At 45.1% G+C, this 120,217-nt stretch overlaps 1 protein-coding gene across 3 annotated transcripts; it reads left to right on the plus strand.

Annotated features, from left to right (window-relative positions):
- The first annotated feature begins 31,938 nt into the window (after positions 1–31,938).
- Positions 31,939–93,354, plus strand: ABCG1 (ATP binding cassette subfamily G member 1). Of its 3 annotated transcripts, none has more exons than XM_077171173.1 (15): positions 31,939–32,074; positions 34,986–35,229; positions 70,683–70,800; positions 71,542–71,674; positions 73,061–73,111; positions 75,121–75,266; positions 76,013–76,136; positions 77,778–77,892; positions 78,710–78,865; positions 78,978–79,123; positions 80,217–80,385; positions 81,159–81,259; positions 82,734–82,892; positions 84,887–85,005; positions 86,348–93,354. In XM_077171173.1, exons 1-15 carry the CDS (start codon positions 32,033–32,035, stop codon positions 86,574–86,576), a joined length of 2,052 nt encoding a protein of 683 aa, XP_077027288.1. In that variant the 5' UTR covers positions 31,939–32,032; the 3' UTR covers positions 86,577–93,354. The 3 variants fall into 3 exon arrangements, with proteins under 3 accessions (XP_077027288.1, XP_054510919.2, XP_077027281.1); XM_054654944.2 differs by having other exon boundaries at positions 78,710–78,858; positions 79,022–79,123; XM_077171166.1 differs by lacking the exon at positions 31,939–32,074 and adding an exon at positions 32,501–32,633 and having other exon boundaries at positions 78,710–78,858; positions 79,022–79,123.
- The last annotated feature ends 26,863 nt before the right edge of the window (positions 93,355–120,217 follow it).

The following is a 120,217-nucleotide window of genomic DNA, read 5'->3' on the forward strand; positions in this document are numbered from 1 at the left end:
AAATACATCTGAAATACATCTTTATTTGTTTTCTCTTCTCATAATCAGAAAACTTAAGCAGCCTATGGGCTCTTTATTTTTTCAGTTGTTCCTTGTGGAGATTTCCACATTGGATTCAGGGAACCAGCAATTTCAGTAAATTAATATAAAAAACAGATATGATTTCATGACCATGGCCAAATTATCTGTGAAGAAAACACCCCATGAATCCAAAACACAATTAAATATTAGCTTTTGGTAATTAAAAAATTAGATATTCCAACCGTTACTTTTCTTCACTGTCAGTAATGTCATTCCCCATGTCTCAGCATTCCCCTTGTCTAAGAACAGGGATAGTTGCAGAGAGCAGCTATCAGTGAGCTTCCTCTTGAGTATCACATACAAGAGCCTGAATATTGTGCCATTAGTTATTAAACCCTAATTAGTGTTTAAGGAAAATATAATTTTTCCTTCCCTTCTGCTGGACAGTACCTAAATCTGTGCCCGGTACTTGCTGAATTCACACCTGGAACATGGAAATAGGAGCATGGATGGGCAATAAATGCCAACAGGAGGCCACCAGGAGGGTCACTGCTGTGGTGCTCAGCTCATAGGACACATCTTAGGTTGTAAGGTGTGGCTGGGGCTGTGTGTTCTGTTCCCATCTGTCAGAGCTGGGGCAGTTCTCTGCTGTTCATGGGCAGTTTTTTCTTTCTCTCTCCCACAGCCAATCCTCCCTGCAGGAGATCTCTGCTGTCCATGGCCACTGAGTGTCCCTGCAGGGCTGATCCAATCCCATCATCCCATGGGGAGATGCTGCATTGCCCAGGGGAGGAGCCAAGCATTCCTACCTGGATCCAATCTGAGGTGCTGGGACAGCCCAGCAGCCTTTGCCCAGTGCATTGCCAGAGGAGCAGCTTCTGCTGCCCTGCATTGCCAGAGGGAGCCCAGGCCCATCTCCAGCAGCCCTGGAGCTGCAGAGGAAAACTCCCCCCTTGTGCAGGATCCCTGCTCCAGCAGAGCCACAGCTGGCACTGCAGGAGGGCTGAGCCCCCATGGGATGGGGCTGTGCCACCCCCTGACACACAGGGGAACAGGGCATGGTCTGACTCTGGCAGTGTTGGCTTGTATCAGTGCATTTTTATTTTATTTTTATTTTTTCTCTAATAAAGAACTGTTATTCTTATTTCCATATCTTTGCCTGAGAGCCCCTTAATTTCAAAATCTTAATCATTTGGAAGGAGTTTACATTTTCCATGTCAAGGGAGGCTCCTGCCTTCCTTCCTTAGCAGACACCTGTCTGTTCAACCAAGACACATGAGATGTGCCATAACCCTACAGCCACAGGCTACTGAACAGCCCTAAAGCACCAAAGGGATGAGCAGAACAATCTCTCATCTCTCCTTTCTGTCTTTCCTGAAGAAATAGACTTGGGAAGAGCAGCTCATCCTTGGGCTGCCCAGGAGGAAGGAGGCCTTGCAGGAATCACAGCTTTGGGTCCTCCCAGGGATGCAGGGATGTGTTTGCTGTGGGTGTGATGCTGTGGCAGGGATGAGGTTTCTGTCTCGCCTCGGGCTGGCCTCTGCTGTCAACAGAGAAAAATGAGCGCCTCCAGGACATGGTTCATGTGCCCTGTGTTGTGTGTCTGCTTCAGAGGAGATGCAATCTCCCAGAAATGGCTTTTTCTCTCCCCTGTATCTGAAGGGAGCATACAGCAAATTCCATTACAACACAGCTACAGAGACTCAGAAGAAGATTCCATTCCCAACTTCCAGGACTTGGAAGAAGGTACCAGCTTTGTCTGTGGCATTATAGGCATAGGCAGGACGTTATTTTGGATCATGAAGAAAGAGCAGGAGTTTTTGCAAGCATGGGGAGTTCAGCAGCAGCAGCAGCAATCAGGGAGGCTGTGGCTCTGCAGGCACACAGCTGGCACTAGAATTTTTCTGTTTTCCAGGATTTTGCCAAAAGGGTCTATTTACCCCATCTCTTTTCATGACTGGTGTTTTCCCCCCTCTCTTTGTTTTGAGTATCACAGAATAACAGAATAATTTAGATTGAAAAAGACCTCTAAGGTCAGTGGGTCCAACCTGTGCCCAATCCCACCTTGTCAACAAGCCCAGAGCACTGAGTGCCACACCCAGTTACACCTCCAGGGATAGTGACTCCATCACCTCCCTGGTGAGGAGCCCTTTCAAATGCTGAACAACCCTTTCCATGAAGAAATTCCTCCTGGTGAGCAGTCTGAGGTGCAGCTGGTCCCCTGGTGCAGCTTGAGGCCCCTTCCTCTAGTTCTAAATAACTGCATAAATGGGATGGCTCTCACTAACAAGATTTTGGTCCTCTGTGGGATAGGATATAGATCCTTTCCATCCCATATCCCTCTCACCGTGCCTGCTGAATGTATCTTGACCTCAACACACACACACAAACATTACAGAAAATGCACTATTGCACGTGCCCTTGTCCTCCCTGCATGCAGAGCTGCTGCCTGATCTTGTGTTTTGGCAAACACTGGGCAACCCAGGAGGAGAGGGGAAGACAGAAAAAAAAAGGATTAAAGCAAGAATAAGCTGAAAATTTCTTTAATGCCAAATTAGTGCATGCTGGTTGAACTAAGAAAATTTAGGAGGGCTGTGACTGCTTCCCTCTTCATGGCAGGTCAGTGCCCAGGCTGCTGCACAGAGCCCTGGGAGCAGCAGGGAAACAGGGATGTGCTGTGAGAGCCTGACAGGAGACACCTGCCCTGATTCTCACTGCCAGCAGCCTGTCTGCCTCAGACAAGCAGCTGGCAGCAGGGTGCCTCAGCTGATACTGAGATGGAAACCAGATAAACCCCTCCTCCTCCTCCCTTTTTTTAAAATATATTTTTTCTAGGCACAAAGGTTTGTGGTTGGGCTGTTGCTAACAATGAGTGTCCTTACGCTGCTCTGAGAAAAGTGTCCTCGTTTCTAGCAAAAAGTGCTGAAAAACCTAGTTAGAAAAGAGAATAGATCTGCAGTTTTATGCCATGCTTGAAAATGCCCTTTTCTTTGAGTTGTTCAGTCTCATGCCAGGAACTGGTTCCTGCTTTGCTGTAACAATTCTGTACTAAGGTTGTCCTTAGTGCCTTTTGCAGCACGAGGGTGCAAAGGCATGTGAGGTATTTACAGTCCTCTCACAGGAAAATATGCTCCAGGCTGTCACTGCCAAAAAAAAAAAAAAAAAAAGAAAAAAAACCAAAAAACCAAAACCTAAAAAAACAACAAAAAACCCTAGCAAAGGAAGCTCTTGGGTCACTGTAAAGAGGAATCTGATTTTATTCAGCTTGTGCAATGGTAGAAGTGACTGATATCCTAAATATGAGGAAACGGAGTTTTCTGCTGTGTCCTGCAGCTTGTGTTGCAATTGTGTCTGTCTTGTTCTCTTTTATTAAATGATCTCTCCAAGAGTAGCCAGGAACAGTTGCCCTTTTCATTCTCTACGTTGCACAATGCAGTCTGTAATTATTTCATTATGACTTTAATTAGTTTTTTTCACGTTAAGGTTACAATCATCACATATCATTTATTTATTTATTTATTTATTTATTTATTTATTTATTTATTTAATTGGCTACTCAGTTCTTACAAGAGCTGAAGGAGTTGAGGGGCTTAAAAGGGAGTGAAATGGCTATTCAGTTTTGGAATTACCTCTCACACAGACTCAAGAGAACAAAACTAGCTGTCATTTTTTTCCAGGCCAAAAACATGGCATTGGAAAACTGCCAAATTCAAATGGCTCTGTAGGGTCCTGCTTGATTTCCTGTCAGCTCAGACTGGCCAGGGAGGCTGCAGGTGCCAGCCTTCAATCTGCTTCAAACAGGATGGTGGGGAGCTCAACAGTGAAAAATTCCCTGAGGGTCCTTCCTTCCCTAACCACCTTCTCCCCTGACTTTCCAAATAAAGGCTCCACAAAACTGGAAGAATATCTTGAATAAAGTTATCCTGGAGATGTTTCCATCAGTCTGGGGAGCTGTCATAGTAATCTGGCCTGTCTTTTTCTACTTAAAAAAGTTATCTGAGCAAAGTCTGAGGAACTGCTGTGAAAATTTGGGATGCCCAGTGTGTGCTCCTGCCCTTAGCAACACACCCTGCTGCCGTGGAGCATTTGTTACACCATGAGCATGGTCATGACTGGCTGCAAGGAGCTCCTCACCACGGGTGCTACATCTGGAAACTCCAGATGTCCACAGAGCGTGCACAGGTGAGGTGGAAAGTCGATCTAAATGGTTCAAAACAGAAAAAAGGAAACAGAGAGATGCTTGCTGTTCACACACTGTGCAGAGTGCACCTTGGTGGAAATAAAAGGAGAAAGATATTAGCTGTTCTCTGCAGCTGTCAGTGCTGAACCAGCACTGGAATCTTTAAAAAAGTATTGATTTGGTAACTATTAAAAGCGTTGTGCTCAACAGAGGGTAGCTGTGTATTTTCTGTGTCACTGGATCAGAAGCCAGTGGCTGCAGAGGCACCACTGATGCCAGATCTGTTCAGAGAATAGAACAGAATTCTATTTCTATTTCTACTTCTACTTCTATTAATTTTTATTTTTATTTCTCTTCAGAATAGAATAGAATAGAATAGAATAGAATAGAATAGAATAGAATAGAATAGAATAGAATAGAATAGTTTGGGTGGAAAGGGACCTTAAAGATCATCCAGTTCCAACCCCCTGCTGTGGCCAGGGCCACCTTCCTCTAGACCAGCTTGCTCAGATCCCCATCCAACCCAGCCTTGAACACTTTGAGGGATGGGGCATGCACACCATGACATGTGACTCAGCTACATTCTTGTGAGGTTTGAATTAGTATCCTGTCCTAATCTGTCCCACACTGTACAGTATCATAAAATAACATAAATAGTTTAGAATCAGGTAAAATAACATCCCTCAAGGCATTTATCACCAGGAAAGCTTCTAATGGGCATGTTTTAATTAAGATTGCACTGGAGGCACTGTTAGTCCTGAAGAGATTAAATATTTGAATCAGTGATTTGGAAGTAAATATAACTCCTCTGCTGATTAAGGTGTGTGACTTATGCAGAATGGTAAACAAAGAGGCAAGAACGGCTGCAATGCAACGATCTTGACTTCTTGATAAGCTTGACTCACTTAAGTGAAAAGTATTTAAGCAGCTGAGTGCCCAAATGCTCTTTTAGGAATCAGGGATGACGGCCCTGTCTCCAGAACAGGAGGCTGTATCTCCCAGCAGGAATGGATTCAGCAAAGGATTTGGCAGTGGGAGGATAAGCAGGTCAGCCTGAGCTCCCCCACAGGTACATCGTGGCCAAAAAAGGTTGATGGGATGCTTGGAGTAACAGTGCACGAGCAGGGTGATGTTAACTCTGAACATGGCATTAGTGGGATCAGCACTGGAAATTATGCATTGGGCTTTGGCATCGACTGCTTGAAAGAAAGGCTGGGAAGGTACTAAAAAGGAGCCTCAAATGATTGGATGGCAGGAGAAACTGCCACAAAGGGAACTCTAAAGGGTTCAGTGCATTTTGTTTATTAAAAAAAAAAAAAAAAAAGTATATATATTGGACACAACTTTATTATGTCTTTGCTGTTATTATGAGGTATTTACATAATACCTCATAATAACAGCAAAGACATAATAAAGGGACAAGGAGAGGGGAAAGTACCAACCTGCAAAGGGTTTTTAAATCTGGTTAAACACACAAGTAAACAAATAGCGGAAAATTGGGGTAGGCATGTAAATACAAACTATTTTACAGAAAATGACAAACTGGTGGAAAAAAAAGTTAAAGATAACCTTGCCCTCCTTGGATTTGATACATTCACATAAAGCCAGGAGAGAGAAGAGAGCTGAACACTGCTGACTCCCACAGGGAATAACTGCATGGCAGAAGGGCTGCCGGGATCCCAGGGAGCAGAGTGGCAGCTGTGAGCAGGTGTGACAGGCCAGGGAGCGGGGCCGTGGTGAGCGGGTGAGGCGCAGTGGGTGCCGCGCTGAGGGAGGGCAGTGTGTGTGTGTTGGTGGAGCGGGGCCGTGTTGGGGGCTGTGGGCGTGGGTTGTGTTGCGTGTGTTGCTTGTGTGTGTGTGTGTGTGGGGCGAGGTGTTGGGGCGTGGGTGTTTGTTGAGTGGACGGGAGTGTTGTGAGTTGTTGTTTGTTGTGGTGAGCGTGTGTGTGTGGTGTGGGTGTGTGTTGGGGTTTTGTTGGGTGTGTGTTGTGCGGGTGTGGGGTATGTGTGTTTTGGGGGCTGGGTGTTTTGGTGTTGGGGGGCTGTGGTTCCAGGGTGTCGGTGTGGGTGTTGGGGCAGAGAGTGGATGGGTGCGTTGTTTGTCGTGTGGGTGTGTGTTGGGGTTTTGTTGGGTGTGTGTTGTGCGGGTGTGGGGTGTGTGTGTGTTGCGGGGGTGGGTGTTTTGGTGTTGGGGGGCTGTGGTTCCAGGGTGTTGGTGTGGGTGTTGATGTGGGTGTTGTGGCAGGCGTTGTTTGTTGCGTGTGGTGGTGTTTTTGGGAGGGAGTTGTGGGTGTGTTTGTGTGGGAGAGGTGAGAAGGGCGGGTGTGAGAGGACAGCGAGGAGGATGGCAGCGGGGCCAGGTGTCGGGGCTCGGCCTCAGGCCAGCAATGAGCAGCCCGGCGCTGGGAGGCGGAGCGTACTGAGCCTTTAGCTCAGCGCCTTCGGGCACGGTCGGATACATTTCTGAGCTGCGTGTTCGAGTGTGATCTGGCGACCCCAACCTGACAGCGCGCCCGCCTCAGCGACGGAGCGGCTCCGCATCTTCTGCTGCGGATACGGCGGAAAGCGGGCAGCGTATGCGACCCCGCCGTACACGGATCCCCGAATCCGAGAGACGTCAGAATGTTCGCCGAGAGGTGACATCCAGGACGACGGCAGACTTGAGACGTCTCCAAATCACCACCGTGCCGACAAATCTCACCAACGCAACACTGCAAACCATCTCTGTGCTCTGCCCTGCGCACAAACAAATCCCACACGGCTCCTGCGCAGGACGGGCACTTCCAATAGACCATGGGAGGGAAAACAAACCTCCCTTTTCCTTCAATTCATTCTTCTCTTACACTCATCTACTTGGTTCTTACCCCCTCCCCCCCCCCATTCCTTTCCTTTCCTTTCCTTTCCTTTCCTTTCCTTTCCTTTCCTCTCCTCTCCTCTCCTCTCCTCTCCTCTCCTCTCCTCTCCTCTCCTCTCCTCTCCTCTCCTCTCCTCTCCTCTCCTCTCCTCTCCTCTCCTCTCCTCTCCTCTCCTCTCCTCTCCTCTCCTCTCCCTTATTCTCCACTGCCCACTCAAACCTAACACCTCACACTAACTCACTGCCACCTCACAAGCAAAACAGCACTTTTGTCCTTTCTCCTCTTCAAACCTCTTCTTCTTCCACTTCCATTCCCCTACAATAAGAATTCACAAGAGCTACAAGACTTTTTGCTGGTTTGTTCCCTCCCCCCCACCCCCCCCCAATTTAATTTTCCGAGATGATAAATAAATCTACAGAAATAAAGGTCACAGGGCATCAGAAGACAGAAGACCTAAAATATTTTGCCTTTTGCAGTTCTTTCTCTTTCCCATCTCCGGGGTGAGCTTATTCCACCTTGCCTGGCAAATGGAGGCTGCAGCCTTTTCATCAGCCTGCCTGAATATTTCCTTCCCCTGATCTGCTCCCAACAGCTTTGCTGAAGGTTTCCCTTGCCTCTCACGCCATCAGTGCTCTCACTTGCTGCCCTGTGCCCAGAGCCTGAGGCTCCACTCTGGCCAGCTGCAGCCCAGCGACATGGGATGCCTGAAAGGCAGCTGGGATTTCCAGGGCTCAGCGGCAGCCAGGGGTGCACATTTCTGCTTCTAAGCAGGGCAGCATGATTGGAGGGCCACTGCACTGCAGGCATGCAGAAAGGTGTCCAACAGAGCCTCTGTGCTGGGGGCCTTTTCCCTAGAGCCCTTGTCTGCTTCCAGCATCAAGCAAAATCTGCTGCTTCTTCCTTCATGCTAGCTGAGGGAAAGGCTGTGAGCATGCTCTGGTTACATCAACTGCAAGCAGTGAGTTCATAGAAATTCTGACCAATCTCTGACCAAATAACTCTGTGTGTCCAAGCAGGAAGGCTGGCACTGTGTTTTCTTGCTCTCTCCTAGCCCACCTTGGGATCAGCTGGCAACTGAGGGCTACTTAGGCACAGAGTAATGAAGCACCAGCTCTTGCAGAGCTCAGCGAAGCCCCTGTGGTTTCTTCTTCCCACTGCTACACCCATTCAGTTTGCTTGATCCAAAAAAACCAAAAATCAACAAATCCAGAAAAAGCAAACCCTTGCATGACAGGCAAGGCTGTCCCCCTGCTGATTGCCAGCAGTGCCACAGGCAGCAGGCACAGCAATGAACTGCAGCTGAAGTGCTCACACACAGCTCGCTCTTCTGCCCTTCCGGTTTTTGCCTGGGCATCTCTGGAGGGGGATGCTCCAGTAGCCAGATGTAAAAATGCTGATAAAATCCGCTGTGAAATGAGCATGGGAAACCTCTTGTGTTATTGCTGGAAGTGTCAGCTGAAGACAAATGTGTGCAAGACACAGCTCAGGGGGCATCCATGTCTGTAGCACTGGCCATGGCTGTTCCACGTCAGGTGTCTGGAGCCCTCCCCTGGGGACAGGGAAGCCAAGCTGGATCCAGAATCCACCCCAGAGCAAGGTCAGTGTTTAAGAAGGAAAGCCTGAATGTTCTTTTGGGGATTTCTTTCCAATCTCTCCAAGATCCTCCCTCTTTTGAAAGAGAATCCACATGATTAGCTCAGATAGCAATTTTGCAGGCAGCTAAAATGAGAGATGGATCCCACCCATGACACAGAGTATACCTAACCTGAAAGGAATGACTGATGATGTTCTTCAGGATGAAATAGATCTGAAGGCAGATGTGTTTCAACTGACTGATGCCATTCTTCTCAAAGAGCATGATGGGAGTATTTCCAGTATGGCTAGGGAAGCATTAATGTCATGGACAGAAAGACATGACAAAATTCAGAGGGGAATTTTTATTGGACTGTTGTTCCAATAAGCAGGGAAGGGGAACAACAGGGAGGACCAGAGCTGTGAAATCAAACCTTCAGGAGAGGGTAACTTTGAAGCCAGAACCAAAGCATCCTCAGGGTGTTTGTATCTTTTAACTGTTACAAGATTTTATTAACAATATGCGCAATTATACTTTCCACTCCTTTTTTTTAATTCCTATAAAACTGTAATTTGGCCAAACTGCCCTAGGTTTAGCAAGAGCCACAAGAGCCATGTCCCAAGTTAAATTATGAAAAACGCCAATCACTTCTTTTTAAATTTTTGAAAAGTTTAATAGTATGAAAATTGTTATAAGAATAGCAATACAATTAGAGTAAAAATAATTTGGACAATTTGAATTAGGACAGGATTTGACAATAGAAACAAAGGGTTTTAGACATCCGGGTATATTTTTTGGGCAGCATAAGCCCAAAGGATTAACCCTTAAAAACAATAGCCTGTTGCATATTCATACATCTCATCCATGATGCATAAATTCCATTCAAATACAGGATTCTGTCTGGTCATCATCAATTTCTTCCTTATAATCCTGACAGCATCATCCTGGATGTGCGAGGTGGGAAGAAGTTCATTTCTCCTGATAATGGTGCAAGAAATTCTCTTTCTCTGAAAGATTTAAGTGTGCTGTGACTGTTATCTCAGTACGAGTCCTTTCTTTAGGAAAAAAGTATCCTACATAGCATAGTGTCTATTTTAACATTCCATTATAACCTAAAACTATATTTACCACACTACTTAAGAGAATTAATACAGCATTACTTTGTAACATAAGACATATAATATTCATTTTAATATTTGTGAAAAGCAAATAATAAAATACACATTTTTCACAACACCATAGACAGTTACGCAAATGATGGGTTTGAAATATGGGGGGAAAAAACTATTCCTCTCCTAATATTTTGGTCTCCAATATGATTTTGCCCTGTGTGCAGATTCGTTCCCCACTAAACCCAAGATCATTTCAGGTCTAGTGGCTGAAGTCAAAGAGGATCCAGGGGGTTCTGATCAGATCCAGCACAGGCCCTGCTCTTCCTGGCGTCAGCGGCTGAGATGGCCGTGTCTGGATGCCAGGCAGCCACCCAAGGCACTGTGTCAGTGTCCCCTGACAGGGGAGAGAAAATACAGTGCCCATGAGTTAAGGGCAGAGAGAGAGCACTCAGTAAACACAATCATGGGCAAAAGAGACTCACCTGGGGATATTAATTGAATGGAATGATTGAATTCTTTACCAAGAAAGTCATGGCAGGAGAAGGAGGAGTAAAAGCAGAGTTGGCAGGGCCTCGGTGTCGGTGAGCGGTGGCTCGTCCGTTGGTGGGGCGGGAGGCGGGAGCGGGGCCGTGGTGAGCGGGTGAGGCGCAGTGGGTGTGGCGCTGAGGGAGGGCAGTGTGTGTGTGTGTTGGTGGAGCGGGGCGGTGTTGGGGGCTGTGGGCGTGGGTTGTGTGTGCGTGTGTTGGTTGTGTGTGTGTGGGGCGAGGTGTTGGGGCGTGGGTGTTGGTTGAGTGGACGGGAGTGTTGTTTGTTGTGGTGAGCGTGTGTGCGTTGTTTGGGTATGTGTTGTGCGGGTGTGGGGTGTGTGTGTGTTGGGGGTTGTGTGTGTTGGGGGGTGTGGGTAGAGGATGTTAATGTGGGTGTTGTGTTGTGTGTGGGGGGGAGGGGTGTGTGTATTTGTGGGTTGTTAGTTGTTGTTGTTGTTGTTGTCTTTGGGAGTTGTGTGCGTGTTGGGCGTGGTGTTGTTGTGTGAGTGGGGAGCACGGGAGCGGTGTGGGACTGGCGGGGGAGATGGAGAGAAGGGCGGCTGGCAGTGGGGTGGGAAGGGCAGGAGGGAGAGGCCAATGGGGAAGAGGCTGTCAAAGGCGGGCCTTGAGGGCTCGGCGTTCGGGCAGGCATGAGCAGCCCGGCTGCGAGAGGCGGGACGGTGTCAATGCTCGGCTCAGAGCCTTGCGACGCTGGCCCGGCGGCTCGGAGGGCGCAAGTTCGAAGCTCAGCCTCTCGCAGTCTCAAAGCTCCTCCGGCCAATGGTACCTTGTCGTGGCCCAGCTTGCACGGCAGAGCCTCTCCGGAGCCTTCTGCAGCGTCCGATGGCAGCAGAGAAAGCTCGGCTTCAAAAGCCTCCAGCTGCCATCGCTCATCCATGCTCTCAGCAACGCTACACTGCAAACCACGGCGCTGCTCTGCACAAGCCCAGCAAAACTGATGCCACTCGCCTCCTGCGAAGACAAACCACTTCCAACCTACTACTACGGGAGATGCAAATCTCCCTTTTCCTTACCTACCATTCTTCTCTAACCTACCAACTTCTTACCCCCTCCCCAGCCTGCCCTTTCCTCTTCTCCCTTTTCCTCCACGGCATACTCACACCTACCCCATCCCACAAATATTCAGCCTCACTATCAACACAAGCAAAACACCATTGCTTTGCTATCAACACCCTCTCACCCTCTTCAAACCTCTCTCCTGTCCACTTTCATTTCCCTACTACAAGATTCACAACACAAACAAGACTTTTTGCTCCTCATTCCCCCCCCCGCCCCCACTTTTATTTCCCTACATGATAAATAAAACTACCAAAAAAAAAAAAAAAAAAAAGCAGCTGGACATTAAAGAACAGCAAACATACTCCACAAGCCATCCAAACCACCTTTTATTTTCAAATGCCAAAATCATCCTCTGTCCTCCACAAACTGCATTCCTTGGCGTTTTCTTCCAGCAAATCATTGCATCAGCATTTCACAGTGGCCAATTTTTCCTCTTACCTTGACTCTTTAGGAAGATTTCTCCTGAAATATTCTCCAGAAAACTCCTTCAACCCTGCCCACAGCAACTTCAAATAACAGCAAGTGGCAGATTGGTCAAGCTGGGCTACAGTTGCAGTGAAAATTCCATCTCAAATGTTTGGCCTTTGGCCTCAGTTCTAACTTTCTTTTTCCCATCTGCCTCCTCCACACTCTGGCTGCACTTTTCCCATGTGTTTTATCCCAGCACCCAAGTCCACAGTGGCCTTTGCATTTCCCGAGGCTGCAGCACTGCCACACATGAACCAGTTCTTGCAGAGACACCCCAGCCAGCAGTGCTGCACTAAAATGCACTTCAAATAAAGCCACCACAGGGAAGAGAGCTGAGCATTGCTGACTCCCACAGGGAGTGACTGCATGGCTGAAGGACTGCTGGGATTCCAGGGAGCAGAGTAGCAGCTGTGACCACCTATGACAGGTTAGTGACATGTGCCAGTCCATCGGTGGCCAAATGTGCAGGAATTAGGAGCAGCTCCTTGTGAAAGGCTTTCATGTCATTCCTGTGCACTGACCAAGGGAGTCCGGCACTGACTGAATTCCGGCTGAGACCTTTGTGACGGTGCCAAAGAATTTGCAGGGTTCCAAGCTCAGTGATCTCCAGCCTTTCTTAGCTGTGCCAGGGACTCCGAGGAGCTCCTCTCTCCAGACTGACAGACTCTCACTGCAAGAACCAGGACAAATCTCACTGTGCTCCAGGGCCTGCACTTTGCCTCCCTCCTGGGCAATGACAGCTCTGCCTCCTTGGGAACCTCCCTGCTGAGCAGGCACCTTGTGCAGAGGCCACCCCACTGGAAAATCCCAAATCTTCTGTGTTTCTACTGCCGCAGAACTCTCCCGGCCAGGCACTCCCCACACACAACACAACCCAGAGCCATGGCCCGGCACAGGGCCCCGCTGCAGCGCCACAGCCGCTGCCCTCCCTCAGCACGGCACCCACAGCGCCTCAGGCGCTCAGCACAGCCCCGCTCCCGCCTCCCGGCCACATTGGGGGAGGCTCTGATCAGAACTCCCTGGAGCCTGTTTGACTTCAGCCACAAGACCTGAAATTATCTTGGGTTTAGTGGGGAACGAATCTGCACACAGGGTGAATTCATATTGGAGACCAAAATATAAGGAGAGGCCTAATTCTGCCCCTGCCTTATTTCATTCTCAGCATTTGAGTAACTGTCTGTGGTGTAATTTGGGATATGGCTCTTCCGAAACCTAAGGCACATTGGTCAAATTACAATTTTATAGGCTTTTAAAAAAAAGGAGGGGAAGGTATAATTTCACATATTTTTAATAAAGTCTTGTAACAGTTAAAAGATACAAACACCCTGAGGATGCTTTGGTTCTGGCTTCAAAGTTACCCTCTCCTGAAGGTTTGATTTCACAGCTCTGGTCCTCCCTGTTGTTCCCCTTCCCTGCTTATTGGAACAACAGTCCAATAAAAATTCCCCTCTGAATTTTGCCATGTCTTTCTGTCCATGACATTAATGCTTCCCTAGCCATACTGGAAATACTCCCATCATGCTCTTTGAGAAGAATGGCATCACTCAGTTGAAACACATCTGCCTTCAGATCTATTTCATCCTGAAGAACATCATCAGTCATTCCTTTCAGGTTAGGTATACTCTGTGTCATGGGTGGGATCCATCTCTCATTTTAGCTGCCTGCAAAATTGCTATCTGAGCTAATCATGTGGATTCTCTTTCAAAAGAGGGAGGATCTTGGAGAGATTGGAAAGAAATCCCCAAAAGAACATTCAGGCTTTCCTTCTTAAACACTGACCTTGCTCTGGGGTGGATTCTGGATCCAGCTTGGCTTCCCTGTCCCCAGGGGAGGGCCCCAGACACCTGACGTGGAACAGCCATGGCCAGTGCTACAGACATGGATGCCCCCTAAGCTGTGTCTTGCACTCATTTGTCTTCAGCTGACACTTCCAGCAATAACACAAGAGGTTTCCCATGCTCATTTCACAGAGGATTTTATCAGCATTTTTACATCTGGCTACTGGAGCATCCCCCTCCAGAGATGCCCAGGCAAAAACCGGAAGGGCAGAAGAGCGAGCTGTGTGTGAGCACTTCAGCTGCAGTTCATTGCTGTGCCTGCTGCCTGTGGCACTGCTGGCAATCAGCAGGGGGACAGCCTTGCCTGTCATGCAAGGGTTTGCTTTTTCTGGATTTGTTGGGGTTTTTTGCATCAAGCAAACTGAATGGGAGTAGCAGTGGGAAGAAGAAACCACAAGGGCTTTGCTGAGCTCTGCAAGAGCTGGTGCTTCATTACTCTGTGCCTAAGCAGCCCTCAGTTGCCAGCTGATCCCAAGGTGGGCTAGGAGAGAGCAAGAAAACACAGTGCCAGCCTTCCTGCTTGGACACATCGAGTTATTTGGTCAGAGATTGGTCAGAATTTCTATGAACTCACTGCTTGCAGTTGATGTAACCAGAGCATGCTCACAGCCTTTCCCTCAGCTAGCATGAAGGAAGAAGCAGCAGATTTTGCTTGATGCTGGAAGCAGACAAGGGCTCTAGGGAAAAGGCCCCCAGCACAGAGGCTGTGTTGGACACCTTTCTGCATGCCTGCAGTGCAGTGGCCCTCCAATCATGCTGCCCTGCTTAGAAGCAGAAATGTGCACCCCTGGCTGCCGCTGAGCCCTGGAAATCCCAGCTGCCTTTCAGGCATCCCATGTCGCTGGGCTGCAGCTGGCCAGAGTGGAGCCTCAGGCTCTGGGCACAGGGCAGCAAGTGAGAGTACTGATGGCGTGAGAGGCAAGGGAAACCTTCAGCAAAGCTGTTGGGAGCAGATCAGGGGAAGGAAATATTCTGGCAGGCTGATGAAAAGGCTGCAGCCTCCATTTGCCAGGCAAGGTGGAATAAGCTCACCCCGGAGATGGGAAAGAGAAAGAACTGCAAAAGGCAAAATATTTTAGGTCTTCTGTCTTCTGATACCCTGTGACCTTTACTTGTGTAGATTTATTTTCATGTAGGAAAGTAAATAGTGGGGGGGCAGGAAGCAGCAAAAAGTGTTGTTTGTGTTGTGAATTCTTGTAGTAGGGAAATGGAAGTGGAAAAAGCAGAGATTTGAAGAGGAGCAAGATGAGGTGAAGGAGAGGAGTGTTGTTTTGCTTGTGAGGTGGCAGTGAGTTAGTGTGAGGTGTTAGGTGTGAGTGTGCAGTGGAGAAGAAAAGAGAAGAGGAGGAGGCAGGGGAGCGGCGGGGGGAGTAAGAAGTAGGTGAGTGTAAGAGCAGAATGACTTAAAGGAAAAGAAAAGGGAGACTTTTGTCTCCCATGGTGTTGGATTGGAAGTGCGTGTGTTATATGCAGGAGCCGCGTGGTGTTTGGTTTGTGTGTCGGGCTCCCGCTGGGATGGAGCACCCTGATCCTTTGCAGTGTTGCGTTGCTGGGAGGCGTGGAGCCTTTGAAGTGCGACGATCTGCTGAGTGAAGCGGCCAACGATTGGGAAGCCTTGTGGCAGGCGGGGACATTGCATGGAATGCTCGAAACTCGCCGTGTCCGCGGCAGAAGATGCGGAGCCGCTGGAGGCCGTGTCGGGCTGGGCTCGGCGCTGCGACTCGAACGCGCGGCTGAGGAATGGAGGGGGCAGGCCCCAAAGGCGCTGAGCTAAAGGCGGCAGCTGCTCCACCTCCCACAAGTGCCGGCCAACTCGCACAAGTGCCTCCCAAAAGCACCAGCACACGCAACAAACAACGCACCCATCCACTCCCTGCCCCAACACCCACACCGACACCCTGGAACCACAGCCCCCCAACACCAAAACACCCACCCCCCCGACACACACCAAAACACCCCACACCCGCACAACACACACCCAACAAAACCCCAACACACACCCACACAACACACACACACGCTCACCACAACAAACAACAACTCACAACACTCCCGTCCACTCAACAAACACCCACGCCCCAACACCTCGCCCCACACACACACAAGCAACACACGCAACACAACCCACGCCCACAGCCCCCAACACCGCCCCGCTCCACCAACACACACACACTGCCCTCCCTCAGCGCGGCACCCACTGCGCCTCACCCGCTCACCACGGCCCCGCTCCCGCCTCCCGCCCCACCAAGGGAGGAGCCACCGCTCACCGACACCGAGGCCCTGCCAACTCTGCTTTTACTCCTCCTTCTCCTGCAATGACTTTCTTGGCAATTAATTCAATTCATTCCATTCAATTAATATCCTCAAGTGAGTCTGTTTTACCCATGATTGTGTTTACTGAGTGCTCTCTCTCTGCCCTTAACTCATGGGCACTGTATTTTCTCTCCCCCGTCAGGGGACACTGACACAGTGCCTTGGGTGGCTGCCTGGCATCCAGACAGGGCCATCTCAGCCGCTGACGCCAGGAAGAGCAGGGCCTGTGAGGGATCTGATCAGAACCCCCTGGATCCTCTTTGACTTCAGCCACTAGAGCTGAAATGATCTCGGGTTTAGTGGGGAATGAATCTGCACACAGGGTGAATTCATATTGGAGACCAAAATATAAGGAGAGGCCTAGTTTCCACCCCCCCCCCCCCCCTACTTCATACCAATCATTTGAATAACTGACTCTGGTGTAATTTGGGATATGGCTCTTCCGAAACCTAAGGCACGTTGGTCAAATTACAATTTTTTAGGGTGTAAAAAAAACGGGAGGGGAAGTTGTAATTTCACATATTTTTAATAAAGCCTTATAACAGTTAAAAGATACTGAATACCCTGAGGATGCTTTGGTTCTGGCTTCAAAGTTACCCTCCCCTGAAGGTTTGATTTCACAGCTCTGGTCTCCCTGTTGTTCCCCTTCCCTGCTTATTGGAACAACAGTCCAATAAAAATTCCCCTCTGAATTTTGCCATGTCTTTCTGTCCATGACATTAATGCTTCCCTAGCCATACTGGAAATACTCCCATCATGCTCTTTGAGAAGAATGGCATCACTCAGTTGAAACACATCTGCCTTCAGATCTATTTCATCCTGAAGAACATCATCAGTCATTCCTTTCAGGTTAGGTATACTCTGTGTCATGGGTGGGATCCATCTCTCATTTTAGCTGCCTGCAAAATTGCTATCTGAGCTAATCATGTGGATTCTCTTTCAAAAGAGGGAGGATCTTGGAGAGATTGGAAAGAAATGGGCATCCCCAAAAGAACATTCAGGCTTTCCTTCTTAAACATTGACCTTGCTTTGGGGTGGATTCTGGATCCAGCTTGGCTTCCCTGTCCCCAGGGGAGGGCTCCAGACACCTGACATGGAACAGCCATGGCCAGTGCTACAGACATGGATGCCCCCTGAGCTGTGTCTTGCACACATTTGTCTTCAGCTGACACTTCCAGCAATAACACAAGAGGTTTCCCATGCTCATTTCACAGAGGATTTTATCAGCATTTTTACATCTGGCTACTGGAGCATCCCCCTCCAGAGATGCCCAGGCAAAAACCGGAAGGGCAGAAGAGCAAGCTGTGTGTGAGCACTTCAGCTGCAGTTCATTGCTGTGCCTGCTGCCTGTGGCACTGCTGGCAATCAGCAGGGGGACAGCCTTGCCTGTCATGCAAGGGTTTGCTTTTTCTGGATTTGTTGATTTTTGGTTTTTTTGGATCAAGCAAACTGAATGGGTGTAGCAGTGGGAAGAAGAAACCACAGGGGCTTCGCTGAGCTCTGCAAGAGCTGGTGCTTCATTACTCTGTGCCTAAGCAGCCCTCAGTTGCCAGCTGATCCCAAGGTGGGCTAGGAGAGAGCAAGAAAACACAGTGCCAGCCTTCCTGCTTGGACACACAGAGTTATTTGGTCAGAGATTGGTCAGAATTTCTATGAACTCACTGCTTGCAGTTGATGTAACCAGAGCATGCTCACAGCCTTTCCCTCAGCTAGCATGAAGGAAGAAGCAGCAGATTTTGCTTGATGCTGGAAGCAGACAAGGGCTCTAGGGAAAAGGCCCCAGCACAGAGGCTCTGTTGGACACCTTTCTGCATGCCTGCAGTGCAGTGGCCCTCCAATCATGCTGCCCTGCTTAGAAGCAGAAATGTGCACCCCTGGCTGCCGCTGAGCCCTGGAAATCCCAGCTGCCTTTCAGGCATCCCATGTCGCTGGGCTGCAGCTGGCCAGAGTGGAGCCTCAGGCTCTGGGCACAGGGCAGCAAGTGAGAGCACTGATGGCGTGAGAGGCAAGGGAAACCTTCAGCAAAGCTGTTGGGAGCAGATCAGGGGAAGGAAATATTCTGGCAGGCTGATGAAAAGGCTGCAGCCTCCATTTGCAGGCCAACATGGAAATCAGCCATGGCACCAATCTCCTCAAATCCTTTAGCTCAGCCTCCCTGTGCTCTGCCAAGGGATGGACTCAAGCACCTGCCAAAGGAGGACACACACACACATCACCAGGGAAGGTTAGGCAGAAGGAAATGCCTGAAAGGGAAAGACTGATGCCTGGAGGATTTGACTTGCACTCAGTACCTGAAAGCTCTTTTGAAAGGCAATTAATTCTCAGCCATTTACCAAACTCACCTTTTTCTCACCAAAAGCTACAAGCAGCACCTCTCCCACAGCAGCCTGCCCCTGGGCACTCCGGCTGGAGATGGGAAAAAGAAAGAAGAGTAAAAGGCAAAATATTTTAGATGGAATTTTCACTCCAACTGCATCTCAGCTTGACCAATTTGCAACTTGCTGTTAATTGAAGCTGCTTTACCAGAGTTGAAGGAGTTTTCTGGAAAAGATTCCAGGAGCAATCTTCCTAAAGAGTCAAGCTGAGAGCAACAAGGAAATGCCCACTGTGAAACGTCATGCTACTAATTGCCAGAGCAATACTGCAACAACAAGAGTTCGTCGTGGACAGAGGATGATTTTGGCATTTGAAACCACCAAGTGGTTTGGATGGCTTGTGGAGTATGTTTGCTATCTTCTGATGCCCTGGCCCAGTTATTTCTTGAGGTTTATTTATCAGCTTGGGAAATAAAATGGGGGGTAAAAAATAGGCAAGAGGTCTCGCTGCTCTTGTCAATTAAATATTATTCTAGGGAAATGAAAGTGGAAAGAACACAGGTTTGAAGAGCAGAAAGATGAGGTTGAAAAAAAAAAGATGTTTTGTTTGTCAGCTGCTGAGTTTGTGTACGGTGGTAGGTGTGAGTGCAGAGTGGAGAAAAAGAGGAGAGGGAGAGGGAGAGAGGGAGGAGAAGGAAGGGGAGGAGAGGAGAGGAGAGGAGAAGAGAGGAGAGGAGAGAATAAGAAGTAAATGTATGAGTGTAAGAGAAGAATGAATTGAAGGAAAAGGGAGGTTTTCCCTCCCCTGATGCCAGATTGGAAGTGCACGCCCTCGGCAGGAGCCGTGTGAGTGTCGTTGTGTGCAGGGCTCCCGCTTGGGCAGAGCACAGGGATGGTTTGCAGTGTTGCGTTGGTGAGATTGGCAGGAGCTGGGTGATTTGAAGTGGAGCCCTTGGAAGGGCGGCTTCCTCGCCCTGCTGGATCTCAATGGCGCCGCCTGCAGCTGTGGTCCTGGCACGGGGGCAGATGCAGGAAGAGCCCGGGGTCGCTCGGGGCGTTGCGCGGCTGCTCCAAGTTGGCCGCGGCCGCAGGCGCGGAGCCGCTGGAAGCGCGAGGTGCAGCCGATGTTGGGCTGCGGTGGCTGGGCCCAGTGGAAGCGGTGGCGGCGGAACGTGACGGGCAGCGGCCCAAGGCCCGGAGCCACTGCTGGAGCGCGCTCCGCCTCCCTCAGCCGGGCCGCTCATTGCCGCCGTAAGGCCTCAGCCCGGCCCCGCTGCCATCCTCCCCACTCTGCCGTCTCCCCCGCCCTTCCCAGCCCGCTCCCATGCTCCCCACGCACACAGCCACACGACGCCCAACGCAGCCTCGCTCCCTGCCTCCAAGCCACAGCCACAGTCACACACTCTCACTGCAAGAACCAGGACAAATATCACTGTGCTCCAGGGCCTGCACTTGGCCTCCCTCCCGGGCAATGACAGCTCTGCCTCCTTGGCAACCTCCCTCCTCAGCAGGCACCTTGTGCAGAGGCCATCCCACTGGAAAATCCCAAATCCTCTGGGCTTCTGCTGCCAGTCATCTCCAAAAACACCTGAGGCAGAGAGGCTGGGAAAAGGACTCCTTTCTCTCCTGCTCTGGAGGGTCAGAGTGTCCATGAGCCAGGCACAGCCACTCTTGTTCCAGCCAACCTGCAGCAGGTGGGCTCATTCAGAGTCGCCTGCCCTTTGCAGATGAGCTGCACAGCCTGTGGTGAAACTGTGGATTTCATGAAGCTGTTCCACTTCACACAGGAGAAAAGAGGAAGGTGATACTCACATCCTTTCCCCAGCAGGCATTTAGTTTGGTTTTCAAACAAACAAACAAACAAAAAAAAACCTGTGGGTGCCGCGCTGAGGGAGGGCAGTGTGTGTGTGTTGGTGGAGCGAGGCCGTGTTGGGGGCTGTGGGCGTGGGTTGTGTTGCGTGTGTTGTTTGTGTGTGTGTGGGGCGAGGTGTTGGGGCGTGGGTGTTTGTTGAGTGGACGGGTGTGTTGTGTGTAGTTGTTTGTTGTGGTGAGCGTGTGTGTGTTGTTGTGGGTGTGTGTTGGGGTTTTGTTGGGTGTGTGTTGTGCGGGTGTGGGGTGTGTGTGTGTGTCGGGGGGGTGGGTGTTTTGGTGTTGGGGGGCTGTGGGTCCAGGGTGTTGGGGCAGGGAGTGGATGGGTGCGTTGTTTGTTGCATGTGCTGGTGCTTTTGGGAGGCACTTGTGCGAGTTGGCCGGCACTTGTGGGAGGTGGAGCAGCTGCCGCCTTTAGCTCAGCGCCTTTGGGGCCTGCCCCCTCCATTCCTCAGCCGCGCGTTCGAGCCGCAGTGGCAGCGCCGAGCCCAGCCCGACACGGCCTTCAGCGGCTCCGCATCTTCTGCCGCGGAGACAGCGAGTTTCGAGCACTCCATGCAATGTCCCCGCCCGCCACAAGGCTTCCCAATCGTGGTGACATCAGAATGGCCGCCGAGAGCTGACAACTCAGCAGGCCGTCGCACTTCCAAGGCTCCATGCCACTCATCAGCCCAGCAACGCAACACTGCAAACGATCAGGGTGCTCCATCCCAGCGGGAGCCCGACACACAAACCAAACACCACGCGGCTCCTGCACACAACACACGCACTTCCAATCCAACACCATGGGAGACAAAAGTCTCCCTTTTCTTTTCCTTTAAGTCATTCTGCTCTTACACTCACCTACTTCTTACTCCCCCCGCCGCTCCCCTGCCTCCTCCTTTCCTCTTCTCTTTTCTTCTCCACTGCACACTCACACCTAACACCTCACACTAACTCACTGCCTCCTCACAAGCAAAACAACACTCCTCTCCTTCACCTCATCTTGCTCCTCTTCAAACCTCTGCTTCTTCCACTTCCAGTTCCCTACTACAAGAATTCACAACACAAACAACACTTTTTGCTGCTTCCTGCCCCCCCACTATTTACTTTCCTACATGAAAATAAATCTACACAAGTAAAGGTCACAGGGTATCAGAAGACAGAAGACCTGAAATATTATGCCTTTTGCAGTTCTTTCCCATTTCGGGGTGAGCTTATTCCACCTTGCCTGGCAAATGGAGGCTGCAGCCTTTTCATCAGCCTGCCTGAATATTTCCTTCCCCTGATCTGCTCCCAACCGCTTTGCTGAAGGTTTCCCTTGCCTCTCACGCCATCCGTGCTCTCACTTGCTGCCCTGTGCCCAGAGCCTGAGGCTCCACTCTGGCCAGCTGCAGCCCAGCGACATGGGATGCCTGAAAGGCAGCTGGGATTTCCAGGGCTCAGCGGCAGCCAGGGGTGCACATTTCTGCTTCTAACAGGGCAGCTAAAATTGGAGGGCCACTGCACTGCAGGCATGCAGAAAGATGTGTTTCAACTGACTGATGCCATTCTTCTCAAATAGCATGATGGGAGTATTTCCAGAATGGCTAGGGAAGCATTAATGTCATGGACAGAAAGACATGACAAAATTCAGAGGGGAATTTTTATTGGACTGTTGTTCCAATAAGCAGGGAAGGGGAACAACAGGGAGACCAGAGCTGTGAAGTCAAACCTTTTGGGGAGGGTAACTTTGAAGCCAAAACCAAAGCATCCTCAGGGTATTCAGTATCTTTTAACTGTTATAAGGCTTTATTAAAAATATGTGAAATTACAACTTCCCCTCCCGTTTTTTTTACACCCTAAAAAATTGTAATTTGACCAATGTGCCCTAGGTTTCGGAAGAGCCATATCCCAAATTACACCAGAGTCAGTTATTCAAATGATTGGTATGAAGTAGGGGGGGGGGGGCAGGGTGGAAATTAGGCCTCTCCTAATATTTTGGTCTCCAATATGAATTCACCCTGTGTGCAGATTCGTTCCCCACTAAACCCGAGATCATTTCAGCTCTAGTGGCTGAAGTCAAGCAGGATCCAGGGGGTTCTGATCAGATCCCTCACAGGCCCTGCTCTTCCTGGCGTCAGCGGCTGAGATGGCCGTGTCTGGATGCCAGGCAGCCACCCAAGGCACTGTGTCAGTGTCCCCTGACGGGGAGAGAAAATACAGTGCCCATGAGTTAAGGGCAGAGAGAGAGCACTCAGTAAACACAATCATGGGTAAAAGAGACTCACTTGAGGATATTAATTGAATGGAATTATTGAATTCTTTGCCAAGAAAGTTAGAGCAGAATGAGCAGTAAAAGCAGAGTTGGCAGGGCCTCGGTGTCGGTGAGCGGTGTCTCGTCCGTTGGTGGGGCGGGAGGCGGGAGCGGGGCCGTGGTGAGCGGGCGAGGCGCAGTGGGTGTGGCGCTGAGGGAGGGCAGTGTGTGTGTGTTGGTGGAGCGGGGCCGTGTTGGGGGCTGTGGGCGTGGGTTGTGTTGCGTGTGTTGCTCGTGTGTGTGTGGGGCGAGGTGTTGGGGCCTGGGTGTTTGTTGAGTGGACGGGAGTGTTGTGAGTTGTTGGTTGTTGTGGTGAGCGTGTGTGTGTTGTTGTGGGTGTGCAGTGGGGTTTTGTTGGGTGTGTGTTGTGCGGGTGTGGGGTGTGTGTGTGTCGGGGGGGGTGGGTGTTTTGGTGTTGGGGGGCTGTGGTTCCAGGGTGTCGGTGTGGGTGTTGGGGCAGGGAGTGGATGGGTGCGTTGTTTGTTGCATGTGCTGGTGCTTTTGGGAGGCACTTGTGCGAGTTGGCCGGCACTTGTGGGAGGTGGAGCAGCTGCCGCCTTTGGCTCAGCGCCTTCGGGGCCTGCCCCCTCCATTCCTCAGCCGCGCGTTCGAGTCGCAGCGCTGAACCCAGCCCGACACGGCCTCCAGCGGCTCCGCATCTTCTGCCGCGGACACGGCGAGTTTCGAGCATTCCATGCAATGTCCCCGCCTGCCACAAGGCTCCGAATCGTTGGCCGCTTCACTCAGCAGATCGTCGCACTTCAAAGGCTCCACGCCACCCAGCAACGCAACACTGCAAAGGATCAGGGTGCTCCATCTCAGCGGGAGCCCGACACACAAACCAAACACCACGCGGCTCCTGCACACAACACACGCACTTCCAATCCAACACCATGGGAGACAAAAGTCTCCCTTTTCTTTTCCTTTAAGTCATTCTGCTCTTACACTCACCTACTTCTTACTCCCCCCGCCGCTCCCCTGCCTCCTCCTTTCCTCTTCTCTTTTCTTCTCCACTGCACACTCACACCTAACACCTCACACTAACTCACTGCCTCCTCACAAGCAAAACAACACTCCTCTCCTTCACCTCATCTTGCTCCTCTTCAAACCTCTGCTTTTTCCACTTCCATTTCCCTACTACAAGAATTCACAACACAAACAACACTTTTTGCTGCTTCCTGCCCCCCCAATATTTACTTTCCTACATGAAAAGTAAATCTACACAAGTAAAGGTCACAGGGCATCAGAAGACAGAAGACCTAAAATATTTTGCCTTTTGCAGTTCTTTCTCTTTCTCATCTCCAGGGTGAGCTTATTCCACCTTGCCTGGCAAATGGAGGCTGCAGCCTTTTCATCAGCCTGCAAGAATATTTCCTTCCCCTGATCTGCTCCCAACAGCTTTGCTGAAGGTTTCCCTTGCCTCTCACGCCATCAGTGCTCTCACTTGCTGCCCTGTGCCCAGAGCCTGAGGCTCCACTCTGGCCAGCTGCAGCCCAGCAACATGGGATGCCTGAAAGGCAGCTGGGATTTCCAGGGCTCAGCGGCAGCCAGGGGTGCACATTTCTGCTTCTAAGCAGGGCAGCATGATTGGAGGGCCACTGCACTGCAGGCATGCAGAAAGGTGTCCAACAGAGCCTCTGTGCTGGGGGCCTTTTCCCTAGAGCCCTTGTCTGCTTCCAGCATCAAGCAAAATCTGCTGCTTCTTCCTTCATGCTAGCTGAGGGAAAGGCTGTGAGCATGCTCTGGTTACATCAACTGCAAGCAGTGAGTTCATAGAAATTCTGACCAATCTCTGACCAAATAACTCGATGTGTCCAAGCAGGAAGGCTGGCACTGTGTTTTCTTGCTCTCTCCTAGCCCACCTTGGGATCAGCTGGCAACTGAGGGCTGCTTAGGCACAGAGTAATGAAGCACCAGCTCTTGCAGAGCTCAGCGAAGCCCCTGTGGTTTCTTCTTCCCACTGCTACTCCCATTCAGTAAGCTTGATCCCCCAAAAAAAAACGACTTCAAAAAATCCAGAAGAACAAAATTCTTCCATCATAGGAGAGAGGAATCATGTACTTGTTTTTACAAACAACCTGTGGGTCTGCTGGTAGACAAAACTAGCACTGGAAGATAAACAACGGGACGGATTCAACTGATTGATGAATGGAAAAAGATCTTTGCTTTTACAAATAAACTTTAGATTTGCTGATAAATGAAATAAAACATTGAAAGATGATAGAAACAGTGGGGAAGAAAAACGCCTAAATTCCATAAGAATTAAAAATTAAAATGGAGGGTTATACATTAGAGGGAAATCTCTGGTATCAGGCATTCTGGGCACTGTGTCCCTCTCAAGTACCTCAGCCAATGGGGAAAGAGAGAAGGGAAATGCAGCCGGGAAATTGGGATAAAAAGGAGTCTGTGTCCTCCAAAATTTTGAGAGATCCCAGGTGAATGCGCCATGGCCATCTCCCTTTTTTCAAATAAAGCCAGAAAGGACTCCTCTGTCTCATTTTTGGACATAAACCTCTGGTGTTTGTGGACTAATTTCCCTAACATAGCCAAGGCTGTCCCCCTGCTGATTGCCAGCAGTGCCACAGGCAGCAGGCACAGCAATGAACTGCAGCTGAAGTGCTCACACACAGCTCGCTCTTCTGCCCTTCCGGTTTTTGCCTGGGCATCTCTGGAGGGGGATGCTCCAGTAGCCAGATGTAAAAATGCTGATAAAATCCGCTGTGAAATGAGCATGGGAAACCTCTTGTGTTATTGCTGGAAGTGTCAGCTGAAGACAAATGTGTGCAAGACACAGCTCAGGGGGCATCCGTGTCTGTAGCACTGGCCATGGCTGTTCCACGTCAGGTGTCTGGAGCCCTCCCCTGGGGACAGGGAAGCCAAGCTGGATCCAGAATCCACCCCAAAGCAAGGTCAGTGTTTAAGAAGGAAAGCCTGAATGTTCTTTTGGGGATTTCTTTCCAATCTCTCCAAGATCCTCCCTCTTTTGAAAGAGAATCCACATGTCCAGCTCAGATAGCAATTTTGCAGGCAGCTAAAATTGGAGATGGATCCCACCCATGACACAGAGTATACCTAACCTGAAAGGAATGACTGATGATGTTCTTCAGGATGAAATAGATCTGAAGGCAGATGTGTTTCAACTGAGTGATGCCATTCTTCTCAAAGAGCATGATGGGGGTATTTCCAGTATGGCTAGGGAAGCATTAATGTCATGGACAGAAAGACATGGCAAAATTCAGAGGGGAATTTTTATTGGACTGTTGTTCCAATAAGCAGGGAAGGGGAACAACAGGGAGACCAGAGCTGTGAAATCAAACCTTCTGGGGAGGGTAACTTTGAAGCCAGAACCAAAGCATCCTCAGGGTATTCAGTATCTTTTAACTGTTACAAGACTTTATTAAAAATATGTGAAATTTTACCTTCCAATTCCTCTTTTTACACCCTATAAAATTGTAATTTGGCCAAAGTGCCTTACGTTTAGGAAGTGCCATGAGAACCATATCCCAACTTACACCAGAGACAGTTACTGAAATGATACATGAAATATGTATGAAATATGGGGCGGAATGGCGGGCGAACTCTGCCTCTCCTTATGTTTTGGTCTCCAATATGAATTTACCCTGTGTGCAGATTCGTTCCCCACTAAACCCGAGATTATTTCAGCTCTAGTGACTGAAGTCAAAGAGGATCCAGGGGGTTCTGATCAGATCCAGCACAGGCCCTGCTCTTCCTGGCGTCAGCGGCTGAGATGGCCCTGTCTGGATGCCAGGCAGCCACCCAAGGCACTGTGTCAGTGTCCCCTGACGGGGGAGAGAAAATACAGTGCCCATGAGTTAAGGGCAGAGAGAGAGCACTCAGTAAACACAATCATGGGTAAAAGAGACTCACTTGAGGATATTAATTGAATGGAATTAATTGAATCCTGTGAATAATGCATGTATTTTATGATTGGCTTTTCGCAAATATTCAAATGAATATTATATGTGTTGTGTTAGAAACTAATGCTGTATTAATTCCCTTAAGTACTGTGTTAAATATAGTTTTAGGTTATAAAAATTGTTAAATTAGAAACTATGCTATGTAGGATACTTTTTTTAAAAAGAAAGGACTTGCAGCGAAATAGCAACCACAGGACACCTAAATCTTTCAGAGAAGAATTTATTGCCCTCTTAACAGAAGAAACGAACTTCTTCCTGCCTCGAAGGCGCTGTTAGGATTCAGAGGAAGAAGCTGACACTGACCAGACAGAATCCTGTGTTTGAATGGAATTTATGCATCATGTACGAAGTGTATGAATATGCAACAGGCTATTGTTTTTAAGGGTTAATCCTTTGTTAACGGGTGTCCTTTTTCGGGCTCATGCTGCCCAGAAAAAGGTACCCGGACATCTGTAACTCTTTGTCTTTATTGTCTCATCTGGTCCTAATTCAATTTGTCCAAATTATTCTTACTCTAATTGTATTACTATTTTTATAACCATTTTATTACTATTAAACGTTTCAAATTTTTAAAACCAAGTGACTGGCCTTTTTAACAAATTCTTTGCCAAGAAAGTCATGGCAGGAGAAGGAGGAGTAAAAGCAGAGTTGGCAGGGCGTCGGTGTCGGTGAGCGGTGTCTCGTCCGTTGGTGGGGCGGGAGGCGGGAGCGGGGCCGTGGTGAGCGGGTGAGGCGCAGTGGGTGTGGCGCTGAGGGAGGGCAGTGTGTGTGTGTTGGTGGAGCGGGGCGGTGTTGGGGGCTGTGGGCGTGGGTTGTGTTGCGTGTGTTGGTTGTGTGTGTGTGGGGCGAGGTGTTGGGGCGTGGGTGTTTGTTGAGTGGACGGGAGTGTTGTTTGTTGTGGTGAGCGTGTGTGTGTTGGGGGGTGTGTGTTGGGGTTTTGTTGGGTGTGTGTTGTGTGTGTGTGTGTTGGGGGCTGTGGTTCCAGGGTGTTGGTGTGGGTGTAGATGTGTGTGTTGGGTGAGGGGGTTGTTTGTTGCGTGTGGTGGTGTTTTTGGGAGAGAGTTGTGGGTGTGTGGGGCGTGGTGTGTTTGCGTGGGAGAGGTGAGCATGGCGGGTGTGAGAGCGGAGCGCGGCCGGGTGTTGGGGCTCGGCCTCAGGGCAGGAATGCGCAGCCCGGCTGCGTGAGGTGGAGCGGCCTGAACGACTGGCTCAGTGCCTTCGGGCACTGTCGGGAAGCCTTGCGGATGCAGGTTCGACTCGGCCCAAGGTACCTTGCCCGGCACCGAGCAAGAGCGCGCCGCTTGTAGTTCTGCGCTTTCCACTGCTGTCCGGGAGCACTCCATGCAACACACGCGGCACCGCCATGCGCTGCTTGCTTTCTTTCATGTTAAGAGGAAATGGAAAAGTAGGCTTATATAGTATAGGATCTGTTGGGTGTCGACGCGAGGAAGAGCTGATGCTCCGCCGTCGGAGGCAGGGTGGGACAATGCAGCAGCAAGGAGAAGGAAGAGCGGCGCTAACGTGCGCGACTACTGTCAATGTCAGCAACGCAACACTGCAAAGGATCAGGGTGCTCCATCCCAGCGGGAGCCCAACACACAACTGCACAGGACGGGCACCTCCAATCTCGCATCGCGGGAGACAAAACCTCCCTTTTTCTTCAATTCATTCTTCTCTTGCACTCACCTATTTACTTCTTACACACACCCACCCCCCCCCCCCCCCCCGCCCCGTCCTCTCCTCTCCTCTCCTCTCCTCTCCTCTCCTCTCCTCTCCTCTCCTCTCCTCTCCTCTCCTCTCCTCTCCTCTCCTCTCCTCTCCTCTCCTCTCCTCTCCTCTCCTCTCCTCTCCTCTCCTCTCCTCTCCTCTCCTCTCCTCTCCTCTCCTCTCCTCTCCTCTCCATTCCCTTCCCAAACCTTTCCTTCCCTTGAAATTTCCTTTCCTTGAAATTTCCTTTCTTTTCCTCTTCTCTCTTATTCTCTACTGTGCACTCACACCTACCCCATGACACAAATTCAGGGGCTGTTGTTTAAAAACAATCAATTTTTCCTTAACCTCATCTTACTCCTCTTCAAGCCTGTCTTCCTTCCACTTTTATTTCCCTAGAATAAGAATTGACAAGAGCCACAAGACTTTTTGCTGGTGATTCATAACCCCCCCCCCCTCATTTTATTCTCCTAGATTATAAATAAATCTACAGAAATAAAGGTCACAGAGCATCAGAAGACAGCTAACATAGCCCACAAGCCATCCAAACCACCTTGTGGTTTCAAATGCCAAAATCATCCTCTGTCCACCACAAACTCTTGTTGCAGTTTTGTTCCAGCAAATCATTGCATGAGCATTTCACAGTGGGCAATTCATTTTTGCTCTCAGCCTGACTCTTTAGGAAGATTTCTCCTGAAATATTCTCCAGAAAACTCCTTCAACCCTGCCCACAGCAACTTCAAATAACAGCAAGTGGCAGATTGGTCAAGCTGGGCTACAGTTGCAGTGAAAATTCCATCTCAAATGTTTGGCCTTTGGCCTCAGTTCTAACTTTCTTTTTCCCATCTGCCTCCTCCACACTCTGGCTGCACTTTTCCCATGTGTTTTATCCCAGCACCCAAGTCCACAGTGGCCTTTGCATTTCCCGAGGCTGCAGCACTGCCACACATGAACCAGTTCTTGCAGAGACACCCCAGCCAGCAGTGCTGCACTAAAACACCTCCCCTGGCTCTGCTGCTGAACATCTGCCCTCTCTTGCCATCGGTGCATTTCCACTTTTCCCTGACCTTCCCAGTGCATTTCTGCTTGCAAGGTTCTTTTTCTTTCCTGAAAGCTGTACCAGTCTAGTGTCTGTGATGCTTATCCTGCTGTAAAGCCTGGAAGCTACTACTATTTCCTCATCTATTTTAGGAGTCAGGGTTTTGTCCCTGTCTGCCTGTCCTCACCTTCATTTTTAACTTCCTTTTTTTTTTTTTTTGGCCTGGATTTTTTTTAACACAGTTTTAACTCTCTACTTTTTTTTTTTTTTTTCCCACTTCCTTTTTTTTTCCCTTTACACAGAATTGTATTCTTGATATTTTTTGTCCACAGGGATCAGGGGATCACCTGTAAAGTTAATGGAAGAGTTAATGAGGGAATGTAGGAATGCAGGAGACTGCTATTTTTAGCATGCTTCTTCTTACATAATGATTTTTTTTTTTTCCCTGTGTGGTATCAAAATAGATACCAAAATACCAAATAGAACTTGGTTTCTGATAAACCTGTTTTATGTCTCAGTGTTTTACAAGAAACCCCTGTAGATACTGATACTGCAGCCACCATGATAAAAATAAATCCCGGGGATCTGATCATTTACACTTGCCTAGGAAAAACTCTGGTGGAAGGCAGCACCTTGGTACCACAAACTTCTCATGGACGGAGCTGAAACTTGGTTTGTGCAGAAGATTTCAGGACTGGACATTTCAGTTCTGCTACAGCTTTTATGCTGCTTTCCTTGCTTCTCTCTCAGCCTTTAGGAATTAAAACAGGATAGCAAACATCTGCATCACACATTCACTAGGATCAGGGTATGGTTTCCTCTGTCTCTAGTTCCACCTCAAAGTTAAAATAATGATATCTTTAAGTATTTTTTTTTACCCTGTAAATGCCTTAAACACACACATCAGTGTTTCATAGCCCTTTTCAGCTCCTGTATGGAGATAATGCAGCTTTTGCAATGTTCTAAGGGAAACTACAAGAGACAAGCTTGAATAAACTGTGGGTGCTACAAACATGTGCTCCAAATCAAGTTAGCTAAATCCCTGGGATCCTCACTGGAAGAATGCATCATAAATTCTCTTTATTCCTAATATTAGGTGATAATTGTCTTTAAAATGTCCATTCAAGCACAGTTTAAGCCTTCAGTGAGGACTTCTGGAGGGGGTCCATCCATGTTTGAGTGGTATTCCACAGCAGGTAGATTTTTCTTCCCCAATAAATGAATTATAAGTAAATAGCTTTCTGCAACACCAAAGGACAGAATTCAAGGCTGAGCTTAAGAGTCTCCTTGCCAAGGGTTGCAGTGGATGGTGAATTTTGCATGTTTCCAAGGGGGAGTCTTCCCTCATGGAAGAGATTCCCACTGAGGGTTATTAGCCCATTCTGGAGAGACAATCACATCAGGAAATCCCTGAGCCAAGAAAAGCTGAGGGCTGGGAGGGCACCAGGGAGACATTTGACAGAAGCCAACCCTGTGCTGAAGCACTTTTTTGTGCAGCCACTGTCAGGAGGGAGGACACTGCAGGGCAGGGACAACATCTGATCTGGCACAGATGTTCTGGGCAGCAGTTGCCTCCCTGCAGCGCCGTGCTGCCTGTGGTAAACACAGGAATAAAATACTTACCTGCCTCCCAGGGCTTTGTGAGGCTTATCCCATGTCTGTACAATGCTACACGAGTTCCAACCACTCTGGGAAGCTCCCTGATTAGAAGATTCCTCTCAGATTACGAACTCCTGTGTGTCATGTTTGGTGGTTGCTCTGAAACCAGTTCTCAGACCGCTGCTGTATTTTATCCCCACTTTCTGCTGCTTCCAGAGGAATCGAGAGGGAGCCTCAGCACACATCTAAAACAGTCCCAGCAGGAGTGGGAACACTCAGATGGCTTGTGGATTTTTCAGCATCTGGCTTCTTGGGGCAGAGCTTTTTGTCCCCAATGGATTCACCTCCAAGCCTAGTCATGGATCCAGATCCAAGCCAGCAGACCCAGCAGAGCCCTAGTGCCATGTGAGCACCAGACACTGCCCTTCCTGTGCAGGACCTCAGTGTCCAAAGGGAGGTGTCAGAGGATGAACCAGGCTCTGCTCTGTGGTGCCCAGCAGTGCGACAAGAGGAATGGGCAGAAACTGATGCCCAGGAAGCTCCACCTGAACATGAGGAAAATCTTTCCTCAGCAGTGACTGAGCACTGGGCAGATTGTCCAGAGAGGGTGTGGAGTGTCCTTCATTGGAGATATTCCAGAACCATCTGGACACAATCCTGTGCTGTGTGCTCTGGGATGGCCCTGCTGGAGCAGGGGGGTTGGACCTGGTCCCTTCCAGCCTGACCATTCTGTGATTTAGTGACTGTGTGACCTCGCTGAAATGCAGGTCTTTGGTGTGAGGAGTAAATGAATGGAGAATGTAACTCAGTGACAACTTCCCTTCCTCTCCATTCCTGAACTACAATGGCTCACTCACAGGTCAGTGGGCAGGAGTCCCAGGGCCAGAAGAGCTGCCTCGTCCTCATGAAGATGGGACGCACAAGGCGATATTGGATGGTGCTTCTACTCCTCATTTCCTCAGGGAAAGCCCCGGGGAGCTCTTTAGGAAGCTGTCGCTGCCTGGAGCGTGGGGACAATGCTGGCTGCCCTCCTCACTTTATCCCGGCGAGCGACCTTCGGTGCCCCAGTCCAGGGGACAAGCGTCTGCCGCGTGTTTGGGCAGAGCGACAGCCACGGCCACCAGCGGCTTGGGGACACGCTGCCCACCTTCCCCAGTGCCGAGGGGTGCCCCGAGCCCCCCGCTCTCCCCATCCCCGGGGGGGGCGGGCCGGGCCGGGGGCGGCCCCAGCTCCATCTCGGCCCGCCCGCCTCCCGCAGCCAGTCGGGGCGGAGAGGCGGCACTGGAGGGCTCCTCTGCCGGCAGCCGGGCGGGCAGCGGTGCACATGGCATGTCTGATGGCGGCTTTCTCCCTGGGCAGCGCTTTGGTAAGGCGAGCCCTGCCTTCCCTCTGCCAGCGCCGGGCGGGGGGCGAGGTGCGGCGCTGGGGGACGGAGATGGAGCCGGGGCTCCGCGGGCAGCTCCCGAGACGATTCCCGAGAGAAAGGCAGGGTCGGAGGGTACACCCGGGGCTGCGGGGTGCAGGATGGGGACTGAGGGATGCGCAGGGTGAGGGATGCGGGGTGAAGGATGCGGGGTGAAGGATGCGGGGTGAAGGATGCGAGTGTGCGAGCGGCTGGCGGCGCACGGCGGGACTTGACCGCTGGTTACCTCTGTCTGTAGCTAAGGCGGGGGGATTATCGCCGAGCATGCTCCCTGCGCCGCTGCGCCCCGCCGGCTTCCCGGAGGATTTGCGGAGGGACCGTAACCTTTGCATAACACCCGGGGCCGGCGGGGGACGGAGCGGGCAGAGCCCGCGGGACCGTCCTGCCGCTGCCACCGGCCGGGCGCTGCCGTCCCCGCCGGGCTCCGGGAGCGGCCCGGCTCCTCACCGGCTCCACCAAACTACATGGGAAATAGCCCAAAGTGTCCAAAAGCAGCTGAGAGGTGAGCGCGGTGCTGCGGAGCCGCCGGTCCTGCGAGCGCAGGGCTCGGCATGCGGGGCTGGGGCATCGCTGCGGGGTGGCAGCGGAGAGGAGAGAGCGCTGCAGGTGTTGGGGCGTACAGAGGGGGCTCAGGTGTGTCTGTGCCTTGGCTGAGTCTGTGCCTGTCGTAGCCTCGGCATTGCCCAGCTTTTTCCAAGCGAAGGTGAACCCGGGAGGCGTTTGGACCATCCCGGTTGCTCGGGGGATCCTCACCCGTAGCGGGTGGTCCCTGGAGGAGGAAGGTGTGTGAACAGGCAGTTCGGTCCACACAGTGACTGAAATTGTTTAATGTCCCAGTAACAAAAATCTTTGGCTTCACACTCTCGGGTGATTGAGTAGTCAGAGGCTAGGGTCTTGTCCAAAGGATGTTTTATTTGGAATCGATCTAAACTGGAGAAGCTCTGACTGTCACCTAGATAATCAAGGTGACCTACTCATTCAGAGTTCATTTTTGGATATTCCCTCTGATTGTGTGGAAGTGCCCAGTGGTTCCTCAGAACAAAAGAGATTATGAGTGCCAGAGTCAGCCTTGAAAACATTCAGGGAAGAATATTGTAAACTTGCCTTCCCAACGTTTCTAGGGAAGTTCCCCTGCTTTGATTGTTGAGCTCTAAGATGTTTCACATTACTCTTGTTATGTTCAAATTACATACCATGGCAATGAACTATTTAAGAATTTGACAGTAAGTGTTAGTGGATACCTGACCTCTAAGTAAGTTGAGAGCATGATTAAAATCTCTTTCTTGAGAAAATGTGGTGAGCAGAGCTGATTATTTTCATCCAGAACTTGGGGCTTGTGCGTGAAGAATGTGAAGATGCCAGCTATGGAGTGGTTAAGCAGAAGTATTTTTTTTTCATCAGTGATTATGTAGGACTTGAGGTTTTTTAAATGTTTTTGTCAGCATTCATGACAAGTGACTGATCTGAGCTGGGCTGGTGTTACAGCAAAGATGGGAAGACCAGGAACCATGAGAGGGAAATGGAAGTGGCACAGGCAAGAGGAGGCAGTGTCACTTCTTAGCTGAATTAGACAGATAGAGGGAAACAATGGCAAGATCTTCAGCTCTGTTTGTGTTCATGCATTGAAAAGTAGTGCAGCACATCTGCTTTCCAGGAGATAACTTTGTATTATGTGTCAGCATGGAAAGCTTGGCACATCAGCCACATACAGGAGTCCTTTCCAATACAAACCTACATTAAAAACACTAAATTTCCTAATAGACAACTGTGCAGATGTTTGGCTCTGCTTAAGCCATCCACCAAACAACAGATGACAGTGAACAGCCTTTCAACAGAACCATTCAAAATTCTGTTTAGCTGAAGAAAATTCATGACTGTTTTTCTCTTGAGCTTACACACATCCTGCTCATATTGGTGCAAGGCACCTGTGGCGGTAAAAGGAATCCAAAAAGATCCAAATTTTGTAGGCATAATTTAAAAAAAATAAAAAGAAGAGAAAGATGGGTGGAAGGCCATTGTCATGGCCAGGAGGGGGGGGGGGGGGGAAGGAGGTTTAGTCCAAAAAGTGCCAAGTGGAATTGCACAGAGTGCTGTGATAGGCAAAGTGTAGCAAGAGGGATGGCTGTGAGCACAGGACATTGACCTTACAGTGTCAGTGGTGCAAGAACTGGAGCAGGGTTTGTGTGCTCATGTGGCTGATAAGATTTCCATTAGTTATCACTATCAAGCATGGAAAGCACTCAAGGATTTTGGGTGCAAAGCATTGTGCTTTCCTAAAAGACCTCCAGAAAAGAACTTATACTGTCGTCCCAGGTTGCAAAGTCTCCAGAACTATCAGTGCAGGAGAAAATAAAGCATGAAATAGTACATTTGAAAATTCTCAGAAATATAATTTCACCTTGACAAAAGCATAGGCTGATCTAGAGGAGCGAGAGCTCTTAGATATTTTGAGTGGCTGTCTGTTGAAATGTCGGCACAAATAATTGTTCAGCCAGCTCCCTTCCCCCTTCAGCTCTGTACCAAGCCCTGGAATCAGAGTAACTAGAACCAAATTCCTTGAGTGCATGAGAAACCAAATACAATGGGGACTGAACTTATAAATGTATTAATCTGGTGCAAGATCTGAAAGACAAACTAGTGCTAAAGGAGCTGTATGTGCTGCAAGAGCTCTTTCACCTCTTCTGTCAAGGCTCAGGCAAAAGAACCAACAAAAGATTGCTTTATTTTACTCCTCTTTCACCTTTCAGCACATTACAGCTGGATTTTTGTGCTATTTAAAGAACAATTCTGGTGCAGAAGGTTTTGAAACGTGTTCCTAACAAAAGTCTGTGAACTTTCTCCACTTTCCCTGCAGGGTGGCAGCAGTTCTGGTTGCACCATGGCCGAGCCCAAGTCTGTGTGTGTTTCAGTGGACGAGGTGGTCTCCAATGGCACAGACACTCAGGACATCCACCTCATCAATGGACACTTAAAAAAAGTGGACAATGCTCTGACAGAAGCTCACAGGTTCTCCTACCTGCCCCGCAGGCCAGCTGTGAACATTGAGTTTAAAGAACTGTCCTACTCCATCCAGGAAGGGCCATGGTGGAGAAAGAAAGGTGAGGAAAACAAGGTTTCATCCACAGGAGGCTGTAGAGGCAGCAGTTCATACAACTGCTCATTTCTGCCTCCCAGTTCTTGAGGATCTGAAGTAAATATAGTATTGCTGTGCTGCCAAATATCTGTCCTGTGATCTTGCCTGTCTACAATTTATTGTTGAGGGTGGGTAGAGCATGCAGGAGTTTAAAGATGGGGGTGGGGGAAGTGAGGAGGCTTTGTTTTTTTACTCCTGCAATTGGCTGTTTTGTGAGGTGGTTGTTTTTTCAGTACTCTTTCAGAACAGTGAGTATCTCAGAATTTCACAAGGCATTAGACACCAGGATAAAAACTGTTTTCTTTAAGGGCTGTGTTTGGAAAGAAATGCTGTGAGCTCTAGGTTTCTCTGCAGCTTAGATGGGTCTCTCAAAGCTTATAATTTCTGTGATGAAATCACTGGTGCCTGCTGGGACTGAATCCTGGGGTTCAGTCAAGGGCCAGGATGCTCTTTGTTTTGCTGATACACACTGCAGAGAGTTCACACCAAAATTATAGATATTGGGCACTTCTCAAAGAAGAGAAGCGTTGGGAGTAAGAAGGGATTATTCAGCTCTCTTCTCTAGAGGTTCTTGGTTGATTCCAGTTCTTAAAGGTGATTCTGTCCTTTCTCCTCTGCTTGCCATCAATTCCTTTCATGCCTTCATTGGCTTTGTGTAACCATGTGTTTCCTAGAGAGTTTTCTGTTTTTTAGGATTTTTTTTTTCATGTGTGTGGCTGGTCCTCTCTGAAAGGAAAACTAGGTCATGCAGTAAATTCCTGCCAGCGAAAAGAAGTATGGCCCAAGAGAAAAATATTGGAATCTTCAGGACAATTTTGTGTACTAAATGCCATAGTTGCCCTTCCTTGAGGAACTCTCTCCCAGCAATGTAAATTGGCATGGTTGTGTGCTTTAGTTCTTTATAGAGATAAGGCCCTGCCAGTTCAGCCCTCACCTGAGCCATACTTGATACCTGCACTGGCCCTGAAACTACAAATCCACTGGCTTAAAGGTTCCACTTGAAATTGTTTCACCAAGTACTTGGCTGCTGTCTGTAAATTGTATCATTATCACAACACCAAGGCTCCAATAGTCTAAACATGTATGGTATGAAAAGCTCTGGAGCTGTTGCCATGAAAGTGCTACTGTATGCGGGCAGGCTGTGCATACAATTATTCATTTTTATTCATTTGTTGAAAGATCTGCAGATTTCATGCTTTAATGGGTTTTTCAACATCAAAACTGTATGTAGACCCACTGGCCTTCTTTTAATTGCTTGCTAAAATTGCATGGAGCTACATTGTCCATAGGAGAATAGCTTGGTTTGGCAGCAACTTTGGTACATTCAAAATTATTCTTTATCTTATCAGAATGAGCACAAAACACTGAAGGTTTCCAAGAAATGGAGCAATGCCAAAATGTCTCATTTAAGATTTAAAAGCTTGAGATTTCTAACTGAATCTATTTCTCACTGGCCAGAATTGATTGAGGGATTCTATACCCAAAACCTCTGTTAAGATTTTCTGACATGCCTGGGTGACTTGGCTTGAACAAAACAATGTCCTGGCAAAACACCCTGCTGCTGAAAATGACCTGTGGAGGTATTTAGCTCTGGGCTATGGTTATATGGCTGTGTCACCACATTTGGGTTTGAAAGAGGAGATTGAACTCTCCTGGCTGGCTGTGTGGAGGGGTTCAGGTGTTCCTCAGCTGCTCTCACACCCCGTGTCACCCCTGGGACCACCAAGGACAGGCTCAGAGTGGCTGAGCTGCTGTCTGCCAGCAGGGCTTGGCTCTCCTCTGCTTGCCAAGGAGCTGACACAGACTTGGGAGGTCTGCACCCAGTGCCAAGTGAGCCAAAGAGTGCTCTCACAGCCAGGGAGCTGAACCACATCGTGTGGCTGAGGCCATTCCCAGCTGGAGACGAGCCCTGACCCTTCTCCTTCCTCACCAGGGAGAGCACAGCTGGAATATTCTATCAGTTTGGGTGCTTTGTATCAGCAGAGATATGAAGCTGGAAAGGGTCTGTCAAAGGGGTAAAAAAATGGTTGAGGGGACCTACAAAGAGCAGCTGAGGAGTCTGGGCTGCTCCTGCCAATAGTGCCAGATGATAAATTACAAGAGCCCATGGGTGGTTCGGGGTGGACACCAGGAAATAAATTCCTGTTGCCAGCTGCAGCACTGGGATGTGTCACCCAGGGACAGTGGGGACACGTGGCTGAGCTGCTGATCTGATCTGGAGCTGGTGGTTGTCTTGCTTTGATGGAAAGCTGGGCCAGGTGACCTCCAAAGGTCTCTTCCTCCAGTGTTTCAGTGAGTTGCTGGTCAGATTATAGAAACCTTCCAGAACCAAACTTTCCTCCCAGCCGTGTTCCCTCCTCCAGGGACTGGCTCAATATATTGGTTTTAAGAGAAAATATTTTCCATTAGAGAAATAGAAAAGTAAGTTGCTTAAATAGTCCCCAATGAAGGTAGGAACCAAACAGTTCAGATTCTCTCATTTATTTTAGTGGTTCTGCAAGTAGAAGATTTTTTTGTGTGTAATTTGGGATATCTCTGTTCAAACCTGGTGGATTTGTAGCTGAGTGCATTACATATAAAACTATTCTGAATACCTTATGCAGATATAAGGTATTCAGAATAGTTCCAGTGGGAAACTGGGACTTTGCAGTGCCCAGGAGAAGGGCAATATTGTACCTCCAAACATTGTGCTGGATTCAGCACTCCTTGTGGATTCCCTGTGCTAAATGTCTCTCTCATTGCTGTAATGTGAAATATTTGAATTCACTTTTTATGAGAAGAGTAGCAGAAAACATGCTGGGGAAAAAAAAAGAAAGGAGATGTCTCTCAGTTCACATTGTTCTTGGGTGTTGGTTGTGGTAAGAAGAGATAAGGAATGCTGTTTCAAAAATGTCTTTTAATTAATGGTGTTTCTATTCTTAAATGGAGCTTGAAAAAGAAAATCTACTATTTCTACATCATTCTCTATGACTGTATATGAATTAGTTAAAACCTTTCAAGAGTGTTGGATCACAAAGGCAGAAGTGCAGTTCCCTTGCAAAGACAATTTGTGCCGGCATGTTGGACAGGAATCAGCTGAAGAGCAATTCCCTTCAGTAAAAATGGCATTGCAAAGTAATGTTAAGGTTAGGCTCTAAATGAGCAGGAGGAGGAATAATTAGTAGTGCTGCCATTGTGTTCTGTACTTAGCTTGATTGTTCAGGCAATGCAACTCATGGTATGTCATGTCTTTTACTTTGCATTAAAAGCCCGAAGAAAGGTGAATTTGCATTGCTTGTCAACAACAAAGAAGCTAAATAAGCCATAGTAGGCTTCAGATTGGAATTTTTCATTTATTTTTGTCTAAGCCTTAAACTGCTTAATTAAACTATTAAATATCATTTTCTCTTTAAATACAGGGAGGGGCATTTTGATTCTAATGTTTATATGATAATGCTGCTCTCCTTCTGAGGTTTTATCAGACTCATGGCAGAGATTGGTGTGACTCTGGAGCTGATTAATTCCTGCTGTAATTTCCCCTGAGGTCAGTGGGATTAACAGGGAAGGAATATGGCAGGTCAGTCCTTGATCAAAGCTGCTCTATCTGACCCATTCCATTCAGTAGGATCTGTTGCCAATATGGGAATTTGGGAGAGGTCAAAGAGGTAAAAGTTTCAGAAGGTCTCAGCTGACTTTGGCATTTTCCCCATAAAGCTTTTAGGGAGTTGGCCAACAAGTAGAAACAGCCATTCCTTCAGGTTTGAAGGAAAGGGATTTTTGAGTGACTTGTGAGGTTAAGGATCTTCCAGAACTGAAAATGTGTCCCAGTCTTTGAATCCAGGCTGTGTTCAAGCACGTCCTGGTGGTTTCCTGTGGGTCAGTGAGGTTCATGATTTCAGAAAGCCCCAGGGCTCCCGGAGGAACTGCTGTGAGGTTAAGATGGACTGGCAAAGACAGAAAAAGGGAACTTCAGCATATTTGGTAGAAATAATAGGGCTGCTTAGTCCTAGGATACTTCTGCTTTCTTTTAGGATGAGGGACCCAGCTGCCTTGGAGGGGAAAAGAAAGAGTCCTGTGTTACATCCAGCGTGGATCCTTAAATGTGAAAAGCAAGATCTGCAGAGCTTTGGAACAAAACACGGCCAAAGTTTCACTGTCTTGTCACAAAGCCATTTATCTAAGGGCTGAGGAAGAGATGGAAGTGGGTCTTGGCTCCTGAGCTGTATGTTTAAGCTGCAGTTTGAAATGTAAATCACAGAAACACAGAGATTGGTTTTACAGGTTCACAGAAAAATTACAGACGTGTAGGTTTTCATACTAGGACTCCTGAAAACTGTTTGCAAGAGGATTTGGTAGAAAAGTCAGTGCCTTGGGTTTCTGTCATTTTTCTTAAAAGCACCATGAAATAATCTGAATTGGGGTTTGGGGATGAATTAAGTACAGTCCCCTCTACAAAGGGGGCATGAAAAGTACTTTGGAGCTTTCTGTCTGGGTCAAAGTCATTCAGCTTTACTTGAGAAAGATACATACATTCTGTGTATGCCATGAAAGGACATTTGTTCTATTGTTTCTAGGTGGGTCTAGGTGGGTTTGCTATAATGCAGGATGGAGATGGAAATGTTCTGCCTATATAATTGAGTGCATCCAGCAAGAAAATAGTAATAAATTTGCTTGCAAAACACCACAACAACTCAGGGATTGCTTTTCTTCTTTTTTTTTTTTTTTCCCCTCCCCTCTCACACTTCTCAGTATTCATGGTTAATTAGGCAACGTTTTCGTTGGAAATTTCTCCGTTGTTATTTTTAGGGCTGTAATGAGTCACTTGCGCTGCGTTCGAGCTCTGCTAGGATTTGGTCTGGAGTAACCTCTGAGAGAGCTGGCTCCGGCCGGGCACAGTGCACCCGGGGATTTTCACTGCAGAAATTCGTGCTCAGCAGAAAACGCCCCATTTCTTGTTATTTTGGGTTTGCTCTGACGGCTCCAACCCCGTGCAAGCAAAGCGGAGCGGTGCTGGTGCTGCCCAGGTTGCTGTTCCGCAGCTTTGAGCGGTAGGAGGGGAATGAAGCGCTCGGACGGCTCCGAGGTGTCCGAGGGGGAGCACGGAGCCCTTGGCAGCTTGGTTGGTATTCATGGAAGGCCAGGAGTGGCCGTCACAGCCCGAGACAGTGCCATCAGAACAGCGCGATCCCTGCCTGCCGGCCCCGAGCGATGTTAATGCCGTTCTCTGCATAAGATGGAAACTTCACCGCTGTCAAACCATCAGCAGAGATTTAAACAGCCTGGGCTTTGCCGATTTGCTTCGGTGCCGTCTTAGGAATTAGCTCTAGTACACACACTCGGACAGACCCCTTTCTTTTTATTTAGCTGGGCTCTTTATTTATTTAATTTTTTTTGCAGCGTCCTCTCTATGACTTCACCGCAAAGATCTCCCGCACCCCCCTCTCTCTCCCATCCCCTCCGGAGATACCCAAACGAACGGCAGGAGAGGAGGGGGGGCCGGAGGGGAGGATTTGGCCTGGATGATGTGCTAATCCGTGCCGGGGGAGTCGGAAAAAGCCGGCCGGCGCTGCTGGGGCAGGTGCAGTGCGGTGGAGGTGCCGCATGCCCGCCCGGCGCGGTTACTGCCGGGCAATGCACTGCAGTAACCCGGGATGCGCTGCCGGCTGCTCCGCCGCTGTTGCTAAGACGGGAAGGAGGGAGGGAGAGATGCAGAACGGGAGCGAGCAAAAACCCACTTTCCGAGAGAGATTTTTGTTTTTCTTTCTTTCTTTTTTTCCCCTTTTTTCTTTTTCTTTCTTTTTTTTCTTTTTTTCTCTTTTTTCTTTCTTTCTTTCTTTCTTTCTTTCTTTCTTTCTTTCTTTCTTTCTTTCTTTCTTTCTTTCTTTCTTTCTTTCTTTCTTTCTTTCTTTCTTTCTTTCTTTCTTTCTTTCTTTCTCTCTTTCTCTCTTTCTCTCTTTCTCTCTTTCTCTCTTTCTCTCTCTCTTTCTCTTTCTTTCTTTCTCTCTCTCTTTCTCTCTTTCTCTATCTCTTTCTCTATTTCTCTCTCTCTTTCTCTCTTTCTCTCTCTCTTTCTTTCTCTAATTCTCCCTTTCTTTCTCCCTTTCTTCCTCCCTTCCTCCCTTTCCTCCCTGTCTTTCTCTTTCCTTCTTTCCTTCTTTCCTTCTCTCCTTCTCTCCTTCTCTCCTTCTTTCCTTCTTTCCTTCTTTCCTTCTTTCCTTCTTTCCTTCCTTCCTTCCTTCCTTCCTTCCTTCCTTCCTTCCTTCCTTCCTTCCTTCCTTCCTTCCTTCCTTCCTTCCTTCCTTCCTTCCTTCCTTCCTTCCTTCCTTCCGCCACTTCCTTCCGCCACTTCCTTCCGCCACTTCCTTCCGCCACTTCCTTCCGCCACTTCCTTCCGCCACTTCCTTCCGCCACTTCCTTCCTTCCTTCCGCCACTTCCTTCCTTCCTTCCGCCACTTCCTTCCTTCCTTCCTTCCTTCCTTCCTTCCTTCCTTCCTTCCTTCCTTCCTTCCTTCCTTCCTTCCTTCCTTCCTTCCTTCCTTCCTTCCTTCCTTCCTTCCTTCCTTCCTTCCTTCCTTCCTTCCTTCCTTCCTTCCTTCCTTCCTTCCTTCCTTCCTTCCGCCACTTCCTTCCTTCCTTCCGCCACTTCCTTCCGCCACTTCCTTCCGCCACTTCCTTCCGCCACTTCCTTCCTTCCTTCCGCCACTTCCTTCCTTCCTTCCTTCCGCCACTTCCTTCCGCCACTTCCTTCCTTCCGCCACTTCCTTCCGCCACTTCCTTCCGCCACTTCCTTCCTTCCGCCACTTCCTTCCTTCCGCCACTTCCTTCCTTCCTTCCGCCACTTCCTTCCTTCCTTCCTTCCTTCCGCCACTTCCTTCCTTCCTTCCTTCCTTCCTTCCTTCCTTCCTTCCTTCCTTCCTTCCTTCCTTCCTTCCTTCCTTCCTTCCTTCCTTCCTTCCTTCCTTCCTTCCTTCCTTCCTTCCTTCCTTCCTTCCTTCCTTCCTTCCTTCCTTCCTTCCTTCCTTCCTTCCTTCCTTCCTTCCGCCACTTCCTTCCTTCCGCCACTTCCTTCCTTCCGCCACTTCCTTCCTTCCGCCACTTCCTTCCGCCACTTCCTTCCTTCCGCCACTTCCTTCCTTCCTTCCTTCCTTCCTTCCTTCCTTCCTTCCTTCCTTCCTTCCTTCCTTCCGCCACTTCCTTCCTTCCTTCCTTCCGCCACTTCCTTCCTTCCGCCACTTCCTTCCTTCCGCCACTTCCTTCCTTCCGCCACTTCCTTCCTTCCGCCACTTCCTTCCGCCACTTCCTTCCTTCCGCCACTTCCTTCCTTCCTTCCGCCACTTCCTTCCTTCCGCCACTTCCTCTCCTCTCCTCTCCTCTCCTCTCCTCTCCTCTCCTCTCCTCTCCTCTCCTCTCCTCTCCTCTCCTCTCCTCTCCTCTCCTCTCCTCTCCTCTCCTCTCCTCTCCTCTCCTCTCCTCTCCTCTCCTCTCCTCTCCTCTCCTCTCCTCTCCTCTCCTCTCCTCTCCTCTCCTCTCCCCTTTCCTTTCCCTAAAATTTCCTTCCTTTTTTTCCTTCCTTTTCCCCCCCTCATCTCTCTCTGCCAGATGGGTTGTATTGTTCTCCACCATTTTTTTGCCTGCTTTGTCTGAGAGTTGTTTTCATCTCTTGTGCAAATCAAGATCCATATGTTAGGAAGAATAAACAAGTTAGGCTGGTTGAAACCAACTGCATTACTGGTAAAAGGCTCATTTTAGGCAAATATTGTGTAAATTCTTTTTCAGTGGCTTAAAGTGTTGGCAAAATTAATTAAAATTAGGCATGATTTTGTAGCAGAGGGTTTCTAAGCACGTTTTAACCTTGATAAAATCTGTGTAGTTTTTGTTTTAACACTTAAGCTGTGTCAAGACGGTAAAAATACATTGAGTAGCTGCTGTTACTGGGATAGTTCACAGTGTTGTATTAAGTGATAAATAACTCTTCCCAGTGTCCTTTTGCATGTGTTCTGTAAAATAGAGGTTATTGGGAACAAATCTTGGTCAGCCCCTTTGTCTGATCCTTCTACTGTTTCCCAGCTGAGTATGCTCTTACTTCAGCATTACTTGTTTTCCTTCAAGCAGAATCCATTGTTATTGTGGGTTTGTTTTTGTTGGGGTTTGGGTTTTTTTTTGTTTGTTTAGAGTTTTTTGGACCTGGAGCTTTTATAGAAATGTGCCTTGAGTTTGACTCAGTGCTTTTTGGTCACTGAGTCTTAAAGCAGAACATCTTCTTTCTCTCTGCTGTATTGTTTGTTAAACCTAAACATTACAATGACCTCACTAGTTTTCATTCTAGCTAATGTTTTGATAGAATAAACTTTATTAACTGCTGCTGTGAAAACTTGTGGCTAAGGAAGGAGGCTTTAGAGAGTTACCAATTAAAGCATTCTGAAATTCCTATGCCAGAAGTGGTCACAGTGAGCTGTTTGGTGTCTGAGCTCTGGTTTTTGCTGTTTCCATCTCTCACAAAAAGTGTTGGGGGCTGGCTGTAACTCACCCTGACACCCTTTACTACAACTTGCTGTGTGCTGAGTGGGGTTTGATGAAATGATTTATCCTCTGCCCATAGGTGGTCATGCCCTGCTCGAGGCGTTGAGGAGGTAGAGGCAACAAGCACCAGCATCTGGGTGTACTTTTGTCACATTTCAAAGTAGACTTTGGTTTTTGTGGTCTGCAGATCCATCTGAAGGCTGAGGAAAGATGAAGCAAGAGGCATTTTGCAATTGGAGAACCTCAGACATCACATGGTTCATCAGGGTTTTCCACAACCTCACTGAAAGGAAAGAGAAATCACAAGAGCAGACAAAAGCAGAAGCTAACTTGAGTAAAAATGCTGGTGAAGTTCATTTTTTGTCGTGCACTTTGATGCCATTTTGGAAAGTGCCTTCTGGAAGTCCTTGGGGTCTGAGCTTACCAACTCTTTAGGGCAGATTTTTTGTTCTGTGGGGATTTAATATCTCAGAGTTCAGCTCTGTATCCTCTGAGAAATTACTATTATGTTTTGTTTCTCACAATGTAGCATTTTTCTTGTAGGTAAACTGTGGGGACAGTCAGAGCATGACACTACTCAGAATGTGGCAGGCCCTCACTCAACTCAGCTGCTTTATAATTCACATCTGCACCCTTTAAACTTTGGAGGGATAACTTTGTCTTCTATTAGAAAACAGTGCTTGGTGTTATTATTAAAATAACAAGCCAAGACTTACAAGAAACAACATGCAAGGAGATCCCCAGCAAAATTTACATGATTAGCACGTGGGAACGAACTGATTTGGATTCATAATTAAAGCATTGCAAACTGAAAGGTGGGTGTTCATTCTCAAAATGAAAGCCCTTGAGGCAAAGCCTAAATCAGCCAGTGATGCTTTAACCCCAGAACCTCTGTGACTTGCACCTGGAGAGGTGCAGAAGGACATGTGTCTTACATAAGACTGACTTTTTGTCAAAAAGAAATTGGGAGTTTGTGTCACTGTGCCCAGAGTCCCTTCCTTTGCTGCAGGCATCTGAGACAACTGACCACCTACTTTCTTGTGGGATTGATTTATTTAAGAGCTTTACTAAAATACCTTGTTGAAACATGGCATCCAGGTCAGATGACAAAATGCCCCCTTTTTTTTTTTTTAAGTATTCCTTCTAAAGGAAATCACATGCAATTAATATTGCCAAATCTTGTATCAGGAATTTCTGCACAAGGCCTTTTATCTCTTATCAAAACCCTTGGGACAGCAAGAAGCTGAGGTGGTGGTGGTTCAGATTGACTCCCACTGTGCCAGCTTTGGACTCAGAAATTTTTGGTTAGCACCACTGGTACAGAAGGACAACAAATTCACTCTTACTTACCATGTGGAAAATTTAGTTTTCTTCAGTGAAAGTAGTTTACGTTCAGAACTTTAGTGCCTGGGACCAGCAGAGTGTTCCTTATTAAGCCCAGGAGCAATTTTTAACAGACATCATCTTCTTAATATCAAAGACCATTAGGAAATGGAAAAACTGAGGGTATCCAAATTGTCCAGATGTACTCACTTTTTCACCAACTTCATGAGAAGAACACACAATACACCATGTATGGAAGGATTACTGCCCTTTTCAACCAATTCTTTAAGTCGTGCATCCTCAGGTATGATGGAGAAGGGTAACAGCACAGACAGAGGAGGCCAAACAGTTTTGGCTGTTTTCAGTAACTCTCTGAAGCTCAGTAACTCCCTACAGGTAACTGCAAGGAGGCCTGCTGAAATATCCCATTAATGGTTATTTTGAAAGCTGCTCCCTTGTGAATTCTGTGCTTTGGTGCAGATGTTTGAGTTTAATTTGGGCTGTGGATACTTTGTCGCCTGGAAAAGAAGATTTCAGAGAGAATATTTGATCTGAATGTGAATGGTGGCATAAAATACAGCAGTACCAGTGCTGTGTAAGTGTCTCTGGAAGGAGGACAAAGCAAAGACAGACAGAGTTCTGTCCAGGAAATGGAAATGGTGTGGCTGGAGCTGTGTGCTGCAATGTGGCTCCCGTCACCCTGCAGGTCCTCACTGGGCCTTCTTGTCTCTGCTGAGCTTCTGTTCCCATTTGCAGCTCATTTAGGCTCTGCTGATTTGTGGGGGGGAACAGATGCACTCTGCAGACTTAATTTTCTTCAGAAGGTACAGGGCTAAATCCATCCAGATTCTTACCAGGCAGAACTACATGGAATTACACGATAGCCATAGAGATAACCGCTTGTTTGTTCAGGGTTTTTTTTTTTTGGTTATGTATCTGTTCCAAATAAAAATAAGTGGCAGAGACCTTGGCTTTACAAGCTAATTTACCATCTGCCTCTCATCTAGTATGTACAGCCTGCATCTTTTGTGTAAGAACCATATTTCTTCCGGCTTCACGTGTTTAGAGTAATGACAAATGTTGTTTATAATTGCAGAGCATCTGCTACAAAAGAGAGGAGAAGATTGAATATGCAGTGGTCAGGTTCCTGGGTAAATGAGAATGGACCTGTGCTCTGTTTCCTGCTGAGCTTTAGAGGGTAGGCTTTTATGCCAGACAGGAGAAAGAAGTTTCAAATGAAGCCATGCACCTGGTTAATATGAAATTTAAAGGAAAAAAAACCACCACAAACTGAAGCTTTTAATATTCTTGTTAAGCAATGGAGCTAAATTCTGCCCTGTTGCATCTGTTTTTGAAGCAGTCAAGTGGATGGGGCTGCACCAGCAGAGACTGGCCAGTATAATTTTTTTTTTAGTCATGATGCAGTTATTACCTCAAGTGCTTTGAAAATTAAGCACTCTAATAACACCAGCATGGCAGGGCTGGAATGGGTAAATGAGTACCCAATTAAAAGAAAGGGGATTGGAGCTAAATATTTGCTATTAGAGGAAGAGCATTTTCTTTTTCTGGGTCAAAAAGCCACAAACTGCAGCCAGCTTATTGCATATGAATATCAAGGCCTGATGTCTAAAATTCTATTTGAGGCTTATAAAGCTGAAGCCCGTGGGTGGCTGGCTGGGATGGAGTTCCATTTCCTTCTCCACTTGCAGAGGTGAAGCTCTGATGCTGCCACCAGAGAAATGTGAGCCAGAAAGCCAAGGACAGTGCAGGGGGGCACATCTGTGCACAGCTGGCAGGGAAAAGTTACTCCCATGGGTTTTAATTTTGACCCTGAGTCTTGCAGAATTTCTTGAAGAAGAATTTTCCCCAGAGAAACAAATTGACAGTAGATAAATACAAAGATGAACGATGGGAGAGCTTTTGGAAAGGGAAGAAGTTGGGTCAGTCTGTTTTGAAACCAGAACTGCTGAGTTCTTCACAAAGAGTGTCCAATGATAATGACAGTAATTAGACAGTAATAAAAATGAGACTCTTAGGAGCAGCTGGAGCTGGTGGGGCTTTGAGGCATGAGGAGATTCCTCCTGCCCTGGTGGGTGGCAGCCTTGGTTCTGGAATTGCAAGTCCAGCTGGTGGTGAGGCAGGGCACGCAGGCAGCTGGATGGACCAGCAGGAGGCCAGAGGGCTCCTCCAGCACCCTCCTAAACTCAGATGACACCTGGGCAAAGCTGAGCAGCCCCAGAGCCTCCCTGGCATCCCTCCTCTCTGGCTGGTTGTGGGTTGCACACACAAACACATACAGAAGATCTCTCCACCAGTGGGTTTTGGACATGCTGTCCATCCCATCAGTCCCTCAGACTTTGGTCTCCTTCAGTTTTTGGACCTCCAATAACCCCTCAGATTTGCAACCTCTTGCTTCAGCAGCTGGTGTGGAAAAATTTCTGCTGCTGACCACTGGGTCCATGGTGGTGTCTCCTGCACATGAGCTCACAGAGGTGAGGGCATTCCTATCATAGAGACTTTTGCCCCCAACAAAAGGGGAGGAATGATGAGGAGAACTCCATCTTATCAGAAGACAAATTAATTACTTTATTATACTGTGTATTTATTATACTGTATTATACTTTATTATACTGCATTATTCTATATTATATTACACTATATTACATTACATCTAAACTGAATCTGCCAAGCACTCAGCTGCACAGAATCTCATGGCTGTCAGCCCCACACACACCTGGATTCAATGGTCAGTGAATCAAAACACACACACCAGAATCCAATTACCTGTTCTCTTCAGGTAAACAATCTTCCATGATGCATTCCACTTGTGAACAACACAGGAGCAGTAAATGGGGTAAGAATTGTTTTTCCTTTCTCTGCAGTTCAGAGAATGTGAATCTCAGAAATATTCTTGGGATGAATTGTGCCTTGCTTGTCTCTGTGAAGAGAAATGTGGTGACACATTCCCCCAGAGGAGTTTGGGAGCAGTGTTTAGTAGGAGTGCAGGCTGGACTGCAGGGATGAGGAGCTCTGCCAGGCAGGGGTAGCTGCCTCCTGACATGCCTCTGGCCCCTCTAATCCTCATTTCCATCTGCTTTCTCAGGCCTGTTCCCCCTCAGCCCCTGATCCATCCCTTTCCCTGCCTTTGCCAAGTCCCCTGAGTGTGCTGTGGTGGATGTTTGTCTGTCTGTAATTCCCATGGCCACCCCATGGCTGGTTTCACACCACCCCAAACTCCTGTTCCCCCTGTGTGGGATCTCAGCACATCGTTCCCGATGTCCAGAGATGCCAGGAGAACCCTTGGGGCTCTCTGAAATCCTGGAATGTTGCCAAGAGTGCTTGGTGGCTTGATTTTGATCCATCCACAGAAGTGACAGCAGTTTGAGGACATGAGAATCACTTTAGAGTGAAGGGTGTAAAAGGGACACATTTAGAGGGTGAAATATAAACTTTAAGGTTTTTGCTACAGGGGGGTTATGGAGACAAGATGGAGGGATCAGGGCGTGTCCCGTCCTTCTTCTTTCTTCTTCTTGTCTTCCATCTCCTGTGGTGATGTTGGCACTTGGGGATTGGTTTATGGTGAAGGTGCACGTGCCAACATGGGTGAAAAGTATTGGGAAATAAAGGTAAATATCATGTACGTAGATTTTAGTATAAAAAGACACGACCGCCCCGTGAGTGGGCAGAGTGCCCTTGGCTGCCTTGCAGATCAGACCTCTGTTGGGCAGACAGAAAATTTTGTAGATAAGGAACAATAAACAATCTGAAGATCGAAAAGCTGAAGAGTCCAGGCTCATCCTTTGAAACGCGGGCCACCCAAGAACCACCCTGCCCGTGTTGGGGCAGAGACAGACAGATGGACCCGACACCCCTGCACGCCATGGTAAAGTTCAGCATTCCACTGAGACAATTTCCTTGGGGACACATCTTGGTGGGATTTCCTCCAGGAACAGCAGCCCTGTCCTTTCCATTTTAGCCTCTTCAGAGTGCCCAGTTTAGTGGCCTCTGTCCTCTGAGCCTCAACTCAGTCTCTGTGCCCACTCTGCCTGGCCTTTTATCACATAACTGAGCAAAGACCATTGTTAGACCTTCTCAGCTGATTTGATTTTTCTAAGCTTTGAATTTAAAAATAAATGAAATAATATGGCTGGCCAGTCATTTGTTTCAGCCCATGGAAAGTTTCCCTGTGGTGTAAATCATCACTGAAGTGCAACTCACATTGGGCACATTTTTACCCCTCTCCTGTGAAAGTTTCAGGGGAGTTGTGAGTGACTGCAAATAGGAAATGGAGCTGCTGCACTTGTGATTAGAATAAATCAGCTCCTGCTGTCTTACAGGCTGAGTTATGACAATATGTGTGAGCTGCTCTATCACAAACAGTCAGAGAAGCTTGACAGACAGCCCTGAAGGAGGATTTGATACTTGATTTATTGCCTGGGAGAACGATGATGTAAACCTGAAGGAAAATGCATTAAACCTGAAGGAGAAATTCATAACCTGAAGGAGAAATGCATTAAACCTGAAGGAGAAATGCATTAAACCTGAAGGAGAAATGCATAACCTGAAGGAGAAATGCATAACCTGAAGGAGAAATGCATAACCTGAAGTATTCACCAGTGAATTACCTGTGAACCCTGGGGTCACTGTCAGACTTGGTGTTCATGGAGGATGATTGTGCCTTTTGCAGTGGTCTGACATCTGAGGACACCAAAAGAAAGATGAAATTTCTGAATATACATGATAATACTTAATAGATTTACTCTTTAGTCTCCCAGCAGAAATATGGGCATCAGTCTCCTGAATCCCATACATCCTATTCACATTATAAAATCAACCAAACAAATAAAAATAAAGCAGGCCTTCCCATGTAGGGCATGGCTGTGACATTTTAGCACTCATCTTCTGATTCTTATTGACAGGCAGTAAAAATAAGCTCCTCCAGCAAACTGAATTGGGACAAAAGGGTGGCACACGTTTTACAGTAAATAAAAATAACTTCAAAGCCAACCTACAATTCTTGGATGCTCAAACTGTGCTGCTCTAAAAGTACAGGCCCAAAGGAATGTTGGAATCACTGCAATGACACACTGGACAGAGTTTAGCCAAGGAACAGGTATCAGCATTCTGCCAGGGCTGTTGTCTTATGATAGAACATTTTGGACCAAATTAACAGAAATTAATAAAGTTTGATGAAGGAAGGGTATGGCCTAATACCCAGAAGGAACTTTTTCACTTATTTGTATGTTTCACTGCTAAATCTACAATCTAAAGATTACAGAAGCCAATGAAATTAATTTTAAATATCAGTGTTGAATGTCACCAACATTCAAGGCATGTTTATGTAGTGGTGAAATGTGTCAGCAGACACCATCCCATACAGACCTGTCTGAAAGCATCAGAGGGCCTCCTTTCAGAGCACTAAAAGTAATATATCACAAATGTATTGTATGTGCATTGTCTTTCTAGATATAAATATGTTCACTATATGTGCATTTAATTTACCTATAGATACCTGTAAACATGAGTGAGAATATATATAAACACAGGCCAGATATATATTTCTATCTATATTTCTATATATATAGATATATATAGGTTATATATAGATATTTATAGGTTACCTGTTCTCATATTTAAATGTATGTATGCACCTACACTCAGGTGTATTTATTTATGTACTAAAACTGGCTGCATATCACTGCAACAAACGCTTTGAAGATAACATTTTAATCGAGGTGTATATTCCTCCTCCTCCTTTGTAGTGACAAGATGATGTAATTATGGAAAAGCAGCAGCAACCTGATTTTTTTTTTTTTAAATGAAAAGCAAGAAAGTGGCAGTTGCTTAAAAGTGGTTCAGGTCTGTTGCTACTGGATTAACAGCATAACAGGCTAAAATAGCAGGAAAAATGAATGTAAAATGGAAGCTGTTTTATCTGAGTGTAAGTGGTGAAAGGAATGGCATGAAGAAATGGCAGCATTTTGCAGATGCTTTTCAATAGGGACTTATTACATTACATAAGTTGAGTAATTTTCTGCTCCCAGTAATTTCTCTGGTAATCAGATTGTTTGTGGTTTGTTCTTGTTTCCTTTAGAAGTTGTGTAGGAATTGGTTGGATCTCTCATGTGTAGCAGTGGTGGGTCCAATTCAGACCTGTTTGGGTTATTTTGCCTGCTTATAGCTGCAAACAACATCATTGTCTGAATTTCCTCATTAGCTGAGGAAATCTTTGGAGCTTGCTTTCCTGCTGGGTGTAAAGGAGAGTGTGTTTATGTGCCAGATAAATGGCTGCTACTTCTGTTTGTTTCAACAGTGGTTTGCTGGTGAAAACTGGGGGGAGTTGTGTATCTTGTATTTCAGAAGGAAAATAACGAGGTTTTAAGTAGAATAATGTGTTTTGATTTGCAAGAGCCACCAAGAGAGTGGTGCAGAGAACAGGGAAATGGTGGAGATGTTCTTCTGGCTGATTTTCCTGGGGACTGGGAGCATTCCTTAACTGCACCAGGAAGGCCAATAACAGCACTGCAGATGCTCAGCTGGAAGCTATGGGATCTTCCCAGGAAGAGCTCTGTGCACATGCTGGGTGTCCACATTCCCCTGTGGCTGCTTCTGCCTTCCCTGAACACCTCTGTTGGGAGAAAGGGAATGGGCTGGGGAGGGAATGAGTCTGTTTGTGGTCAGCCTGGGGAGGATCCACCCTGTGTACCCCTGGCACATCTCAGAGCTGTGAGCAGGAGTGCTCTGTGGTCGCTTCATCACTGCACAGAGCAGAGTGGGATGGGGGTGACAAGGGGGAGCAGAGTGGGGTAGGGGTGACAAGAGCTGTAATGGCATTTTTGCTGGCCACACTGGCACTCCCACACCTCGGGATTGGTGTGAATTGCCCATTCAGAGGCTGGTCCCACCTGTCCCTGCTCCAGCTCCCCCATCCACAGGTGCAGCCGTTCTGTGCAAGTGGTGACCCTAAAACCACAGAGGTGGCTCCAAATGCTGCCAGGGTGTTTACAGCTGTACACAAGGAAAGGAGATTGGGGATACAGTCAAGATTAACCTCTCCTTTTGTATTGCAGTATCATTATCTAATGAGATCAGGAGCAAAGCCCAGCAGCTTAGTCAGTATTAGAGCGTAGGCACCCATTTCGGGAGGGAGCCTTTGAGAAGAGCAATCCTGAGCCATCCTCCTACACCATTTTCTTTGCAGCTCTGCAAGATGGAAAAAGTGACAGCTGTAAACCTCCCCAAAGGCAGTTAGTTGCATGTTCTCCTCATGTGCATTGCCTCCAGACACTTCTGCCCCCTGCCCCATCATGGGTGATCTCCAGGGTGACCCCAGCCCCTGCTGTCCCTGCTCTGCTGGGACTGAAACAGAACAGCTCTGTTGGAATTCATGGGGACAACGTCTGGTTTTGAGCCATTCATGCTATTTCCACCAGACCAGGTCTCATTTTTGGGGTTTATGTACTTTGGGACTCATGCCCTGTGCTCTGCCCTTGATTCTGCATCATTTCTGAAAGTACTCTCTGGTTTAAGTTCAGCAAACACCCCTCCACCAGAGCATGCCTTATGCAATTTCCCCAAAAATTATTTTAACATAACAGATGATAGGATTTTTGTGGGCAAAGCCAAATTTTAATTTTTATTCTGTTTTGAATAAACCACTCTCTGCAAGCTTTGCCTTACTGACATATGAGTGTGGTGTTTGTGAGGTCCCCAGGATGAGGTGGGAGATGAAAATTTGACTCCATGTTCTCAGAAGGCGGATATCATTATATATGATATGATATGATATGATATGATATGATATGATATGATATGATATGATATTATATTATATTATATTATATTAATAATATCATATTATATATTACATTATGCTATACTAAAACTATACTAAAGAAAGAGAAAGGATACATCAGAAGGCTTAACAACAATGAATAATAAAAACCCATGACTGACTCCTCAGAGTCTGACACAGCTGATGGTGATTGGCCATTAATTAAAAACAATTCACGTGGAGCCAATCAAACATTCACCAGTTGGTAAACAGTGTCCAGACCCCATTCCAAAGCAGCAAACACAGGAGCAGCAATCAGATAATTATTGTTTTCATTCCTCTCTGAGGCTTCTCAGCTTCCCAGGAGAAAATCCTGGGCAAAGGGGATTTTTCAGAAAATATTATGGTGACATATGAGGGACTGAAGAGCAGTGCTGTGGGAACTGCAGCAAACCCTTCAGTTGTATAAGGACAATTTATCATCAGCAAATAAATGGAGAGTGTGGGAGACAGGAATTGAGTAGGTAAGATCCTGTCCCTGCTCCAAGATCTTGAGCTTAATATTTGATGTCAGTAGACTAAGAATGTGGGACCAGGGCATGTGGAGGCTGCTGTGCAGTAATATCAGCTGTAAAAGCACAGGAACTGTTGCAGATATCACAAGTACAGAGGTAGAAGCTCATCTGTTGGGGGCAGATAGCAGAGCTTAAAAGCAGAGTGTTGGGTTCCACTCAGGTCTTCACTGGAAGTGGAGCAGTGACTCAGTTTTAACACATACACACAGGGATTTAAAAACATGGCAATATTTTGAAAATGTTGTGATCTGGTAACGGAGCAATGTTCTGTACTTGTGCCATTACCCAGATTGCTGCAGCCCCTGTCAGAATAAGGTAATCTCACCTGTTGGCACAAGGACAAAAAAAGACACAGGTGGTGCATTCATCACTTGCACACAATGATCAAAAGCATTTTAGCCAGCACTGAAATGAAAACCAACAATATTAGAGGTGCTTATTTTTCCATTTGCACGCAGGCTACAGCTGTTATTACTGTGCTTTGTTCTGTCACATACACTTAGGAAAAAATTGCTTCAAAACTCTGAACTTGTGCATTGCCCATATGGCACTGAATGTGCTGCCCTGAGAATTGTCTGCAGCCTGGCAGACCACAATTGCTTTACCACCGTGTGTAATTCATGTGACAATGAGATTTGGAATTATTTTAAGGTATTATTTATTTTTAAGGTATTTTTAAGAAATATGGATTGCATGAGCTGTTGTATCTATAGGCAGTAGAGCAAATTTTTCCTCAGGTTTCTCACAGCAGTGAGAAACAGGGAACACATTCCTGGAATCACAGAATGCTTTGGGCTGGAAGGGAGATGAGAGATCATCTTGTTCCACTCCCCTGCCATGGCAGGGACACCTTCCACTGTCCCAGGCTGCTGCAAGCCCCAGTGCCCAACCTGGCTTTGACACTTCCAGGAATGAGACAGCCACAGCTTCTCTGGGCAGCCTGTGCCAGATCCTCCCCACCCTCACAGGGCAGAATTCCTTTCTAATATCTAATCTCCATCTACTCTAGCTTAATTTGAAGCCAATTTCCCCCTTGTCCTGTCACTCCATCCCTTTTAAATAGACCCTCTCCATCTTTCTTGTTGGCTCCCTTCAGGCACTGGAAGGCCACAATTAGGTGGCCAAAAGCTTCTCCTTCCCAGGCTGAGTCAGCCCAGCTCTCCAGGGCTTTCCTCACAGCAGAGGTGCTGCTCCTTTGAACCCATGCAGGTTCCTGGTGTGTAAGAGCACCTGGACAAATTATACAGCAACCTGGGCTCCTTTAATTGACAAAAGACTTCATTGATGGTCAGCAGACTGTGAGGTACTCTGAATTTCATCCAAAAGGTGCCAGACAAGTGAGTCTCCAAATTTCCTGAGGGAAATAGCTGTGGTGGGGTGGCCCTGGCCTGTGCCTGAGCATCCTCCCAGCCCCTCCCTCAATGTCTCCCCCATGCCTCCAGAACAGGGGAGAGCAAAAGCTGAAAATTATGAAGATCAGGGCAGTTTAATTAGTGAAGCCAAGCTGCCTGTGTCCCCTCCCAGCTTCTGGCACACCCCAGGCCACTCTAAGAAAAGAAAGCCTTGACTTGGTGCAAGCCCTGCCCAGCAACAGCCAAAACTCAGCGTGTGACCAATTCTGCTCCAGAGCTGCTCCTTGGGGGCTGCTCTGCAGGAATTCACTCTGCCCCAGCCAGATCCAGCTCACTTTTAATGTTTACATCACAGGTGTTTGCAGCTGGGTAAAATAAACCCCAGATTGATATTCTGAGTTCCTGGTAGATCAGTGTTGCTACATGGAGGGTTTCCATCTTGCACAGTTTTGAGTGGTGCAATATTGCCTTTTCTCTAGGTTGTCACGAGTCCCTGCTTTTGATCCCTGAGCCTGTGGCAGCTTCAGAACCAGCACAACTCTGTGCCACTGTATTGGTTTTAGTGGTGCTGTGTTGTTTGGCAGGGGCTGAGTGAGGAGTGCCTGTGATTTTTAGGATCAAAGCATGTTTTGAGGTGACATGGATATTCTTCTGGCTGTGTCTCTTTATTATTTCATTTAAAGTGACAGTGTTTGTGGGGAAAACTGTGTAAACACCCTGGAATCTTTGTCTCCTCTTTATTTCCTGTGTGTACTGATGTGTTAATAGGTAGCAGAGATAAACAACTTACAGAAGGAGTGAAGTACAGCTGGGCCAGTGATACAAAGTTATAATAAGGGAATAAAGAAACCTCAAGTGACAAGCTGAATTTTCTGGTAATGCATCCAAACACTTTTCTGAAATGTCCTTGTCAGTTTAGTTGGTGGTCAGGAAAAAATGGAAACATGTTGCCTTGACTTTGGGAGAAAAGATGTGCACTGGAATATGGTTTACAGAGACATCTAATTAGAAGGGTTTGAGAAGACCAACACTTTTAAAGTGTGTCTCTCTTACTAATGATATACATGAGTCTTCAGGCCATTAAAACAGCTCATTTCTTTTGATGGACTTCCAGTTTGTGGAGGAAGCAGCTGCTTTTACTACCAAATTTCTCCTGTCTAATTAGACCAGTTGAGTCAGCCAGCTTAAATCAGCCCATAGCTTACCCTTTGCCTCTTCACTGAAGAGCTGAATAACCTAATTGTAAAGAAGGACAGAAAATGTCAAAAGAAGTTACAGTTGTTACTGGGAAATGAACCAGTGCAGGGTAAAAAATCCAAGGGAAAAAAGGCTGTTAACACAGAGGGCCTCCTGATGAGCCTGTAATGCAAATCCCTCTGGAAATTCTCAATATCCTCTCTTTGTTGGAAAATGACAGTGCAGCAGAGTAGAAACTTGTTGTTTGTTCGCTGAATTTTCCTCTGGCTACATTTTCATGCAGGAGATTTGCTAGGTGGAGGATTTTTATAGCTAGGAAGGGGGAAAGCCCAGCTGAGTGGTGACCAGGGCACCACTCTGTGAGACCCAAGGTGAAGTTCTTGATCCAGCTGCAGGACTTGGGCTTGGATCATCCTCACCTCAGTGAGTTCCACTGCCCTCTGGAATGACTTCTTGCTGGTCAAGAACATAACCAAATGCCAAGAATAATATGCCAAGATATAGATGCAATAATATGCCAAGAACATAACTGAGCAAAAAAAAAATCCACCTCCAAAACTCAGAGTTGAGTTTTCTCTCTGCCTCAGAATAGGGTGGGAAACCTGTAGTGGAAGTCAGGCTTTTGTGATATGAGTTACTGCTTCCCACCTTGTTTCAATAATAATTCTGTAGATAATTCCAAAAAGACAGGAATCCTAAAATGCTGAATGACTCTGATTCCTTATTTTAGTATGTCCTGAAAATGTGAATCAAAAAAAGTTCATCCTTTTTTTAAACCTCAAATAATTTTAGTGTGTACATTTGATTTTTTTTTTAGTCTGTGAAATCAAAATTAATCAAATGGATGGTATTTATACTCCAATTGAAGTGCATATATAATTTTTTTTGCTGTTTTGTGTGTGAAAAGTTTTTCTCTTAAAAACTCTTGATTTTTCCATGGGGCATATTATTGATGAAACATTTAATTGCTTATAATATGTGGTTAGCAGCAAGACTCCTGCTTTGCTTATGCTACTCTATAAGCTTCAACTAATCCATAACATAAAATGTAGGTCAGCTGGAGCTCTTAAAAACAGATGGAAATTCAGGAGTTTATGGTAGTGCAATGGATGTATGTCCCTGTGAGGCTGCCAACTTCTCCAAATGCAGAAAAAAAAAAGCAGAAATCAGAATACTGAAAGGTGCTCATTCTACTAATTTCCACTCCAGAACCAGCAATGCCTCATGCAGTGGCTTTTGTTTGTAACTTATTCAGGTCTGACATGCTACAGAAGATGATAATTAATTCTGAGGTGTTTAAAGGTTATTATATTTACTTTGTTGACAACAAAAATATAATTTTTTAATATTTTTTTATATTTTAATTTGTGCAACTCCATTAGTGTAAGTAATCTAGAAGAGAGAGGTAAAACGCAGTTATTCTAAGCAAAATGTGAGAAGTGGAACTAATCCAGGTTTATTTCTGCACATGCTTCAGGTTTCCCTTTCTTTTTACATTCAGGATCATAGGTTGTATCTTTTACCAGATTAGTGTGGAGATAAAATAAATACATTCCCCTGTGTTTCTGTCTCATTAACGTCTGCAGTGTTTGGAGGAGAAGTGGTGAGAGGCACTGGGTGTATTTCTGGAATGCACTGGGTGTATTTTCTGTCCCCAGGACTCGTGCTGCAGCTGTGCCCATGGCAGGGAGCAGGGATGTGCTGCTGCCACCGGGGCTGCTCTCCCAAACACGGCCCCTGCTCCCTCTGACACAGCTCTCCCAGCCCTTCCCATCGGGAGCTCCTGTCCATGCCTCTGCCCCTGGGTGTGTGAAAAACGCCAACCGCTTGTTTTTTGAAATTTTAAAGGTTTAATGGTAATAAAGTGGTTATAAAAATAGTAATGGAATTAGAGTCATAAAAATTTGGACAATTTGGATTAGGACAATATGAGACAATAGAAACAAAGAGTTACAGACAGTCTGGGTACCTCTTTCTGGGCAAAATAAGCCTGAGAAAGGACCCACATTAACAGAGACACGTTAACCCTTAAAAGCAACAGCCTGTTGCACATTCATACACCTCATCCATGATGCATAAATTCCATTCAAACACAGGATTCTGTCTGGGCAGTGTCATCTTCTTCCTCTTAGTCCTAACGGCATCTTCATGGCTGAGCAAGGAGGGAAGAAGTTCATTTCTTCTGATAATGGAGCAATAAATTCTCTTTCTCTGAAAGATTGGGGTGTCCTGTGGCTGCTCTCCTGGTGTGAATCCTTTCTTTTTAAAAAAAATATCCTAAATAGCATAGTTTCTATTTTAACATTATGTTATAACCTAAAATTATATTTAACATTTAGCTATATTTAATTTTATTTAACTAGATTTAATTTATTTAATAATTTAATAATGTATTTATTTAACTATATTTAATTTCTTATTAATTTTAAGAAAATGAATACAGCATAACTTTCTAACATATCACATACAATATTCATTTGAATATATGCAAAAAGCCAATCATAAAATACACGTTTTTCACAGTAGGGTTAAAGGCTCAGTGCCAGAGCTTAAAATTTACTTTTTAAAACAGCTCTGATGCTTGCCCTGCGTGTGTTTCAGAGGGTTCTGTTGGCTCTGAGTGCTCCTCACCTTCCTGTGGGAGAGGAAGGGGCAGGAGCAGAGGGCATGTGAGGGGATGGAAGTGCATTTGCAGTTTGCAGAATTGGTTTGGGACGGGGGGAGAGGCAGGGCAGGGATGTGCAGGGTGTCCAGAGGCTCAGATCACCTGTGCTCCAGAGAAGGTTCCTGCCATCACTAGTGCAGCTGAGCTGGACTGATGTGAAAAGATGGAATTTGTTCGGAGTAAAATGTAACATTTTGAGTTTCCAGGGCTGACTAATGATCTGTGATTTTTTCCTTGATCTCAGGCTCCCTGGCAGCTGTTAAATTGCAGTGACTAGGGCTGAAAACATTTTTCAAAATCCAATAAATGCCTCTCCTCATGTCTGAAGGCTGGGGACAAAGCATTGTCTTGTGAGCGTGTGAACCATGGCAGAAGGCTGTTTTAGACAAAACTCTGTTTCTAACAGTCTGAGAAAATGTTTTTTTTCCCTGTGTAGTTTACAGGAGACATCTCATCACATCCCATTTTACCTAGAGTGCCTGATGCAGATCACAGGAGGCTTTCCTTTGTGCACCAAGCTCTTTGGAGCAGACATTGCCATGAGGCCCAGTGTGGAGGAAGGAGGTGCTGAATACCTTCAGCTGCCTCTGCTGTAACCCTAGAAAGCCCCAGGGCTCCCCTCTAACCCTTACACAGCTGGACAGGAGGACGGAGCCAAAGTTTTACTTTTGCTTTTCCCCCTTCCCTCCTTCTCGCTTTATTTTTTTTTTTTTCCAAAAGGAAGGGGCTGTTGTGAAGGATTCTAGTTTTATTTGTTTGTAAGACTGTGAATAACACTGTTTGTACCTTGATGTATGAAGGTACTGCAATTATGAGAAATTGCTTTCTGCCTGATTGTCACACATAAACAGCTTTCATCTCACAGTGCATCAGGCTCGTGACTCCAGTTTGTCATCCCAGGGAATGTGTCAGCCTTTCATTTCAAACTGCCTTGGCTTTGCTTTTGTCAGGAAAGACCTTTCCTGTGTGCTGAAGTAATAGAAACAAAGGCAATTAAACCAAAAAAAAAAAAAAAAAAGGCAGCAAAAAGCAATTATCAAACAAAGATTAGGCTGTGGGTATTGCTTGGAAAAGACAATTCCACTAGATTCAGAGGAAAGATGAAGCTGTGCGTCATTCATACTTTTTTTTTTTTTCTCCTTTCATATTTCCTAAGGGTTGAAGATAAATTAGGGTAGCTATTTTCTGTACAGGCAAAGTACAAGCTATGCCCCAGATCTCCAAAATGCTTCAACATGTAAATAACTGCTTCTGGAGCCATCAGGTCCTGCTGCAAGTAGAGATTTATTTGCATTCATGTTTGAAGGTTACTCTCGTTCAATGACCTATTTAATTGTCATTCTCTATCCCTGGCTGCAGGCATATGGCTCCATGTGCCTGTGGAGGGAAGAGGAGCAGCTTTAACTCTCTCAGGCAGAAATATTCCACAGGGAAAAAACCCAAGAACTGAACCTTAACATGGATGTAGCACGGTAATAATAAAAATAATAACAATAATAGCAATAATAAAAATAATAGCAATATATGAATAAGAATAAAAGAATAAGAATGAGAACGAGAATAAGAATGAGAATGAGAACGAGAACAAGAATAAGAATAAGAAAATGAATAAGAATAAGAATAAGAATAAGAATAAGAATAAGAATAAGAATAAGAATAAGAATAAGAATAAGACCCCTGGACTCACATGTAATGGTAATCATCCTGTAAACCTCACTAGAAGGCTGCAGAATCAAATAAAGAAGAGGCATAAAAGGTGAATTCAAGGAAACACAGGTTGCTTAGATGCTTCTGCTCTGGTGAGAACCATAAAAAACATGGAATTAAAGGGTGTTGGCACAAACCCATCCATCTCCCAGCACAGTGGGGAGGTGTAAGCAGTAGTAACAGGGACAAGGAGGTTTGCCACAATATTGGTGACACTTTGTTCCTCTCTTCTGTTGCTGGAACATTTATCAAGAAAATGTTATCAAGAAAATCAGGAACATTTATCAAGAATATTTATCATTTATCAAGAAAACCAGAATTCTCTGTCCACCTTCAAACACCTCTGTTTTTTGTCCCTTGGAGGTTTGGATTCTCCAAATGAGGGGAGAGGGGTTGTATGGTCTATTACACCTTCAAACTCAAAATTAGGGAGCTGCAGGTCTTGCAGGCCTAACAGAGTAATAACTCAGCAGTTATTCAGAGGAAGAGCAGCATTCAGATACTGAAATAATGTGATGAGCAGCCAGGATAACAGAGAAGGAGCATGGTGCTCATAACTCCTATTTCAGAGTTTCAAAGGAGTGGAATCTCTACTTAGTCAGGGCTTTTTTTGTTTGACTGCACAATGTGAACTGTCACATCCAGTGTCTTGCATAAGTTTAATATCTAGTCCATGGATCTGAGAGAACAATGAAATTAAAGGACTTTGCAGATTCTCTATAATCTACAGCTTGGTTTAAGATTCTCCCTCTGCTGGAACTTGGTTTCTTGCCTGATTGGCCTTCTTCTCATCATTCTCTGCTATTATACAACATGACCTGCAGTTACTGGGGATTTTATGTCATAAATCTTGGCTTGGGGGCTCACAATCACTCTTTAGGCTCCAATTTATTGTGTGTTTTTCTGACTTGCCACAGAAGGAAGTTACTGTTCAGCATGGAGGAAGTGCTAACGTTAGGCATTCACACAAACCAAATCCAAAAACTGCTTTTAAGTTTGTCCTCAAATATTTAGCTTTTGATTAACACCTTCCAAAGCCCATTTGGGTTTCTCAGGCTCTGAGATGTTCTGGTGAAGTTTAAACCCAGTGCTACCAGCACAGGGCTGTGTGCTGGAGCTAGGGGATAGCTTGAAGAAAATAATTCTTGTGTGTGAGTGTGAACTGCCCCCAGTTATCAGAGTGAAAACAGCATCTGATACCTTTGGGCATCCTGAGCATGGCCAGGCTGCTCTTCTTGATGAGCATCTGAAGGTGTGGAGTTCCAATCCAGCCTGAAGTTTGGGAGTGTGCAAGTGCTGTGATGGTGCAAGCAAATGAGGGACCACAATCAAACTGGCATTTCAACCCACAGAAAAGGTGCTGAAGTCAGCCATCCTTTTCTTGGCAGTGGATGGATTTCTCACAGCATCAAGAGGCTCACCTAAGCTAATTGTCCTAAACTCCCACTGTAGTGAAGACAGAGGCATTTCCACAGGGTTATTTATCCCTTCCCAGAGCAGGAATGCAAAATAAATAGAATTAATCAGCAGTTTGCTGTGCTGGTTCCTATCCATTGATAATTGATGGGCCCTGGAAATGAATTTGGGTTAAGCATCAAACATTTTGATGTGTGAAATTAGGTAGATTGAGCACCCCCAGCCTTGCTGTGAGCCGGGGCTAAGCCCTGCACCTGAGTTAGGACTAATCCACCTCACGAGCACTAAGTGGGATGTGGATCAAGAGCAATATGTTTGACAAGGCCTGGCTGTGGGCTATATTAAGAAATGCAGTTTAGTCCACTGCAAAGAAAGAGCTTTGCTGCCCACAGGGGGATTTCTTTTCTTTTTTTAAAGCTTGAAAGACTCACTCGTGTAGGTTGTGAGGAATGAATTCCTCGTTTCTGAGCTGGAACGAGCTGTGAGGCAGAGGAACTGGATTTGGTTACTTCACACACTCCCTTGGCTTCTCTGCCCTTTCTGTGCCGATGTTTTGGAGCCTGGCTTGCTGTTTTATAGACATTTACATAACCAAGGTCGTTTCTCTGAGGCAAGGTACAAGAATACATTACAATTGCAAATTCCCTTAATTGTCCTAAAGCTGGGCTCAGGGCTTAGACAATGGAGAATCCTATTGTCTAAGGGAGACTGTGTGCACAGAGCAGAAATGTTTGGATGTGTTGATTAGAAAGTTTTAGAGTGAGAAAATTATTAGTGGGAAAGGTTTGCTCAGTTTTGGTACACAGTGGATGGCAGAAATTATGAACCATTGACATATGAGTTCACAGATAGGTTTTATTTGGTGGGCTTAAACATGTTTGTTATTTCTAGTGTGAGTTTGGCCCTCCAGGCTTTGTAGAGGCACAGTTCAAACCAGTATAAAATTAGGAAGGTGCCTGTTATTAAAGCAATATATTTTTTCACTCTGTTTGTCAGGAAAGCTGTTTCTGTCCCCCAGATTTTCTGGGAATTAAAAGATGCTTTTTTTCTTCCCAAATATCTGTACCTGTAATTCACTTTAACTTAAGCTTGTTTGAACTCAGTGTGGAGCTTGGGAAAGGAGCCTCCATTTAAATAATCCACATCAAGAGGGTTTTTAAAATCCAAATTATTTAAATAATCATCATCTGATGCAGATAATCCCTTTCAAGTGAGAATTTACAAACTGAAGCATCTACAAACCCTGTTGATAGCAGGGAGAGGAAAATGCTCTGTACTCAAGTAATGGGTGGAGAACACAGTGCCCTGGCTGGTTAAAGCAGAAATAATTAGAAATTATTAGAAATAAATGGCAAACTATATTCCAGCTTAGGGAAACACCCTGCCTTTGATCTAATGTTGCTTTAGGTGAAAAATCACTGGATGAAGCAGATTGGTGTGGTCCCTTCTAGTAAATACAAAGATGTTTTCTGAGGTGGCTTCTCAGGAGTGAGGAAGGGGCTGAGATGCAGAAAGTGAATAAGAGACAGAAGGAGCAGGCAAGGGAAATTCTTTCTGGCATATTCACACCTGGAAGAGGATGATGTAAAAATGATAAGGAAAAATGTTTCCTAACTAATGTTTCATTGCACCTCCAAATGTAAATCTGGCCTTGAGCTGTTATCTCTGTGTGTGTTTCTCATCTTGTGCTTCTCCATGAAGTTTCTGCCAGTATTTCCCAGCTGTTCAGTCTCCTGATGGAAATCTGAAGAATCTACAAATGAAATTCCTGCCAGATCACCTGAGGATGTTTCCAGAGGCTGGGGGGATTTCTGCAAGGTCCCTCTCTCAGCCATAAGTCACTAACTCCACCTTCAGTGGGACATGGCACCAAGTTATCCTGCATGTCCCCTACTTGGGCAGTTCCTGTCCACTTCATAATCCAGGGAATGGCCTTTGGCATCGAGGTGGGACCCTGGTGGATCTCAGGGGCAGCAGCAAACTCATGAATTTTCCAGGAGTGTTTTCCTTAATGGGAGGATTCCTTGCTCCTGCCTCAAGGGGAAAGATGTGACAGCTTTGGCTCCACGTCCCCTTATTTCAGTTTAGTGCTGGAGAATTCCCTGGATTTCTGCATAAGTTTGGGGATTTTTTAATTGATGTAAGAGGAGGTGAGGGCTGAGCTAACGAGCTTTAGAACAGAAAAATACAGTGGGGATTCTTTAATGGGTCAATATACAGTGCCAAGAAACTGCTGTGGTTTCTTGCCACGATTTAAGAAACAATTTGGTTGATAGTACAGTAAGATATTTGTGGATTGAAATTTAAACTGCTGTTTAAAAAGCATGTTTCTTATTGAAAGCATTGAAGGAAGGCAGGTAAGTAATACAGTAGTTGCCAGAGATGTCTTCTGTATTTCCAGCTGGATATTTCTCTGCAGGAATACATCCTATCTAAAAAAATGCAGAAAAATAGTCCTTGTACAATTATTTAATTTTTAATAAAGGAATGCTTCATTTCTGGCTGGCAGGGAGTGTGGAAAGGGCAGGTTATGATGCCTGTGGTTTCGATTTTTAAGTGCCAAATGCTGATTTCTTTGTGGCTCAGTTTCCAGTTGTTTGTGGCTTTGCCAAACTGGTGCTGCTTGAGTTGAATTTCCCCTGCTCCCTTTTACTTCAGTCAATGCTCTGAGAAACCTTTGAGCAGTTCCAGGCCAGTGGCACTTGCAGGGCTCCAGCAGGGATTGCCTCCAGAAGAGCTTGTGATGAAAGAGAAGCAGTTCAAATACATTGGGAAGGGCAAATCCTGCTCTAATTGCAGCGGGCAGGGAAAGCCTGCTGTGCTCACCCGGGACCTGAGATGGGGTCTGGTGCCCACTGATGGAGGCAGAAAGAGGTTACAGCACCTAGAAGCTTCCAGGAGTGTGTGTGACATTTCCCTGAGTGACAAATGAGGATTTCTGACAATGACATGCAAATGAATGAAGCATTTCAGTCAAAAACCCAGAGGTGGTGTTTACCTGAGGAAATTCACTGTGAGGTAGGAGTGGGTTTTGGTTATGTTCTAATTGGTGCTGATTCAGACACATCCTGAAGCATTTTTCCTGCCCTGAGGGTGAGGAGGGGATGGCTTGCTTCTTTCCAGATTAATCATAATTTCTGTGGGAATGGCACAGAAATTATGATTAATCAGAAAACCAGATCTCCCTATAAAACTCTGTAAAATCCACGAGGAAGCAGATAACACCATCAACATGCTTCTCCCTTACTTACTGATTCCAGTAGTAAAAAAGTGTTGTTGATTTGAGCAGAGGGAGCTCCCTTGGTGTCTTGATCAGAGACACGAGGTCCCCTCTGTGCATGCATTGGAAAAGGGGCTCTCGTGGGCTCAGTGCTGCTGCAGGCAGGGAGGGAATCCCACCTCTGGGAGCGAGGTCTGCTCAGGCCAGGCAGGTGGTTCAGCTGTGAATCTGCTCAAATACCACAGTGCCTCACTGATTCCATGGGAAATCCTAACGTGGGAGAACAAAACACATTCCGCTCTTCTGGAGAAGCATTTGAGCTCCAGAATGTAATGTGAGGTGAAATTAAGGCCAAAAAAAGTTTTGTGTCGCCAGAGTTTTCTGTTTCAGTTTTGATTTGTTTCTGCTGTGCTCTATTTTTAGGGGGTTGGGCTGAGAAATTTGCTGAGGGGTTGTTCTGGTTCGTGATGGCGTGTTAATGTCAAATCCGTATTTTAAGTAGTTCTTGAAAACTGATATTAAAATTCCCATGGGTTTCAGCCCCTAAATATATATTTTTAAATATATATTGGTAATCATCCTGTAAACCTCACTAGAAGGCTGTGAGGCTGTGTCACAGTAACTTCAGGAGGGGACATAGGAAAACTGAAAGATCCAGGCTGATTTCTGTTGGAAATTGAAACAATTTTAGGAGAAGTGAAAGAGGAGAAAGTCACAATTCTGCACTTGCTCTTGGTGTAAGTTGAGTCCAAAGGGAGTGTGAAAAATGCCAATCGCTTGTTTTTAAAATTTTCAAAGTTTAATAGTAATAAAATGGTTATAAAATAATAATATAATTAGAGTAATAATAATTTGGACAACTTGGATTAGGACAATATGAGACAATAAAAACAGAGAGTTACAGACATCCGGGTACCTTTTTCTGGGCAAAATAAGCCCAAAAAAGGACCCACGTTAACAGAGGATTAACCCTTAAAAACAACAGCCTGTTGCATGTTCATACACCTCATCCATGATGCATAAATTCCATTCAAACACAGGATTCTGTCTGGTCAGTGTCAGCTTCTTCCTCTGAATCCTGATGGTGTCTTCAGAGCTGAGTGAGGTGGGAAGAAGTTAATTTCTTCTGATAATGGAGCAATAAATTTCTTATTCTCTGAAAGATTTAGGTGTCCTGAGGCTGCTGTCTGGTGTGAGCACCTCATTCCTTTCTTAAAAAAATATCCCACTTACATTGTTCCTATTTTAACTACAAAAGTTACCTTTTAACTACAAAACTACATTTACCATACAATTAAAACATTAATACAACACTACTAATCAATACAACAAAATACCTATAGTAAATATCTGCATAGAGCCATATAATATGCACTTTTCACAGAGAGAGAACTGGAACTGAACAGCCCAAGGTGTGCACCCACCCTGGACTGAGCTGGCTTTGAGCTCCCATTAAACTCTGCCATATCCAAGCTCTGCCATATCCAAGCTCTGCCATATCCAAGCTCTGCCATATCCAAACTCTGCCATATCCAAGCCCTGCCGTATCCAAGCTCTGCCATATCCAAGCTCTGCCCCATCCAAACTCTGCCCTATCCAAAGTCTGCTATATCCAAACTCTGCCATATCCAAATTCTGCCATATCCAAGCTCTGCCATATCCAAGCTGTGCCATATCCAAATTCTGCCATTCCAAACTCTGCCCTATCCCAACTATGCCATATCCAAACTCTGCCATATCCCAACTCTGCTATATCCAAGCTCTGCCATATCCAAGCTCTGCCATATCCAAGCTCTGCTATATCCAAACTTTGCCATATCCCAAGTCTGCCATATCCAAAGTCTGCTATATCCAAACTCTGCCATATCCAAACTCTGCCATATCCAAACTCTGCCATATCCAAACTCTGCCATATCCAAGCTCTGCCATACCCAAACTCTGCTATATCCAAACTCTGCCATATCCAAGCTCTGCCATATCCCAACTCTGCCATATACAAACTCTGCCATATCCAAATTCTGCCATTCCAAACTCTGCCCTATCCAAACTCTGCCATATCCAAGCTCTGCCGTATCCAAGCTCTGCCATATTCAAACTCTGCCCTATCCAAACTTTGCCATATCCAAGCTCTGCCATATCCTTGCTGCAGGGACTGAGGAAAACAAGGTGGTTGTACCTCAATACGACACAAAATGAACGACACTCACAGCTGAGATGTCCAAGGCAAAAAAGGGCACATTTATTTCTGGACCTTAATATTTATAGAATTCCAAAAGTGACCATGGATTGGAGGATGAAAATTGCCACCTCTCCAACCACACTGGTCAAACCAACAGTTTGACCATCAATTCTCTCCTCCTCCAGAAAGGAATGCAAAACAATCATTATTTACATGAGAAGTGCATGAGAAACTCTATTACAAAAATGTAAACATCAGAAGGCTTGGAAGAACTTTAGAAGAACTGTAGAAGAACAGGGTGACAGGGCTGCTAGGATTGAAGGCAGTGAGAAATTCCTGATGTGTGGCAGGTGGATGTGGAACAGTCCCTCACTGTGAGAACACAATCCCCTCCAAATGCATAATCTGTTTCTCGTGAAGCACATGTGGCCCCGTATAGAAGTTTTAGGTCAACTGATTCAGTTGAAGATTAGCCTCAATATTCTGAAAGGGGAGACTGTGGCTGCTCAGGGGACTTTAATTCCTCATAAAGGATTATACTGGGGCACCACACTGCTGCCACAGTGTCAAATCTTTTTGTGGGTTTGCTAAATTAACCTTTGTAATGGGAAAGCTTATTATGCACTTCCAGCCAAAGGAGGAGACGAGTTTGGGTCTGTAGCAACTTAAAATGCCAGTGATTAGGATCCTAATCTAATATTCATAGTTTTGGGGCTTTTCTTCTATTTCTTCTTAAAGAACATTTCCTTACTGTATTGCAAATGACTTGCTGAGAGTTTCAGGAAGAATTTCTCCATGGAAAAGGGTGGTCAGGCATGGGAAGGGGCTGCTCAGGGAGGAGGAATGTCCAAGGAATGACTGGATGTGGCCCTCAGTGCTCTGTGCTAGTTTGAGAGGGTGATGATCAGTCAAAGCTTGGACTTGATGATCTTGGAGGTCTTTTTCAAGCTGATTCTGTGTCTCTGTGATGAGTCCTGCTCTGATTTAACATCGTGTGCAGGATACTTAAAATGGAAAACTCTATCAGAGGGACAGGAACACGTGAAGGTCATGAGGGGGAAAATGCTGCAGTTAAAGATAAACCAATCATCACTTGTGAAACTCTGGAAAAGTGACTTTAATGTGTGTAATGTTAAATCTCGCAGTCCTACGTGGGGAGAGGAAAGGTTTCAGTTTTAGGCAGTGATATCTGTGTTTCCACATGTTTGCAGCTGCTGAGCCTGTATTTTAAGGTTGCATGCCCCTCGTTGATGGCAGTGTGCATTTTTTACCCTCCCTCACGAGTTTGTGCAATATTTACTGCCTGGTGCATAATGCAAATAATTGGTGGCACATTCTAATATTTAAGTCTCTTACAGGTTTAACAGGGTTGGAAGCGAGCAGCTTCTCATTACACTGAAGAGGGAGAATGAAGGACTTTGTTCCTGCATTTCCAGTTTATTAAATATTGCCATGCCTGAAAGGCCTGATTGTTCCCTGCCCTTTGCCTTCAGATGCTGCTGTGGATGGGGGCCTTGGTGTGAAGGACAAGCTGGCTGACCTTGTGGGGTGCCATGGATTTCTCTCCTCAGAGCTGCTGTTCCTTTTGATAGATTGTCCTTGCTTTCCCTTTCAGGACTGGTGCCACAAACAGGCTGTGTGGATACTCTGATATTTTTGTACCTGTGACCCTGGTGCCTTCCAAACAAGTTGTTTCCTCTAGGTCCAGGGCAAGATTTATAGGGAAAAATTACTGGCCTGTTTAGAAAAAAAAAAAAAAAAAGTCACTCAGGGAAATGGTTGTTTTGATCCATTTGGTCAGTTACATTTTCTATTCTACATTTCTATTTCTATATTCTATTCTGCCACGAGTATTGTAGGATCAGATATTTCTAGAGAGATGTTTTTGTCTATTGAATTGCCCCTGGGCTGGGTGTGCTGGGGAAGAGGATTTGCTGTGGATTTGGGAGATCAGACAGCAGCATGACATTGTTTTTGGTGCAAAATTACCTCTCTTGTGGCATAGGGGGAGTGTGAATTGAGAATATTGACAAGAAAAAAATTTAAAGAGAATAAGTGGAGATGAAAACAAATAATGACGTTAGGAAGAAGGAGAAATGAGAAGATAACACACAATTCTTTTTTTCTAGGAGCTGGCAGACAATGAGGGTTTTTTTACAGCATTTCCATGTTCCAGCTACAGCCTTTGCTCATCATGAGAGCTCTGGGATAGTTCACATGTGGGATTTACATCCTGCCTGCATATCCACCAGGGTGGCCAAATGGATTGCCAAACCCTGACTGCATTTAAATGGATTTTCCACCCTTCTGTTTTAGTTTTAATTGAACCACATAAACATTGCCAACATGTGAGATTAGTTTTTGACACCTTACTTAGCATTTTTTTATTATTAGAAGCTTTACCTAGAAGCACTGGTAATTAAAATAAAGTAAGCAAGCAAAGAAAAAAAAGACAAAATGGAAAGAGATCCTGAAGAATTTAAATGCTGGTCAGGGCTCTCTCCACCTTCCTTACACAGTTTTTGTGCCTTTAAATGGAAATCTTGCAGGGCAAGGTGGATGCAATTGGTCCAAATCTGGAATTCTCATTGGAGCACAGTTTGCTTACACTTAGAATAACATGGAGTTAAGGTTTTTAATAAAGGTTTACTGGCAAAGATAATTAAATCAGAAATAAGTTGAAATGCTTGAAGGAGGTGGTGTTGTCACTCTAGAACATCCTTGCCTGAGGATGTAATTATGGTGGCATGAAGTTTTGGAATGGATTAATCTAAATGAGAAAAACGCCCTGCATGTTCTTAACTATAAATTTTCCCTAGAAATTGTTTTTACAGTTCCTGTGGTCAGTCTCCCTGTCTAGAAAAGCCTTTGGAGTTCCTCTGGTAAGAGAGTTACTGTGGCAAGAGAATGAGGAAGTTTGTGTATCTCCTTTTGCTGAGTTTCTTGTCATGCAAGACAATTTTTCCATTTCTTTTATGGAAAAAGGTCTTTGAGATCTTGGCTGTTGCTCTCTCTAAGAAGTTGCTGTTTTGGTGAGAGGGCAGAATTTTGGCACTGAAACTGCCGTGATTGGAGGGCAGCCTGCTCCAAGACTGTTAACTTGGAGTGTTGAATATTTTAACAGCATCCTGCTAAAATACTCTGGGAGGACTCAGAGTATTTATAGTATTACAGCATTTCACTATTTTATATTGCTGCCACTTAGAGAATGGCAACAAGGCTTCATAGCCCTGTTTAAAAACCATCCTGCAGTGAGGCAAGAGTGTGAGACCCTGTAATCCCATTTGTGTCATGGCAGGAACTGCTGCTCCCACTCACAATTTGGCTTTTGATAGTTATTTTGATAGTTACTTTGATAGTTATTTTTGACATTGCAGCATGCTGATGTTGGCATCAGCCCCTCAGGAGGTGGCTGTTGATGCCTGTTTGTCACCAATATTCAGTGGAAATGAACTTTCATTGCTCTCCAGATGTGATTAAGGGTTCAGTGAGCTTTTCTCTCTTCTTCCAGGTTATAAGACCCTTTTGAAAGGAATTTCAGGGAAGTTCAGCAGTGGAGAACTCGTTGCAATTATGGGACCTTCAGGAGCTGGGAAGTCAACACTTATGAATATTCTGGCAGGATACAGGTAAGTACCAATGAAAATCCCAAGTTAAGATAAAATCACTGAGCCTGAGGGCTCCTTGGAGACAACAGAAGAAGAAATTTTGGCCTGGAGTTTGTCAAAAACAGGCACTTCAAAGATTTTGAATTAGATTCTTTTTGCTTATCTTTTTTCCTCTGTGTCCTGTTTTGGTCACTTGGGATTTATCTCTCAACAGGTCTGATCCAAAAATAAAAAGCAATTTAAAATCCAAAAAACACACATATAAAGAAAATCTCCTTTTTTGGCTGCGTAACAAATCTGACTCAGTGTCTTATGTTTGTGATGTTTTTTAAAATCACATAAACACTTGAAAAATCTACTCTTTTTAGTCACCACTTCATAATGTTGATGTCTTCTTCACCCAAATGCAGTGACTGTGCTTCATTTTTCTAAATCCCCTCCTGTATGGACATACAAGGTGTCTCTGTCTTGTCATTTGGGCATAAGGAACAGGATAGAGAAACCTAAAAAAAAACCCCTCAAATTCAAGTTCTTGATATTTCTTCAGATTTATATATGACACCATAAATTTTGAGTAGAATTTTCAGCATCATGGCATGAAGCTTTCTATGAAAAAAAACCTAATCAGGAAATAATTTCATTTCTATCCAGTCTACCAGATTTATTTCACAGTGGCAGCAACTGCCTATGACTTCCAGGTGCTGAGTCATTTGGGAGCACAAGTGATGGTGATATTCACCTCTGGTTGTTTTGCTGTTTCAGAGAGACGGGGATGAAAGGAGAAATCCTCATCAACGGGCAGCCCCGCGACCTGCGCTCCTTCCGCAAGGTGTCCTGCTACATCATGCAGGATGACATGCTCCTTCCTCACCTCACTGTCCAGGAAGCTATGATGGTGAGCTTGCCTCCTTGCTCTAATTTCTCTGAGCAGCAGAAAATGGGGAATGGTTTGTGCTGTGCCCTTGGTCCTGCCCCTGGGTTGTTATCCCCGTCCGATCCCGCTCAGTGAGAGTTCTCGGAATTTGGTGATGCCTTCAGTTCCATTTCGGGCTCATCCTTCTTTGGCTTTATAATTTCCAGTTTGTGCCCAGCATTATGATTTGGAAGGAGATCTAAGTGTCTGCTCCTTAGATCTAGAGAATGGAACCTGAAATTCTTCACAAATGAGCCTTTGTAGGGACCATCTGTTTGCTTGGGTGGTGGATGAGTAACCTCATCTCTCTCTCTTTCTCCCCATCTTTCATGTTCTGACTGAAAATTGGTATTTACACTTCAGCGTGATCTCTCTGCCACTTCTACTCTTTGGTGCCTTTTTTTAAAAATAAAGGCATTTTATAAAATCTCTTTCATTTCTTCATGGGGAAAAAAACAGGAACAGAATAAGTCCAAGATGCACAGGCAATGTTAATTCTTCTCATTGTTTTGCATCACATCAGCAAGTTTATGAATTGCCAGCTTGACCAGTTAGTCTGGAAGTGTCTGTAGCTCAGCTTGAGAAATGAGCCAGTTTTTCTCAGAAATTGTTATCAAAACAAGGCTCAGGTTGCTCACACTGTGCCAGATCAATTCACAAATTTTTAGGCCAGGAGAAATCACTCCAGTTTTTATGTGGCTGATTTTCTGCAAAGGTTCTTTTCTGTGGAGAAGTTTTTTGTCTCTTTTGTTTACTTGAGTGTTTTCATCAGAATCCCACGGGACCACTTTTGCAGAATTTGGCCCAGATCATAGTTGCTGTCTAAAATTAATCAATCAAGGCTCTGACAAAAAATAATTACCTAACAGTTTAATTGCTTTTAAGAAAGGTTAATCATGATGTTTTGTGGAGCTGCCTTTCAGGACATCAGATGACATCTTTCACAATATTATTTATTTCTGTGCTCACTTGTTTGCATGCTGGAGAATGGCAGAGTTCAGTTATCCTTCCAGTGAGAATGAAGCACAAATAAACTCTGTTTCTAGGATTATCTGGGAAGTTTTTGGATGTGCAAAATATGTTACTCCCCCATCCTCCTGTAAAGCTCTTTGATTTGCAGAATGGCCTTTTTTTTAATACACTTTCTCTCAGGTGCTTTCCCTAAGTCAAATTAAACTCAGTTATTTACTGCACAGAAAAATGTGATGCTTGTGACTGGAACATTGTAGTTCAAGTTCAGATTTTCTGACTGGGTTGAAAGGAGTTGTTTAAGGGATACCTTGGATTGCTGTGCCTGAGACATCTCCTCTCAGTGGTGGTTGTGCTTCAGAGCAGCTCAAAATCAAATTCCACTCTTTTGCATTCCAGGTATCTGCTCATCTGAAACTTCAAGAGAAAGATGAAGGGAGGAGAGAAATGGTATGTACACTGCCCATCAAACTGGAATTTGGGGGATGCCAAGAAGTGAGCTCTGTAAAGCAGACATTTTTATCTGACATTGAGCTGCACTGGACTTGCAGTGACAGAATAATTCATATTCTCTAGGCTGACATGTGCATTAGGAGGGAATGTTCACTGCAGTCTCCATGAAAGCTGCTTTCAGTACAAGACTGGAAAATTGGGAAAGGTTCACTGAAACAAATCCACAGGTTCTGCAGGATTCCTGTCAATGCACCTTGGGTTCTCCAATGTGCATCTCATGTGGGGTGAGATAAATCACCCAGCTGGACCTGCATGAGGACCTGTGCTCCTCCAACCCATCCATGGAGAAAAGCACAACTTTTCCTGAAATATGAAACCTGTGGCAATTTCCTAGGTAGATCAGCTGGTTTTGTGATTGTCCTTTCTCTGTGTTTATTTCCAAATTGGAGCAATGGGCATTTCTTCAGACTCAAAAGAACCCTTGAAAATCAGAAAGGGAAACTTACAGGGGTCAACTTGTTGTGAAAAAAAGAAACACAGGTTATTTTCTTATTGGAAAATATATTTCTATAGAAACAGCTGTTAACTTAATTGTACTTTGGAAGCCTTAGTTCATTTACACTTTAGTGAAGTTAGGCCAAGCAAGTTAATTCACTTGTTCACACTGTCACTGTAATTACAAGCAGCTCTTTGAGTTAAAATCTGTGCTGTGTTTATTCAACACATGTTAGAAGAATTTTCTAGTTCATGTGCAGGAGAAGATAATTAGTTTTATTGTTGTAAATTGAGAATAAATGTTTATCACAGATAAATGTTATGAATTTATACACTTGTGCCAGCAGGATTGCAGACTCCTGTTTAAAGCAGGGACCATGAAAATCCTCAGGTGAACCACAGTTTATGTTTCTAGCTGTCCTTGCTTGTGCTGCCTGAGCCCTGTTTACCCTTCTCAGAGATAAAGGGAATGAGGCAGTTGGGTTTTTTTCTCTGAGAAACAAGGCTTGGTGGGTTTTGTTATTTTTTTACTCCCCCTTTCTGGGAGAGAGAACTCCTGGCAATCAAAATCAGGACGAGCAAAGGGTCAGGCCCTGGTTGGTATCAGCAGTTTTCACCAGGTCAGGCGCTCTTTCTGGAGAACTCTCTCCATCCAAGCAGTTGATGCTTTGAAAAATGGTGGGCTCTGTTTCCTAAGCTTCAGTGAAGTATTAAATGTCTGGGCTGCTTTCCACCTTTGAAGTGGTGGAGTTTGTTAATTGAATGAGCCATGTAGCTCATGGATTCACTCATTTTTGTGTCCATGCTTTTGTTGAAGCCAAAGAGCCATTTTCCATATATAGGAATACCAGCCCAGATCTACAGTCACGGAAGCAGAAAAAATCCTAGAGCCTGGGATTGTTCTCCTTTTGCTCCAAAAGCCCTGGGACGAGCTGTGCCCTCCTGAGGCTGTGCCTTGAGGGAATCCCAAACATCTGAGAGTCCCTGTGACAACTGCATTGACCCTGAGTGGAATGAAAACACTTGAAATCAATGGCTGCACTTGAAAGAGGAGACTGTGGAGAAGAGATGAGATAAAGCAGGTCACTGCTCCACAGAATCCTCTGGTTTTTGTTATAGATCCCTGGTAGAGACAGCCCCAGAGTTCTACTGAAAGAGGCTTCTTGGTTTCACTGTGTAAGAGCCCCTCACAGGCTGCAAAGCTCTTTTGATGTCAGTGCCATGCCCATAAATACACAGCTACAGAAGAGCTGATTTCCACTCCTTTTTCACCTCTTCACTGAGTGAGGTCATGCAGGACAAACAAGCAGAATTTGGGTCAAAACAGTAAATGGCAGAAAAAACTGTCAACACTGAGTCTAATAAATGACTAATAAATACATTAGATGGGAAAAGGCTTTACGTGGGTGATGGAACAAAGTTGTGAGCTGGTCTGCACCCTCCATGAAAATCAGTGAAGGGGCTGGAGGTTTGTCATGTTCCAACGCTCTGGAATGTTCTGCTCCCTCCAGGTGAAGGAAATCCTGACAGCCCTTGGTTTGCTGACTTGTGCCAACACGAGGACTGGGAGCCTCTCTGGGGGCCAGAGGAAACGCCTGGCCATTGCTCTGGAGCTGGTGAACAACCCCCCTGTCATGTTCTTTGATGAACCCACCAGGTACTTCAAGGCCAAAAATGAAACATGGACAAAAATGCTTTTGCGTAGTAGAACACAGCTACAGAAAAGCCATTCCCCTCTAAATCCTTGGAAAAAGCTCATTTTGTGTTGTCTGCAAGCGCTGAATTAGGCCAAGAAATAATTTGATTTGGGTTCTTGGTGCCTTGGGTCACTGCTGGAACTGCTGGGCTGTGGGGCTGTAAGTAAAATTTAAAGCAGACACAAACTGCTGGGTTGTAGGTTTGTAAATGATATTTAAAGCAGACACAAGCTGCTGGACTGTGGGGCTGTAAGTAATATTTAAAGCATTCACAACCTGGAAGGAAAGGAAGGAAAAGAGAGGAAAATATTGTGGCATGGATTTTATTTTTCAAGCAAAGACTGCTTGAATGTAAACATTTTAAAATGTGACTTTTGGTAATGAATGTGATCAGTCTGGGAGGAGGCTGGCAAAGCTATGAATATGTATCTGTTCATTAAAGCTGGGAGCATTTAAATCTGCAGCCCTAAAATGTAGAAGTCCCTTAAGGCAGCTTTGACAATACTCTTTTTCATTCTCAGGCATGCTTCCAACTTAATTAAAAGCCTGATGGAGAAGTTACAAGCATAAGGTTGGCATATGATAAAATGAAACTGCTACAGAGAAGATTTGTCAAAGGATAATAATGGGATACCTCGTAGCAAATGCATGTGCTGGTTTTGAGCGGTGCCTGTGGATAATAAACTTGTTTGGGTTTTTTTTCCAGTGGCTTGGACAGTGCATCATGTTTTCAGGTGGTCTCTCTGATGAAGGCTTTGGCCCAGGGTGGCAGATCCATCATCTGCACGATTCACCAGCCCAGTGCAAAACTGTTTGAGCTCTTTGACCAGGTATTGCTCTCAGACTTTCTCTGCATGTGTAGGCCAGGGTGCTTATGCTTTCAAGGCATAACCACCTTTTAATCAAAAAACCATCAAAAAACCATCAAAAACCATCAAAAACCCAAAAACCATCAAAAAGGCATAACCACCTCTTTAATCAAAAGAACATGAATAATTCTGGTTGATGGCGGCTACAAATCATATAAAGAAATTAAATAAATAACAGCAAAATAGACTTTTTTATTATTTTTTTTCCTTCTTCTCTGCCTGTTTCCTTTATTTATGCGTAATGTTTGTGAAGAATCTTGCTGTTATCAAGACCATTGCACTGGTGATTATGATGGCCTCACCCTTGCACAGGGCTGTCACTGAAAGTAAATCAGAGCAATATAAAAGCAGGAGAGCTGCAGTGTCAATGTCTGCAATAGATCTGTGTATCCTAGATACACAGGTGTAGATTGAGAAGAGTTAATTCACATGAAATAATAATAATAATCAAATTTAGTATTGAAAATTAATTGAAATGAAGTCAGTCAGAGAACTTTTCTCCAAGCCAACAATGGCATGTGGACCACGTGTGTTTAGGTTAGATAAAAAATGTATTTTAGTCTTGTCAGAGGGTTTAGATTAGCCCTGTGAGAGCTGAGAGAAAACCTCCACCACCACAGGTGAACAAACTCTTGCAGATTGCCAGTCTGGCAGGGAGGTTTATTTAAAGTCAAAATCGTGGCTAAAAGTGAGAGTGATGGAGCTGTTTGCTGTTGCTGTGCTGTCCCAGCTCTCCTTCCATCCCTGCCCAAAATATCCATAATGTGTGGAAATTAGATGGCTTGGCTCTCCAGCTCCTTGCCTATTTTCAGCATGTGCCAAAGGCTGGAATGAGTGTGTTTCTGTGTTAATGTGTTTGAAGTCCTGCAGGCAATGTGTGCAGAATTCCAGCTCCAGGCATTACATTTTCCATTAGTTGAGATTCCATGCAAAGTTAATTTCGAGTGGTGACAGATCTTCCCAAGGTGTTCTTCCCACAGGGACAAGGAGATGTTATCAGGCAACAGGTTCAAATATTTTGATGCTATCTCACTTTTTTCTTATTTATTTTCCTTTCCTTTCCTTTCCTTTCCTTTCCTTTCCTTTCCTTTCCTTTCCTTTCCTTTCCTTTCCTTTCCTTTCCTTTCCTTTCCTTTCCTTTCCTTTCCTTTCCTTTCCTTTCCTTTCCTTTCCTTTCCTTTCCTTTCCTTTCCTTTCCTTTCCTTTCCTTTCCTTTCCTTTCCTTTCCTTTCCTTTCCTTTCCTTTCCTTTCCTTTCCTTTCCTTTCCTTCCCTTCCCTTCCCTTCCCTTCCCTTCCCTTCTTTTTCTTTTTCTTTTTCTTTTTCTTTTTCTTTTTCTTTTTCTTTTTCTTTTTCTTTTTCTTTTTCTTTTTCTTTTTCTTTTTCTTTTTCTTTTTCTTTTTCTTTTTCTTTTCACTGTTGAGACTATGGACCAGTCTACCCGGATGATCTCAACCTCCCTTAAAGAAGATTTTTCAATTAAAAGTGGTGTCAAAACTTAAAGAACTTGGTTATTCTTGGTTGAGACTATTCCACATTTTTTCTTATTTCTTTTTTTTTTTTTTTCTACTTCCTTTTTTTTTTTTTCCTTCTTGTTTTCCAGCTCTATGTTCTAAGTCAAGGTCAGTGCATTTACCGTGGGAAGGTAACAAACCTTGTCCCTTACTTGAGAGATTTGGGGCTGAATTGTCCAACCTACCACAACCCAGCAGATTTTGGTAAGGACAGCTTGAATAGTTTATTTCATTTATTTTGTATTTTATCATTTTATAATTTTATCACCTTCAGGGTAAAGGGAACCATGGTGTGATTTATACTTCTGTACGTATATTCTTATGTGCTTTATCCATATATGAACCAAAGTAAAAGTAATCAGATTTTTTTTTTTCCAAAGTCATTTGAATGCCACCTAGTGGTGCAATTTAGCGAATAGTGCTCTCTGTTAGAAGTGCAGGAAATGAAAGATAAAGTGTATTCTTTAGTGTTTCATAGTAACTAATATTAGTAACTTTTTAAAGTGGCTTCAGTTTTCTGTTTGTTTTCTTTTTATCTTGAGCAGTAATACAGCTTAGAGCATTGAGGGTTTTTTCAGTGTGCTTCTTAATTTTAAAAATAATGGAAAGTGCCACAAAAATAGACTTTTGTCTATTTTCTGTATAAAAATGAACTGGTTCATTTAACTTCCAGGATGAAGAGATCTCTCTGAAGATTTATGGAAAGATAAATTAAAAAATTTAAATGTTGTTTGCGTGTGGACATGAATTTGCACGTGGCATTTTAAAGCCTGTACCAAAAAAAAATTTAAAAAAATTTAAAAAATTTAAAAAATTTAAAAAAAAATTAAAAAGTTAAAAATCTGGTTTTGTCAGTGCATCAAGGGGATTTAACAACAAATCTGGTCAGCAGTAACTTCAGCCTTTGCAAAGCAGTAATTTCTAACTTCAACCCTTGTAAAGCAGTAACTTCAGCCTTTGCAAAGCAGTGATTTGTAATTTCACCCTTTGCAAGGCAGTAACTTCGAGCTGTGTTTTTCAGTGATGGAAGTGGCCTCGGGTGAGTACGGGGACCAGAGCAGCCGCCTGGTCAGGGCGGTCAGGGAGAGGATTTGTGACTCCGACTACAAGAGGGACGCGCCTGGCGAGCACGAGCTGAACCCCTTCCTGTGGCACCGGCCCTCTGAGGAGGTACTCTGTGCATCTCTGCAGGGAAGGGCAGGGGGATTTAACCCTCCCTCGGTGGAGGAGGCCCTGGGCACACTCAGCTGATGTGAGTGGGCTTTGGGCTTCCGTTTGTGAATGAAAAGCGAAGCTGCAGGGGAAGGGGTTTGTTCTGTGTGTGTTCCTGCAGGACTCCTCCTCCACGGAAGGCTGCCACAGCTTCTCTGCCAGCTGCCTCACCCAGTTCTGCATCCTCTTCAAAAGGACCTTCCTCACCATCATGAGGGACTCGGTAAGAATAAGTTGTAATAACTTCTGTGGCCAAAAGGTCTGTCCAGCTGGGTGGGAGGCTCCTCAAAGGCCCTGTCCAGCAGCCCACCCATGAATTATCACAGAATTGCAAAGGGAAGAGGCTGATCTCTCTGTCTTGCTGTTAACTCTGCCATCTTCATTGTCAATGACAGCTTTCTACTCAGAAGCACCTGGCCTAAAAACCCAAAGTTCAAATCCCCTCTGTGCTGGCAGGTCCCTTACACAGTTATTAATCCTACTGAAAAGTGAGTGGGAAGTTGTAGTGCTGTGTCACAAAATTAGGTTTTCCAGAAAATTCAGGATGGAGGAGATAATAACTTCAGTGTGATGTAATGTTACCACTTAAAATCTTCATTTTTGTAAATGAAAGTTGGTAGATAAAAACTTTGCTTCTTTGCCATAATTTGTTCTCCCTTCCTCCTTTTTATAAGTGCATTTGTCAATGAGGATTAATTAAGTTAATGGATTAAAATCAGGAGAAACTGCAACTGATTTGCTGATGCATAGATTGAAGGACAATGTTGTTTTTAATAATTTTTTTTCCTGCTCAACTCTAAAGGCTTGCAGTTGTTCCCAATGTTATTATTTCTCTTGTTCTTCCCAGCCTCTTGTGGGAATACTGTGTTGCAGAGAAGGCACAGAAAGCTAATTTATTCCTGATGAACTTACTTGGGTCTACACAAGCCTGAAATGCCTTTTCTGCTTCTCTTCTTCTCTGGGGAAATTTAGCTTTTAGTCAGAAAGTCTCTTTCCCCTGAAGAATAAGAGCCAGTGGCTCCATGATATTGTCAGACAGGGAGATTTCAGCTTGCAGCATTTGCAGTTCCTGCCTCTGTTACCTGGAAGAAATTTTCGTGGGAAGCTCATAGTTTTTGTAGGAAATGAACATTTCTCATGACAGGGCATTGGAACTTGGTGATCTTTAACTTTCCAACCCAAACCACTCCATGGTTTCTATATAAGATTTTCTGGGCATAAGTGCTCCTTTTCCTGCAATCTATCCAATTTCAGCCCCACTGTCACTGTTTTTGAGCCCAGGCTCCCTGATAAATGCCACTCTTTGCTTCCCACAGGTCCTGACACACCTGAGGATCACCTCACACATTGGCATTGGGCTGCTCATCGGATTGCTCTACTTGGGCATCGGAAATGAGGCCAAGAAAGTCCTCAGCAACTCGGGGTTCCTCTTTTTCTCCATGCTGTTCCTCATGTTTGCTGCTCTCATGCCCACTGTCCTCACCTGTGAGTGCTGGGTGCTGTGTCACAGCACAGGGAGGGGGTGCTGGAATGCTGGAATGTGTCTGGGTTGCTGTAAGACAGCAGCTGACTTGGGATTCTGCCTCTAAGACAGGTGTGGGGATAAACCTTGCACCCCCAGGAGCAGTGCTGTGCAAGCAGGAACAGGCTGGGCCAGTGGCTCTGCTCCCTGCCCAGTTTTCCCAGTGTTTTCCAGCACAGACAGTTCAGTGTTACAGTCCTGGGCTGGAATTTCTCCTTATCCCAGTGCATCTCAGCCATGCCCTGAGCTTGTGGTTGGACTTAGGGAGGATTAAGTAATTTATCTGGGGCTTCCAAGTTATGATTCCTGCATAAAATCAGCTCATTCATGTGGTGTCAGAAGCAAACCCCTGCAGAATGGACTGTTTCATAGCTGCTCTGTTACTCTGGATTCCCTGTTGGACCACAAAGAATAACCAAGTTCTTTAAGTTTTGACACCACTTTTAATTGAAAAGTCCTCTTTAAGGGAAGTTCAGATCATCTGAGTAGACTGGTCCATAGTCCCAACAGTGAGCAACTCTAGGGGCTGACCTTTTATATCTCATTACAAATCACTGAAACTTTTGCTGCTCTGTCAAAAACCTGAGGGTTCTAGTCCCACCCTGGGACTGCAGCAGTGCATGATTAGACAGGGATAAATCTTGGTTTTATGTGTTTAACAACAACATTTGAGTTGTTTCTATGTGAAGCAGCATTGCACCTGCCAATCTGACAGAATAATCTGTGTTCTCTGCAGTTCCCCTTGAGATGGGAGTATTTCTCAGAGAGCATCTGAACTACTGGTACAGCCTGAAAGCCTATTACCTGGCCAAGACCATGGCTGATGTTCCATTCCAGGTACATGCTCTACTCTTCAATAAAACAGAACCATTTCAGTTCATGAATGACAAGCCCTCTTGCCAAGATTAGTACTGGTATTTTATCCATTGGAATAGTGGGGAAAATGTCCAGATGTGTCCGGTGAAGCTTCAGGGATGAATCAGAATTCCCAGAATCCCTGGGTTGGAAGAGACCTTCAAGGCCATCGAGTCCAGCCCAGCCCCAACCCCTCAACTGAACCCTGGCACCCAGTGCCACATCCAGGCTTTGTTAAACACACCCAGGCATGGGGACTCCACCACCTCCCCGGGCAGCCATTCCAGAACTTTCTCACCCTTGCTGGAAAAACCTTTTCCCTGCTCTCCAGCCTGGATTTCCCTTGGTGCAGCTGGAGGCTGTGTGCTCTGGTTGTGTCAGTGCTGCTGGAGAAAGAGCCCAGGGCCAGCTGAGCACAGGCCCCTTTCAGGAGCTGTGCAGAGTGAGGAGGGCAGCCCTGAGTCACTCCAAGCCTCATTCAAGGCAGTGTGGTGGTGTTCACAGGGGACTCGGGAGAAGGGAAGAGATGAGAATCTTGACTCCACGTTTCAGAAGACTGATTTATTATTTTATGATATATATTATATTAAAAGAAAATGATATACTAAAGCTATACTAAAGAATAGAAGAAAGGATTTCGTCAGAAGGCCATAAAGGAATAGAAAGGAATGGAATGATAATAAAATCTTGTGACTGACCAGAGAGTCCGAGCCAGCTGACTGTGATTGGCCATTAATTAAAAGCAACCACATGAGACCAATCACAGATGCACCTGTTGCATTCCACAGCAGCAGATAACCATTGTTTTTCTTTTCCTCTGAGGCTTCTCAGCTTCTCAGGAGAAAAAATCCTAGCAAAAGGATTTTTCATAAAATACATCCGTGACATAGGAGGGTGAAGGGTTGGGAGTGGAATCCTTTTTTAAATGCCCAAGCAGAAAGACAGGTATCCTCCATCTGTCATGTCATGGAAAGGCTGAGAGCTGTGGATTAATGGGAACCCCCCTGTGACCATGTTCACAGGGATCTGAGGATGAGGGAAGAGACAAGGATCTGACTCCATGTTTCAGAAGGCTGATTTATTATTTTATGATATATATTATATTAAAACTATACTAAAAGAAGAAAGGATTTCATCAGAAGGCTAGCTAAGAATAGAATAAGAAGGAATGATAACAAAAGCTTGTGTCTGGGACAGAGAGTCTGAGCCAGCTGGACTGTGATTGGCCATTAATTAGAAACAACCACATGAGACCAATCCCAGATGCACCTGTTGCATTCCACAGCAGCAGATAACCATTGGTTACATTTTGTTCCTGAGGCCTCTCAGTTTCTCAGGAGGAAAATTCTTAAGGAAAGGATTTTCCATAAAAGATGTGTCTGTGACACTCGCCCACGTTTTTGTGTCAGTGAGTGTCTGGCTGTCAGGGGCTCACTGCCAGTGCTTGTCCTTGCAGATCATGTTCCCTGTGGCCTACTGCAGCATTGTGTACTGGATGACCTCCCAGCCCTCGGACGCGCTGCGCTTCGTGCTCTTCGCTGCCCTGGGCACCATGACATCCCTGGTGGCTCAGTCACTGGGCCTGCTCATAGGGGCGGCCTCCACATCCCTGCAGGTACTTGTCCTGCTTTGAACAGGCAGGTGTCTGCTGAAGAAGGCGGGAGCCTCCCTTGAAATGGAAGATATAAACCTTATCTCTCCAAATTATTATGATTTTGAAATTAAGGGGCTCTCGGGCAAAGATATGGGAGTAGGAATAACAGTTCTTTATTAGGGAAAAAATAAAAATACAAATGCAATAATACAAAGACAAAACAAAAAAACCCCAAAACCAAAACCCTGACAGAGTCAGAACAGGAGCTGACACCCTGTGGGTCAGGGTGGCGGCAGTGGTGCCATTCCATGGTGGCTGCAGCTCTCCTGCCTCCCTTGAAATGGAGAATCCAAACTCCCTCCCTCCAAATTACTAAAATTTTGAAATTAAGGGGCTCTCAGGCAAACATATGGGAGTAGGAATAACAGTTCTTTACTAGGAAAACTAGAAATACAAACGCAATAGTACAAACAAAAAAACCCGACAGAGTCAGAACAGGACCTGACCCCATGTGGGTCAGGGTGGTGGCACCATTCAGTCGTAGCTGCAGCCTTCCTGCCTCCCTTGAAATGGAGAATGCAAACCCCCTCTGAATTATTATAATTTTGAAATTAAGGGGCTCTTGGGGAAAGATATGGAAATAAGAATAACAGTTCTTTATTAGGGTAAAAATACAAATGCAATAGTACAAACAAAAAAAACTTCACTGCCAGAGTCAGACCATGCCCTGTTCCCCTGTGTGTCAGGGGGTGGCACAGCCCCATCCCATGGGGGCTCAGCCCTCCTGCAGTGCCAGCTGTGGTTCTGCTGGAGCAGGGATCCTGCACAAGGGGGGAGTTTTCCTCTGCAGCTCCAGGGCTGCTGCAGATGGGCCTGGGCTCCCTCTGGCCATGCAGGGCAGCAGAAGCTGCTCCTCTGGCAATGCACTGGGCAAAGGCTGCTGGGCTGTGCCAGCACCTCAGATTGGATCCAGGGAGGAATGCTTGGCTCCTGCCCTGGGCAATGCAGCATCTCCCCATGGGATGATGGGATTGGATCAGCCCTGCAGGGACACTCAGTGGCCATGGACAGCAGAGATCTCCTGCAGGGAGGATTGGCTGTGGGAGAGAGAAAGAAAAAACTGCCCCATGGACAGCAGAGAGCTGCCCCAGCTCTGACAGATGGAATAGAAGACACACAGCCCCGGCTACATTTTCCAACTTAAAACAGTACTGATGGTGTTTCGTGGTCTCACAGGAGCTCTGCTGTGCCCTAACTCTGCTCCCTGTCACGGCTGCTGTGTCCCCAGGACGTTTGTTGAGAGGTGACAGGCAGAGAGTTTCTTGCTGTAGCAGAGTTCTTGCTGCTCCCCCCTCACCCCTGAGCACAGACATGCCCTGATGGGAGGCTCTGAAGTTCCTGCCCCACCTGAAGGGGCTGTGCCTGCCCCTGCTTGGGTGGATTCTCACCTGCTGTCCATCCCAGACTGAGCAGGTCCTGGGAACTGCAGGACTGATGTGTTTCTGCAGCCCCACAAACTGGAAATTTTCCACAGTAGCTCAGAAGGTTCTTCCATGCACATCCAGAAAAGCTGTGGAAAGAAAGGTAGGAAAAGGCTACAGGTAGGAATTTGCCCAAAATCCAAATTTCTGGAAAGGAAGGGAGAGTGGCATCTGTTGGCATGGCTGGAAGCTGGCCATGTAACTCCTGGCAGGAGATGTGCTGAGGTGACCATTCCACAGCAGAACAGATGATTCTGACCTCAATATGCATTGATGCTGTCAAGCTTTCAGCAGTAGAACACTTGATTCCCTCTCTGTGCCACCCTGTGGGGACCAGCATAGCCTTACTGCATGATCCCTGGGCTTCTGCTCTTCCCCTCACAAGAAAAAAAAAAAAAAAATCAGTTTTCTACTATTTCAAACTGTGATAATTTGGGGCAGTAGAATTTTTCCTAGGAGTAATAGGAGAGCAAGTTAATTTTTGCTTTTTCTCTGTCTTTCTGACAAGAAATACTCTGTTCCTTCTCTGCACAGGTGGCAACTTTTGTGGGCCCAGTCACTGCCATCCCAGTCCTCCTGTTCTCTGGGTTTTTTGTCAGCTTTGATACCATCCCAACATACCTCCAGTGGATGTCCTACATTTCCTATGTCAGGTACTGCTGGGGAGGCCTTCACCCTCCCATCTGGACATGCTGCTTGTTTGCCTTTGCTTGCTTGGTTATTTTGGGTGCCAAAAGGACTGTTCTCAGCATGTTCTCTTAGAGTATAAACATACTCATACATGTGATGTAAACCACATTATCTCTCTGCATTTTAAGTTGTTGATGTTGTGAAATAAATAGGAACAGGTTGCTGGCCACAATTCCATGTCAGTCCCTTTGAATTCAGTGGGATTGCACAGCATGAAAATCTTCCTGGATTTTGCAGTAGTGGATGTATGAAATAATGGGGCATCACCAACTGAGAAATTGATGCCAGCACCTCATTTTAGAAGAAAATGTATAATTCACTGCTGTATCCTAGATAGGTTTGTTGGAGAAAGGCCTGGCTTTAAGTTTTGCAGTAGCACTGCCACAAGAGGCACAGGATTTGTGTCACCTCTAATTTAAACTGCTGCTTTAAGATCCATAGGCACCTTATAGTGCCTGTGCCTGTGTCTGACTCAGCTGTCTTAGGATGGGGCAATTCCCACCAGGAAACCTCTGGAGGGATAGTTTAGACTAGAGACTGAAATGTTTTTAGCTGCAATTAGGAGAGGGGAATTTTCCCACTCCCCATTTCCCCACTCTGCCCAAGCTGCACTGTTACTGAGAAATTCCAGGAAAAAAAAAATCCTCTTTGTTGCCAAGTGAGGTCCTACACAGATTCCTATCAAAGATAACGAGACTGCACCCCCTGAATTACCACTTAGAATTCAAGGTAAGGCATTAAATCATTGCCTGGCTCATGTGGGCTCTCCTGAAGCCAGAGGGAGCTTTCATAGGCATGAGATCCATGATGGTTTATCTCCTTGCAAAAGCAAATGCTGGGAACATTATCAGTGAAACTGTAAATGTACAGAGGGAAGGAGAAGGGACATTCTAGATTGATGCTGGTTTTAACATTTTTCTGACTCCAAGCCATAATTGTATCCCTGTTGCTTGTTAAAAGATTTAAAAAGGCAAAATAATGATGTCACTTTTAAATGGGGAATTTCTGAATATGAGCTGAAATCATGCTGCTTTCTGAATTAACATTTTTCTTTTGGAGAAATTGCTCTGTGCACCAACTGGAAGCATCAAAAGCAAAACTCCTGCCCTTGTTCCCTCTTACATAAAATGCCTGTGACACGCGATGTGCCTGATTGCAGCAGGGATAGAACTTGCCCCAAGACAGATGTGTCAGGGCAATATTGAACCCCTCAGCGTTTCAGCTGAGCTCTCACAGGGATTGTGTTGCACTTCTAACCAGATCATCACCAGGATTTTCCTTGTAATCCCTCCTTCCTCTCTCCAGGTATGGCTTCGAAGGCGTCATCCTCTCCATCTACGGACTGGATCGAGAAGATCTGCACTGTGACAAAGATGACACCTGCCACTTCCAAAAATCAGAGGCCATCCTGAAAGAACTGGATGTAGAAAATGCCAAACTTTACCTGGACTTCATCGTTCTTGGGATTTTCTTCTTCTCTCTGCGCCTGATTGCCTATTTTGTCCTCAGATACAAAATCCGAGCGGAGAGGTAAAGGAGAAGCAGCTGAACCGAGGCAGTAGGAGAACTTTAGACATCAAATAGAGGGCACTTGACATTGTCTCACTGTGGCAGGCTGGTCCCCAGGCTGGGGACAGCCAGATGCTGTCCTGACCGAGCCCATGGAGAGCCACAATGGGATAGTGGACATCCAGTGTTAAGCCAATCAGTCCAGTTGGGTTGGGTCATGTTCTCATTACACTTTCTAGCTTTAACTAGGAAGAAGAACTAGAAGGGAATTTTACACCACAGGGTATCAATACAGAGGCAATGTAACTGTCACAAGAAACCTGGCTGCAGGAGCTTTCCTTATGAAAACCAATTTTGGGATAAGGTCACCAGGATCCTGGTGGCCAGAATAGTGTAATGTCATCTCTAGTTGACAAGGTAGTGCGATGCAAAATGAGGAATGCAAAGAAAATAGGATTATCTCATCTTTTTAAATTTCATCTTTGCAGTTTTCTATGTATTATTTTGCAATTCTTTTCCACAGAATTACCCCCTTCTGGCTAAAAGTCTGTAAATGTATTAATAAGGTAAATATATCTTTTTAATATGGATACTTTTTTAAAAGAAACCTAAAGTGATTCAAGTAATTATTTTTGTTTCTGTCTGAATTTAGAATTCTGGTGCTTTACTTGTCGAGCTGGTCTCATATCTGAAAACTGTAATGATAGGAGGAAAAGGCAGATTCTGAATCTGCACTAAACCTGTGGTCCCATTTGGAAGCAGCACTGGATAGCACATGCAGTTAGACATGGTCAAGCTGTCACTGAATGGTTGAAAAAAATATTCTTTTGCAGTGTCTTTAAATCCTTAGTATTTGTGATATTTTGGGATACTAGCTCTGTTCATTATCTGTTTGATCTACCTCCTGCCACTGAAAAAAATCAAAGCACTCCAAGGCTTATTTTTAATTAAATTGTGCAAGCAGGATCTGTCCCTAAAGCGATTGTTAAAGGAGTGCAAGAGCTGTCCACAGATTAAAGTTTGGGCTGCTGTGTTAAAACACCTGTGACTGCCTCATCCAGAGGTGTTCATTGTATCTGCAGCACCCTCTGTGTGGGACCCTCCCAAAAACACACAAATCACCTTGAAATGCTGCAGCTCTCATTGTGCCCGGCAGTTTTGTTCTCATCCCTAAGTCTACATGCACAACATGAGAATCAATTGATCTGAACACCAATGAAACTGTTATTTTGGGTATCTCACCTCTGTAAATTTGGCAGGGGGGATTCTGGTTCCAAGCTGATGTGAATTTTCTCACTGATTTTCATGGGTTTGGATTTTCCACCCAAAATGAACCCACCATCCTCATGTTGGACACCTTGGTGAGCTTTGGTGCAAATTGCAGGGCTTTCTGCCATGACTGTGAATTTATCTGGGTGTCCCAGACCCCTGAGTGAGGCCTGAATGTTCTGTAAATGCTTTATTCCCATCAGGATGCTGAACTTTTGCAGGTTGGAGGCAGCTCAATGTCAGCAAACCCTTGAGGAGCCCAGCAGCTCATGGCAGCAGGGTCGATAAGAGGGACCTGGGGCATCTTCTGGCTCCCAGCAGTCAAAAATTCACAAACTTTTCCAAGACTCCGTGGCTGTGTCTATCCTAGTGGAATAAATAGTGCCAGGCCCAGCTCTATCAGCCCTCAGACAGCTGGGGTTAACAGGAATGACCCCTGCACTGACTTTTACACAGCCCAAACACTGGCTGCAAAAGCTCTGGCTCTGCTGGGCTGCAGCTTTCCCATTTAGCAGGGAAGAAAATTGTTTCCCAGTTTTCCTGGCCCGTGCCCAGGCTCTGTTTGATTTACCAATACAGACACAGACTGCATGTATCTGTTAAACTCAGGACATCTGAACTAAGCCTGGGGTCTGGAAGGCTTTAAATCAAGTCACATGTTTTAGGAAGGCTAGCTGAACTTTCCCTGAACATAAGGTTTACCTGTGAAAGCAAAACCAATCTTTACTGTAGAAGAAAAACCCAAATTCCTTGCATGGCCTCTTTACATAATTTTTGTTGCTGTTCTTTCTCAAAAAGGTTTTGTACAGCTCTGCAGCTTTTCCAGGCATAATCACGAGCAGGTACAAACCTATATGGCTGTCAGATTTGAGAAATAAAGAATTTGAGCTATTCCAAACAATACTCATAGCTGTGAGCAGTTCTTAAACAAGGCACAGGCTGCAATCCCTTTAGCACAACGTGCCTTGGTTATTTCAAGACTCACAACACATTTGAGACTATAACAGGCAGTTCAAACACTTCTTGCAAGCAGACAAAGACATTTGCCAAATTCCTCTTGGGTTGCAGACTTCTGGTCCAGGCTGAGCTCAAAGAGTGTGACATCCCTGGCACTGAGTACTTTCAGGGTTGATGTTTTTTGTGTTTACCAGCTCCATTTACCAAATACACCCTGGCAATCCCTGCAGTGCTTCAGCTGAGGTGACTTTGCTCCATTCCCACACTGGCATCTTGCAGGATGCTTTTCTCTCCCATCTAGACCACTTTAGCTGTATGAATTCCTTGGATGCTGTCTTGTTATCTGTGCCTGTTCCTCTGGTTTTAGGCTGTCTCATTTTATGTTTTTTAGCCTCCAGCATGTGCTCCTTTACTGTAACTTTGTGTGTTGTGTTATGGCAGCCAAAAATCTGGTCCTCCACGGGTGTTCCTGAGAAAATTCCTGCTCTGGGAATATTTTTGTCACTCTTTTTTTGGTTAGATATGCTTTTTCCAGCCTTATGCTGGCAGCATTTAGATGGAAGTTACTATTCTTAGGAATGCTTTCAGGCTGTAGTATCCCAGTAAAGAAGTAATTCTCTGGAGACTCAGTGATACACATAGATGAGATAATAATTTTTTCTCTCCCTAGCTCACAAATTAACTGATGATCTCTCTTTTGTCACTGCTTTGGGACAGAAGCATTTAAAATCCATCCCAATTATATCTTCATCTACTGCAGAGATTTTTAATGTAGTCTCAGGTTGGCTTTTTTTCTCTTTATGTGGAGATAAATTCTAACAGGCTGGTAAAAAACACATCCCCAGGTTAATGGGCTGAGCAGGTGCTGTTGTGTTGAGCAGCACTTTGTGAAGCTCTGGAGGCTTCACTTGGAAGAATAACAAGGCCAGCAAGATTCTGAAGGCTTCAAATGTTTAATTTTCAAGTCCTCAGTTTTATAGCCATATATAAAGAGCCATAAACTCTCTGAAATCAATGCCACTTTTACCAGTGGCACAGCCACTAAAAGTTGTCACAGCCTGGCTAAAAGTTGTGTAAGAGGCTGAAGGTTTCACTTGAAAACTGAATGTATGATTTTTGTTGGGACTGCAGGAAGACTTTAATGTCCTCTTGGCCTCCTTGTTCTATTTTGACTTGTTTTGAGATGTTCCTTTGGTTACTGTGTGCATTAATTAAGGCTTTAGCTCCTTCACAATTTTTTTGTTGTTTTTCTTCATGGAAACTTGCATATAATGTGAAAAACCCTGAAGGTTTTTAAGAATAACTTGGAGCATTATTATTTACAATTAAATAAAAGATTTGAAAAGCAGATTCTACTCTTAAGAAATTGAGAAGGTTCCATTGTTGCAGGTCAGAATCAGAGGCCATCCTGAAAGAACTGGATGTAGAAAATGCCAAACTTTATCTGGTCAAAGGGAGTGGAAGGGCACTGGTGCTGAAATCCTCTTCAGCTCTCAGAATTTGGAGCACAAAGCACCTATTTTAATTAAAAGAGAGGAATATGTGCACATGTAGCAGGGAGAGCTGGTTATGTAAGTGGGAGATAATGAGCTTAAGTCCAAGAACTGGATGTCTCAGGTGATTGACAGTTCTGTCCACACTTCTGTGTCAAACTCAGTGTTCTCAGCAGAAAGGAATGTTTTATTAAGCACTTGTTTCTGTGGGGAAGTGTGGTACATCCTGACCTGTGCCACCCCAGTGCTCCTCATAGAGGTGACCTATTTGCACAGTGCTGGGTGGATTTTGGGGTTCTAAGCATTGGGGAAGGCCAGCACAGCAGATATCCTGGTGGGAATCTCTTCCAGACCACCCAGCCAGGACGGAGAGGAAGGTGAAATGTTCCATGGGAAGTCTTGAGACCAATGCCCCTTTTCCTGTGGGAGACTTTAACTTGCCAAATGTCTGCTGGAAATACAGCACAGCAGAGAGGAAACAGCCCAGGAGGCTCCTGGGATGTGTGGGAGGTAATTCCTGACCCAGCTGGTGAGGGAGCCAGGCCCTGGTGATGCCCCACTGGCCCTGTGTGTGAGCAGAGAAGGGCTGGTGGGAGATGGGGTAGCTGGAGATGCTCTTGGGCACAGGGAGCACGAAGTGAGAGGTTTTGGTTCTTGGGGAGAGGTTTTGAAGTGAGAGGTTTTGGTTCTTGGGGAGATGGAGGGGTGGCAGCAGAACTTCTGCAGGGCAGACTGTGCTTGAGAGCTGGGCTGGCAGAGCCCCTTGGGAGGCAGCCCTGAAGGTCAAAGAGGTCCAGGGAGACACAGAGATTCTTAAGAAGGAATCCTAAAGGCACAGCAGGAGCAGGACATCCATGCCCATGGGCCAAAGGATGAGCCAGAGGGGCAGAAGGACTGGCCTGGCCAAGCAGAGAGCTTTGGCTGGAACTCAGGGAACAAAACAGGAACAAAACAGGGTGTTTGACCTTTGGAAGAAAGGGCAGGCAGCCCAGCAGGACTACAGGGACACTGTGAGGTTATTCAAGGAGAAATTAGAAGGGCCAAAGCCCAACTAGATCTTAATCTGGTTACTGCTGTGCAAAAGACAATAAAAAATATTTCTGTGAATACAGCACTAAGGAGAATCTCCATCCTTCCTTGGATTTTCTTTATTTCCTACCAGAACAGCCCCATAGGGTGCAACTGCTCAGGAGTTTCTGTGTGCACATCCATTTATAATGTATGATCATGTGAAAAGCTGTTGGGAACTTGAAGTAGGCAGAAAATGACACCGTGTCATGTTCTGTGTGACAGCCTGTGACAGGCTGATCACTGCAGTGCCACACAGCTCTGGGGAGTGCATGCATTAAGTGCTGAGTGCCACTGGAGTTAATCAGAGTTAATCAGGAGCTCTGCCATTTGTCAACAGGGGCAGTGGCATTTTCAGGGACCGACTCCTGCTGCCCTCCTCCCAAATTCCTGTTCCCATAATGCACGGAGGGGTTGGTGTGGGGTGTCCCACTGAGTGATTTCTGTCAGCCCACATAGCACTCTTCACATTACATGTCTAAAAGTTTCAGGTTTGAGCCTGCAAACATGGCAAGTTTCATTTTAATTCTGTTTAATGCTTTATTTCTCTTTCTGTACATACTTCACATGGAGTTTCTGAAGGAGTAACTGTACTGTAGAGCACAAAATTCAGCTGCAGTCTTTTTGTTGTTTTGAAATCTTAGGAAGAAGGATCATTTTATGCAGTTGTCAGCTGTAGAACCTTTCTTTAAGAGATTTAGACCATGCAGGATGTGTCTCCTATGGCACAAAACGTGGCCATGGCTCAGCCTGCATTCTCTGCACTGGTTGTGCCTTCAGGACACATCCAGATTTTGCTGGTTCTTTTTTTTTTTTTCCCCTTGGGGGCTCCCATGCAGCTCAGCCCATGCCTATCAATGGCTTGTGTCCCTTTTTTCTGGCTGTTCATGGCTGCTGTGCAGGTTGGTGTGAGGATGAGCTGCTTGGGGAGAGAGCAGGATGGGTAAAGGTGGAGGGATGACTTTGGGGCTTCTTTCAGCTACCAAAACCCCAGTGTGCTGGATCTCTGGGTGTGCTTTACTCAAAAAAAAATTCAAAAATGTCTTTTTCAGCAGATTGCAAAGCAACATGGAAGCTTCTACTTTTAAAGGTTGACGGGGTTTTCTACTTCAGTGGCATCTGTGATGTCTCATTTTCTGACCCTGTTGTAGCTTATTTTGGGGTAATCGTTATACAAACTCCTTTCTGTTGCTTCCAGAAACAATCTTTCCTGGCCTCAGTGATAATTATACTAACCTTTCCAAATGTAAATTAGTTGTTGAATAATATTTAAAAAAAAAATATGGAAAAAATTCTCTTAAATTATGGCAAAAGAAAATTAAATTTGAGACAATTACACTGATGATGTACCTTAAAAGAAGGAGATAACAAGCCCTGCAGTGGGGCCAAGCCTTCACCTGTGTCAGTAAAGATTTATCAAATACCTTTTCTGAGTCAGTTGACCTTAGTGTGAGATTCTGCCCTTGAACCTGTTACTGAATTATTTAACATTTGGTTCTTTTGTTTTTCAAAGCAAGAGTCAATGCAAGGTATGATTTTAAATCAGCGTGCTAAAGTGTGCATATTCTGAATATCTAATATGTCATTGTTGTCTCTTGTTTCTGTAATGCATTTGCATTACTATGAATCAATTTTATTCTGCTTCTCTAGAGACTATTGCTGCCTGCACGCTGTGATATATTTGCACTGTTGTAGATATATATATATACATATATTGTAATTATATTATACAAACCATGTCTTTTCCAGGTTGCTTGTTACCTTTGTAGTTTATGCTTCCTGGTACAGTGGACCTGAGTAAAAATGTGGGATGTGGGGCATTCTGATGATATATTACAGTAATAGAGAAATCTTTGTATATTTCTGTATACTTAATACCTGTAAGAAGAGATTTGTATGTGCATTATTTTCCAGACTTAGGGCTTTGTTTTCTGAGACTAGAGGACATTTATGATAATGTAACACACACACACACAGAGAAAAAAATCAAATAAAGTGTTATTATTTTCAGACAGATGCCTTTGTTCCTGTTCTCACTCTGAGGGAAGATGTGTTAGTAGTGGTACATTTTCACAGCCTGCTCCTTGATCCTGGCAGCCAGCAAGGACATGGGATTCCTGTTTCCAATTGTGGTGCTTTCAGGTAACCCCCAATACAAGTGGGTTACAGAAATATCCAGTACTCATCCATGAATTGCTGTCACACTGGGGGTTGGAATTAGATCATATTTAAGGTCCCTTCCAACCCAAACAAGGCTTTTGACACCCCCAAATCAGGGGGTGCTTCTCTGAGAAACCCTACACAACTGAAGGGCTTCCTGAACCAGTGGAATTAATTACCTTTGTATTTTCATCCAATTTTGATGAATTTTTCTTCCACAGACTTACCTGTTCATCTTGTCCTTGCCACCTGCAAGAGGAAGATGTTCCCTGTGCTGCTTCATTACAAGAAGCAGAAAAGGACCATTCCCTGTTTGCCTTCTGCTTGCCACTCTGGAATGGCTGGGTTCCTTCCTCCTTTCTTCCCAGATGAGCAAAAACTCTGTTTCATCCTTCCAGTCCCACCTGTCCATTTCCCATTTTAGCAAACACTGCTCTCCCTCATTCTGCCACAGCACCTGTGGGATGTTCTGCAGCCCTCAGGGCATTTCTGGCACCAGGAAATTCTTCAGCAGGTTTAGAAAGTCAGTATTTCCATTTCTTGTGTTTCTCCTGATGATCCACATTAGCCATGAAGTGACATTGGCCAAGAAGTGACATTGAAGAAGAAGTGACATTGAAGAAGAAGTGACATTGGCCAAGAAGTGACATTGGCCAAGAAGTGACACTGGCCAAGAAGTGACATTGGGCAAGAAGTGACACTGGCCAAGAAGTGACATTGAAGAAGAAGTGACATTGGCCATGAAGTGACATTGGCCAAGAAGTGACATTGAAGAAGAAGTAACATTGGCCATGAAGTGACACTGGCCAAGAAGTGACATTGGCCAAGAAGTGACATTGGCCAAGAAGTGACACTGGCCAAGAAGTGACATTGGCCATGAAGTGACATTGGCCAAGAAGTGACATTGGCCAAGAAGTGACATTACTGTTCCTGCTGCTGCCTCCTGCACTGGCAGGAAACCCTTGGGCAGAAATCCTGACCCTGTAGGGCAATGCCAGTGCCAGGAGGAGGGTTCAGGGTTGGTGTCCTGTGCTTTGGCAAACACCCACTTTGCCTGGCTGGTTTTCCAGGCATTTTTAAGGCAGTTTCTTGGTGTTTGGTGTTGGATTTGAGGCCAAGCCTAGACAACATCACTGTCTTTGTGCCACCCATCCGGACCACCCCAGCAACCAAATTCCCTGCCTTGCTCAGCACAGCTCAAATGAAACTGCCCTAACTTTTACAAGTACCCACTCAAAAATAACATGAGCAGTGATGCTTAAAGCATGGATTGCCCTAAGGATGCAGTAGGATTACATTTTCAAGACAGTTTTCTCATGATGACAGAGATCATACTTTATGTTATGTTTTACAGCCCTGGGATTAATACTAAATTGAAAGAATTATGTTCCCAAAAATTTGATGCTTCCCAGTGCCAATTTTTGTCCACATATCAGGAAGGGAAGAGGAGGAACAGGAGTCCTTCATAGCCTGAGTGGCAACATAAATTACTTTAAGCATTTTATGTGGCAGTTAATGCTATTAAACAACCCAACCATAAACTTCTCATTAGCAGCACTGCAAAAATTAATATACCTCACATGCAATTCCCATCCACCGTGCTCTCCAAATGGATGCATAAAATAAAGAGTGTTTGAAACCAAAGGAAACTTCATTTTCTAACAGCTACCCCTTGAAATCCTGCTTTGGGATGCAGGCTGGAAGGGATGGGAAGCCAAGGGGGTGGGTGGAGTGAGAGATGGAGCAGGGCAGGGTGCAGGGACCTGCCCAGGTGAGCAGGGAGCAGGTGCTGCCAGCCACCAGCACTGACATCTGCCCGTGGTTCACCTTCAGGAAGGGCCTGCCAGTTTCATTTAGGGGCAGGAAAGCTGTCAAGGGCTGGATTAGTCAAACTGACACTAATTGCATCCATTTCTGTTGTTTAGTGCATTTTAAATTTCATGGCCTCGTTTGGTTCTGTGCCATTTTTTCTTTTTCTTTCTGTGCCCTGTAGATTTTTTCAAGATCTGTGAGTTTCATTATGCACTGTTAAACTCTGTGTGATGGCTTTTCTGGATTCCTGACATTCCTGTCCAAGCCTGTGCCTGCACACACATGGGAAGGCTGAGAAAAAAGTCAAATTCTCTCTCTTCCACAGACAGAAAAGATTATCAAGACATGAAGCCAATCCATTGTCAGCTTCTGACAGCTCAAACACCACTCAGAGTTTGCATTGTTTCCCCCAGATCTTTCTAGCAGAGTCATTCTCTCGTCCCACTGACTGTTTTGCTCTGCTGGACAGACAGAATAAATCTCCACCTGTTCCTAGGACTTGTTTTCTTCTCCCCATGGCATCTGTAGAATCAAATATTCAAGCAGATTTTGTGGCTTCATCAAGAGTCTTGCAGGTGCTTTTTGTCCTTCTCCTGTGAAAGACTCAGACAGTAACCCCAAAGGACTTAAAGAAGAAACAAAAGTGAAAGTAAATATTTTGATTCTGCTCCTTCTGCTCATTGAAACTCATGTTCTGTGTCTTGGTGCAGCATTCCTTGGATGGGGCATGATGCCAAGTCTCAAAAAGGGTAAGAAGCAGGGAAAACCTCATTTTTTTGTAGCAGGGAGGAGCTGGATTTTACTTACCAAAAGTTCTTCTCATGTAGCTTCCTGAAAACACCCCAGACTGGAGTGTCAGTCCACACTGGTGGCAAGTCAGACCCTGGGAATTCCCTAGAATTTCTGCCACAGCTGCTGCAGGAACATCTTTCTGCAGTTCAGACATTTGGCTCAGCTGCAGTGAAATATTTCAACTCAAGACTTTCAGATTCTCATTTCAATTGTGGTGTTCTAGTGTTGAATCCCCCAAAACTGCTGTTTACCAAAACAACCTTCTGTTATTCTCTGAGACAAAGCTCATGCTGGGGGAAGCCTGAGGAGCCCACAAGGACCCTACAAGGGCCTGTCTTTGTCTGGTGGCTTCTCCAAGGGGGATTTCTGGGTGTGCAAAGGGAGATCACAAAGCACAAGGAGTTATCCCAGCTAGGAGAACAGAAACTCTGCTCTCCAGCAGAAAAGCACTTTGTTTTCTTACCCTGCCCACCTCTGGTACATGGAAATGTCATGAAATGAAGTTTTATGAAGTGAAAAGTGGGAAAATTTACCATTCACAAGCAGGGGAAGGAGCACCCAAGGATGGCAAACACTGGAAAAAAGGAGCATCCTCTTCTACAGCCCAGCTGCTTCTGGAGCCTGAATGCATTCTGTGCTGCAGCACAAATATTTTGCAGCAAAGTCTGTTTGTCTGGCTGTTTGTTCTAGTACTGAGGACACATTTTTAGCCCCATTGTGTACCAGGTGAATGTGCTGGGACAGGGATCATCCGTGTATGGGAGTTGGGCAGCTCATGTTCATATACCAGCACTGGCAGCTCTGAAATGCTTCAGAAGAAGGCTCAGATGAGGGGAAAAAGCCTGCAGAGTAATAATGGAATAATGGACTGCTGTTTCTGGCATAGAGCTGCTTGGAAAAATCACCTGAGCACTTCTGAAATTCTCACCTGAACATTTTTCCTAAGGAAGGTTTAGCAGCCATCACCCCAGAGTAGTGAATTTTCATTTTTCGGCTCAGTCTGGCAGTGAGGGCAACCTCTTGGAAACTGACTCTGGATCTGGAGATCATCATTCTGCCTGATTTTAACACAGGGAGCCAGGCCTGGTTCTTGTGTTTTATGTTCTGTTCTCCAAGCTGTTCAATGGCATCATGGTTGAGTTTTCACTCTTTAGCAAAGCCAGTAACTCACACAGAGACCTGAGGCAGCACCGTGTGTGACTTAGCTGCTCTCCACAGAGGAAGATTTCAGTTCCCATATCCTTTTTCACGTCAGTTTAGCACCTTGTCTGAAATCTTTCATTTTTGCCAGAGGATTTGTGTGACACAGTAGCAGGATCCATGCCCTGGATGGGATCCATTCATTTGGGAATGGCACCTGAAGGAGGTGGTACATTAAAAAAAAACCATTTTTTTGGAGGTGTTAGCAGTTAAATCCCGTGTTCACATGGCTACAGGTTTGTTCTTTGTTGCTGGCACCCACCTGCTCTGAGCTCCTTGTCTGTCCCATTTTTCTCCCCTGTTAGTTCTCCCTGACAGCCAAGCACAGCTTTCCTGATTACTTCAACATGAACGATTTCCCAGACCTTTCCCTCGGTGACAATTGCTTTAAAAGCCAGCAGAACACCTTCACTCACTGAAGCACCACTGCAATCAATCTGCAATGTCAAATGTGAAAGATGCATGTATTTTGTGATTGGCTTTTCACAAATGTTCAAACGAATGTTATATGTGTTGTGTTAGAAAGTAATGCTGTATTAATTCTCTTAAGTACTGTGGTAAATATAGTTTTAGGTTATAAAAAATGTTAAAATAGAAACTATGCTATGTAGGATACTTTTCTTTAAAGAAAGGACTGGCAGCGAGATAGCAGCCACAGGACACCTGAATCTTTCAGAGAAAAAGAATTTATTGCCCCATTATCAGAAGAAATTAACTTCTTCCTGCCTTGTTTAGCCCTGAAGATACAGTCAGGATAAAGAGGAAGAAATTGATGATGACGAGACAGAATCCTGTATTTGAATGGAATTTATGCATCATGTTTGAGGTGTATGAATATGCAACAGGCTATTGCTTTTAAGGGTTAATCCTCTGTTAACATTTGTCTGGGCTTATTTGTCCAGAAAAGGTACCCGGACTCTGTAACTCTTTGTCTTTATTGTCTCATATTGTCCTAATTCAAATTGTCCAAATTATTATTACTCTAATTGTATTCCTATTTTTTTATAACCATTTTATTACTATTACACTTTAAAAAGGTTAAAAACAAGTGATTGGCGTTTTTCACAATAAGTAAACAAAGCTATGTTCAGCCTTTATTGGAAGCTGGAGCTGTGGTGGCTCTCAGCTGCCATGGCTGCAGTTTGGGACTATTGGGTATTTGGGATTTCCAACGTCATTCACTGCGTAATGGCCCCATCAGCACAGAGCCTTTGTGCCACAAATTGACACAAATGGGTTCCTGCAGCACCTTTGCTGACGAAAATCACAACGCTGACCTGCTTTTTGCCCCTTCAGAAAAATATTCTGTATTTTGTTTACTTATTGTGAAAAACGCCAATCACTTGTTTTTTAAAATTTTAAAAGTTTAATAGTAATAAAATGGTTATAAAAATAGCAATATAATTAGAGTAATAATAATTTGGACAATTTAGATTAGAACAATATGAGGCAATAAGAACAAAGAGTTACAGACAGTCTGGGTACCCCTTTCTGGGCAAATAAGCCCAAAAAAGGACCCACGTTAACAAAGGATTAACCCTTAAAAGCAATGGCCTGTTGCATATTCATACACCTCATACATGATGCATAAATTCCATTCAAACACAGGATTCTGTCTGGTCAGTGTCAGCTTCTTCCTCTTTATCCTGATGATGTCTTCATGGCTGAGTGAGGTGGGAAGAAGTTCATTTCTTCTGATAATGGGGCACTAAATTCTCTTTCTCTGAAAGATTCAGGTGTCCTGTGGCTGCTATCTCACTGTGAGTCCTTTCTTTAAAAAAAGTATCCTACACAGCATAGTCTCTATTTTGACATTATGTTATAACCTAAAACCACATTTAACACACTACTTAAGAAAATTAACACAGCATAACTTTCTAACACAACACACATAATATTCATTTGAATATTTGTGAAAAGCCAATCATAAAATACGCATTTTTCACACTTATTCAGCACTCCCTGCATGGCAATGTGGCACAGCAGCCACAGGTACAAAGGGTGAGTCTCCATTCAAGGCTTTTTCTCCCTGAGGCTGTGAATGAGGCCCATGGACCCTGACCCAGGTGAGGGGAGCCCTCAGGAGAGGAAGGTCCCTCCTTTTGTAGGACCAACATCTCTGCAGGTCCTGCACACCTCCCTTTGGCGTGCACTCCTGCTTTGGGACCTCACCTCGCTCTGCCTTGGCTCTGCCTGTCATCTTCGAACCCTCAGTGGCTGCAGCTTCCACGCTGATCCTGCCAGCTTTATTTTCTCACCAAAAATATTCCTTTTTAGAATTCTAGGCAGTTTTTTTTTCAGGTTCATTTGTGTGGGTGTTGATAACAGTCTACCTAGAGAGACCTCGAGCTCTTCCTGTGAGAAATAGCTACTCACTTTTCATAGTTGAGGAAGGTTTATTAAACCTTATCAAAAACACAGCAGAAGATTGAATAAAGAAAAAAGATTATAGCGCTGGGAGCAAAGATTTTCCCTGCCATGTGCTCAACCCCCTCACAATGGAGGTTTTTTTTCCTTTTTAACCCTTTAACCCCTCCCAAAGTTCTGTCCATTGACCCCTTCTTCACCGTCCAGTGGTGGAGATCTCCTCAAATCCTGACTGGAGGTCAGGTGTTCCATAGTGACAAGCCAGCCCTCCCAGATGTCCCAACTCCAGCTGGCCCTTGATACCCATGTGAGGGGGTACAACATAACTATAAATCTATAAAACTTTTCTTGACCTATATACATGATATTTGCCCATTAATTGTGAGAGTCAATCATGGCATTACTCATCTATCACATTCCCGAATGTAAATTCCCAGAACTGACATCATCCCCTTGGACTCAGTGATGATGCCATACCCTTAGGTAATGATTATTGGTGCTGTGAGCAGCTAACTCTGATTTATAATCCCCACCCCAGTGCTGGCTCAGCTCTTGGGAATTCTGGTTCATGGTTTTTGCAGGTGACATCATGCCCAGGGATGCTGCTGGGGGCCCTTGGTCTGTTCAGCCTGGAGAAGGGGAGGCTGAGGGGAGACCTCACTGCAGTCACAGCTCCTTGTGAGGGGCAGGCACTGATCTCTGCTCTGTGCTGACACTGACAGGACCTGGGGAAATGGCCTGAAGTTGTGTCAGGGCAGGTTTAGGTTGGGTATTAGGAAAAGGTTCTTCCCCAGAGGGTGGCTGGGCACTGAGCAGGCTCCCCAGGTTCTGGTCCCTGCAGCAGCCTGGCAGAGCTCAGGGAGTGTTTGGACACTCTCAGGCACAGGGATTCTTGGGGCTGTGCAGGGCCAGGGGCTGGAATTGATTTCTGTGGGTCCCTCCCAGCTCAGCATTTTCTGTGATTCTTTGAAACACTCCCAAAGACCTTCAGCACACTGCTCATATTACATCAGGTAATACTGGGTAATATGGACAGCGTAAATATGGACCATATTCAAATCATATTATTGAGTCTGTTGGAAGTGGTTGATGAATTTCTAACCTGCCTGGATAAACTTACCACTAAAGTGTGCAGGGGTGAATCAAACCTCCAAGGAGGCAGGGAAAAGAGGAAGATTTGTACAGTGAGGGTGGTGACAGGCTGCAACAGATTGCTCAGAAAAGTGAAAAATCCCTGGAAAAGTTCAAGGACAGATTGGATGGGGCTAGGAGCAATGTGATCCAGTTGAAGATGTCCTTGCTCACTGCAGGGGGGTTGGATTAGAGGACCTTTTAAGGTCCCTCTAAATAAACCATTCTATGGCTCTGTGATTCAGTGTCTCCATCATTTTCTCCCTCCTTGCAGCACAGCCCTGCACAGGTGCTCTGCCCTGCTGAGCCCTGAGCACAGTTTGCTGCTGCAGCACTCTCAGGGTCCCCACTTTGCTCTCAGCACAGCTCTCAGAGGCTCTTTATGGAGCTCTCACTCAGCTGAAGCAGGGAAGCACTCGAGCTGCTGTGCTGAGCATTAAACACTCCCAGGAGAAAGCAGCCACACTCAGCACCAGGAGCTTCTCCTGTGTCTGGTGAGACACAGCAGCTGCACTTCAGGTTTAGGCCAGGGCTGGGTGCTTTTAGTTTTTATTCTATTATTTTATTTTATTTTATTTTATTTTATTTTATTTTATTTTATTTTATTTTATTTTATTTTTCTTTATTTTATTTTTATTTTATTTTTTATTTTTTATTTTTATTTAATTTTTTATTTTTAATTTTATTTTTTATTTTTTATTTAATTGATTTTATTTTATTTATTATTTTTAAAATTTGTTTTAATTTTTAAAATTGTTTTATTTTTTATTTTTAATTTTTTAAAATTTTATTTATTTTATTTTATTTTATTTATGTTATTTTTATTTTATTTTATTTTTTAAATTTTATTTATTTTTCATTTTATTTTATTTTATTTTATATTTATTTTTATTTTTAATTTTAAAATTTTTTTAATTTTTATTTTTTATTTTTTTAAATTTTATTTATTTTATTTTTTACTTTATTTTATTTATGTTATTTTTATTTTATTTTATTTTTTAAATTTTATTTATTTTTCATTTTATTTTATTTTATTTTATTTTTATTTTTAATTTTTAAATTTTTTAATTTTTTATTTTTAAATTTTTTTAAATTTTATTTATTTTATTTTTTACTTTATTTTATTTATGTTATTTTTATTTTATTTTTTAAATTTTATTTATTTTTTCATTTTATTTTATTTTATTTTATTTTTATTTTTATTTTAAATTTATTTTTTAGTTTTTAATTTTTTATTTTTTAATTATTTTATTTTGTTTTACTTTTTAAATTTTTTTTAATTTTTTTTTTTTAATGCATCCTCTGTGCTGCTTTTAGTGCTGCAGAGACATTTCCTGAGTGTGACCCGTGGCACCTGCTCGTGGTGAGCACCAGGGACAGGGAGATGAGAGAGCAGGAGGTGTTTGAGTCAGACCAGCTATCAAAGGCACCTTCCCTATGTCTCAAGGGGAAATAAAAGCCCCAAGCCCACAGCTAAATCTATATAAAGGCAAACTCTGAATATTTCCAGCATTCAGAAGGATGGGTGGCCGTGTGATGCCAGCTGACAAATTCAAGCAGTCACTTGCAAGTGTGAAGAGCAACTAACACAAAAAGCTGAGTGCTGTGTTCCTTTTGGAAGCACTGGTGCCTGCTCCCTCATCAGCAGGTTGCTGACATGCCAAATTTCCTGGGAAACAGAGCAATACACAGCTTTAAAATAGAGACAGCAAAAAACAAAACAAAAAAAAAGCCCTCACAAGTTGTGTTGTACTTGTTTTATTACAGTGAAATCCTGTGCAGTGCTAGCCTACAGAGAGAATAAAAGCTACCAGTAACTTTTCATCAGAAAGGAGTCAATCCCAGATAAAAAACCAGCCTAGAAATCATGGCTGTTGTAAAATACAAAGTCTGAGTTGGGACCTCCGTCTGTCGTTCCGTTGGAGCAGATCCAAAGTCGCAAAGTTCTCCATGGAAGTTTCTCCTTTAACAAGCTGGGGAGGTAAAGAGGAGAAGCAGATTAAGGGGCATGTTTTCTCCATAAATCACACAAGATGCTAGGAAGAGTTTTGCCTCAAGGTAGGACACTCAAAAGGGAATTTTTTAGCCATCTCAACCAACCCTCCTATGTAGACGTGTTTGCCAATTATGATCCAGAGCAGTAAAACCAAATTATGGTGAGTTGCATGTATTACAGAACACAGTGTGGCTGAGAATATTGGTTATTAAAGATGCTGAAAGGTCAATCCTAACTAAAACAAAGTTAGCTGGGGATCAGAAATTTCTGTAAGTTTCACTCCACATTTCCAAGGCAAAGCCTTTTATCCCTCATGATAAGGTGGATGTGAGCTGGGTGGCTGCACCTCTGTTCTGGGATCAGCTGGGGTCTTAAGCTCACATTGCCCACAAACCCCTGGCTCAGATGCATCAGCAGCACCCTTGTACAGAGAGTGCTCTGTACAAGAAGATGGTTTTTTTTGGGTTTAGCCACCCTTTTTCTTCTCACACCTTTAGGATTCTCTGGCTGGCACAGCACACCCAGCCTGGGCAGAGCAGGGACACTGCCACTCTGTACAAGAAGCTGCTTTTTTAGGGTTTAGCCACCTTTTTCTTCTCACACCTTTAGGATTCTCTGGCTGGCACAGCACAGCAGGCCTGGGCAGGGCAGGGACACGGCCAGGAGCACCCAGAGGGACAAGGGGACATCTCCAGTGGGACATTACCTTCCTCCACGACGCGGTGGTAGAAGCACCAGGGGACACCGGCGGGGTGTGCCCTGAAGCAGCAGCCCTTCCTTGTGCACTCCCTGGGCTTGATGCCAGGGTAGCCACAGTTTATCCTGGTGTAGGGATCATTGGGACACACTTTCTTCACTGTAAAGCAAAAAAAAAAAAAAAAAAACCAAACAAAAAAAAAAAAAAAAAAAAAAAAAACCAAAGGGAGGAAGGAGAATGTGTTACTTCGTGCTCTGTCTGTCCAGCACCATAGTTCAGAATAAAAGACAGGACACAAAGGTGAGGGCACTGGGCAGATGGGATGGCCATGATGACCTTCTCTGAAACAATTTCAACCACCAGATTCACTCAAATCCTCACCCAGCCTCCCAGGCAAATTAAATTCCAAAGGGTGATGAATTGCTGCTGTGCCCCAGGGATAAGAGGAGGCAAAATTCACCCCTGGAAGTGTCTGGCAGCAGCCCATCCTAAATGCAGCACTGGGGTGAAAAGTCCTGTGTGTCCTGCAGGGGTAACACACACTCTGGCCTCAGAGCAGGTATGCCCATGACCTGAGCCCATGGTAACCCCAGAGCAGCCTGGCTAACACAGGGAAAGGACCACCCAGCCTTCTCTGCATGCCAGCTTCAGCCAAAGAAAGGAAATAAGTGTTTTAGGAGGAAATCACAGCTCTTCAAGGCACTTAAAACTAAAATCCCAAGTAAAGAGATTATACCACCCAGCTTGAATACTTCAGTTTTCCTCTCATGGAGCAGTTCTGCTCAGAAAAGCAATTCTATGAGAATACCACCCTAAGTTGCTGCTGCTCATTTTTCAAGGTTTACAAGAGTTGCAGGCAGTGCTCAAAAGCCAAACTGTTTTCCTACTGTAATTCTGATCCCTGCTGACTAATTCCACTTTATATCAGGCTCTTCTGTAGGCTAACATTGCCTTTGCACCCTCATTTCCTTTCATGCCACCTGTGCAGCTGCTGAGACTGCTCTGAAGCTCTCCTAAGAAGGAGTTGTGCTGTCAGCCCAGCAAATGTAGCTCACACTGAGTTAATTAACACAGCTAATTACACTCCATTACTTAACACAGTTATGTAAAATATCCAGCTAATCCTAGAAAGACTAGGAGAGCACCTGTTATCCCCTCTGAGAAAATAATGGTAAAAAATAGAAGCATGGTGCTGACAGGTGTAAGCACACAGCAAACCCACTTAAATAAGTGCTGAGTATCCCTTGCTCTACCCATGGACAAGACCACAAATGACACTGAAATGTGTCTAAGTAACCAGCACAGGTTGTTTGATAACTGGAAACCTGAAGGAAGAGCAAATATATTGTGTCAAGAGGATGAGGCAGGAGTCTGACAGCTAAGTAAGGCTCAATTTTGCATTTTATTGCCACTGGTCCCCTAACAGAGGTTTGTGCCCACTTTTCTTGCCTAAGGAGAAAAGCAGAACTGCTCCCTGGTAGTACACATTTCTGGATTATCAAACACGAGGTAGATCAGTGTTTCTGGCAGAGATATTACCTTTCTTTGGTTTGGGGTTGTAGCACCAGGGCACGCTGGGGACTGAGGCATTGAAGCAGCACCCAATTCTCTTGCACTCTGCTGCTGAGATCCCTGGGTAGCCACAGTTTGTCCTCTCCCTGGGAACCACTTTACACTGGCATTTTGCTGTTCAGGACAGAAGGAGAAAGTTACAGGTGTCAGTTTGCACTGCTGTCATGGAGGGGTGTTTATCAAATGCTCACTGGGAGCAATGCTCTTTCCCTAGATGCTTCCCATCTTTTCTGTCCCCTGCTAAGACCACAACCTGAATGGTTTAAAAGTTGCTTTTACACCACTACCAACTTTGGTCAGGGCTGTACATCACATTTTGAGAATCTGTGGTCTCACTTGCAGCTGAGCAAGTGGGGTTTGTGGGCTTCAAATTGACCACACCAAATGGGAAATCCCATAAACTTCAAATATTAGGCAATTAAATCTTTTCTGCTTTGCCCATCTCATGTGAAGAGGAAAAGACTTAAGGGTCCAGTGGATATTCAAATAGGTGTAAAGATACCAAATCTTTGCAATATTATAAAATATAGGATGTTGTGCAAATAGCTGCAGCAATGCTTTTAACATTTTAAGTCATTTGCACAGTCAGCCACGACCAAGAAATTCTGGAGCTGTCCTCCAGCTGCCATTGAGTGACTTGCTTTCCACTTCTGGAGATGCCTACATGACTTGCCTTTAATGAGGAGGCAGATAGACTCCTTTAAAACTGTATTCACGTGGCAAAGCAGCATAAACCAAATATCAGAAGAAAATTTAGGCAAAGCTGGCTCCTGTTCCAGCCCCGGTCCTGCTCTAGTGACCACCTCTGCCTTCGCAGCGGGCTCCTGGTTATTCCAACAACACATGAGTCCAGCTGCAATCTTTCTTTGCTATTGATCTCTCTGATAAAAACTAAAAAGCAGGCTCCACTTTGGGGATGAGCAGCAGCACAGAAAGCCATTTTCTGTCTGGCCTGCCAAAGCTGACAGGCTCTGGCTGCCCTCGGTGGGATGAGGGTCCCACACGTGCCTGGAGGGCAGCAGCACATGGGGGTACTTACTTGGAGGTGCACTTCCCTCTGCCAGGGTGCTGAGGGCTGTGATGAGGGTGATGGAGAGAGCACAGACCACCTTGAGATCCATGGCTCTGGCAGGAGGAGAGGAGGAGAGGAGGAGAGGTGCTGCCTTCCCTGGAAGCCGCGGGTTTTATGCGCTCCCCGTGTTTGCCCAGCGGGCTCTGATAACATTGTTCCCTCTGAAGCTTCACCCAGAAGGTTGGGTTTTCTTTTGTTTGCTTAGGAAGTGTTGCCATGCATATTGTGATATCCCAGAGATAAATTTCTGGGCTCCCATGAGCTGTTGATCACATATCTGTTACGTACCTATAGATCCATGTCTATTACGTGATCCCACAATCAAATGGATGCTGCTGGGTGCCTCTGGCTGCCAGATGCTCTGAGTGCCAACCTTCATTGTGCTCTTATTTCATTGCCTCTAGACCATTTTAAGCCTCTAGGCAGTTTTATTTTCCAGTCATTACTAAAAAACATGCACATGTATTTTCTACTCAGTGTATCTTTTTCTGCCTCGATTTTCCCTGGCTTTATGCTTACTCTGAATCAGGTGAGGGAGGAGGGCTGGAGCTGTGATACCTCCAAGCTTCAGGAGAGCACTGTGCACCTGAAAAAATACATAAACACAGAAAATGGAAGGTGTGGCTGAGAAATACTGAGCACATAAGGCCACTTATGTTGGTTTCCACACAAGGGGATTTAGGAAAAGAAGGTAAGAGCAGGGAAAAAACCAAACCCCAAAAGCCGCAGAGGTCCAACACCATAAAGACACCAGAGAAGAAATGAGAGTTTCTGTGTGATCTCAGCCTATCCCACAGGTGCTGTGCCCACCCAGGCATCAGTCCTGAGAGTCCCAGCTTCATTCTGGAGTTGCTGCCCTGTGCAAGGCCCTGTTCCAGAGGTGCCACCTCAGGGGCTGTCCCCATCCCCTCTGCCTGATCCCCAGAGAGGAGCAGCTCTTCCCAACCCATCCAACACCACCTGCATTGGTTTTGACAAAACCAAACTTCTGAAGCACGGTGTTTGACCTAATAATTTCCTGATTGCTTTTCTCCTGGTTTCAAAGGTGGCCTCCCAGGCAGCCTTTGGGTTGTTTTGGCACAACAGGCCTTAGGACTTGGACTGCTGAAGGCTTTTATCTTCCTTATGGTAGGGCAATTTCCTACCATTTACTGTAACATTTCTTAACTTCTAGCTACTTGTCAGCTCTTAAAAACAATCAGAGCAGGGCCAAGGAGGAGGGAGAAGCAGTGGGATGGTGGAACCATCTCCCAACAGGAGGCACCTGCAGAGCAGGCAGGGCAGGCTGCAGTCCCTTGGGTGCTCTGCAGCATCACTTTTCCTATGGGAAAACCACCAGGTGACCCTTCCTGGTCATCACCAAAATAAAGAGATTCAATGCACTTTTTGCATCTTTGACAGAATTGTGTCTTCTTGCTTTTGAATATTACTTATGAATTAGTTTTGTGCATCTTTCCATTACAAAGCTCAAAGTGAGAACTTTCAGCTTCTTATGCTTGTGTTTTGGAGGAAGTTTATTTGTTGAAAAGTATTTCCAACAAAGTGGGAGGGATTTTGTCCTACAAGGGAAAAAAATAGTAGGGTTCTTTTTCCTAAAGGTGAACTTATTCAATACTTGTATGAACTCTATTTATATCCATCCCTATTTAAGACATGGGAGGCATTTCTCATTGACAGCCACAATTGATAAATTAGATATTTTGTAGTAATTGTAAATTAGATATTTTAGTATCCTCCATGTCACAAGAGCCCAGGCTGCAGGCAGAAGAGGGAGATGGAGCAGAAGAGGGAGATGGAGCAGAAGAGGCAGAAGAGGGACATGGATCAGAAGGGGTAGAAGAAGGAGATGGAGCAGAAGAAGGAGATGGAGCAGAAGGGGCAGAAGAGGGAGATGGAGCAGAAGAGGGAGAAGAGGGAGATGGAGCAGAAGAGGAAGATGGAGCAGAAGGGGCAGAAGAAGGAGATGGAGCAGAAGAGGGAGAAGAGGGAGATGGAGCAGAAGAGGGAGATGGAGCAGAAGAGGGAGATGGAGCAGAAGAGGCAGAAGAGGCAGCTGGAGCTGCAGCAGCTCCATCACTCAGCAGCACGGATCACATTTTCACCTCCATCACTTAGAGAAAATGGACTGAAAACTTTAAAATCCAGTTTTCCCCTGATGTGCAGAGGTCCACCATGATGCCTTGTGCAGAGAAATCATGGGGAGCTTTTCCAGAGCCTGGGAGATGGGCAGTGAGGGTGGCTGCAGGAGGAAAGCAGCGATCCCAATCCGAGGAGGACCATGGAATTCTCAGCAGATTATCAGCCCATCGTGTGAGTCAGCTGAAACTGCAGATAAGTTTGTTGGTCCTGCTCCTTTCTGGACATTAATCAAGCCCTTATCTGCTGGCTGTCACCCCTTGGGCCCGATCCCAGCTGCGGGCACAAAGGCAAATCTGGCCCCGAGCTCTCGCTGCGGAAAGAGCGTTTGATTGGCATCTCAGAGCAAACACAGCACAGGGAATGGGCTGCCTGCTTTCTGCCAGGGGATTACTTAAAGATCTTTAATATGTTTATATAGCAAAGCCTTGAAAATTATCTGGGGTTTCCCTGTAAATGTGTTTCCTTCTGAGAGGCCGGCACCTGCCTAAAGCTTTCGGTAACTCTGTGATGGAGCTCGGGCTCTGCAGGGGCCCGTGGCCAGGAGGGGCCTGGAGGGCTCCTTGCTCCTCTCCAGGCTCCTTGCTCCTCTCCAGGCTCCTTGCTCCTCTCCAGGCTCCTTCCTCCTCTCCAGGCTCTGTGTCCTCCTGTCAAAACCCAAACCATTCCTCTGGCTGCCCTAGAAGACTCGAGACCCTGGCAGGAAGCTCAAAGTCAAAGACACCTGTGCCTTTGGTTTTAACCCACAGAAACAATTACCAGCTTCATGTGAAGAGTTACAAACCACAAAAGTTTGAACAGAATGTTAGTGAATTTATCACAAAGTAAAAACGTGGAATTTTGGAGTTTTTGAATGGAGGTTCAAGAAGCAAAATAAAAGAATCTAAGTGTGTTGAATCTAAGTGTTCTGTGTTTCTTCTTCTTTTCCTCCATCTTCTGCTGCGACAGTGACAATTTTAGATTAAAGTAGAGAGAAACTGCCTAACATAAGTAATAAGTATTACTTATAAGTAGTAATAATTATAATAATCATAATAATAATAACAATAAATAAAACAATTTAATAATAAAATATTTAGAATAAAAATAAATAATAATAAGTAAAAAAATATTGTAAATAAAATACATGTAGTTTCTAGTATAAAAAGTTAACACCACCCCAACGGAGGTCCATGTGCCTCAACCCAACCTGCTGGACAGACCTCAGCAAGTCAAAAAAAAAAAAAAAAAAATTAGATAAGAAAAAATAAACAACCTTAAAAACCATAGCTGAAGAATCTTGTCTTCTTCAGTGGCAGAGCTGAGAAAAAAGACTCTTTAATACCTTGGAAGCCATTCCAGCAACACCAAACCCGAGATCCTCCCTCATCATCCTCCCCTGGTCCCTTTCAGCTGCACTGGGGTGCTCTCATTTCCTTCCCAGCAAGGAGAAACCACAGCTGGATCTTGCTGTGGAATGGTGGCAGCCTAAAACTCTTTATTCTCCTAATCCAGAATTTTTGAAGGACAAGGATGGGTTTTTTTCTATCTCTTTTCACTTAAAATAACAAGCAAACAGTACAACTTTGATTTTCATCCTGAAGGGAGTGTTTTTCCCTGAAGGGAATTTCTTTTTGTGGTAACTCTTCGTTTGGATGCTGACATGAAGAAATCTGTCACTGGGCCAACATCACTGCTGATCAGCCCACAAAGTAAATCCCAAGTTTTTAGTGCTCTCTAAAATAAATCATCATAACAGAGAAAAAAAATCAGTGGCAAAGGAAGGGGGTGTCTGCAATTTGATCCTTCCAGCTGTGTGAGGCACAGAAAATATTAAGTAGGCACATGGAATTCCTCAAACCAGGACAATATCTATATCAGATAACACTGAGGGGTCAAAAACAAACAGAGAAAACCCTACATCTTCATTTTGAAAATGGACAGTTCAAAATGACCCCTGAGATCCCTGGCTTTGATAAAGATCCCTGCCACAGATGTGTTCATGCAGTTGTCAAAATCAACTTGAACTTTGTGAGTTCAAACTCCTTCAGGGGAATTTTTTTTCAAAGAATATGTCATTCCTGCAAACCACAGACAGTGCTGGAAGAGGACTTTTGTCACATTTCTGTGGCAAACATCCTTGCCCAAGGTGAAAAGAAAGATTTAATTACTGAAGTGAATCAAATGTGTAACTCAGAGCTGAGTCAGATCTAAAAGCCTGAATTTCACCATCCAATACACTACAAAAAGGTCTGATTGTGACTGCAAAGCCCAGTGCCAGCTCAGAAATACTGATCTGAGCCAGTAATTTTCCCTAATGCTTCTGGGATCTCCAAGCAGTCCGTGATCTCAGCATTGCCATCATTTTCTGTGAGAACCAAAATAACCCCAGAAAATCCTTATCCTTCCTGAAATGAGGTGGGGACCAGCCTGTGGAGAAGAGGACACACTGGCTGGAGCCAGCAAAGCAGGGAAATGTGTATTTTGTTTATTTTCTAGACCCCATCAGATATGTAGTGACCCAGAGAAGGAAAGAAACTCCTAAAAAATGCAGATCTGGTTGAAAATGTGGCCTCTGAAAGGTCTTGTTATGATAATGGTTATGATGCATTCCAGTTTACCATGCCACAGGCAATGAGGGAACCCAAATCCTGACCTGCTACCATCTAAAAAGGGAAAAATAAATCAAGAAGACTTATTAAATTGGGCTTAAAGGAAGAGTGAAATGTGTGAGGTGTTGGTAAACAGCAGGGTGCTATTGAAAGACACAATCTGAAAAACTCAGTAAATATTTACCATCGAACAAAAAATATGAGAAGGATGTCCTCAGGCACACATATAGACCCAGAATAATTAAATGAGAGAGTAAAGGAAGATACTGGAAGAAAAAAGCCTTTTTTTTTCCAAAGTAAAATAAAGAAAATAGGAAAAAAATACTGCAGAGAAGTAAATTCAGAAAGAGGTAAACAAATAACTTCAGAGAGGAGACAAAGGCCAGCAATCACAGGGAAGAGGAGAGGATTTTTGCTCAACATACTCATAAATGATCAGCAAAGCTTGGTGAATAATGAAACAATGAATATGCTGATGATTCAGAATTATTTTTCATATTTTTTTTTTTAAAGTGCAGCTAGCTGAACAGTGGTGAAAATATTTTACAAGATTGACTGGGTGATAAACGGTAAATGAAATAAAAAGTAAAGTGCAGAGAGGAAGAGTAACCTAAGATATAATCACCAAGATGGGCTGCAAATTAGCTGCTGTCACTCACAGGGCTTCCCATCACTGTGCATGTGCCAGCTGAATATTCCAAGTGAAAAAAAGGCAAATTGCTTTCAGCGGTTATTAGGAAAGGAGCACAAAGGAGAAAACACAATTCTGGTTCTGTCCCAGTCCCTTTGTGACGTTCTGGCTGCCCTGGGTTAAAAAGGAGACAGTGCAATTAGAAGAGATGCTGAGAAAATCCCTCTGGCTCATGAGAGCAATGAGCTATGAAAAATGTTTTGAAGAGAGTTGGGATCTTAGAAACTAAATCATGCCAGGCCAGATGGGGAAATTTTCTCCTGGATTAAAACAAGCAGAGAGCAGGATGGTTTTCACTGCAGGGAGAGGTCATGAGAGGGCTCCTGCAGGGAGTTATGCTGGGACCTTTGCAGCCTAATGGGCTCAAAAACATCTGAAAGAGGAGGTGAGAGAGTAAAATCTGTTGGTGACACAGGATTTCAGTGGCAGTGAAAATATGGGGCAGCTGCTCTGATGGATTGTGCAAAATGGAATGACTGCAGGGTTGGATGTGTGTGAAACAACTGCTCACTTTGAAAATTTAAAGAGGTTTGTTAAACTTTGACAGAAATACAACAAAGGACTGCATAAGGAAAAAGCTGCAGTGCTGGGAACTGCCCCTCATGCACACCACATGGCCAGTTCATCTTCAGGATGGATGCTCAGTCTTTTATACCCCTGGGGGCTGCATCAGCCAGCCCTGGCCCTCCCAAGGTCTGTCACTCAGCTCTTCTGTGCCATTTATCAGTGAAAACTGCTTTCTTGTCCCTGGATTGGAGCTCAGGTGTTGCCATGCCCACCCCCTGAGCACCCCCAAGCTTTTCCATTCCCAGCTGCCCCATGCCAGGGACACCTGTGCAGCTCCTTTGTACCTGTCCTGGACAGCCCAGGCTGTCTGATGGCAACAATACAGGGGGGAAAGGGAACCATGGGGAGAACAGAGGACATCTAAACCACAATAACATAACCATACATCACTAAAGCTTTTATTAATATTCACACAATAGTTATCCTTTAATTGCCAGAGCAAATCATCTCATTATCCATCTCTAACAGGTGGCATGTGAGGCATCACATCTGGAAATGTGGAGTGATGCACACCTGGGAAAGGGGCAATCCCACCTTTTCAGCTCCAGCAAAGGAACCTGAGCTGGCTGTGATCACTGAGTGTGACCGTGTCCACAGGGGTCCCAGGATGAGGGAAGAGATGAGAATGTTGACTCCATGTTTCAGAAGGCTGATTTATTATTTTATGATATATATTACATTAAAACTATACTAAAAGAATAGAAGAAAGGATTTCATCAGAAGGCTGGCTAAGAATAGAAAAAGAAGGAATGATAACAAAGGCTCTGTCTCTGACCCTCTGTGTGAGCCAGCTGGGCTGTGATTGGCCATTAATTAGAAACAACCCCATGAGACCAATCCCAGATGCACCTGTTGCATTCCACAGCAGCAGATAACCATTGGTTACATTTTGTTCCTGAGGCCTCTCAGCTTCTCAGGAGGAAAAATCCTAAGGAAAGGATTTTTCATAAAAGATGTCTGTGACACTGAGGTTCCTGTGAGTGCAGGGGGAGGATGGCAGGAGCGCATGGAGGATAACAGAGAGTTTGGAGAAAACAGCAGCCCAGTGCTTAGCAACCATGACAAAAGAAAATGCCAGATTAACAATCCTTAGGCAAGGAATCAACAATCACAGATTTACAAAGCTTTTCCATTTTATAAACCCACTCTGTGTCTACTTTTTCATGCTGTGCTCTCAATTTCCAGCCTGTAAAAGGTCCCTGTGAAAGGGGACAGCAGTGTGGGCCAGCATGCCCATCAGGAATATTTGTGTACACCAGGCCTCTCCAGGTCCAGACAGGTCACAGGGGGCACAGCTCATGGTCTCATCTAACATAAAAGTCTCAGTGGTAAGTTAGAAGCACATGAAGGAAGATGGTTCATCACACAGCACAGGGATATGATGCAATTCAGCTGTGGATGATAAAACTTCCCACAAGTCTGTTTGTTTTTTGACCTGGATGAATTCATTGAACAAATATTGTTTGGGGCTGTTCAATCCCCAGACTGCACATCTATCTCAGGAAATGTCTAAGCTGCAGATCCTTGGAGGTTGGAAAGGTATTTTTTGGAAAGTATCACTGCCTGTGGCTGGCTGGACTTGAGCAGAAGTTACTCATCATTTCTCAGAATAAAACAACCAGAAAGCATTTAATAAAATGATGGAGCAGGACTGGGAAATGAGAATAATGTAGTGTATGACTGGATTGTCTTTGCTTCTTGTTGAAGATCTCCTGTGAGCACCTGTAACTGACTCAGGAAACTGGGCTAGGGAGGGATTGATTTAGTTTGGCCAATCCCATGATTTTATCATTGCATCTTTTGATTTTCACCATTTCTCAAGGACACCTTTTCAAATCATCTAGTGAAAGTTTCAAGCTCAAAGACAAGATAATCTAGCTTGGGTTTAATACTGAATCTGGTAAAATTTGGTCCTGGTTTGGAGAATGTAAAATGCTGATGTGTAACCATGGTCACAAGGGTTTTCAGGATGAAGAAGAGACGAGAATGTTGACTCCATGATCAGAAGGCTTGATTTATTATTTTATGATATATGTTACATTAAGACTATACTAAAAAGAAACAGAAAGGAAAAGGTTTCTTCAGAAGCTAGCTAAGCTAAGAATAGACAAGAATGAAATACAAAGATCTGTGTCTCAGACAGAGAGCAAGAGCCAGCTCTGCCATGAGTGGTCAGTGAATCCAAGCATCCACAGGAGACCAATCCCAGGTCTACCTGTTGCATTCCACAGCAGCAGATAACCATTGGTTACTTTTGGTTGCTGAAACTGCAGCTTCTCACAAGGAAAAATCCTAAAAAAGGATTTTTCATGAAAGATGTCTGCGACACTGATGGGTGAGGCTTCACAGATCATTCAGAAACTCACCAAAACATGAAGCAAACCCTCATCTGTGGATTGGCTGTGATTCCCAGAAGAAAGACCCAAATCCAGCATCAGTTGTGACGTGGAGAAGGCTTTTGGGTCTGTTCCCTTCCACAGTGACTGGAGGTGTGGAGGGAGGGATTCTTACAGTGCAGTGAAAGAGCAGCACCTGCAAGGGACTGAGCCAGCCCCTCTCACTGCACACAGGGACAGGGACAGGGGGTCACTGAGGCCACCCAGCAGCCCCAAACACTGATGTTCTGAGGGCAATGGCATCAAACAGCTGATACACATTGCCCATATTGCATCTGTGAAAAATGCGTATTTTGTGATTGGCTTTTCGCAAATGTTCAAATGAATATTATGTGTGTTGTGTTAGAAAGTTATGCTGTATTCATTTTCTTAAGTAGTGTGTTAAGTATAGTTTGAGGTTATAACATAAGGTTAAAATAGAAACTATGCAATGTAAGATACTTTTTTTAAAGAAGGGCCTCGCACTGAGATAGCAGCCACAGGACACCTGAATCTTTCAGAGAAAGAGAATTTATTGCTCCATTATCAGAAGAAATGAACTTCTTCCTGCCCTGAAGATACAGTCAGGATAAAGAGGAATAAGTTGACACTGACCAGACAGAATCCTGTGTTTGAATGGAATTTATGCATCATGGATGAGGTGTATGAATATGCAACAGGCTGTTGTTTTTAAGGGTTAATCCTCTGTTAAAGTGTGTCCTTTTTCGGGCTTATGCTACCCAGAAAAGGGTACCCAGACTGTCTGTAACTCTTTGTCTCTATTGTCTCGTTTTGTCCTAATCCAAATTGTCCAAATTATTATGACTCTAATTATATTACTATTTTTATAACCATTTTATTATCATTAAACTTATGAAATTTTAAAAACAAGTGATTGGCGTTTTTCACACATCACTTTAGCACAATTCATTCATTAATGTCAGAGCAATCAGCAGTGTAAACAGGAGCAGGCAGGGGTCAGCAGCCATTCACTCTGCCAGCTGAAAGGAAATGTTACCCCTTTCCTTTTCTGGCAGTTTCCTAGAGCAGATTGAGAGCTCTGGGTTTCACCTCACATGTCAAGGACTGGATATTATTTGGGACACATGAGATAATAATAAAAAAAAATCCATGGCTCTCATTTGCTACTGTGGGAACAATGATCAAAACTTTGAAAACCAGGCAATGCAGGCAAAGGGCTGCAAGGTTATTTCTGATACAAATAGCTAAAGAGATAAATACAAATGAGAAATGCCTGAAATAGGAGAAGCAGGAGACTTAGGAAATAATCAGTGAGCCTAAGACCCTGTGTGGGAGGAAAAGGTCACTTCAGAGGAGTTTTGCTCTAGTGGTTTCAAAAGTGGGCAGCAAAAAGATATTGCTTGAACTGCTGATGGTGGGGACTGGAAAGGCTGAGAGGGACGTGCAGTGTGACAGGGTCTGGGAAAGAATTGAGGTCAGAAAGTGACCTGGGCTGGCTCAGCTGAGCTGATAGCAAAAATTACCTACAGAGCTGGCAGAGTGCAGTCGAGATTATTGCTGTTTTTAGCAAGTTTCACTTACTGCTCTTTTCATTGATGACTGTGAGGGGAGGAAATATTGGCTAGGAAGTGTTTTTCTGCATCAATTAAATGTGGTTAAAAATAGAGGGAGAAATATTAAGCTCCAGTGTTAGCGAGAGTTGATATATGATGATTACTGGGAGAGCTACTTCAGGGGAAAACTGGGTCTCTATTCAGTTCAATTCTTCAAGGGATTTAACAAAATAATGATAAAGTAGAAAGTAGAAAGAAAGCAAGTAGAAATTTCAACAGAAAAAAGAAAGGCTAGCTATGAAATTCCTTTGAAATCTTCACTTTAAAGATTTTAAAGAGACTGGGCATACAAAATGAACAAATGTAAAGTTCTGGCAAGAATCAGAAAAGAAAAAAAAAATCTCTCGAGACAGAAAAATCTTAACAAGAACGTCTTATTTTACTGTGCTTTTTTCACAAAAAGTTACTGCAGGTGGGAGCATTGCAGAAGCCAGAGCTCAGCCCAGAGGAGCACATTGGAGATTTCCAGCTGGGATGAAGGATGCCCCAGCACAGGAAAGGGCACCTGAGGCTGCCCTTGCTGTGTCCTGCTTACCTGGAGTAACCCCAGGAAAGGAAAAGAGCTGCAGCCACTCTGATCTACAGCTGAGGACCAAGGGCTGGGCCAAATGCACCCAGCAGGATCCAAATTCGGCTGCTAGAGCTGGCTGGGGTCTCTCCAACATAAAGTTTTGTCAGGATGAGTGGACTGAAGCAGAACTTGAGGCCTGCAAGGATTGTGTTGGCAGAACAGAGCTGTGACAGCCCTTCCCCACCTGAAGGTGTTTTGGGATAGGGCAAACAAGAGGGGTCCTTGTCACCTCAACAAAAAGCCATTTGCAACAGTTCCTGGGAGGGAAAATCCATCTGGGCTTTAAAAAGACCAAAAATATCACAGCTGGTTCATGAATTCCGTGAGTCTGTGGCAGCAGCAGCTGGGAGGACACGAGAAGGGGACACTTCCCCTCTTGCTGTGGCCTGAAGTGTGTCCAGGGCCCAAGGCAGCACAGCTTTGCCTGTCCACACTTGCTGTAAGAGCTGAAATGAGGGATGGGGACTCCAGGGGCTCTCCAAAATGCAGATTATTCCATCCAAGAGGTTGCAGCAGCCCAGGGTGGTGGGTGACAGAGCCTGTGCCCACAGCTGTCAGCTCCAGCTGCAGGCAGGCCTGGAGACCCTTTGGTTTAGGTTACAGTGCATTATAGACTGTTCTTTGCTGAGCATCTTCATGCAGTACAACCAATCTATACCTGAACTTTTATCTATAGCCTGTCATAACTACTGTAATTACCATAGTCATGTTACTGTTCTCCAGTCACTAAAAGTTAGTACATTGCAGTTTAAGCTAGAAGTTGTTTTTCAGTTTTCTTGCAGTGGAAAATTCTGAGACCTTTTTTCTACTTGCAGCTTTGCTGCCTTGTTTGCCTGTGCTGTCTTTCTGCTTGGTAAAAACATCTTCTTGTTTGGGGTGGGTTTATCCTTTGCTCTAAGCCATAAAAACCCCTTCTAACCAACACACCCTTTGCCTCCCTGGTTATCCAGTCAGACTGGCCCAGCAATTCTTTTCCTCTATATCAAAACTTGCTTCCATCTCTATTCCTTCATCAGATTCTACATTCAAGAATCTTTCTCTAAGCCTCATATCTGTGAGACTTTCTTGTCAAACTTTCATCCTTCCCAACAACTTGCCAAGGGTGTGGCACTGCCTCAACCTTCCCCACTCTCATATGAAGTCCTTTCTCAAGGGCAAAGTGAAAGCCAGAAAACCTCTTTGGTAGTGAGAACACAAAGCTAGTTTGGTGCAAACAGCAGAGCAATCAAATGTTGATGATGAAAGATTTTGTTCACATTTTCTCTATATGTTAAACAGACAATGCAGTAACCCAAGAGGGCTCTCACGTTGGATCACTGGGTTAAATCTATCATTTGTAGCATAATAAAATGAAATTAAAGATAGTCAATATGAATTCAAATGGATTTCTGTCCACAGCAGCAAAACAGCAATTAATCCATGCCCATAAATATGGGGAGGAAACTCTAACACTGCAGTAAACCAAGCAGCTTCCCTCTCTAACATATTTTGCTTTTCAGAAATGAGACCTGAATTCTCAATGTCTCTCCACTAATGAGAAAATTCTTAAAACCTAATTAAAAGGTCTCTATTCAATGGGCTGTGGAGAATTTATAGCAGTGGAACTGCCTGTGTCAGACAGATATGCTACTGATAGTCCTGTGGGAGCTGATGATGAAGGGCTGAGAGTCAGAATGGAGAGGAAAAGGAACTGGGAGAACAAAAATAACTGGGCAGCAGGCTGGGCATGTGGAGCCATGATATTTTCTGAAAAATCCTTTCCTTAGGATTTTTTCTCCTGAGAAGCTGAGGGGCCTCAGGAACAAAATGTAACCAATGGTTATCTGCTGCTGTGGAATGCAACAGGTGCATCTGGGATTGGTCTCATGGGGTTGTTTCTAATTAATGGCCAATCACAGTCCAGCTGGCTCAGACTCTCTGTCCAAGACACAAGCCTTTGTTATTAATTCTTTCTTTTTCTATCCTTAGCTAGCCTTCTGATGAAATCCTTTCTTCTATTCTTTTAGTATATTTTAATGTAATATATATAATAAAATAAAAAATCAGCCTTCTGAACCATGGAGTCAGATCCTCATCTCTTCCCTCTTCCTCAGACCCCTGTGAACACCATCACAGGCATGGTTTCAGGCAGCTGGGGTGGTGTGCAGGGAGGCTGGGGAAGGGACAGGGCTGGTGTGAGAAATAGCTACTCACTTTAATTTAGAAAGGTTTATTAAACCTTATCAAAAATACAACAGAAGACTGAATAGAGAAAATGTTCTGGTGCTGGGAGCAAAGTATTTTCCCCACCACGTGCTCACTCACACCATGGAGGTTTTGCCTTTTAACCCTTTAGCCTCTCCCAAAATCCTCTCCATTGACTCCTTCCCTGTCCAGCGGGATTAGATCCCAATATTGCTGGATGGAACGTGCCTGGGCTCCTCTGACCCTCAGTGCTTGACCAAGGGTGGCAGCTGTGGTGGTTTCACCTCAGAGACACCTTTGGCTGGCTGGATGCTGCAGCTGGTGCTTGGGACAAGTCCAGGCAAGCAGGAGCTCAGGTTTCCCTCTGGTGGAAAGGCCTTAGGCGATGGTGAAGGGAAAGGAGACGGGTCCTGCTGGAGGGTTTTGATCCAGAGCTTTATTCCTGGCACCCAGGCCTCTGAATGCAGCACCAGCTCCAACAGAACCCAAGGGCCACGTGGTTGCTGTGTCTTTTAACCCCAGGGAGAGGGGCAGGGAAGGGGTAGGGGTCCCACCCACCAGGTAAGGGAGGGGAAGTCTCAGGGGACAAATGACACCTGGATGCCCAATGTCCCCAGGGCTGAGAGGCATCTTTGGAACTCTGCCAACCTCAGGATGCCCTTGCTGGAATGTTAAGATTGATGGACAGCACTTAGCAGGGGCAAGGGAGGGGAAGGGAGGGGTTATTGGCACATCTGGGTAAAGAACTGGGACACTGAGACAGGGTAATGGTGGAGTTTGCTTCCTCAAATCCTGACTGGAGGTCAGATGTCACCATAGTGAAAAGCCAACCCTCCCAAATATCCCAACTCCAGCTGTCCCTTGATAACTACACAGGAGGTGAAAAAAAAAAAAACAACCCTTTTTTAACCTATATACCTGATATTTGTCTGGTAATTGTGAGAGTCAATCATCACATTACTCATCTATCACAGCTAGGGATGTGCTGGTGTCAGCCCATGCTGGTGACATCCAGTGGCTCTGGTAAAAGCCACTGAGGCTTCTGGAAGGGCAGCAGCAGCAGCACCTGTGAGGACAAACATGTGCTAAGAGCAGGCTTTGCTGTTGATGAACTGCATGGAAACCTGGTGGATTCAGGGGGAGTTCACAGCACTTCTCATTTCAGCAGCCACAGAACAAACTCTGCTTTTCTCCCAAAGTTAAACCAGTTTGCCCAAAGCTGGAGCAGGCTCTGGCCCAGCATTACAGGCACGCTCATGCCAGGCAGGTAAACAAAGGAAAGCAGCCCAGCTCTTTCACCAGCCCTGCCCCACTGAAAATGCTGAATTGGTGGCAAAAGTCCCCCTCCTGCAGCTTTGGAGAGCCACTGG

The sequence above is a fragment of the Agelaius phoeniceus genome, chromosome 2, assembly GCF_051311805.1.
Source record: "Agelaius phoeniceus isolate bAgePho1 chromosome 2, bAgePho1.hap1, whole genome shotgun sequence".
In the NCBI taxonomy this organism is placed as follows: domain Eukaryota; kingdom Metazoa; phylum Chordata; class Aves; order Passeriformes; family Icteridae; genus Agelaius; species Agelaius phoeniceus.

What these genes read in the sequence shown, in the direction of transcription:
- ABCG1 (XM_077171173.1), top strand. Translation starts at nt 32,033, where the DNA reads ATGGCATGTCTGATGGCGGCTTTCTCCCTGGGCAGCGCTTTG. An exon ending in TCTCCCTGGGCAGCGCTTTG is followed by an intron (nt 32,075 to 34,985) that starts GTAAGGCGAGCC and finishes CTTTCCCTGCAG; the next exon opens with GGTGGCAGCAGTTCTGGTTG. An exon ending in CCACAACCCAGCAGATTTTG is followed by an intron (nt 77,893 to 78,709) that starts GTAAGGACAGCT and finishes TGTGTTTTTCAG; the next exon opens with TGATGGAAGTGGCCTCGGGT.